General features: G+C 42.6%; 11 protein-coding genes across 18 annotated transcripts; 8 read left to right on the top strand and 3 right to left on the bottom strand.

Moving 5' to 3' along the window:
- Window positions 1-1,538: 1,538 nt before the first annotated feature.
- Window positions 1,539-24,534, bottom strand: cspg5a (chondroitin sulfate proteoglycan 5a). Its single transcript, XM_067238501.1, has 6 exons — window positions 24,335-24,534; window positions 16,596-17,562; window positions 11,179-11,367; window positions 7,415-7,571; window positions 5,322-5,378; window positions 1,539-2,268 (listed from the first exon to the last, which is right to left on the bottom strand). Exons 1-6 carry the CDS (start codon window positions 24,426-24,428, stop codon window positions 2,101-2,103), a joined length of 1,632 nt encoding a protein of 543 aa, XP_067094602.1. The 5' UTR covers window positions 24,429-24,534; the 3' UTR covers window positions 1,539-2,100.
- An 8,162-nt stretch (window positions 24,535-32,696) lies between these two features.
- Window positions 32,697-47,536, bottom strand: smarcc1a (SWI/SNF related, matrix associated, actin dependent regulator of chromatin, subfamily c, member 1a). Of its 4 annotated transcripts, none has more exons than XM_067237475.1 (28): window positions 47,340-47,536; window positions 46,071-46,190; window positions 45,765-45,850; window positions 45,436-45,535; window positions 45,187-45,279; window positions 45,003-45,072; window positions 44,491-44,560; window positions 44,221-44,296; window positions 44,006-44,131; window positions 43,515-43,633; window positions 43,190-43,317; window positions 42,901-42,960; window positions 42,733-42,770; window positions 42,428-42,549; window positions 42,272-42,343; window positions 42,079-42,192; window positions 41,754-41,907; window positions 41,398-41,508; window positions 40,679-40,738; window positions 40,297-40,555; window positions 39,713-39,874; window positions 38,466-38,521; window positions 37,626-37,776; window positions 37,067-37,245; window positions 36,698-36,832; window positions 35,191-35,482; window positions 34,727-34,855; window positions 32,697-34,560 (listed from the first exon to the last, which is right to left on the bottom strand). In XM_067237475.1, the coding sequence occupies exons 1-28, from the start codon at window positions 47,523-47,525 to the stop codon at window positions 34,469-34,471; spliced, it is 3,360 nt and encodes a 1,119-aa protein (XP_067093576.1). In that variant the 5' UTR covers window positions 47,526-47,536; the 3' UTR covers window positions 32,697-34,468. The 4 variants fall into 4 exon arrangements, with proteins under 4 accessions (XP_067093576.1, XP_067093578.1, XP_067093577.1 ...); XM_067237477.1 differs by having other exon boundaries at window positions 43,515-43,609; XM_067237476.1 differs by having other exon boundaries at window positions 45,436-45,517.
- A 938-nt stretch (window positions 47,537-48,474) lies between these two features.
- LOC136943976 (uncharacterized) lies at window positions 48,475-51,056 on the top strand. The gene is made up of 6 exons (XM_067237480.1): window positions 48,475-48,509; window positions 48,751-48,838; window positions 48,983-49,274; window positions 49,542-49,696; window positions 50,244-50,523; window positions 50,667-51,056. The coding sequence occupies exons 2-6, from the start codon at window positions 48,769-48,771 to the stop codon at window positions 50,815-50,817; spliced, it is 948 nt and encodes a 315-aa protein (XP_067093581.1). The 5' UTR covers window positions 48,475-48,509; window positions 48,751-48,768; the 3' UTR covers window positions 50,818-51,056.
- Window positions 51,057-51,322: 266 nt separating this feature from the next.
- Window positions 51,323-54,210, bottom strand: LOC136944238 (uncharacterized). The gene is made up of 5 exons (XM_067237919.1): window positions 53,998-54,210; window positions 53,532-53,754; window positions 53,200-53,405; window positions 52,289-52,424; window positions 51,323-52,091 (listed from the first exon to the last, which is right to left on the bottom strand). Exons 1-5 carry the CDS (start codon window positions 54,053-54,055, stop codon window positions 52,022-52,024), a joined length of 693 nt encoding a protein of 230 aa, XP_067094020.1. The 5' UTR covers window positions 54,056-54,210; the 3' UTR covers window positions 51,323-52,021.
- A 1,365-nt stretch (window positions 54,211-55,575) lies between these two features.
- Window positions 55,576-64,302, top strand: hpn (hepsin). Its single transcript, XM_067237917.1, has 12 exons — window positions 55,576-55,594; window positions 59,253-59,360; window positions 59,598-59,639; window positions 59,779-59,908; window positions 60,027-60,146; window positions 60,343-60,383; window positions 60,617-60,782; window positions 61,221-61,417; window positions 62,166-62,261; window positions 62,649-62,791; window positions 62,957-63,121; window positions 63,370-64,302. The coding sequence occupies exons 1-12, from the start codon at window positions 55,576-55,578 to the stop codon at window positions 63,412-63,414; spliced, it is 1,272 nt and encodes a 423-aa protein (XP_067094018.1). The 3' UTR covers window positions 63,415-64,302.
- An 8,425-nt stretch (window positions 64,303-72,727) lies between these two features.
- On the top strand, window positions 72,728-81,840 carry LOC136944222 (phospholemman-like). Of its 3 annotated transcripts, none has more exons than XM_067237900.1 (7): window positions 72,728-72,879; window positions 77,707-77,756; window positions 78,104-78,136; window positions 78,353-78,376; window positions 78,459-78,533; window positions 78,741-78,821; window positions 81,296-81,840. In XM_067237900.1, exons 2-7 carry the CDS (start codon window positions 77,723-77,725, stop codon window positions 81,313-81,315), a joined length of 267 nt encoding a protein of 88 aa, XP_067094001.1. In that variant the 5' UTR covers window positions 72,728-72,879; window positions 77,707-77,722; the 3' UTR covers window positions 81,316-81,840. The 3 variants fall into 3 exon arrangements, with proteins under 3 accessions (XP_067094001.1, XP_067094000.1, XP_067093999.1); XM_067237899.1 differs by lacking the exon at window positions 72,728-72,879 and adding an exon at window positions 72,886-73,027; XM_067237898.1 differs by lacking the exon at window positions 72,728-72,879 and adding an exon at window positions 73,465-73,726.
- Window positions 81,841-85,159: 3,319 nt separating this feature from the next.
- LOC136944892 (proline-rich transmembrane protein 1-like) lies at window positions 85,160-94,314 on the top strand. The gene is made up of 3 exons (XM_067238816.1): window positions 85,160-85,740; window positions 86,833-87,002; window positions 93,408-94,314. The coding sequence occupies exons 1-2, from the start codon at window positions 85,354-85,356 to the stop codon at window positions 86,977-86,979; spliced, it is 534 nt and encodes a 177-aa protein (XP_067094917.1). The 5' UTR covers window positions 85,160-85,353; the 3' UTR covers window positions 86,980-87,002; window positions 93,408-94,314.
- A 2,162-nt stretch (window positions 94,315-96,476) lies between these two features.
- LOC136944567 (potassium-transporting ATPase alpha chain 1) lies at window positions 96,477-105,158 on the top strand. Its single transcript, XM_067238377.1, has 24 exons — window positions 96,477-96,545; window positions 97,692-97,774; window positions 97,987-98,109; window positions 98,294-98,353; window positions 98,472-98,675; window positions 98,817-98,930; window positions 99,197-99,331; window positions 99,533-99,650; window positions 99,794-100,062; window positions 100,230-100,428; window positions 100,557-100,666; window positions 100,814-100,948; window positions 101,212-101,404; window positions 101,730-101,905; window positions 102,122-102,258; window positions 102,355-102,505; window positions 102,594-102,762; window positions 102,887-103,041; window positions 103,188-103,311; window positions 103,582-103,727; window positions 103,974-104,107; window positions 104,342-104,443; window positions 104,653-104,744; window positions 104,952-105,158. The coding sequence occupies exons 2-24, from the start codon at window positions 97,763-97,765 to the stop codon at window positions 104,978-104,980; spliced, it is 3,087 nt and encodes a 1,028-aa protein (XP_067094478.1). The 5' UTR covers window positions 96,477-96,545; window positions 97,692-97,762; the 3' UTR covers window positions 104,981-105,158.
- A 1,109-nt stretch (window positions 105,159-106,267) lies between these two features.
- Window positions 106,268-116,885, top strand: gapdhs (glyceraldehyde-3-phosphate dehydrogenase, spermatogenic). The gene is made up of 11 exons (XM_067238773.1): window positions 106,268-106,361; window positions 113,321-113,380; window positions 113,645-113,741; window positions 114,349-114,455; window positions 114,771-114,861; window positions 115,061-115,179; window positions 115,327-115,408; window positions 115,524-115,675; window positions 115,853-116,015; window positions 116,238-116,335; window positions 116,440-116,885. Exons 2-11 carry the CDS (start codon window positions 113,352-113,354, stop codon window positions 116,507-116,509), a joined length of 1,008 nt encoding a protein of 335 aa, XP_067094874.1. The 5' UTR covers window positions 106,268-106,361; window positions 113,321-113,351; the 3' UTR covers window positions 116,510-116,885.
- A 623-nt stretch (window positions 116,886-117,508) lies between these two features.
- Window positions 117,509-120,911, top strand: tmem147 (transmembrane protein 147). 3 transcript variants are annotated; one of them, XM_067238041.1, is made up of 8 exons: window positions 117,509-117,637; window positions 118,080-118,224; window positions 118,599-118,668; window positions 118,793-118,858; window positions 118,975-119,111; window positions 119,267-119,351; window positions 119,443-119,564; window positions 120,002-120,911. In XM_067238041.1, the coding sequence occupies exons 2-8, from the start codon at window positions 118,148-118,150 to the stop codon at window positions 120,120-120,122; spliced, it is 678 nt and encodes a 225-aa protein (XP_067094142.1). In that variant the 5' UTR covers window positions 117,509-117,637; window positions 118,080-118,147; the 3' UTR covers window positions 120,123-120,911. The 3 variants fall into 3 exon arrangements, with proteins under 3 accessions (XP_067094142.1, XP_067094143.1, XP_067094144.1); XM_067238042.1 differs by having other exon boundaries at window positions 117,534-117,637; window positions 118,103-118,224; XM_067238043.1 differs by having other exon boundaries at window positions 117,547-117,637; window positions 118,106-118,224.
- A 1,169-nt stretch (window positions 120,912-122,080) lies between these two features.
- Window positions 122,081-124,926, top strand: sult2st3 (sulfotransferase family 2, cytosolic sulfotransferase 3). The gene is made up of 6 exons (XM_067237882.1): window positions 122,081-122,494; window positions 122,883-123,091; window positions 123,360-123,486; window positions 123,582-123,676; window positions 123,845-124,025; window positions 124,227-124,926. The coding sequence occupies exons 1-6, from the start codon at window positions 122,353-122,355 to the stop codon at window positions 124,340-124,342; spliced, it is 870 nt and encodes a 289-aa protein (XP_067093983.1). The 5' UTR covers window positions 122,081-122,352; the 3' UTR covers window positions 124,343-124,926.
- The last annotated feature ends 6,913 nt before the right edge of the window (window positions 124,927-131,839 follow it).

Here is a 131,839-nt window from a genome sequence, read left to right as displayed (position 1 = left end):
TACACTGTAAACCCTTCAGAGACTCTTTCTGTGTGTTTTTGTGTATGTGTGTGTGGGTGTGTTTAAGTGCAGTAAGGGAGAAAGAACAGTGAGGTCATTGAGTTTGCTCCTTCCATCCATTGCTTGGACAGTAATATCAGAGATGGTGTCCATGGCAACAGCACCTTCTCCCTCTGAGGCTGTTTCAATGACAACACCGGTAGCTAAACAGAGGCGGCAAGGACAGACACAGGAAGAGAGAGAGAGAAAAAGAGAGAGTGACAGAGACAATCGAAATAAAAAAAAGTGTTTGGATGTAGATAAAGTGAGAGTAAGGCGTAGAGAATATTTTGTAAGGTCAGACGACTTCATTTAATCAATAAATATTGGATACTGACCCAACATATTGAAGTGCATAGTTTTGTCCACTGTATTGACAGCTTGTCCACTTTAATTCTTGTCAAATGCACAGCAATATTATCTTTAAAGAGTGACAGCTAATGCAGTATTGGCTGTTGGGTAATGCTGATGTTGTTCAGGAGCAGACAATTCAGACAAGCAGTAAAGATGATGACATGGTTAACATGTTACATAATATTTTAGCCATAGTATCTTGATTTTAAGAGTTCAAAGGGTAATTCAAGAGTTTAACACTATTACTATTATGTAACATTGTTACATAACAATTAAACTTTTGAATTACTTTTTCTTTTGATCTCTTAAAATCAAGACGCTTTGTATAAAAAGGGTTGTAATTCTGACATAGTTCATGCTTTATGAATTCAACCTGAAATTTAAGCTTATAGTGAACACTTTTACCTCAAAGTCATTGTTCAATTTCAAAGCTAATATGTACTGAGTTAAAAACAGTAGAAGTGTGGCTATGTGTGTGTGTAAGTGGGAAAAAATGAGACAGAAAAACAGGTAAGTGATACCTGAGCTGTTGTGACTTGTTAATTCCATTTGACAAAGCTCTAAATAAAAAAAAATGTCATGATGGGGGTTTAAATGCTTGACTCTCCCTGTAAGGGGGTAAATGGACCAGACCATACTCCATCCAATAGGAGGCCAGAATGAGCAGTGACCTCTTTCAGTGTTCACACTTTGCAGCTCAACAAAAGGTTATGACCGATTAGGCCTCCTTTGCAACACAGTTTGTATGACAGATGACATGTGAAAGTGTGAGAGTGAGTATGCGTGGGAACTTCACAGATGGAATGAATGTGTGTATATACATTATTATACACTATATGTATAGGCACATAGTGTATGTATGTTATAGTACTATGGTGTTTGTGCATTTGTTTATTTATGTGTAAAGACAAGAAGGAGCATTTCAAGCAGTAATAGGCTATGCAAAAGGAAAGAGACTTTATAAGGGAAGAAGATAGTTTAGGAAAACACAGGAACAGAGGTCATGTTAAAAAGGTTTATTTCAACAACTGTCTGAATTTTTCAGTTTGAAGTCTGTTTTCCCAAAAAAGTACAAAATAAAACAAGTACATCAAAGGATTAGAAATCACATCAATGAAAACAAAGACACATTGTGTTGTTTCTTTTATATCAATCCAAGCAATTTTTTTCATATATTTATACATACTCACTTAATTAGTCTGACAAACATTGAAACCTCTCAGTAGCTTTTATCTTTTTTACAATGATGTTTAACTTCTTTTTGTATTCCTTATGATTTTTTCTTTTTACAAAATACACCAATGCAGGCAGGGGAGTGTATGTGAATATGTGTGTGAGTGTGTGTCCATGTGTATATGTGTGTGTGTGTGTGTGTGTGTGTGTGAGTGAGATTACATGTCAGCGTGAGTATGTGTGTGTGCGGGTGAGGGAGTAAGAGGGGAATAGAGTGACAGCAACAAAGGGGTGGGGCTGCGAGGCAGGGGCGTGAGTGGACATTAGGGAATCGCTAGGCGGTGGCAGGAAGGGGATAGGAGCTTTAAGCTGGGGATTGTGTTCTTTTTTGCTGTGGCCGGGGCCAATCTGTGGCAGTGTTGCCGTTTGAAGACGGTAGTTTTGTGGTAGGTTGGTTTGTTGGACCAGTTGGCATGGTGGACGGGATGAAGAGCGGAACCGAGCTCTACCTCTCCTCGACTACGCTTCCTGTTTTTACATCATGTTATTCTGCAGCGAGTTAACCTCCGAGGAGTTCTCCTCGCCCAGGACCTTGTGGTTCTCATGTTTGGGGGTCAGGGAGTTGTGGATGTTCAGGGACTCGTCCTCCTTAGGCGGGGCCTTCACAGGGTCCTCCAGCTTGTTCTGGGCATTGGGATCATCCTAGGAGGGGGAGGGTTGGGGGGTAGAAAAGTTACAGTTAGACCCCCCCAGAGTGCCACCATCCCCTAGAAGACCATCCCCCCCATTTACTTCTGTCCTCAACTCATGCTCATCAATGTCTTCTTATTGAAGACTGATCTGTCTGAACCCTGCACAGTCCCAAAATGTCCACTGTGGAACCTTCTAAAACATTCACTGCACTAAATTAACCATCCAATCATCACCCGTGCCACACTTCAAAGAACCATGTGTGTATACATCTTAGATGTTTGTAATGTAATTGCTTGCGACTTTTGTCACAATAATAAATGCTTATTTATCTTCCATATGTAATGTATTTACTATCGTAGATGCACCATAGGTATAGATGATAGATAGACTGTCCATTTGTAGAAAAATATGTATCAGCTATCCCTTTCAATATGCTCAATGTACACTGTAACCAAAAGTGGGCAGTTGCTTTGGCTACACAATTGTTATGGGCATAATCAGTATGCAGAATTTGCACATTTGTTTGACTGACTGGTCATCTGGGTGACTGAAGAGCACCCCACCCCCATCCCCTTCACAGCCCACCCAACAAAACAAGTACCCATCCAGGCATTCTGGGAAGCACATGCATAAAAGCCCTCTGGCACATGCATTATTGTAAACCCCCCCATCCCAATTTATATCACTCATACAGTCCCCCCCCCCCCCTTCAACCCATCCTATTGTGAATGAAAACAATGAAACATGTTTTCAATCCACTCTCGCGTTATCACATACCAACATATTGTCTGTGGAACCACCATCATACATACCCTAACTGCTAGAGGATTAAAAAACAATGCATTAAGAGACAACTCTGATTCATTTCAGTTCCTTGGGTTTTCGTTAATGTCAGAAGGAGGCATTGAATGGCCATTTTGTTGTATTTTTTCTTGGCTGGTTATCATCAGGTTATTATTGATGTTGCATGGCATCATTGAACCAACTGTTGAGCAGTGATGGATGTGTCTGTCTGCACTACTCACTACAAACTGACTGGAACATTCCCCCCTCCATACACACAGACACAAAAAAAATAACAGAAAAACAGCAAAAGAATACAGAACACACAAACTGTTACACTAATAAAAACATACACACACACACAAATACACGTTCATTCACTTCCTACAGACTCTGAGGGTTGTGCCATTACAAACACAAACTGTAATGTTTGTTATTTCAATGGCACTTTAAAGGGGATGGTGAGAGCATTTACCCATTTGGCTGTTGGCCTAGATAGTAACTTCAGGCAGGACGTGGGGATATGTCACTTCCATGGTTACTGGGTAGGGGCCTTCTTTTCTTCCGTCAGCGTGAAACTGGAAAATGTGTGTTTTTGTTTGTTGTTGCTTTTCAGTGTATGGGGGTACGGGGTGAGAGGGACACTTGTGGGGACTTGTGGAGTGTGTTTGGAGGTTAACAGAGATATAGGGGGTGTTGAGATGAAGATGACACATGGACAATTCTTTGTATCCTTCCAGGTTAGGAGTGTTCCCGATAATGCTTAAAAGACTGATACAGTCCAAAAAAACAAGCCACCCCACAGTATATCGTGCATAATATGTATTTGTGTGCTTATTTCTGCCTGTCTTTGGTTTGTGGCCATGCCAGTGCAAATTAAAATTAAAAACTACCAGATGTCAAGGTGTGTGTGGGCACAGAACTGAACATGTATTTACCGTCTAGTGAAGGAAGGACACGAAGAGGCCAGGACGGGACATTACTGAGTCAAACAAGGTGTCACAGCAAGAGGGCCTCATTGCTCTACACTGGCAAGGCACAACACAGTATGGCTCAGCACAGCACAGCACGGCGCACTGGCCAGGAATGGACATTGAAAGGGACACAGGCACATTCCTGCTTCTCATTTCACATGTTGACATAGACAGGACATAACAGCAATACTGAAACATGTCAGAATTAGTAAGACATGCTGGTATAACCCATTTGATAGGTAAATACAGTGTATTGGTGTTAGGCTATGGTTACAATTTTCATTCAGTGAATTCCTGGAGCTGATCCGCTATTTAGGGTGTTGATTGAAAACAAATTGAAATAATGTACAGCTCCACAATTTATATTTATTTGATTTGATTCCTGGAATTGACTTACATTGGAGTTTAAATAGAGTGGAAAAAACGCAACCTATTTTGATTTTAGGAAAAGTATTAATGTTGACAGGAGATTGAGGGCATTCAGATGCAATCCATTGTGCTCAGTAGGATGGTCATTTAAATTCAGTATTCACAGAGGGTTATTTCTCTATTACTCTAAACATCTGTGTTTGTGTGCGTGTATTTATGTGTGTGTGTGGGGGGGGGGGGGGGGGGGGGGCGGGAGCGTTTTTGTATGTTACATGGTCAAATGTTTTAGGTAATCCACATGCATGTATGTGGATGTGTGTGCTTGAATGTTTATGGGTGTGTGTATTTCCCTGCTTGGATGTAGGTGTCTGCCTGCCTGCAGAGAGAGAGACAGTCTGAAAATAATTACCTGTTTTCAGACTTTCCTCTACTGCAGAGGTTTTTCTTTGGTTAGGAGCTCCACTGGGATATTGTCAGTATCCTCTTTCTGGCACATGCAAAGGTCACAAATGGCCAGCTCCTGAATGCCACTAATGATGATTATTGAACTACTACTACTCAAACATGTATTTAATTAGCATATTTAATTAACTTATTTTTTTACTGATCTTATCATAAAAGGATTTCCACTAGACCGTTTAAAATACCTAACCATTTACAAAACATTATATGAAAAATAATCTATTGCGGTACTTACAGTTTCTTGGATCATCCTTTCCTACCAAGCTATGCATCTCGATCACTTTTTATTGATTTCATCCAAGATAAACCTATTTAGTTTACTGACCATGTTGCCATGTTGGGGAATGGGAGGGAGGTGTGGATTGGTCTATTGAGTTCAGAGAGGGTGACTGACAGGTTCACAGTACAATGAGAGAGCCATTTGGGGGAGTGCAGGGGCAGGGGGCAGGGCCATTTGAGGGTGAGTTTTCTTACCTCACAGTCGGGCTCCTCTTTGGTCTTACATTCCCAGGTGTATCTGCTCATGGTTTTCTGAGGGGAGGGGGCAGGTGCAGAGGGTTATACGCCTCAAATATACATAAAATCCACAGAGTGGAGGCAGAGAGAGGGGGAGAGAGATGGAGGAGAGAGAGAGAGAGAGAGAGAGAGAGAGAGAGAGAGAGAGAGAGAGAGAGAGAGAGAGAGAGAGAGAGAGAGAGAGAGAGAGAGAGAGAAGAGAGAGAGAGAGGTGGACAGAATAGACAGAATGTGAGAGATACAGAAAGAGATAGAAACAGACCAGTGAAACCATCTGGAATCCGAGAGAGAGAGAGAGAGAGAGAGAGAGAGAGAGAGAGAGAGAGAAACATAGAGTGTAAAAGAGAGAAGACAGAGAAGACTGATAGTAGCACCCAGTAGCAAGAGAGCTTCCTGAGGTGTGAGATAATACTCCCAGCTCACCATGGCTCTACCCATATATGGATGTGGTGGACTTCCTTTAAGTAACCAGGACATTCTGTGACCATGGCTGGTCTGGTTATTTTTTATAGAATAGGCCGGAACAGGGATACAGTGGTGTTAGTTTGCCGTCGTTGGTATACCTAGTTCTTGGTTGTTCACTATAATGTTATTTTTAAATGTATTTACAGATGACTTCTACATTTGCAGTGTTGGTTAGGCATGCACAAATGTTAATATTAGTCATTTATTTTGGACTGTGGACACTGCTGGCTGTATGGCCAGGAATAAAAATTGGAACAGTATTTAACTTGTGGTGGTGGTGGATATATTCTTGGAGGCTTTCGGAATGATTTTAATGGTATTTAATAGTTACTGTGGCAATGCATTGAGGCTTATGCATATAGATTGTTGCTGTGTACCTTCATTATTTCAGTATTTAGGATAAATCTGAGGTAAATTAAGTAGCTTGAGGATATGAGTTGTCCTTATGATATAAGAAAAAAACATAAAACCATACTGTAAGTAAACCACTGGCTGTATAATTCCTTTTTTCACACACCTGAGTTAAACAAGGCCATTCTGTCTTGGTTTCACATCCATACTATTTGCTACAGATATGCTGGTAAGAAGCCTAATGTGAAAACGTATGACCTGAGCCAACACAATACAATCCAGGTCAGTCAGATAAAAGTGAAATTGGATTAGGAGAAATTACAAAAGCTACCGACAGAGTTGCTAGAGGGTGGAACCACATAATACGTAGCTAATTCACACAGAATTAGTAAAAACCTGTATCAGGACGTGTTAGTGCTGGCACCAGCTCCAGCCTCATGCTTCCATAGGAGTGGTCTTTGCTTTCACTGGAGCTCCATAGCCACCTACAGGCAGCAACCAGGCACTACATCTCAGATGTTTATCCTGATTGTGTAGCCCCACCCATTTTCTTATGGCTACATTGGCTTTACCGTTTCATTCCCTTAGTTAAAGAATCCCTTCTCTTTCTGTCCCACAAACCTATCTATTCAAATTCAGGATAAACGAGTGAAACGGACATACATTTATATATATATCAAAGCAAAGCAGTGGGGGCGCATGTAAGCTATAGAGCAGGCATGCAATGACATACCGATGCACAGGTAGTCGGAGGGAGATCAGATCAGGGAAGAAGGAGATGGGGGAGGTGGGTTACAGGGAGGGGCTTCTGGTTGCTCCAATGTCTTGTTTTTAGTCTTTTATTGAAGATGTTATGAGTGTGTGTGTGCGTTTATGTACCAATGACACCTTCAAATGGAATCAATAGTTAATAAACAACAGAACTCAATAACCCACAAAATCTGGATACTTTACAGGCAGCTTGCAGCCTTGGTAACAGCCAGCGATGCCTCAGTAATGGTGTGTGTGATGTGTGTAAAGGTGCGTATTTTATTGCTCAGTATGTCTATATTTCAGTTTGTCTGTCCGTCCTCCTGCTTTTTTCAGGGTTCACACCTGCTCCAAAATGAGAGCGAACACCAATTCACCCTTGTCTGCAACCCTCCTTTTTTGACCCCCAATGGGAAGAGACACTCATGCCCATGCGGAGGGGAAGGGGTAGAGAAGGGGTGAGAGAGAGACTAGAACCACGTTACCTGACAGATAATGTTATCATAGTAAGCCAAAGCACGGGCATGAGGGACGTTAGGAGGGGTGTCGCACAGTTTCCTTACATTTGGGTGGGAGCCCTCAGCGATGGTAGACAAGGAGAAATTATCATTGTGCTGCTCCGATGGAGGCCGGTACTTACTGCTGGGAATGGAAGGAGAGGACAAAAGAAAGAGAGAGGTGGAGGGGTGAAGGATGAAGAATAGGGGTGGCCGAGGCAGAGTAAAGAAGAAAGGAGAGAGAAAAGTGAAGTTGGGTAAGAGAAAGGTGACATGGGGTTGAGAGCAGGTTTTGGAGAAAAAAAGTAGAATGACAAGCAGATGGGAGAAATGGAAAGGACAAAAGGATAAAGAACAAGGGAAAGTGACATGTCGAGGATGATTGACAGAAGAGGAACAGAGGAGATACAGAACATATGAGATAGGTCACAACAAGAAACAGGACAACGGCACGTTTGTAGGAGAAGGGAGGATGAAAGTAGAAGGGGAAAAAAGCAAGAGGAACATTAGAGCAATTACAGTACAGACCAACAGACATTTGGACAAACAGAAATACTGAGTATAGCCACGGATAAAAGCAACAACAAAATGCATCTCATATCCATCTTTTAGTAATAGTAGTGACTTAACTTTTTCCCCACATTTACAACTTAGTCAATTAGTGCAACAACAGACACCTCTGAAGGACAAAGCCCCCCCAAATCTCACCCAACCTATCAAAACCTTTTATTATATACCGTGTACCATTTCCCTTTTCTCAAACCCTTCATCTTCCTCCATCTTTCTAACCCCCACTCTCCCCACACACATACAGTTTTCTCATTCCATCCTATCCATAGTTAAAGAACCTCTGAATCTCTTAAACTCGTCAGTGGTGCCCATTCTCTTTGATCCTGATACAGCTCCAGGATTAAAATTTCATAAGCAGTGTGACAGGCCAATCAAAGATGCAATAATGATTAGGGGAGATGATAGGAATAGAGCAGCTGCCCATTAGCTCAGCACCAAAGTGCTTGGCTACTGAAGCCCTGTGCATGGGTGTGGAATTATTCAGTTACAAAATGATTGTGTGTGTCTGTCCAGTGTATAATGTAGTGTGCTGACATCTGTACATTTGAATGTGTTTTCCAATGTGAAATGTGTTCCTGTTACATACTGTATATACTTAGATATAAAAGAGTGAAAGAGATTTAAAAAAAAGATATATATAGAGAGAGGGCGTGAGGATTAAGAAGTATGGTTTCTAAGTCACGGCACAGAGGCGTGACTCAGTAACAGTCTGGACCTCTGGCAGAACTCTCACCCTGTCCCTTCTTAAGATTTATGGACATCCCTTCATCCCTCTGTATCTCCCTCTCCCTCTCCCTACCCTAACCCTACCCCTACCCCTACCCCTAAACCCTTGTATTTCTCACCCTAACCCTATCCCTAAACCCTTGTATTTCTCTCTCCCTAATTCTGAATTTCTGTCATTGTCAAGGATGCAGACACCATCTTGACTGTGGCAAACACATTGTGCTTTCCACTACAATCACCCACAACCGAAGGAGGAGTGGGAGACTCATGTATTCATGAGTCTGGTTAGCAGTGCCCAACACATACTACATGTGACATGCAACACATTCACTTATACACACACATAAACACACACACACACACACACAAACACGGTCCCTCATAAGCACACTCACATGAAAACACACACACACTAACGCTCTATTCAGTGTGTCACGCTGAGTTTTTCTCTCTGCAAAAGCTCTTTCCTATTCCTGCCGTCTCCCTCCTCCTCCCCCTTTTTTGATCTCCCGTCGCTTGCACACTTGGTCCCCTTTCTGTCTTGCCTCCCCTTCCCTCTTCTACCCCTTTGTTTCATCCTGCCGTCTCTTACTCCTCCGCTGTATGCCCTTCCTCCTCCTCTTAAATTTTTTGGACAATCACTTGATAGGGTGTGTAGTCTTTCCTCTTCTATGCTGTACATGCATACACCTCAGGTCGCACAGCTGTATGTAGGTCAACCCCGCCCCCCCCTCCCTCCCTCCTCCCTCCCTCCCGCCCGGCCTTGTTTCTCTCTATCCCCTCTTTTCTCCCCTCCCTGCATCCCTACTACTCTCCCCTCACCCCCGCTCCAGATCGCTCTGCCCTACTTTCAGCTGGAGCTGAAGCAGCAATGACATCACCCTTTTGCAGCAAGCGCATTAGCGCAACATCAACCGAGAGCGCCATTTTTCTTCACCATCTTCCTTATAATCTTTACCAAAGCAAGTCTGACACTATCATCCCCGACTGAGAATAATGGTTAGTTGTAGTTAACGGATTATGGATGCAGTCTGCATTAGCATTCACACGCTCACCCACTGCACTCATACATGGCTGCACTGTTGCTAGGCAAAGCGCTATGCAGGGGCAAAGCCACAGCAGCAGCATCTCTGTATACCACACACCATTCATTTTCTCCACCTCTCCTTCCTTTTCAATATATACTCAATCCATCCCTGGTTCTCTTTGCATTTTCATTTTTTTCTGTTTCCTCTCTCATCTATCTTGTTGTCTTGTTTTCCATCCGCTTGCACACTGTCAGCTCCCTTTCTCTTTTAGACTACCTCCTCCTTCTTTTCTGCATTCCTTCATTGTCTCCCCAGCTCATTTAATTTCCTCCCCCAGTCTGTCCTGATGCTCGCCTCGTCTCTTTGCCACCCATCCCCCCTTCCTCAATCCAATCCAGTTCCCCATTTCACTCTCATTCTCTCTATCCTGTATCTCTCTTTCTCTCCCTGGTTGTCAGTCCACTTGCTACCTCAACTTGAACTATCTTGGATTCTTCAGCTTGACCCTTTTTGCTTTCTCAATCTCTTTAATTCCATTACGATCCTCAGTTTTCATTTTCTATCTATACACCTGATTCCCCCCATCGACTAAGGTTTCATATAGAATCATGGTTGGTAGCAGTGGCTGCTGTTTCCATATAAAATTATTTATTCAAATGAATCTGCAGCCTGAACGGTATTGAAAGGCAAGGTCACCCAGGTATCCGTTGAGAGTTAGTATTTGCTTTAAGTGCTTTGTGAGATTATGACAGTTAAACCATCAAAAAGATTCTGGACACCAACTCAGCAGACACACAGCCATTGTCTGACATCACAGTGTGGTGTATTACTGTGTACTTTACATAGTCGATTACATTTACGATTAATATCTTTATTCAATGTTTAATTGAAAATTAAATGTTTGTTGTTGTTGTTTCTTATGCTACATAGTGCCATATCTGTTCATCCTACATATTTTAAGCCAAACTAAATCAAAGTTTTTATTTTAATGTTTATATAGGTTCTCATCAAACCACTCACACATCTTGGTTACACAAATGCTGTAACTCTAGTGTGATTTCAGAGATTATTTAAACAGTTTTATAGAAGCAATTGGTTTGCTCTTAACCCAATCTGACTCCTCAAACATAACAATATAATATCCAGAAAACACAACTAAGAACATTACACATGTGAAATTGTGGTAATTGTTAAATAACATAAAATGGAAAGTGCTTCACCAACAGTATATAATCGAACCTAGTTTCCCCCTCTGTTCTGTGTGTGTACTTTCTTATTCATGTATTGCTTTTCTTTCCAGATTAAATTGACCTGGTGCATTATATTTCCTCCTCTGAAACCTCACATATACCTTACATGTTTTACCCCTTTCCTGATCTTCCCTAAGACAGGCTGGCCTATCTTATCCACTCCCCTCTGCTCACTCACCTGCGTTTGCGCAGCTTGTTGTTCTCGGTCTTAAGCACATGGAGCTTCTTGGCAAAGCAGACAATGATCATGAAGAGCAACAGAACCATGAGGGCTGATGCCCCGATGGCCAGACACATCACCTGGAACTCCGTGACCACAGACTCGCAGCGTGCCCCCTTGTGCCAGATGTAGTCCTGCACGTTACACCTGGGGACAGATGTGAGGTTGGAGACATGAACAAGGTGAAAGGAGAGGACATTTTGTTAGTTGTGCGATCGCTGACAAAAGGTATTGACAGACAGTACATCCTCAAAGAAAAATACAGTTAATGGAGATGTGTGTGTAGTAGTTGAAGATTTATATATAGTATATGTGTGCACTTGTTTGTGAGTGATTGTGTCATAAAGACACTAAAACACCTCAATGTACTCATTTAAAGACTTTGCCCAGTCAGATGATTTGAATGATACCTTAAATCTAAATTAATTTGCTCGAAAATCTCAGGAATGTTTTTTTCTGCATATCCTAAATCTATGAAATATGGGTCTGAAAACTGAAAATACGGAGTGGGGTTTTTGAAAGGGTTTCCAAACTAGACTTCAGACGTGAACGTCTGCTGAGCTTTGTAGGTTATGCAGAGTGGAAACGTCAACTCTCCGTTGGAACCAGCATTCAAGACCTGCATCGTATAGTTGTCAGGCTTTAAGCATGGCTTCATATGGAGGATAATGCCATCACCCTGTCTGAAAATAAAACAAGAAGAAGACAAAGAGCCAAGGGCTGTTTTCCATCAATAAACTCACAGTCACATACACCCACATACAAACTCACGCAATCAAACACACACATGTGCAAACACACATTTTTGTCGCCATCTGAGTTCCAGACTCTCTTTGCTCCAGTTTGGCAGCGTGCAATGTCCGCCTGGAGACAAAATTGAGAGAGGCAGATGGCTTTGTCTGCTGACTCTGGCATCTAAATCCTTAAATCTATTTCACCGCTTAACAAGACTGGGGCCCTATTAACAAAATCGATCTTACTGTTTAACATTAATTTAACAACAGGGTGGGAATGTGCTGTCATACATAATTTCTTCACAAGATCCAAATAATATCAATAGTATTTAGCAAATTGTTTGAAAAAGCAGAAATGTCACATACGCATGCAGACAAGAGTGAGACCCAGAAACACACACAGATGAATACAGATGAATGTAAATGTGCTATAATAAATGGAGGTGTGGACCTTTCACGTTTACATTTTCAATGCGAGTCAGCAATGGGTGTGACAGACTCTTGGTCTTTCACCCTGCTTCCTGTATCCTGTCTATTTCGTGCCCAGGCTGAGCATGCCCGACAAGGGGCTCTGGGACAGGACCAAGGACCATACTCCATTAGGAGAAGGTGTGCCCAGACTACTGATGATGGCAAAGGGGTAAAAGGAAAAGAGTGGATAAGACATTTACAAAGGGACTTCAATGTGCTCTCCTTGAAAAGTGATCCCTATGTGTGTCAGTACAAAGAGGAGTTTTATGGAAGGCAGAGGGAGCCAGGGAGGGATAAAGGGAGGGAGAGACACACAAGGGTAGAGGATAAGGATGTCTGGTTGCCATGGTGACCCAGCTGAGCAGCACAAAAAGCAGATGCAGATGCAGTGCTGACATGACATTCCATCACATGTACACACACACACACACACACGCGCACACACAAATCTCTCGACATTGGTGTTCATGCTCCGTCTTTGGCGATTTTATTACACCAACTGTCTCAAGACGTGTCTCTGTCAGTGTTTCTGTCTCCCTCTCTCTCTGGTATGTAAAATGTCTTCCCATTTCACTTACATTTGACCGCTCCTTCTCTCTCTTCCCTCTCTTTCTTTCTATTTCTCTCTCTCCCCAGCTCCACTAAAAAGCCCATCCCCACAGGGCCTATTTTCAAAACATTATCATTGGTTAAGTCACTGAGGTTCACCACAAACCTCCAGTAAAATCTTTAACTTATCAAATGGCAGAATTACCAGGGAACCTAAGCTCCATCACCAATACCCTCAATATTTACCTGATTAAGCCTGCAAAGTTTTTGGAGACACCAAATCTGTGAGAATCCTAAAGATATTCCACTTAAAGTTGGCAGAGTCAGAGGGAGCACAGAAGGAGCTGCCCCCTACTGGAAGGACCCCCTATAGCGCTCTGCAGGACTGATGAGGAGGGTTAGGGTGGTGGAGTAGTATTAAGAGGTTTGACCCTTGTGTAATAGCGAGGGTAAGTGGATTTAGGGGCAAGGGTAAATGGGCAGGGTTAATGGGTTGATGGAGTGTTGGAGGATATTTATGTGAATAGGGTAACAAGGACGTGGGTGATGGGGCAAAGGGGGGAAGGGGGTGTCAGGGTAAGGGTGAGGTTTAGGGAGGGGGTGGTGAGAATTGATGAAAGGGGTCAGAAGTGGGAGTGGGGGATTCTGTGAGGTGGTTGTGTGTGTTGTTGTCTGTTTATTCTTTCCTTTTCTATAACATGTCCATGGCTACACAAGGCTGCTGCTGGGTGTTCATACCTCTCTCTAATTATATCAAGCTGCAACACACACAGAAACACAGTAAATGTGACCTGGCTCTGTTTCCATACTGGCAGGCTGGGTAAGTTCTGACTCATTCTCACACTCTCTCAGTTTCACCATTTCTTTCCGTGTTTTTTCCTTCTCTTTTCCTCCACTCCACCCTCCTCTTGTCTCTGTTAAACTCCTCTATATATTTTATTTCAGACTGTTGTCCTAAATCCTCCAGCTGTAATGGGAATGATTAAGGATGTTAGTGTTTTCAGGTCAGATTCATCACTGAAATAAGAGATATTGCAGGTCAATGTAGAAAGATAGAATTATTTACATTAACCACTTAGAGACAGCATTCCTGACACAGATACAAAGATGTCTTGGAGATCATGCCATAATGTTTAGCAGCCAGAATGTCCAGAACACAGCCCCTTCCTATTTTCATATAAATCTCGTTTCAGATTGGTTCTTTTTAATATTGTTACACTACACTAAAACCCTGATAAACTAAATAACATAAACACATATATATACAGTATACACTGTCAGTATTCGTTTCAATCACAACAAGTCCATCTTGTTCTGCAGGACAAGCAGCACTTTTAGGAGAGTGTTTTAAACTGAGGGCAAAGCCCTTCACATTCACCCTGCTGTAATTGAATTGGGCTGGAGCCTCTGTCTGCCACAAAACACACACACACACACACAAATTGGAATCCAGCTGTCCCAGAGCCCCATTGACCCATATTGCCTCTGTGCCCAGAAGTCAAACTGGACTTGGACTGTACATACACTCTGAATACGATTGACTCACACTAAGGAAACTGCCTTTCCATGTATCTACAGCTCAATGACGTATAAATTCATATGGGTACAGTGGTATTGCTCTCAGCTTCCCCAACACTCTGGCATGTTGATCACCACCACAGATCACCACTCTTTACTGCCCACACAGACTAATGATGATTGGAGGCTAGAAGGATGAGGAGAGGTAACACTATAAAGTCATGATTAGGACCTTGTGTATGACATTCTGCACCATATGTAGTGGGAATGAGATATGGCTATGCCATAAAGTAACAGTCATGGAGATGGAGCTTATAACAAAAGCAAGACAGGGAACAGTTTGTGTGTGTGTGTGTGTGTGTGTGTGTGTGTGTGTGTGTGTGTGTGTGTGTGTGTGTGTGTGTGTGTGTGTGTGTGTGTGTGTGTGGGCTGGTTGGCTGAATATTGATTTTCAATGTATAATTTTCAATATGTGTTTGAGTTGTGATTTAAAAAATCACAATTTACCAGAAAATGCTGCTGTATTGGGTGTTGCTGGGCAAAGATGGGGCTTGAAGGTTCAAAATAGAGTGTAGAAACAGGACTTGAGTACTAAAGACTGGTTATGACTGGTTTAGATATGTCCATTTTGCAGAAGTCTCTCCTTTATCTCAGAGTCATATATCTCATCCTCAAACGAGCTTCCTCGAGCCTTTGTTACACTGTCTGACCTATAAAAAGGGCATCTGCTGAGCCTCAGAGAAATGTCAGAAAATCGTTGAGTGTATGTCTTTGTTTGCAAGCATCTATAAAAACACATTGTGATCTTCAATCATTTGGTCTTAGTTTCACCGTTGTACCTGAATGTACCAGGTAGTGTTCTTTCCACCACAGAGTGAGCGCACCCATCTGTGTGTGAGTGTTCCTGCCCCACAGATAATTACGTTGGCATGGCAACCTTTTCTGTAGGATATGTCTGCGCCAGCTCACTTCCCATCATCTTCATCTGTGCCAGTCAGAAGAGCAATGACCAACCAGAGACTAACTGCCGTATATACATAATCCATGCAGATGTTCGGTAATGTGGGTCATCTCCCTCTTGACTGGTAATTTTTATGTATTGGAGAAAAGAAACATTTTGGCATATATCTGCATAACAAGCTTGATTTCTCAATAGGTTTTTATACCATTGTTAAATTGATGAGATAAGGATCAATTTGTGCGTATCATTTATTTATTAGGCTTCATTATGTTTCAACTGCTAATTAAAAATGGATTCAAACTGTAAAAGGGGTCTCTAAAAGCATAAGTGTTGCTGCCTGTAACATCTCTTCCCCCATTGGATGTCATAGCTTTTACCCATGTTAAAACTGTCCCTTTTCATTCCTTGTCATGGTAACCTTTGTCAAGATGTGTCCACTACATACATGCAATTTGAGAAACCATGTGAGCAAAGTGTGGTTGTGGATTGAATCTGGACTGTCTAAATGTATTGAATTCAATTGAACAAAAAAGTATATAAATGCACCTGATCTTCAGTCTCTACCTACATGCATTACTACCATTCGGAACTTTAGTCATCTGTACCTTGATTAACTATTAGTGATGAGGTCTGTGCACCCATAAAACTGGACAGTATAGCCTTCAAGTGTAGGCAGAAGCACACTACTCACATGGTGTATACAAATATATATATTTTAAGTATGGTTATGTTTGTTGGTCAAAAACTGTGTGTGTGTGTGTGCGTGCATATGTGGTTCATGTCATTGCATGACTCATAACTCTTACTGCTCCAGAACGAATTGCTCACAATGACCTGGCAAAACATAGGAAGTTTCCTCATGAAGTTGCCTTGTAAATATTCCAGGAACACATGGGATTCTATTCCACATGGGAATAAATTGCTCCACATGTGGTCACTTGATCTTAACATGCCGTAAATTTGAAAAACTGAGATCTGAAACCGTTGCTCCTGTTGCTAGTCTTACATAAAATATTAAAGGGTGTATTTTGCATTTTTCAGAAGGTGGCAGAAGAAAAACATCATGAATGTATGTGTCATAAGTAAGGTTTTTGAGGTGTGTGTGTGTGTGTGTGTGTGTCTGTGTGTGTGACAACACCTACCTGCAGAAGACTCCCATGCCTTCCAGCAAGTAACACTGACCCCCGTTGAAGCAATAGCTCGGAGCCAAGGTGTCGCACGGTGAGCGGCAGGTACCGTTCTGCTTCACATAGCCCACGCGGCAGCCACCTACTCCGTCCGAGCCGTCCACTGACTGGACTGCAGGGCGACCAGGGGCAGAGGCACCCCCGCTCAGAAGAGCCTCATCTGGAGTTAAGGAGCCAGAGCTGGGGTCCCTTGGCTTGGAGCGGGATGGAGTGCCGGCAGAGAGCCTCAGATCTTCGTCGCCATCGTAGGTGTCAGTAGTAGTGCTGTAGGAGTATTCATCAGCTGTGGGCGAGACGCCGTCTTCGTAGGGTGTGAGGTAGTCATAGTTGTCAGGCATAGCCCATGAGGTGGAATCCCCACCCTGCAGCTCATGGGCTAGCGGAGATGGAGATGGAGAGGGAAGGTCCAGGGCGCGGCCTCGGGAGGCATGGTCGAAGAAGTCCACGGTCAGGACGTCTGGGTGTGCGGGGTTGCCGGCAGACGAGTGTGGGGCAGAAGTGGTGGTGAAGCGGTCCAGTTCAAGGACGCGGTCCAGGTCCTTGGCATTGAGCCAGGGAACCTCAGCTTGCGGGACATGTTCTTCTTCTTCCTCCTCCTCTTCTCCCTCATTCTCCTGGCCACGAGTGTTGCCGGGCAACAGGAGCTCTGTCTCAGCCGAATCTGGGCTTATTTGTGGTGGGGCTGCCACACCTTCCTCCACAGTTGGCTCCACCCCTTCTCCCAGCATGCCACTACCCTGCTCCTGCTCCCCGGCCCGAGGGGTACGGCCTGCCCTCTGGGTCACAGGGAAAACGGGACTAGCCGGGCCGCTGGTGCCTGCTGCCTCTACAACATTGTTGATTTTGGCCACCTCCTCCATTATCAGGGATGTCATATTTGATGTGGTGTCAAACTCTGTGGCATTTACCCCCACAGCATTCCCTGCAAACACATAGGAAACATGTATGATGGACCTGCTCATGTCAAAACCACATACAGTCTTCGGTCATCAGATCCAAATTGACACCTAAACAGAAACCTGTACTACTCACATGAAGGCACAGCATGTCACTGATGGGTCCTAATAGCAAAACAGTTGTCAAACTAATATTTTGTGCTTAAATAAACTACCAACAGTGAACCAATCAAGTTCAATCCCACTTTCTGTGGTATATGGCACCAACACATGTGGAACTCAAAGTCAACAGTGCCAGTAAATGATCTAACAGGCAGTGACTATTTTCAGGGAGTTTTCAAACATGCTCTGGTGCGGTCATCACCCTAATGCTAAACTACACAAACAAATTAAACTAAAACGGGACTAGACATTGATCTATCCTACGGTCAATTACTTCATCAAAGTGTGTGCTTGTGATTCCTTTAAAAAGCTGCTTTGGCAGTCTCCCTGAGTCTACTTGGATTAAGTGTAATAATTTACTAATGTACTTGAATGGCAAGGATCTGGGATTAAGGATTAGGGGGTTGGGATTTAGGTCCAGGGGGGTTCTCAATGGGGAGAGGTAGCGATCTGGATGATAGATGGGGACCGTCTTAACCAGAGCCTGATAAGGTGGAACTTATTTTAGAGAAATTAAAGGTCAGAAAATTTACTTAAGTACATTTCTGATTAAAAGTAGGAACATCTCACTGTCATTGTAATTCCCAAGACTGATATCTCAATGCTATAACAATGTCTTCTATGTAATCGAAACACTGAGATTTGAGATGTTTTTACATTATGAGAAACTAAAACCATCATTGTGTCAATACTAAATACCATTACAATCTTGCTTACGTCTTAGCTGAATAATTATGTCATTGATGAGGTGATGTCTGGAATTCTAAGAAAAACATTCACACTCTCACAATATAAACCCAAATGATATGTGCAACACTGTTTGTTTCATATTCTTATCATTAGCAATATGTATCATTTTAATAAATATCTTGCCATAGGTAGTTTAGGTGACGTCACATGAATAGAGGGGAGATTGACAGGTTGAAGCAGGCAAAGTCACCAAAACTGGGTCTTTTTAAGAGCAGGGTGAATTTGAGGCTAATCCATAGAGCAGGGAGTATCAAGCTGAGCCAGCCAACTTCTTCCAAAACTACACTCTAACAAGCTTACAGACAACTTTACTGTGCTGTGAATGGTATACACACACAAACACACACACGATGATACCCATCCCATCACTCACATGCACACAGACAATCCCAACAGCTCTTTAACATAGAAAGACAAGAGACATGAAAATGCACACGCACACCTACAAAAACAAACACGCTCACACATCCCAGATTTAGCAATCAAGCATTCCACAATCAATCATTCCCTCATTAAGTGACAGATTCTCTGGCAAACAGGCTTGGGTGCCTGTGGTTGAGCTCCCCTGGGTAGCTTCCTCATCAGACAGACAGCTCCTACACTAATGAGACACTTTAAACACAGTATCAAATGTTGTCTAACAATCACGCTGAAAGAATTGCATGTCTGTAGCTAAACGCTTACAAAATAACTAGAGTGAAGAAAGCCTTAGAAGGTCAAACATTTACCTCAGGGAATTGCTTTCAGTTTCCTTCCAAAATAAAAGGAAAAAGAGCAGGAAAAGGAAACTCTTCGGGAGAACACAATTTTCAAAGGAATCTTTCACTCTTATGGAAACACAGGTACACACAAACACACACTTGGGGGAATGCAAATGCTGTTCTTGAGGACAGCTAGATCTTGGAGGCAGTAGTATATCTGTTCGCCAGAGTGCTTCACTGCTTTTCTGAAGTGAGTTTCAATTAACAATGTCTCCTTTTCACCATAAACCTTGTTAGCCTAATTTGATTAACAGGAAGTTGATGGGCTGCTGATTGAGGTGCGTGTTTACAACTGACCTGTTTAATAGAGAAACGTCTAAAAAAGTGAACCAGCAGATTTTTCTCTCACGAGCACACAGCTCATTATCACAGTGTCCTATCATCTGACCAGATGCACAAATAGAGGCTTTTGATTCAATAAGGGTAATTGAAGTAATCCTCTCAGTTATAGGCATAAAGACATCTGCAAAGAGTAAAAAAGGGACTGCCAAAATGTGTTTTCTTTAATATGGAACTAGAAGGAATGGACATTTTGCTTTGAGCCATCATTTTTTTAAGTCACTTTAAGAAAAGAAAATATTTCTGTTAATTGATCTGGTCTTCTAGCCTGGCTACAGTGGGAATCTGTAGGCATTGCCATACCGTGACCAGGTCAAGTCTGGTGGTATCTGTGTTTTGATGTGATCTAAGCCCTGGACTTTTTGGGGCCCTAACCCACTGCCATCATCACCAGGACTGTCAACTCTTTGTCCTCTGTCCCTATCTCAGTAGGTCAGACGGTGTTACGTAAGAGAGCCCCTTAACTCCAAGGACGAGGTGGTGGGGGTTTTGTGTCTGTGTTTTTTTTGTGTTGGGAGAGAGGGGGGGGGGATGTTTAGTTAATTGGGGTAGCTAGCAGCCCCCGTGGTGGCAAGTGTGGGTGGCGGTAATAAGAAGTGTTCAGTGTTGCCAGGGACAACAATTGGCTAGCTAGCATTGGCTAGCCGCCGGGCCCTCGCTTTTGTTCCCTGATTACTATAGGATGCGGTTAGAGGCGTCCAAATGAGACTGGAGATTTTGACTGGATGTGACAGACAGTAAAGAGGATGAAGATTGGTTCGACAGGTTTGCCGCCGTTCGCGTCCCCCCCCAGACGTAGTCTGCTGACCCAGACTGGAAATAAAGGTCGCAAGTCCGGAGTTGAAATGGGTCGATATTGAGACAAAACGCAACCCAACTGGTTTCAACTGCAAGTAAGGTTGCGTCACTACATCCTTCATTAGTACCGCTACCTCAAATGAGGTGGAGGGGGGATTTTTACATTTGAACAATACTCATTTGCGTTTATTTAGATTGAGATACCAATCAAGTCCCAAGTCACCCCCAATACAAACATACGCAAGGCCACCATGAATATTACATGAGCAATTTTTTATCTTCGCTCAATACCACTCATCAATATCTATGTAAGTAGAAATGCATAAGTCTGCATTCAGCTTTAATTGAATAGCTCTGCATTGATTTCCACCTCTCTCTCTCTCGTTCTCTCAGTCACTCTCTCTCCTACTCTTTTTCTCTCTCCCGCTCTCCCTCATCCTTCGATCACACAAATCCTTTCATTTCTGCACTCAACAGGTGGCAGGCTGGAGGAGGGATGTGTTGCCATGGGAACAGACTCACCCTCACTGTGCAGTGCGTTGAGCAACGTTCAAAAAAGATCTGCATCACAAGCCACCACAAACACAATACATGCACTAGCACAGCAACGCAATATAGTACAGTACACAGTGTATAATACAGTGCGACCAAGAATGTATTCGCTTCTTAGTCGTGAAGACCGGTGTGTGTTTTTTGTGCTCTATTTTAGGTTAAACAGTTTGTAGATTTTAGGTATGTTTGCTTTCAGTATGTGTTTGGGTGTATTTGTGTGTTTGCATGTGTTCGTGTGAATGTTTGTGTGCTTACTTGTACGGGAATGAGGTTGGTCTATGTGTGTGTGTGGTAATTGCACCATGATGTGGCAGTGTCTATGCATACACACACAACCTATTTACCTCCCCCCTTAGTCCAGATTGTTTTAAGTAATTAGACTGTTTAAAAACCCCAGGTGGGGGAAAAGAAGGGTGGGGGTTGATTCGATTAACTCCAAGCTTCTCAAAGGCATCCCAAATGACGGAGTAGATCACACAGGCCAAATTAATGCAGCCATCTGTAATCTTTTTATGTGATACGTCTTTCTTTCTCTTTCTTTCTTTAGAAGGCTATACTGTGGTGGATCTCTCTAACAGGGGGGGGTGTGATGCTAATATGACATGATTCAACAAAGGAAACATAGAAATGCAGTCTCAGTGATGTAATATGGGAGGGAGTCGGGTGGCTGAGCGGTGAGGGAGTCGGGCTAGTAATCTGAAGGTTGCCAGTTCGATTCCCGACCGTGCATAATGACGTTGTGTCCTTGGGCAAGGCACTTCACATTTACATTTAGTCATTTAGCAGACGCTCTTATCCAGAGCGACTTACAGTAAGTACAGGGACATTCCCCTGAGGCAAGTAGGGTGAAGTGCCTTGCCCAAGGACACAACATCAGTTGGCATGACCGGAAATCGAACTGGCAACCTTCGAATTACTAGCCCGATTCCCTCACCGCTCACCCTACTTGCCTCAGGTGGAATGTCCCCGTACTTACTGTAAGTCGCTCTGGATAAGAGCGTCTGCTAAATGACTAAATGTAAATGTAATATGCATGCAGAGCACTGTTTGCTCTAGAGGAGAAGACAAGACATGTGCCGATATCAGTGTGGGTGCTTGGAGATAAATATGAACTCAATGACACAACAGGAGTAGGCACAGGCACAGGCACGAGCGCAGGTGCAGATGCTGGAAAACACAAAATAGACACACACATGCAGAACACAAAAAGGCACATTAGTGCAAAAATACACACATTTTACACATCCTGCTTTTACATTTCTTTGTATAAGAAATTTAAAATGTGTTCCTATTTCATTAAGCAAGCACTGCAGCACATTCCGCAGATGTACGAACACACGCCCACCAAGGTTGTGCTAAAAGGTTTACAGACACACACACAGACTTCCAAAGAACTGGCCAGGTCAAGAGAAACATATGCAAATATGGTATTTTCATGCAAGGCGCCGGCCTGCCCATCGGGAGCAACTTGGGGTTTAGAGTCTTGCTCAAAGATACTTTGGCAAATGACCTAGGAGGAGTCGGGGATCGAACCTCCAACCTTGCGATTAACAGACAACCCTCTCTACCCCTTGAGCCACAGCCGCCCCTTTATCTCTTAATGGTGACAGCCTCCTATGTAGTGTTTAAATATTAGTCAATATTCCCATATTGATTTTTAGTCTTTACCACTTTTAGCTATCCCATATGTCTTTATAAACATAAGACGGACAACATCTCTGTTATTATGCAAAATTCTAAAAGTGTTTTTTTCCAAAACTGCTATAAAAAGGCTAGGGGATTTGGCTTGAAGATTAACACACTGCACATCAAAGATAATCTGTCAGCAGCAGATGTGTGTCAGCAGGCCAGAGAGGAGAGAGGGAGAGAGAAAGAGACAGAGGCAGACTGCTCGCTGGGGGGACAACACATAAATCCTAGAGATGTATGTGGATGAGCCTTGACCACCATTACCTTCTCCATCACCCACTCTGCCCCTCCCCCCTATAAACCAAGATGGGGGAAGGGAGAGTCAATCTCCTGGTTTTACAGTCTACATGTACCAAGGGAATGAATATCGAAAATGGCGACAAAGAGATATTTCAAAATGTAATCCCTAATGCATTATTTTTAAATGTATTTTGTTATTTTGTTAGAGCTCCCTCTGTGTTCACTGCATGTATTCACAGATGTAGAGTAGGGTGCCCATGCCACAGTCTGTCAGTGATGCGAAGAACTCGAGGGGGCGAGGGAGGGGTCTGGTTGAATTTGATTTAACACCTCAGAAGAAGAATCTCTGATACACTAGCGCTTAAAATGGTCAACCTCGTTCAATATTCAACAAGATCAAATTCAGCATTTGAAAATGTTGCATTTGGACATTTTGAAGCCAATTACGCGTATGGTGTATAACGAAGGCTTTCGTGCGTTTTCCTGTTGTAGCATGAGAAAGAAAGGGCCCTCTTTTTACCGGTTCGACAGCAGCGCACTAAATAGACTGCTCGTCGACAGTGGCGCAAAATCTCCAGTGGTTGAAGGACATACTGTTTAACTGTCACTCATGGACTGGTATCGTGTAGCCTGTCGCGCATCCCTAAGACACCAGGATAGGCCTACTCCATGTCCTACCTTGGACGTCGTCCATCCAGTATCTAAGCTGGTGTGATGATCAAATGTATAAGGGTAATGATCTGGCCACCAATTCGTGCTTGTGCATATGAGATAGGCTATATTAACGCCATAATGGAATGTTTATTCTAACTATTTTCATACTAATAATATGGCCTAACTGTTTAGATGTAGAACAATGTGGATGCAACTGTGATTTTTGTTGTAGACATTGCTGAAACAACGAATCTTCGGTGTGAGATTGAGGCTTTTCGTATTGCATAAAGCCTAGTTGTTGTGTATCAGAATGTCCGTTCAGATTGGTTCATGAATTATTTAACAGGGACCCCGACCGTAATCCTGTCTTTGTGTCGACCGTCTCCATCATTGCCATAGTGACAGAAGTAGCCTCAAGGGAGCGACTTTACTGCATCGGCTCGCCACAATTACCCAGTAACACCGAAATGAGAGTGGGTCAATGTTGAGAGCAAAATTATGCCACACAGCTCCCCCAAATCAAATTTGGACACTTAATTTGGAGCCTTATTTCTTGGCGTCAAACCGACGCTAAAAAGTAGATAATCCAAGAACCTAAAACTGAACACCAACATGGCAAAAATATTGCATTGTGCGTTGCGGAAAGATATATTAATAAAAAGTGCTTTCTGACACTATTCTGACAACAGCTAAAGTCGTCTGTAACCTACATAAAAGCACCGCGAACGAGCCCTTTTGTTGTGGAGTGTTTCAATAGTCTTACATTATCTGTTTTAAGTCATGTTAGGCTAGAGTATTAACAAAAGCAGATCTTTTTTTATTAAAAAGAACGAATTGTAGGCAGATTTCTTACCATCTACTAGCGGAATGAAATGTAGAACCAAGACGCATGACAGCATCAGTAGCCTCGAGCATCCCGTGCAAAACCTAGTCTCCTTTCCGTGCATGTTTGTGTGTAATAATACAGCTAAAATCAGATGAAGATCCCTCAGCAAATTAAGTCTTCAAAGTGGGAAATAATCCAAATATAAAGAATCGCTTGATCCCTTATCCACGTTTAGACTCCAGTCTCCCTGCGCTTCTCCATAGTCGCTTCGTCTTCAGTCGTCTGCTAGTTTAGCCTACTTCTAACCCGTCTTCAATTAACCACAGTTCAGTCGTTTACGGTTTCATTGCCACCGAGTAACAATCAGAGAAACACCTCGCACGTTTAAAGATGGACGTTCGGTATAGCAGCTGGATCGAACGCGAGCAGACGTCGTTTTTTTTTTTTTTTTTTTGAGAGGAAGGTCACTAGCATGTAGAGCGATTGAGAACGCTCCTAGAATGTGATGCGATCAGTACCGTTCTCATCTGAGAAGAGAAGAGGATGCATGCCTACCCCCTCACACCGCCCCCTCCTCTCTCCTCTTCTCAAAGCTTTTTCCTTTTCAATAATTAGTCAATTTAGACGGTTGAATCTTGCAATTGCCCACTGTGTCTGGGTGATTAATGTAATAATAATTAAAACAAATATTACATGACACAAAACTGCCACAAGGCTGTCTTTTCAAACGGTGTGTGTGTGTGCGCGCGCGCGTGCGGAGGCGTTAAATGGCGACAATTTTCCAATGATAAGATGGATGCCTTCAGAGTCTGCGAAAAGTTGTAACACAGTTAGGCCTATTAAATGCTGTAAGCTGAGGTCTTGTCATGGCAAACTGAGGAACGGTGTCCAGATAACCGTACAACTCAACAGTGTCTAATGTTAAATGCTGTAGTAAAAAAAAAAAAAGTGATTTTGGTCATGCTGTGATGGAACCAACAAAAGGAAAGAGGGAGTGGGGCGGGGGCGTGAGAGAGACTCCTCGGGATGCTGATGAATGCACGATGGCCGACTATGGGGGTCGCATTCATTCATCTGCAATAGACCCATTGCGAGCGAGAGGAGGCCCCAGTAACGTATACGCCTGTTGCCGGCTACAGGTTGTGGTGTGTGTGTGCGTGTGTGTATGTGTGTGTGTGTAAACAAATGCAAAATAGGTCAAGTAGTGATTCGTAATGTGTAAGAATTAAATTATTATAAGCCCTTATTTTAAACTAAAACACCAATACTGCTTGAGTCCGGCATAAATTACCTACTAGTTTTTAGGCTGTTTTCATGTTTTTGGATGGACATTCGTAGGATTCACCCATTCAGCATTGATTAATCACTTAAAATGACCCCATATGTACATCCTTTACAGTCTAATGTTCAAGTTTTTGTCATGTGTGCTTGTATGAAAAAAAAAAGTTTGAGAGGAGACTGAGTGAGAGAGAGAGAGAGAGAGAGAGAGAGAGAGAGAGAGAGAGAGAGAGAGAGAGAGAGAGAGAGAGAGAGAGAGAGAGAGAGAGAGAGAGAGGTTGCAGAAAGGTGCAACCCCCTCCTCTCCTCTGGGGGGTAGCAGACAGTTCCAGCAGACAAAGGATCGTTGATTGGGCCACTTCTCTTTACCCTAGACTCTTAAGGACCCTGACAAAGTCTATATTTCTCTCTCTCTTTTTCTCTCTCTTTTTCTCTCTCTTTTTCTCTCTCACACACATACACACACTCACAAGGTGGATTATTAAGAGTGCAGGTGCCAAGGTGAAAAGAGCTACATGCAATTTGTATTATACAACCCCCCCCCCCCCCCCCCTGCCCCCCAGATCTCAGACTCACTCATCTGCCCTTTGGCTATGTGAGTCAGGTTGAGTTGCAAGAGCGATCCACTGCCTCGGACTAATGTCTGGCCCCAACACACCCACAGACACACATTACCATACCCTAATTCTGTCTCGTAGCATCACATTTTTGGGTTAATGCTTCTTACAGCTATCATGTCTGCTACAGCCAATGCTGTTGTTATGACAGCCTCACCAATCGGTTTAATTTTAAACACAGGGCTATTCCACAACGTAGGGATTAGTTTATATAATCCTGTGCTCCCCAAAAATATAAAGACCACCACCTGAGGGAAACAATGACTCTAATACGATGACACGAGCTCACATAGACACAAACACACAAGGCATCCCCCTGTCCTGTCACCATGATTTAGGGTGTACATCGTAAACACTTAACTTTACATTGATACACTAAAACCAGTGAATAAACTGGTCAATGTTTAAAACATTTACAAAATAAGTCAGAGCGCTGTTGTATATGGCAAGCACTCTTTAGGTGTAAAGAACCTTGCAGAGACCTCATCTTTGTTCAGGCAACAGTTTCACAAAGGCTTGGTCTGAAAAATATACAAAATATGTTTATTTTGGTTGTGGCTGTCTTTCTTTGTTGTGTCGAGTACTTGTAAGTCATGACATTACAGTCCTCTGTCTTAGAGTAACATCATCACATTTACCAATCGTACTTAATAGGCTGCATGTTTCAATGCAATGATTGAATGTCAAAGTCAACGCAAAATAAGAGGTACAACAAAGGTGAAGGTTTAGAATCCAATGTAGACTGACAAGTAAGATCTAATGCTACTTGAAGTATGAACACAATATAAACATAATTGAATCAGATTGGTGAAGTGTTTGTCAAATAACCTGAGGCCTTCCTCTGAACCAAATTAATGAATGTACATTCTTATAATATCTCTCATTATGGTAGCTTAATTTTAGAGTTGATGAGAACAGACATTTATTTACCTGTTATATATTTTCTCATCTGCTATATGCTGATACTTTCAGTCACTACAGTGTGTATAAGGGTGTGGGAGGGGTTGTGAGTACTGTATGTGCTGTGTTTAACATATGACATCCTATATATCCTGTATAGCCATAGATTATAGGTCATTGACATACATTCAGAAATACAGTAGATACATACATACATACAAAGCCACAATGCAATGCCTATGCTTAGCTACTTGGATGGACAGGCATAAGATATCTGATTACAGATCTATGCTCCAGATGTACAGAATCTTAAAATCGACTTCCCATATGGTGAGGAGGAACCCAAGAACACGGAAAATGTATTATTTCTCCTGCCACTCCATCCATCTAGCCCTCCACCTCTCCTTTCTTTGTCCTCCATGCATTGTTTCTGTTATTCCTGGGGCTGGTCTGTCATGTTGCCAACCAGAGCAGAACTAAATTGTTTGTACCCCACCCCCCACCCACCTCCCCCCATCCTCAAAGCTCTAACCCCCTCAAACATTGATCTGGCTGCCATTCATTCATCTCAAACTATTCTGGCCCCTTCTTCCACTCTTCCACCCTACCCACCTTTGTTGTTGCTCACCCCAGCCCCACCCCAGCCCCTACACTCCTTACCATCCCTTCTCTCTTTCCTATTGGACCTGGCAGCAATGCTTTCCTCCTCTTTATTTTTTGTTCTTTCTCTCTTTTCCATCTTTTCACAAAAATACTACTCTGATTCAGCTTGAGCATCTATTTGCCTTCATGTGCTTAGCAGCCCACACAGTCAATGGTACAGAAGGGGCTTAAAAAAAATGGTCGCACAGATGGTAAAAGAACAGACAGAAATGGAGACAAATCCACACAGATAAATATGCAAACACAACACGCTCACAAACGCAAACACACATGGGTCACTAATTTAAAAATAAACACACACCATCATCACCATTTTCTGACACAACATAAGTTTAGTTAAGGGATGTTACAGGCAAGTGATTCAAACCAGCCTTTACTGTTTCGACTTCCCATAAAACCAATGACAGTCTGTCTGACACTATTTCTGTCTGTCTGTCTCTCTCTGTGTCTCTCAAACACACACACACACACACATTCTGGGGTCAGGTAGTCAAGCTGTATAAGTTACAGACAGTACTCATACATAAACAGTAAGTTGTAAAAACCCTGGGAGTAAGAGTGGAGCAGATGAAGCATGCTGTGATAGAAACCCTGTGGTCAGTAGATCAAAGTAACTTAATACAAAATAAGTTTGGTAGAAGCAGATAGACATGGAGGACGTTAACTTGCAAAGTTTTCCAAATTGAATCAATTTCAGCTTTGTGTCTTATATTATTCATGCAATTTCGAAACAGAAAATATGTATCTGTTGTGAGAACAGTCCTTGCCACTGTGGTGCTGTTGATCTGTTATTCATGTGTAATTTGCAGTTTACTTTGCTGTTGCAGACAGTGACAGACAAAAGGGATGCAGGTAATTAGGGAGATGGGGCGAAATGGAATTTGTATTTATCCCTTGCCCAGGAGGCAATGGAGCATGAAACTTCAGGTAATAATAGACAGTTTTTGTATGTGTGTTAGAAATGGAGAGAGTGAGAGAGAGTCAGTGAGAGAAATGTGAGGAGGTGCCAAAAATAGAGAGAATGTGTGTGTGTGTGCGTGTGAATGAGAGAGAAAGAAAGAGAACTAACAGCATAGGGAGAGATGGGACTGCTCTATTGTCATTGCCCCATCATGTGTTCACAGCTAATGTTGTCTCACTGAATATCCAGCAGGAGAAACGACAGAACTAAAGGAATCCATGCGTGGGCTACCAGAGTTCCTTGGCCCATTAGTGAGCACTGAGAACTCTTGTCTACAGCGTTTTTAGAGATAATTAGTTAAGCACTTACTTCTTTCCATCACAGGAAAAAAAGCAAGCAGAGTAGCACTCCAAAAGATGGGAAAATGCATTCAAAAAGATTAATAGATTATAGAGCGTTCATACTCTTAGAATAACCTGTCACTACATGGATGAATTACGAAGAACACGTTTAAATCACAACAATAGCATGCCATGAGTGCCAGGAGTCTTAAATTCTGGTATTATACTATGCCAAGTATGTGACTTAGTATGCCTTCTTCAAGCAATCTATATGGCATATTTGCAAATAAGTGCTTTGCGATGCATCTATTAGAGCAGTGTAGCATGTTGAGCCTTGGCAGCTGCTACTCTACTCAAGCAAGACTGAATATTCTATAATCACTCTCTCTCTCTCTCACTGCAGTGTAAAGTTAAAAACAAGGTTAGATGGGCTCATTGTAAGTAGGTGAGTTCATTTATTATCACTGCTGAAAGCATGACTCATTGCACTTGGTTTTGAAACAGGGGACTGAGTGGTACACTTAATAGGAATTCTGAAGCCAACAACTCATGAAAATACAAGATTAAATTATTTCTTGCCTCAAATAATGTATTACTATATATATATATATATATTGTTTATGTTTATAGATTTACATTTACATTTACATTTAGTCATTTAGCAGACGCTCTTATCCAGAGCGACTTACAGTAAGTACAGGGACATTCCCCCGAGGCAAGTAGGGTGAAGTGCCTTGCCCAAGGACACAACATCAGTTGGCATGACCGGGAATCGAACTGGCAACCTTCGGATTACTAGCCCGACTCCCTCACCGCTCAGCCACCTGACTCCCTATAGGTACCTTTACCTTATAGGTAAAATAACCTAAAATCATAATTGTACACATCAGTAAGTGCATCTTGAATTATGGTTTCCTGCAGGGGTTCAGCTTTGAAGTGAGGAGTGGGAAGGTAGTTAGAAGCAGGTCAAGGTTTGTGTGTCTCCTTCAGCCATCACCTCCTCTGGCAGTGTGAACCACTGGCCTACTTTAGCACCCTCCATTTTTAATGAGCCCTCCACTTCTCCCTTCAATGAGCGCTTACTGTATGAGACAGAAACATATCAGACAGGACAACAAAGACAAACACATTCATGCATTCACAAACACACAAACGCTCAGACTGTTCTCTGACCACCGCAGGACTGTGCCCTTCTACTCCTCGATTACCTACTGTACTTTTTATATGCACTGTTTGTACATTCAATGAATTACGTCAACGACATTAATAAAATCTATTTTTATGTATTATTCTGTTGCTGTGCTCAATTGGTGCTCCCCATTTCTTCAAAACTGCCAGTGCGTAACAAACTGTGACACAAAATGGTTGCCATGGATCACCACCGCCGTGGGTGTATTTAAATGCAGAACGATCGCGGTCCCAAACCACAGCCTTGCGACTCTAACCTGTGTGATAGATCGCCTGTTGTGTCACTACTTCTACTGATGGAAGACATCCCCATGGCAACCTTCTTCGATAAAGGGCAAGGACCCTTTATGGCTCTGCCAGAAATAAAAGAAACCTGTAACACAGCAGTGTGCATCTCCTACTGTCAATGTTGGATTCATTGTTCTCTTATTTAACATTGAGCTGAGGAGGGAATTTTCTTTATGTTGATTCTAGTTTTTTTCTTTCTCTCATACCTTGTCTCATTTTCTCCAGGCATATAATTACTTTTACACACTAGAGAGAACTAATAAATGTTTAGGTGGGTATTAAAGTTAGTCTTTATAGCTTCCCTAGGGCTTAATGTACAGGTAAATGCAGACAAAAATCCCCATTTGTTATCATTTGTGTAGGTTTCAATAACAGCCACTTCGAACATTAGTGCAACTGCCATTATGGTCAATGTTTCCGTTGACTGATGTAGAAGCATCTTTTACGCAGTGTGCTAACGTACATGTCTTACTTGATAACAGGGTATTCAAGCTAATTACTTGGTCTGAAACACTTCCACAACAAATGGACAGAAAATATATGAGGAAGTAGGACAGAATAGCGTGACACAGATATAACGGAGAGAAATAGGAAAAGAGAGCCAGAAACCAAAGACAGAACCAGAACAGGTGAGCTAAAAGTCAAGGTGAGTGCCACGTGAGATATGAGAGTAGGAGAGCATGAAGGAGAGCGAACGCTTGACTCGCCGAGTGTAAAGCTCATCGGTAGTGGCAGAATCGGCACAGCTGTGGGAGGCGGGGTGTTAATTATGAAACATCTGTACAAACTCAGGGTCTCTCAGCTCCGCAGCTCGTCAGTATACTCCGCGTTGGCTTTCTTTCACAGCTGAGGTGGGAGAGGAACACGGAGACAGAGAGGGTAGGACAAAAAGAGGCAGAATAGGAGTGCGGGATGTGAAAATGTGAAAAATCAGAACAATTCCAAGGGTGCTTTCAACCGCTCGCAGCAGCAGGAGGGCAGATGTGGAAAGGAGGGAAGCAAATGATGAACAAAGAGATGAAAGGAGACTTATGAAGGGTGAGGGGGGTCAGGACAATGTTTAAACCTGACAATACATTTTGTATTCAGACTCAATTCCTAGTCTTCTTTGCTTACTATTCGATAATTATCTGCTCTCATGTCATTGTCATTCAGACCACTGCCAATGCTAGAAACAGCATTAAGAGTGTAATATACTTTGGCATTCTTTTTTTTTAGCACATTGAGCAGTTCACCCTTCATGAACATCTTAACTATAACCAGAAGGGCGAAAATACACAAGCAAACTTAAAACCCTCAAGTATGAGTGACGCAAATGACAGGATACATTTGTAAATAGATGCTCTGTAATCCTTTTGACGACTCATCATTTATACACTCACTTGAGAGAAAAAGATGTGCCTACTTGGCACATAATCTAAAATTGGCACCTCTGCCAACACCCCCCCCCCCCCCCCATCTATTCTGTTCCATCAAGAAAATAATCGCGCCCCTCATCCCTCTCAATAACATCCTTATGGTCAATCTCCCTGTGCAGAGAAAAATCCCCTCCTCTGGCCAGATTACACTGTTGCCTGTTGGGGATTAGGGATTAAATTACATCAGGAAGCTGTTTTTCCTCATAATATTTTCTCTTCTGTATGCATATATACTGTACAGATGCTTCACATGGGGTCGCTAAGCTAAGACAGCAAAACAAACTCACAAACAGCTCCTCTCGTTAGTCTCTCATTTTTAAGTGTTCGGACAGAGAACAGTTGTTTCATATGTAAAAAACTGATTCTGAATATTTAATTGGTTATGATGAGCTCGCTTTTTAAAACGGCTTTGACAAAGGGACATTTAGTACCATGACAGATCTCAAGCCCAGTCAATAGTGTATTCTGTCAATTATTGGGTTATGTATTTGACAAGTAGTTGTTTGTATATTGTGTAGTTAAGGCTTAAAGGGCTAACCATTCTAAATAATGTTTTTGTAAAAGTATTCTTAATCCCTAAACAAAGGACCCAGCAGACAAGTAATCCCTCTCTCTAAAGACACAGCATTTTAGGTGAAGCAAGACAATAGAAATGCCTAGTCAATGTTTACAGGTACACCCTAATGCCATACTACATTTGCACATGTAAATAAGTTACAACTGTTGCCACTTGTCAGATGGATTTCTCTCCCTATATGTTAAATACAGTACATAAGACAATCAAACACTTCTTCATACAAAAAAAAAACAGTTTATTAGACATTGTTCAGGTCTAAGTACCAACAGACCTGATCAAAATAAAAATAAACAAAATACAATGCTACAAACTTCCAAGAACAAAGATAACTCGATCTACACAAAGTTTATTCTTAAAAATACATTACCGTAACACAAAAAAGTAGCCATAAAAGATATATGTAAGGGGAAAGGAAAGAAGGGGAGGGGGGTCCCATCATTGGTGGTGTGATATAACAGCCTGGAAAGATAGAGTGAGGAAGTGTGTGAATGTGAATGAGGGGTGGTGGGCATGTGTATTATACTTCTGAAAGAGCAGATGTTCTACCCGAAGGAATGGGGATGAGAGGGACAATAGTGATGCAGCAGTCGTGTGGGCAAGGAAGAAAAAAAAAGGAAGAGAGGCATACTAGAGGTAGCGAAAGGGTGCTTTGAGAGGTAGGTATCTAGGAGAGATACCCAGCAGACGAACAAAGAGGAGATACAAAGAGGTAGCAGAGAAGAGCGATACTAACAGTACTAGCGGATATAGGTGGGGGGGGGGGGTGTAGTGGAGGAGGAGGTGGGGGGGGTTTAGAGGTGATGCGAGGTAGCACTAGGCAGGGGAAGGGGGACTACGTTACCAGCACCTAAAACAGCTAGAAGCCCACTCCACCAAGGAAGAGCACAGTTTCTCATTTATCACCACAAGTCTAGCTCTCTAAAAGGCTGCATGAAGGTCAGTTGGATATCTCTGTAGGTGTGCAGTCTCCAGTGCATCGGAGGAGCGTCCAGCAAAGTTTATTTTTGTGTAAGCAGCCTCCAGTGAAGTTCAACGGCTAGGAGTTTGTGTGTGTGTTTGCGTGTGTGTTCAAGTGTGTACGCGTTATGCCTGGCTGGCAGTTTGAGTTATAGGTTTCTGGGTGCCCCCCAATTGATTGGTGGCCTGACCCAAGTGATTTTAGGGGCAAAGGGGCTGGGCAGCAGGGCGAACAGTCATCAAACTTCCCTGTCTGTCGTAAGCAAGTAAGTAGACACTCCCAACATACACACACACACACAAACACATCCCTACAGTGTATAGTACAGGGGCAAAGTGGAGAGGTAGATTCTCAGTGAGACAAGTGGTGTGTGTGAGAGTAGTTGGATCCCCTCTGTGCGCATGTGTAAAAGCGCTAGCTCCATGCAGTTGCCAAACATGCACGTCCCTGAAATGCTAATTAGCCCTCAAATCGAATTCGCTCCCCCTGGTGTTCCATTAGGGGAAAGGCAAAGAGGGGCACCAGAGAGAAACATGTTTGTGTGTGTGTGGGTGTGCACTACTGAGAAAGAAAAGGCTACAGTGTAATTCTAAAGAGATATAATAGAGAGAGGGGGAGCAGTAAGAAAGAGGTTCCTAATCCCTCCCTTGAATGGCTTCCCAATTATTTTAAACTGAGAAGAATGCTATATATGCTCAAGTACATGAGCAGTAGGAGCCTGATGTAAAAGATGGGCTCCAAACCCAGACCTGCCCCGAAAACAAACAAAAAAAAAAACAGTGTTTGTACTAGACAAGGGGAACCAGAGTCACACAGCCCCCTCGCCGCTGTGCCCTGAGTGTGTGTGTTTGTGTGTGTTCGTAGAAAAAGAATATGGTGAGTTTTCTTGCGTGAAAGTTTGGGACACCCTTGCATTGAGCCCTGAGTGTGTGTGCGCACGCGTGTGTGGTTTTGGGGGGGGGGGGGTGTTGAGAGAACAGCCAGACAATAGAAAAGGCCATCAATGGGGGAAGAGAATTTTAAGTGTGTGCCTCAGTTTTCTGACACTCGTCCAGGGGCAGCTGTTGGAGGACCCACAGGCACCGGTGCTATCCCATCAGGCTGTGAGGGTGGTGGGCCAGGGTCTGAAGAAGAATACATAACATTTCCCATTTAAATCACAATTCTTATTACTACAACCCAACCTTGCCAGATGGCAGAAATGACTTCATAGAAACCACATGTATACATTGGTTTGGGAAATGTTTACTGACACTTTCATTTGAAAAGATTCAGGGCTTAGCCACTCACACATGCCGTTTGGGGCTCCTGGGTGGCGGGGGCCCATCATGGTGGGCATGCTGCCAGGAGGGGGGCCACTAGGGGGCGGGCCTGTCATCATACGTCCGGGCATGGACTGGCCAGGACCTACCATTGGTCCTGGAGGAGTAGAAGATGATGCGTGAACAACAGCGTCAGCCCCATGACATTTGTCAAATCTCTCCCATTAACCAGATCAGAAGATATCAAACTAGCTTTTGATGGAAGCCAGAGTTAACGGTCAGATGTGGGTATACATTTACATTTAGTCATTTAGCAGACGCTCTTATCCAGAGCGACTTACAGTAAGTACAGGTACATTCTCCCCGAGGCAAGTAGGGTGAAGTGCCCAAGGACACAACGTCATTTGGCACGGCCGGGATACAAACCAACAACCTTCTGATTAATAGCCCGACTCCCTAACCGCTCAGCCATCTGTATAAACATCATCTAACCTGTCTGAGTTGGGTGGTGGGGGCCCATGGGGTGGTGCATTGGGACGAAGCCAGGGCCGGGGGGGTGTCCGGGGTGCATGACGGGCGGGGGGCCGTGGTGGGGGGGTCCGGGGGGCCCTCCGTGGTGCATGCCTGGGGGCGGGCCATGGTGAGGGCCAGGGCCGGCTGTGGCGCTGCCCTGCTGCTGCTGCTGCTGCTCCATCTGCTGGCGGGCCTTCATCTCAGCGTACTTGAGCTGCTCCATGTGGAAGGCCTGTCGCTCTGTCAGCAGCTGCTGCCTCTGCAGCTCCAGCTGGGGAGAGGGAGAGAGAGAGAGCGGGACCGAGAGAGCAAGGGAGAAAGAGAGGGAGGGGGTGAGAGGGGGAGAGACAGGGAGAGAGGGGGCGAAAGACCTTATTAAGGTGTCATCACCATCTTTCAAAGTGAATCAATAGCCATGGCGTACCATGAGAGTAAAAGCATAAGTGGTTCGGTTGCAACACGTCACATGCAGTTCATTAGTGGCTTCGTAACGCCGCTTCCTCTACCTTTTCATTGTGTCGTTTCCTGTGCTCTCAATTCAGCAATATAATTAGCGCTAAAAGGAGAAAGCTTGAAAGAGTCTTCCATTGACCACAATTATCAGAAAGGGAAGGGGGGGATGACTTCCTGTTCAGACCCAGCTAAGAGGAGAAGATGAGAGTATTAAGATATTTGAGAGGATAGATTCTCCCATGACAGAAGTGAGGGGAGTGACTGAATAAGGGATTGATATATATATATTTTTTTTTTAAACATGACAATACAGGAAAAGAAAGAGGGAGGGGGGCTGAGAAGAGACGAATGTCTTGAAAAATCAATCTATAAACAGCAAAACACTCCAAGACTCATTAAGGGAAACTACCCAGACGCCTGAACAAAGATGATCCCAGATGTTTCTCCATGCATAACACAAGCAAGCAGGAATTCAGAATGGTAAGACTGAAGTGCAGCCTTATTTGGTACTTGTTTATGTTTAATTCGTTTTACTTCTACCCTCTGTCTGCATGTGTGTGTGTGTGTGTGTACGAGAGGGCTACCGTGGTGTGTGTTTAGAGCCCAGTGTTTTACAGCCTATGGTAGCTGTGGGAGCCTCAGTGCTCTTCCAGAGAGTTATGTAAAATAGGGCCTTTTTCATGCACTATTTACGGCTGCTAAACTGGGCTACGGTCCGCAGCTTGGCGCTCAACAGAGCTTTACACTCTCGCTGGCATCTCCAAGGACCAACCACAGGCAAGCTTGTAAGCAGAAGTGTGTGTGTGTGTGTGTGCACGTGTTTGTGCGCCCACGCAGAACACTGTCCATACAGCAAGGGCAGGTTTGTTATTAAACAAAATCACTTATTTTATAGAATAAAAAATGTTGATAAAACAAAGGCGTCTTTCTTTCACTCTAGACATTGCATTGTTTGGCCTCATGCCCCAAACGTCTCTCTTGGTCCACGGGTCCATCTAATATATTCCCCGCCAGCCTTCAGCACAGCACTTACTGCCTCTTTCTCACGGTCCATGATGGTCTCCAACTCCTCAAAGTGCCTGAGCTTGATCTCAAGCTTCTTCATCTGCGTCTCCACCAGCAGGGCCACCAGGGACTTGATTTTCCTCTCCTCCACCGCTGCAAGATGCTGGAGGAATGAAGAGAAGGAGGGAGAGATGAAGGACGCAGAAGAGGAGAACGAATAAATCGGTCAAGCACCATAAGTGTCCCCCAGAGCTCAAGTATGACTAGGTTGGTTGCTTGGACGCACACTCACGTCTCAGTACAAACATCTACAGTATATCACACAGGGTAGAGCCCAGTGGTTCTGGGTAAGGTTGGTTATACATGCAGCCATGTGCCCATCGAAGGGGGAGCTCACCTTTGCCTTGGTGGCGGCAGAAGCCAGGGCGGCGGCGGCTGCCGTGGCGATGTTCCCTTCTCCCCCATCTGGCTCCAGCTTCTTCCTCTTTTCGTCGTCCTCCTCCTCGGTGGTGCCTTCCTGCTCCTCCTTCTCCTTGTCTTCCTCCGACGTCTCCATGGCCTCCTCCTTGTCTTTGTCTGAAAGCGGACAGCCAAACAGATCACTTGCATGCCGGGCACATATATTAAACGAAGCCTGGCTTAAGCTACGCCATGGTTACTGTTTGAAATCAGGCTGGAGGGAAACGAAAGATGAAGATTTGAAACTTAAGTAACTGCTGTTGAACCAGATTCAAAGACTGCATTCATTTACATTTAGTCATTAGCAGACGCTCTTATCCAGAGGGACTTACAGTGAGTACAGGGACATTTCCCCCGAGGCAAGTAGGGTGAAGTGCCTTGCCCAAGGACACGTCATTCAGAACGGCCTAGAATCGAACCGGCAACCTTCTGATTAATAGCCAGATTCCCTAACCGCTCAGCCATCTGACTCCCATTCCTGGGCATCTCCATCGTACCTGTGACTGCTGCTGCTGCTGTCTTGTCTTCTGCTCCGTCGCTCTCTCCTTCTTTCTCAGAGGGCTCGACGGTCTCGCTCTTGACCTTCTCTCCTTCCGCTGGCTTCTCTGCAGACTCGCTGGGCTTCTCTGCCTCGTCCTTGGACTCTGCCTGAGAGGGCGACACCAGAGCAGGTGAGGTTGAAGGTGAAAGAAGAAGTCGAGGCTAAGCTTTGAAAACCGACAACTTAAGAGGCAGCACAACTTGAAGGAGACATGAGGAGAAAGAGACCAACAGGTCATATGACTATTAGGCCATCAGAGGACACACAACTGAAACTAAAGAAAAATCTAAGAAAAAGATTAAAGAGGAATGATAAGTTTATTAGCTGATTAGCATAAGAAAAACACTAATTTAACGGGAATCAAAGCACATAAGATACAAATCCTCACTTACCACCCTGCCAATTTAACCAGGTTAATTTGCTCATGTAAACATTTTTTAACAAAAAATAAAATAAACTTGTAGAATCTCAACACTAAAATGGATCACTGACAGAGGTTAATGGATGTTAATGAAGATCGAGCTTCCAATAGGCCAGTGAAGCGCAGGCTAACTTCGACTAATGTTTTTTTATAGGCATACATCTGCCCCAGGGGCCTTCCCAAAACACTAAGAGACGGGGTTCATGGATGACTGGAGAGAAAAAGAGGAAGAGAAGTAGAAACAGTGGAGAGGAGTGATACAGGTGGGGGGGGGGGGGGAGACAGAGGAAGGCCCTGCCAAGATGTTGGGGAACAGAGTGGAGAGACCGACGCACGCTGGGCAGCAACACCCGTTGACCTCTGAGGGAGTCTTACCTTGTCTGGCTGCTGGGAGTCAGAGTCTGTATCCGTCTTCTCTGCTTCTGGGGCCTCTGGAGCCACGGAGACAAAGAGGAAGTGTGAACGTCAGAGAAGAGGGACTCGCACAGACGATGCATTAAAAGATCACCTGTAGTCAGGGGCTCGAAATTAAATTTGTTGCGAGCCCTGCCTGTAGTGCTGGCGATCACCGTCATATGTGAAGATGAGACTGGTTGGAAGCATATTTGTGTCTTCACATTCGAGAGGCCGACCTCTCGTCTGTGTGTGTGCATGTGAATGATCAGGGCCACAGATGTGACTTATGCATGCGTTGAGAGACTCGGTACCAACTAGCCCATGCATGAGCGCTTTAACAGGGTAATTACAGGAGGAATTTTGGGTCCATTTGTTGGTTTTGGGCATTGTTTTTGTTTATTCTGTGCATTCACTTAGGTGTAACTAGTGCAGTGCCGTCGGCAGTGCAGATTAGTGCAGTGCCAGTTGGCAGCGCCCGCTGGCGGTAAATGCTAGCAGGGACCCGTTGGAGGATCCGAGACGCACAGACTCCTGCCTTCATAGTTAGCCGGCTGATTCAGAGCTTGTGTGTATTGAAGACCATGGCACATGGCAGTGATCTGACCCAGTTTCAGTCCCCCTCCCTCCCCCCCAACCCACCCCATCTGCCACTGCTGTTCTAATCCAGTAGTTACCACGGTAGCCGAGCACACAGTCACACACAAACACAATTTGATAATGCCTCTACATTGCTCCCAAATTGTGAAAACAGGGCTGTGTGTGAACCAAGTTGAGCAAAATGAACGAGTCGCTCCAAGATTAAATGCTGTGGTAAATATGGAGAAAAAGTGCTACGTTCACACACATGCACACGCACACAGCACCAAGCTGAATACACGAGGAGCCTCGCCCTGCCTGTTGGCTACTGTAGTTTAAAGTGTGGCCTTCTGCTGCCCCCTATTGGCCACAAACAGTGATAAGTACATTCACTGTAGGAAATAGAGCAGTGGTTCTCAACCCTGGTCCTCAAGTACCCCCTGTCCTGCACGTTTTAGATGTTTCCCTGCTCCAATACACCTGATTCAAATGAATGGTCGTTAGCAGGCTTCTGCATAAGTAGATAACGACCCATTTATTTGAATCAGGTGTGTTGGAGCAGGGAAACATCTAAAACGTGCAGGACAGGGGGGGTACTTGAGGACCAGGGTTGAGAACCACTGAAATAAGAGTGTGTGTGAGTATGGTACCGGTCTTCTCAGGCTCTTCGGGGGCGGTGCCAGCGATGCCGCTGCTCTCCAGGCCGTAGGCGGGGTCCACCTTGCCGGTGCTGCGGGCCGCCTCCTGCACCTTCTTCACATGGGCCTCCACCAGCTCTGCCGGCACCTCTTCACGCACACGGGAGAACTCCTCTGCAAGGGGGGGTACGAGAATCAAACCGCCGTTACCCGTGATGCCATGATAGCATTGCTTTTTACGAAGCAGTCGTAAAATAACATCTTAGTTATTGTACTTATTCATAGGTTATGGTGGCAAGCGCTGCTATATGAGATAAACAGGGATTCACAGCACCCTCAACATGTCCCTATATTTACATTTAGTCATTTAGCAAACGCTCTTATCCAGAGCGACTTACAGTAAGTACAGGGACATTCTCCCCGAGGCAAGTAGGGTGAAGTGCCTTGCCCAAGGACACAACGTCATTTGGGACATCCGGGAATCGAACTGGCAACCTTCTGATTAATAACCCGATTCCCTAACCGCTCAGCCATCCAACTCCCTAAACCCACCAACCCCTCCCCACATATCATTTGGCCTCCCCCCTGGTACTGACCCAGGGCTGCCCTAGCTGCAGCGGAAGCCACACGCGGGTCCACCACGGATGCAAGGAAGGCCACCGTGCTCATCACAGGGTTGCCCGACTGGCTGAAGGGCACGGGCTGGTAGGCAAGAGGGCCCAGCGAGGCCTCCGAGTTCTCCAAGTAGGGGTCCTCGATGGGCAGGCGCAGGAAGTGGAGGATGCACTCGTCCTGGGTGCGAGAGCCCACGTGCTCCGAAACCTTGTTCCAGTCGTCTTTGTACATCTCCAGAGCCTGGGGGGAAGGAGGAGAAACGGAAACAGAGAGACAGATGGAGAGAAAACGAGAGACATGTGAAGGAAGTCGTACGCTTACTGAGATCTGATCACATTTTTGTAACACTCAAATATACTCTACCTCCAACAGCAGTAGAGTCTCCTGTTCAGTCCATTCCCTGCCTCCACTTGTCCCTTTACTCTGGAAATGCAAACAAAGCATTTAGAAAAACGGTAAATCACTCATGTTGTAGCCAAAAACTGTATGAAACTACCATTACTGAACTAGTTGGTTGTCCTGGCATGAACTGTCTTCAAGTTATCCTAAGATGACCTAACTGACTAAGAGACTGAAGGGTTACCTCAGCTGAACTAGCTCTGACGTAGAGAACAACACACAGCACATATCAAATCTTAATGGCCACTGACCAAAGGGTAGAACCAAGGACTAAGGAGATACACAAACAAAGACTCGATTGACCGAGAGAGTAGGAATCTACATAGACTGACCCAGGAAAGGGTCAGACTGACGTAAGACACAGGGGGAAGCCACACATGCCTTGTAAAATCAATGTCCAAGAAGGAGGTTGTATGAAAAGAGTATAAGAATGTCTGTTGTCTATGCTTAGCTTTAGCTTTCTACCACGGAAAGCCTAGGTTGTATCTTTGATGAGATAAAGAACTTGCATTTGAACTTGGACCAGCCTTGACTCCGCACCTGCTTGCAACCTTTTATGGCTAGACAGCCCCAACACTCACTATAACTGTGTCACTAACATGAGACATGTTCCGTGTTTAATAAGGACAGTTCGGTAGGGAAATGCTGTTTTTTTTTAAGAAAAGATTTGGGCACGTTTGTACCTTTGGGTTTTTCTTAGAATAGAGGTCTGTGCGCAGGCCAAAGTTCTGCAGGTCGGTGGGCTTGTCTTTTCCCTTCTCTGGGAAGTTGAGCATTTGCTGGGATGAGGGGATCTAAACAGAGAGAAAAGGGTACAGTGATTAATGTATGGCTTTTTTGTATTAACATGATATAGATCAGCTGCAAATCAATTCTCGTCATCAAGTCTTGATGCCTCTTACATACTACGTCGAGAAACAAAATCCAAAAATGCCAGGTAGATGTTCTAAATCTGGTATGATTTAGCAGTATGCAGGTATATTCGGAAACAACAACCCGCAACCAGGCTACCGCAGAAACAAGAGAGTCCTTCTCTCACCTGTGGCGGGCGATGGTGCAGTGGCATGAGACCAGAGGGGGTGTCGGCCAGCACGTTGAAATGAGGGGTGGGTGGGGGGCCCATGGGGAGGGGTCGGCTCTCTGCATCCACCTGGTAGTTAACCAGCCCCCACTGCTCCAGGAAGGCGTGGACCCTAATGCACAAAGACAGGAGCTTGAGGCAGGCTCAGGCAGCCTTCCAGGGAGAATGTTCCGGGCATTCCATTAAGAAACTGCGCTGAAATAAACGTGTCCAGAAAAGGCAAGGAGCCCCAGAAAACCTTTACAGGGGTGACACAAGACCAAACACGGCCACTCCGCCTCACCTCATGACGGCACACACGTCTCCGGTGAGATTTCTGCGGCAGGAGGTGGAGGTGAGGTATTCTTGGGGGTTCAGGCGGTACGTATCGATCATGAAGTTACGGTAGGCCAGGTATCTTACATGGAGTGAAAAAAAAAATCAAAATACTGATTCAAATGAAGGTGTTAGGTGTGTTTCTTATGCTATTCACTCACATCTCTGGAGACTTGGACTTGTTCTTCCCATTGAAGAACTCCGGTAGGGCACGCCTCTCGATCTCATGGATGCTGAAAGACAAAGGGCCGCCCCGTGAGACAAAACAAGCACACAGACGTATACACACACAGAATGAGGTATGCACTCAACCTTACCAGTTGTAGTCAAACCAGGCAGCGTAGCTAGGGATGATGATGTGGTGAGTCTGCTCTGTCACGTTGTCTTCGCTGGAGTCAATGAGCCGGTTGATCTCAGACTTGCTCTGCTCCTCATCATCCTGTAGAGGGCGACAGAGGAGAGAGTCATTCACAGACGCACTGATTTCAGACATGCCCACCATGCTATTGCAGACAGATGTGCTTGGTATTCTCAGGACAACAGCTAGCTAAACACCACAATAAGGGGACAACCTCCGTTACACTGACGTGTAGTCAAAAGGAACAAGAGAAACTGCTGTTACCTTGCCACCAGACATCACAGTGTCATCGTCCAATTCATCTGATAGAGACAGTCAAAACAATATATTCAGGACTTTATCCTTCATATTCAAAATGTTAAACCATGTCAGTTAGCCGTTTTATGTAGAACAGGATGAATTTTCTTCCCAAATGTAATAAAAAAGACTTACCCAAATCTGCTACAGCTCCTCCCTTGACCGGTGTGTTCTCACTGTCCTTCTTAGGATTCACTGAGAAAAGAGAAACGATGAGATTGAAGAACAGGCAGAAAGAATAGACCTAAACAGAAACTCGACAGACGAGGTACAGTTAACTTTCTTTCAAAAGATGTATAATTGTAAGGAAGGGTGCCAAGTGTGGATGAGGGTGGCAGGAGTAAAAAAGAAAAGTAAAGTGGAAGTTTGAAATTAGAGCTACGGTCCTGGAAAGAGACAACAAGTAACAAGAGGTGGTCCTGACCGTTCTTGGGAAGGGTAACTTCCTCCATGCCGGGTACAGGCGAGGGGTCCTCCAAGTCTTTGGTCAAGTCCTCCTCCATGTCCTCCTCTTCGCGATGGCCGCGACGCTTCCAGTGGGGCCCGGGGTTCCTACGGGGAGAGAGGGAGGGACCAAAGGTCAAACTAAGGTGCGACAGAGAAAGGACCTAGGCACGGGAATATGCAGAACGTTATACTACCTCTCTGAAGCACATGTTATGTTAACAATAAGTCTCAAGAAACATGTAGAAATGTGGATTGGAATATGAATTATGAATCACTGTGAATTATTCTGAAAAGATTCTCACCCCTTCTTGCCACCCTTCTTGCGAGACTCTGCGGGGGTGCTGGGAGGGGAGGGGGAGCGCCTCCTCTTCTTGCCAGCGGCGTTGGCCTTGCGCTCCTTACGATCGGGTGTACGGGAAGACTGATCAGAACCCCAGGGGAAGAGAGTGGGGGGAGGGATGGAGGATGAGAGAAAGAAAGAGCGAGAGAATGAGAGGATGGAAACGGTTTCACACACGGAGGGGAGTTGGGATGAGGGAGCAGGAGGCGGAGGTGTGGAGGGAGGGGGGGGGTGAAAGAGCGAGGAAGAGTTTGGAAAGGATGGGCGACAGTAGACACGAACAGACAAGCAGACTCGGAGGAGCAGGACAAAATATACAGTGTACGCACAGCTTCAAACGTCTTTCTTTCAGGGGTCAACACATCCAAAGACAACAAGTCCTCAGCTTTGTATAAAGAACTCACACGTATTAAGAAGCTCAGACACACACACACACTTGAGGATTTAGCCTACCTCCTCTTCCCGTGGGAAGATCCTCTGTCGGAAATTCACAGGCTTCTTGTTGTCGTCCACCTCATAGTCCTCCTCGTTCATCCACTCGTTGAAGGCATCAGTGTCCAGGACCCATTTGGCATGCACCTGTGTGTGAGAGAGGAAAGGTCTCAGACATATTTGGTTCTTTCTCTACATGAAGAGGATTAAAAGGGAGGAAGACAGCTGTAACTCACTTTCCAAGGCTTCTCAGAGCTGGGTGGATCTTCCACTTCGCCGTCCACATCGCTGGTGGCCACCCAGGTGTCATAGCTAGGCATAGTGTAGAGAAGACAGTCCATTTTCTATTTCCTTTCAGATTCTTCCACTTGAGAAGACCACTCTTCATTCACTTTGAGCACTAATGTTAAATTTGTATTAAATAGGTTATGCTCAACCATAGGTCTCTCTTTGGCTGTTGATTGGCTTGTATGATAGCAGTTCAGGACAGTTAGGCAGGGGCTCACCTGTCTGGGAACATGCCCCAGTGCACCAGCACCTGCTTGTCCTTCCTCATGACGGGGCGGAGCCACTCCTCTACAAGACAAGCATAGGGGTGTAACGATACACTCAGCTCACGATACGATACGTATCACAATACTGGGTGTACAATACAATACGTATCACGATATTTTGAACATTTTAAATCAAACTGAAATTCACTTTAACAGATTTATTTCCAAAACATTAAACATTTTCAAAATGTTTCTTTGTTGTACATAAAATTTAGTTAACTCTGTTCAAGCGATTTCTGTGAATGCACGCATGACCCAGGTGCAGAGTAGGTTGCGTGCTGGTAGCTCAACCAATAGGATCCAACGGACGTCGTATTGTAAAAACGAACTCTACGATACATATTGTAAACATTTTGTATTGTGATATATTGTTCCATGATATCTTGTTACACCTCTACATAAGCACATAAAATACCTGTTCTAATTCTCAACTGTTATTATTATTAACGTAGTGTTTCACGAACCATCGTCTTGTTGAGTAGGAGAGGGGTATATATGGTGGGTGGCCTTCGATTTATCTTCAGTAATGGAGCCCTAAAGAAACGCAAACGGGGTACAGTTATAAAACATTCATTAGAATGATCCCATTCTATTAGAAAACACAGTGGTGGTAGACATAATTTCCCTCTTTGATTTGAAAGGTTATACCTGGTGTCGCTTGATGATGTCTTTCAGCTTATTCGCCTGCTTCTGCTCCATGTCAGCTGCCAGGAACACGATTGGACGAGTCAGGCAGTTATTCTGTAACCACAAAGGCTGCATTTAAACTTCCAGACCAAAAGGATGATTTATATTTTGCTTCCATCCTTATCCAACTGCCTGTCAATTAAGTCAATATAGAAGCTTTTTTGTTCTGGTTGTCATCTGCTGACAATTGTTTTCCAGAAAATGTCTGACCTGAACAAGGGTCTTCTCCACATTCAAGAACATCTCCACGTTTCTGTCCATCCGAGAGGGGTTCTGCAGGTCAAACCTACGCCTGGAAACAGAGGAGGCACTTGCCGTGACAAAGCCTTAGTTTACAAGTCTAATTCTGGGAGAAAGGACACTTTGCAAACAAGAAAATCCCCTATGATGATCACAACCCCAATCTCAATATGCACACAAAAAGGATTTCTCTCCAGCTTTTCAACATTGTCATAAACAGTATAGCTTTGAAATAAATATTTTACGCTAAATACTCTGTAGAAAGAAAGCACTATGGTAGCCATAGTAACCCAACTCACCAGCCTTGTTCGCTCTTGAATTTGTAGGCAGAGCCCAGGATGTGACACAGAGCACCACCTGCCTTGAAGTCCAGGAAGCTTTTGGCCTGACAAATAAAGGAGGAAAATGATTGATAATGGCAAAGCATAAAAATACTATTTGTGTAAAGAAGGATATTTTACATATAGCTTTATTATAGAATATCTACTAACACAGTCTGGCTGCAGTCTATCAACTACGTGTCAATTACAGGTATTTTTGTTTCAAGGGGGCATATTTAGGCACTTTAACACAGAAAGTGTGTAAGTGTGTGTGTTTGTACTTACAGGTAACTTGGTCAGAGCTGGGTTGTTGACCCTCCTCCCAAAAGCATCTTCCTGGAATTGAAGCAGCTGCACCACAAGCCCAGCCAGGGACTTGCTAGAGGGAGAGTCTGCCTGTACATACTGATAAACCACAAGGGGACATCGTTGTTAGGGACAACCATTTACAAGCTTGTTCTCACTTGTACAAACGTTCCATAGAAAGCAATATCACCATATGCTCTTCAAAAATAGAATCGACATAGATAACAAAAAATAACTAAAACTAGAGGTCACACAATTCGGAAAAAAATATGTAGACCACAGAGTGCCGTGCGGATATGTCTCTGTGGTGGAACAAAACACAACAAGTGTGTTGTCGAATGAGGTCCTTTCAATGGTCAAACAATATATAATTGCTAATAAGGTAGCGTATGGATGATACACAAGTAGGCTATGATTACGCAAAACTTGAATGCGATCTTACTACAGCAACCTTTAAATGAAAACATAGATCTGCTACAGTAGTGCTAGAAAGCTTACTAGATATTGCCAGCCGAGGAAGTGTCTTTGTTTAGGGAGCTAGCTCCAGCTAACTTTAGCAAGCTAGGCTAATTGTTGACAAAGTGTGCCATTTATTATGCAACCATAACGATTAGCACACAATTAATGTATTCACAGCCACAGCAGCAACAGTACTTTGGATAGGCTACTTCCATACTTTAGTATTTGAAGTAGCTAGAAAGTACATTTAAGTAACATTATGATTACAACGTATTCGCAGCATTTGGTTTTCTGTCCCGTGACTGGCCTGGGTAGGGCTTGCTCGCGCGTTCAGTAGCTGCTAGCTATATCTGACTGTAGCTAACGACATTCCTAGCTACATCTATCTGCAGCGGGATAGCAACATAATGTCACGCGTCGAAAGAAAACAAGATATGCAAGCAATGTGATCGACAGTGGAAACAGTCAACAGTAGCTACATCCTCGATATTTAGCATGGCTCGGTGTATTTGCTGGAATGGAACTTCCAGAAAGACGGGGGACGGAAAATTATTTTTGGGGTACAGCTATACTATAGTCCATGTGCTTCTAATGGAGAAAAAAACACAGCTTTTACGTGTTGGGATAGTTATGCTCAACTATTTCACCAAGCAATATATGGCATCTGTATAAACATTGAATGGTCAAGGATGTTCCATTTCCATTGTGCTGTTGCATGGACTGGAAAGATACAGGCCTTAATGTTCTTTGGAAATCAATGGAGAGAGGTTGAACCGATGGTTTGCTAACCTTTTTGTAGTGCTTCCCGATCCATAAACGCACCGTCTCGAACTGCGATATTGTTTCTGCACTCTCCCAATACTTCGAGGATGGCCCTCCATCTTTCTTTCGACCAACTGTGGTACCGCCACCCGCCGGGCCAGCTACTGGTCCTCCAGAGCCCGTTCCACCCGCTGCAGTTGCCGCTGTCGCCATTGTTTCTTGTCCGCTGCCTTTTCTCTCTCCTCCAACGCGTCACTCACCAGGCAAGTTTTCGAAATGAAATTGCGCAGCCGCAGTAAACTTGGACGTTAATGAGAAGTCTCGCGATATGAACGTGCACTTAGGGAATAGGAGTCGGGAGGGATTTTAGTGGGACGCTTTGCCACTCCTTGTCGTAAATCTTAAACCACTTATCCCATGTCTGTGATACAGGATCATTTTTAACTAGCACATTTTAGAGTATGCAACAAATATATGACAATTGATAATGCTTGAATGCCCACTTTTCTTTACTAATTATACTAATTAATATAGGTTTATAAGGTTAGTATAGGTTATTATGTGTATTAGAGGTTTAGTATACTGTATTGTATATTATTTTGCATATTTAGGAGGTTTATTATATTTTTTGGTATTTTTACACATAGGTGTAATCTATGTTCAGAGTACATATATGTTATGTTATGCCGGGTTGCTTTGCTTTGCTTTGAGTGCCCAGTCTGACCTTGTGTTGTTCTGTGCATCTGACAGTAAAAGACTTAAACTTGAGCTTTATCAGCTCTGACTCTCCTCTCCAATATTCTCGGTAACACAAAAGTAAATGTACAACATTCAGTGAGTTTGATACAGGTTTGGCCCTGCCAGTTACATTGCTCAGGTGCAACTTAATCCTTGTGTGTCACCATGACTTATTTTTATAAATATATTTCCTAGTTGCCAAGTTATTCATTATTCTGCTAGTTGTGATCTGTTGAAATAAAAAATGTATTACTGGTAGTGATAAGTGCAATAAGTGTACCGTATCTTTACACGTGTACACGTGTTCCATGTTTATCGTGTACACGTGTCCCATGTTTATTGTTGTTCTACTGATAACTTGGAAAGCTGTATAAATGTACCTTGTTGAGATTCAAAGTTTACATCCACATTTCACATTCAGCTGTTTGCGTCTGCATCTTAAATTTTCTCTGTCAGAAGGTAAGTGGAACTAGGTGGCAAAACTTTATTATTATATTTAGAATATAGACAAGATGTCCTGATATAATAAATACAGACTGAACTGTTCTAGTTTTGTCACATTTTTCTGAATCTTTGAAAAAAAAAGGTTGTTCAATGTTGCTTGATTTCAAAGAAGTAGGGTTGGATAAAGTGATCATGAGAGAATATCATTTACATAATACCCCTTATACACAGTCTTTGTTTACATAATTTCTTCAAGATTGGTGTCCTCTCCAGAATGTTGAAACAAACAGCAGTCTTATTTTTGTTGGCTCTTCCTTGGATGTCATTTGGTGCCCTAGCTCCAAGTAAGCAGACAGTTATACTTTAATATTAAACTATAAATGTTTGACTCATTCTTAGAATAAGGATCTAGATGGAGCCACACATAATAATGTTTTTGGTTTCATGCGTACTGGTGTAGGCTACTTACACAGTTAATTTTTTTACAGAGAATCTTGCCTTACGTGGAAAAGCCACCCAGTCAAACCTCATAGATAATCCATACTCTGGCTACAGTGATGCAAACAATGCCATTGATGGGAATCGCAATGCACATTTTTATGAGGGGTCTTGCACTGCTACTGACACTCAGACCAATCCCTGGTGGAGAGTTGATCTGCTGGACACATTCATAATCACCTCTGTCACCATCACTAATAGAGGGGATGCTGTTCCTGAAAGGATCAATGGTGCTGAGGTCCATATTGGCAAATTCATACTGAACGATGCTTTTAACACTTTGTAAGACATTTTACTTTAAGATTTTACACTTTGTTAGTGTTGATACAACTACTATTTTTTCCTTTGTAGCTTCATTGTAGCTATGTTTTTCAGCGGTTATTTCTCAACAACCGTGGTATAATAGTTATAGATTTAACTCTAAATGTCTTTATTGTTCATTTTCAAATATTATATATTGTACCACTAGTCACATTACTTACATATACACTTATGATCATTTACTCAGCTTGATCTCACTTCTGAAAAAAAAACCTCAATCTCTCTCAGGGCTGGGGTCATTCCCTCTATATCAGCTGGAAGATCTCTCACACTGAAATGGACCAAAGGTGTGGAGGGACGTTATGTGACTGTGCGTCTTCCTGGAAGTGGAAGACTTCTTACACTCTGTGAAGTAGAAGTTTATGGGTATCCTCCTCCAACTGGTAAATCAAAGCACTCCTTTATTCCTAATCAGTTTGAATGCAGTTTGTTGGTCATAAATACATTTACATTTAGTCATTTAGCAGACACTCTTAACCAGAGCGACTTACAGTAAGTAAAGGGACATTTCCCCAAGGCAGGTAGGGTGAAGTGCCTTGCCCAAGGACACAACGTCATTTGGTTGGCATAGCCGGGAATCGAACTAGCAACCTTCTGATTACTAGATTACCACCTTCATGGCCTTGTTGAGGAATCTTACTTTTAAGTTTATGAGTCGGCTGGACCGCTCTTTTATAATTGATCTGATGACAGACCCTGGCCGTAGCTCTGTCAAGTACACCTCTAAGTTCTGGGAACACTGGCATGAGTGCCTTTTTTAGCCCTTTTTTCCTTGGATATTTCTATGTAATGAATTGTTTGTATGTATTGTTTCTTTTTTTACCATGTGGGCCTTGAGCCTGTAATAAAGTTTATATATATTGTATGTAGTATGGTCTAAGCAGCTAAATGGGTGAAGACTCAAAGTAAATGCTTTTTTCTACCCTGAAGAAAATGTAGCCATAGCAGGAAAGGCTACACAGTCCTCTTCTCATGGCAGTGGGTTTGCCAACAACGCCATTGATGGCAACAGGAATGGTGTGTATGGAGACGGGTCTTGCACTCACACTAAAGCTACAATCAATCCCTGGTGGAGGGTAGACCTCCTGAAGACCTACAGAGTGTTCTCCGTCACCGTCACAAATACAGTTGACAGTGTCCCGGAAAGACTTAATGGAGCTGAGATCCGCATTGGACATTCCCTTGACGGCAATGGAATCAATAATCCCAGGTGAATTGTGGGAGGTTGAGTTCTTGAATGTCAACCTATCTTATTATTACAGTCTACTCTACACCTGATTGACTATGAAAGCAACATGCTGTGTGAGGCATTTACACCATTAAGATATGCTTACGTATCTTTCTTGTTTTCAGATGTGCAGTGATCTCTTCTATCCCAGCTGGATTTTCTGAGACATTCCAGTGTAATGGGATGGAGGGCCGTTTTGTCGTTATTGTCATTCCAGGAAGAGTGGAGTACCTTACTCTGTGTGAGGTAGAGGTGAAAGGTTCCCCTCTCGACTAACAAATGAATTAAAATCTGCTGAAGGACTGTGGTGAGACAGTATAGACAGAGGATTGGGATGAGAGCTTAAACTCAAACAAGAAAAGTAAAAGTAAACATCACTGAATGCTGTTGTAAACTATGATCTGAAAAGAAGAAGCAAAAACCAATCCCAACCCAATAGCCTTCATTTTTCAGCCATATTCATGGTAAAATCCTTTTTTCTTCTTCTTTAAATTCACAGTGTCAATATGATTATGTAAAGGAATTGTTTGCTAAATAAATCTAACTTGTTGCATTGTTCTAAGTTGTTTTAGGCTACTTGTTGTGGTCTGACAGAATGAATATCTTTAGCTGGACTAAAACAGTATTCAGAGTCCATCATCTTTATCACAGTTCAATAGTCCTTTGTCACATGATTAAATAAAAACCCTCATAAAGCCAGCAGCTTAGAATATTAATAATAATTCATTAAATCAAATATGAACTTGTATGTATTCATAATCACAAAAAACTGTTGTTAATGTTGCGATTCATGAACATTTATTTGAATGAATTAGCAGCGATACCATCTGCAGGTGCAGTTTCCATATTGGTCGAAGCACACAGTAAAATAGGAAATTGTCCACCTGGGAGAGCCAGAGAGCCAAGAGACAAAGAAGGTTCTTCCAATAGGCAGAAGACAATGCCCACCAGTGGTGAAGAGGAGAACCAATTTTTCTTTTTACATTGCACACGTTCTCCTTAATTGTTTGACTTCATTATAATAATCTTGAGATCAATTCATTTGTCAGATTCTTTCATCCAAAGCGATGCACAAATTGTGTGTATTGTAAGTACCACAGATAATCAAGGACAAAGGACAGTGGAACAACAAGATTATTTCTCTGATCATTTTGTGGGGGCAGTAGTACACAATACACCATCTTAAATACACACATTTAATTATGCTAATACCATGAGAGGTAATGTACACGTAAGGAGCCCTAGTCCATTTAGAATCTAAAGAGATGTGTCTTCAGAACTGGAGAGAAGGTGACTTTGTATTCAAAGAACATCTTAAATGTATTTTAAAATGGTATCTTGCTATTTTTGCTATTTCAATATTAACACAATTCTATATTTACAAACATGTAAATTATGTAAGTCACTTTGTTAAACCTCCTATATCAACGGTGTCACAGTGTCCATGGGGAGCTATGCTCTCTGTGCTTCAGCTGGGTTTTCAGGCAGTTTGTGAAGTCTCTGTCAGGGCATAGGGTTGTTGTCTGGGCCCCGACAAGCTTCTCAATCTCCTGTGAAGGGTACATGGTGGGGATTCCCATCAACAATAAATCATACTTGTAAACTTGTTCACTTTTAGTCTAATCATTTAGTTATTATTAGAACATTTCAAATACTTTACAATACTGAAAATGTAGCCCTAAATACATTCATTTTAAAGGAAGTTCTGGTGATAACACACACCTTCCTCTCTACCCTTCAGCCTCACCTTCCAATGCATGCCACTGTCACCAGGAGGACCAATATGATAGCCAGGGCAATGCCTAAAATCACGATCTTGTTTCCAATCACAGACTCCTGCTTCTCTATTTTGTTCCAACAGGCACCATCTTCAGCATAGTCACCTGAACATGAAAACATTTGTACATAAGATTTGCATAGACATTTACATTGAGTCATTTAGCAGATGCTCTTATCCAGAGCAACTTACAGTAAGTACAGGGACATCCCCGAGGCAAGTAGGGTGAAGTGCCTTGCCCAAGTACACAATGTAATTTTTCACGGCCGGGAATTGAACAGGCAACCTTCATATTACTAGCCTGATTCCCTAACCGCTCAGCCACCTGATTCCCTTCTCAGCCACCTGACCCCCCTGTAGATGGCCATAAATGTGTTTCGCTTTTGTGGTTGTTGTTGTTGTTATTGTGTCTCTACTGGTTGCCAGGTTATTGGTGTAAGTTGTCAGGCAATAGTCCTTCAGAATAATGCCATGGCAACAGAAAGGATCACATGACTTCCTGACAGTTTATTTCAATTTTCAGACAGTGAAAGTTTACTCCCACACCCCACTAAGTCAAGTTGAATCCATCTTGAAGAACCCTTAGCATAACCCATTGACTAACATAAAACAACATGTTTTCATGTACTGTAGCTGCTTTCAGAAGGAGTCCCTTACAATAGAAGTAACCAAACAGACAGAATTAGCACACAATGTTATGTGGCCTTCTGGAAAGAGGAAGATGTACACATACTGAAACAGTGACAGAGACAAACAGACAGACAGACATGCAGGCAGGAAAGAGCAGAAAGAGCAGAAAGGCAGGTCGGAAAAATGTCTGGGAGGTAAGAGATATACAAAAACACAGGCTTGTGTTACACCAACTAGTGTAACAGTCTTACTTGACACCATCAACTGTACGCCACGCTGTGCAGGTAACTTCTCCACTGGGTGATTAGTGATTAGGTAGAAGACATATGTTGCACTGTCAGATGTACTCAAATCTGAGATACGCAGAGAACAGTTCTTGCTGCCTGGTTTTCCCAGGTACTCCACCCTGCCACGGTAGGCAGGTTCAGGGAAGATCTGTGCACTGTGGTAAACATACCTGGGGGGTAGGTTGGAAGAGAATAGAATGAACTACAATTGAATTGAATCAATGGACAGGCTGTGCATCCTGACCAACGGTAGCCAACCAACCCAACACTAGCAGTAACTGTTTAAGGAACGGTACCTGGGGGTGATGCAACGACTCTGCTCCAGACACCACATTTCAGACAGGACTCTGAAAGACAGTTGCTCTTCTCCCACCTCACTCAGCTCCTCACGTGTACGCTCAACCCCATTATGAGGAGGGTTGCGTGGGTAGTCAAAGGAGCAAGGGAGGACCACCGAGGAGCCAGCCACAGCACACACTTGATTATGGGGGAGGTGCACTGCCCACTCACAGGCAACAGCTAATAAACAGAGCCTTATGTTGTCAACTTAATACGCTTTCAGCACACCTTAGTGGTCTTACAGACAATGCATAGGAAAACATATTTAAACCTTTAATCTAAGAACACTAATAACTATTTTTGTTGCAAATACAGAATGTTAATCGTAGAACACTACACAAGAACATCCATTTTATCTAGAGTGCTGAACCTTCTTGTCATTAATGTAATAGTGAGGTGATTATGTAGGGGATGGATGCTTACCTTGCAGAATAACTGACAGTAGAAGCCATGTCTGAAGCTCTTTGACCCCTTTCTCCATCACTGCTCTTCCTCTTGTCTTTCTTTCTGCTTTCTTTTCTCACAATGTCTTATTATTTGGTTATCTTTATCTTTTTGTGTCCTTACCTCAATTGTCATTCTTTTCTCAATCAGCTTGCCTTCCCTTAAGACCTTAGGGGAAGTAGTCTCACTTCCTCTTCTGTCCGGGAGTTGGTCAGCAGTGTTTGGGGTTTATTTGACACTCCTCAGAGGAGGAGTTAGGGGATATTTTGTATTTTATAAAAAAAATATTTTTTAGCATTAGTGCAGATTGGAATTAAGATTCCAAGTATTGCCACTAGATTGTTAGCCTTGATGGAGATGGCCTCTCAATCGTGTCACCTGTTGCACAAGCGGGTATTTAGGATAAGATTGCTCAGCTGGGCTAGACTAATGTAAGTCTAGACTAATGTAAGTCTAGCCCAGCAACCCCTTTACAACCTAAGATTGAGACCAACTAGATAGACAAACTAGATAGTCAATAAGTCACGCTAGAATTGTATCAGATGAGTAAACCCTTGAAGTCTGGGACCACCGGACGTCCCATTGTCTACTGAGTAACATTATTTAATGACGTCACCGGTTCTGTACCTTTTCTGCGCTATTTTATCTGGAACGAGCAGAGGGCAGAGAACTGTGACTTGCGGTGGCGGACTGTAAAAACCGCAGTTTTACATATTTTAGAACGATTTTCATGCCAAGTGCTCTATCGTGCACCAGAATCGGATGCGATTTTGGTCTACTCTGGAGTTTTTTCTGTGTTTTTTTGGGTTGTTGTCAGCCACCTGTGAACAGAAGGAAATAATTGACGAAGCACTGACATTATACATGGTGTCCTCGGGTTATTACCGTTATCCAAAAGGCTACATCGAATGTTAAGAGCTTTAGTAATTTAAAGCTTTCGAGATTGTAAATTAAGACAATCGTCAAGACTTTCCCCGCACACCTGTTTCAAGAGAAAGGTGAGTGATTCAGAAATTAATTAATTGGAACAAATGTTTGTTACCCTGAACCAATTTTTACATTTTTTACTTTCAGTCATACTCAACAACTTCTATGCTAGTATAACATCCGGGGATTTGTGTCATTTCATTCAAAGTATTGGTTGTGTATAACGAGTGTGTTAAATCCACAAATCTTGTGCCTTAGATGTAGTTATTTAAGGCCTCTGCTGTTTTGCCGTTAATGCTAAAAGAGTGATCATAATTGTTACCAAAAAATAAACCACTCAGTAAGCCAGTTTCCTATCAGAAATAATTGGTTGTTCTTTTCATCTAAGCAAAAAAGCTAATAAAAAACTTTGGGGCTAATCTTTTCAAAACAACCCATAGTGCCCTTTGGTTTGTTGAACCTGTTTAACCCATCTGTGCCCTGTCTAATAGTCTTTTCTCTCCTGCAGAAGGAGAAGACGGAGGGGGGGAGGCTGGGTACTAAACTAGACCTGTCTGGAGCAAACTGGGCAAAGAGGGACCCTCCAACTTAGCCATATCTGTTTTCTCTTTCCATTTCCGAGGGGCTAGAATGCCAGAGACAAAGAATGGTAAGTGTTACATACCTAGTCAGAAATTATGCTAGCCTGGCAGATAACTGTTTTCCCCCTGTATTTGATATCAGACATCAGACAACTTTGATGTTAACGATTAATAGAATTGTCTACTCTCTGCTTTTCTAATAGTCACCATTTTGTTGTGAGTCATACCAGATTAGAACATTCAAGTTGGACTCATCTGCTATGGCCTGCAACAGTGTCCCCTCATATCAAACTATTTTGTGTTTATAAAATCGAAGATTAAAAGTGTACCCTGGCCTCTTAAATTTACAGGTGAATTGTATCTGTCCTTCCTGGCAGTGGGAAGGATGTTAATGTTACAGGAAATTATCAGTACTCCCATGGTTTTATTAACTAATATAAGTCATACAGTCCTTCACCATTATGTCGCTTGAGCACACATACAAACATACACGCACACATAAACACGTACACACGCATACACAAACATACACAGTGACCCTGTAGGTCCGTCTTTCTCTCTCAGCTGCCTGTCTTCTTCATAACCTATCAAAAGTGACTTAACTTCATGCTTTTTCAGGGTTTCATCTTAAGTGTGCCTACCAGGGCTCAGGTCAATTCATTTTAAATACAAGCTGATAAGAGTGTGTACTTCAGTTCCAATTTACATTTTTGCGTTGTTTAGATGCGTTGAGCCGATACTTGTAGTTGGTGCTTACCTTCAAAATTTAAAGCGAGTCCTCCATGTTAGCTGTCTGTCACTCCTCTGTACTCCTCTACAGTCTGGTCATAACTGAAAACATCATCCCCTACAGATAAATCATCTTGTGGCTACAGTAGTTTACCTGCACACCCTGTAGCTATCTTCTTTCTTACCGTTTTTCCCACAGATAAGTTGTTTGTTTGTGACTGGAGTTAGGGTTGGGTTCAGATTGGGTGTGGCAAGTATAGGTTGAAAAGTTGTAATATTCAAGAGAGCTTAAGCCACTGGCTCATAATACCCCATGACTCACGCTTAAGATACCTGTACAGACAAGTCATACAGACCCTAGTAATTTACTGTCTGTGCCGGCTATTTCAGAACCACTAATATAAAGTAGATGAACAGTGATTAGTGCTTTAGTGGGTTCAGAGTTCCAATGTGGGTATAATGGTGTTTGCTGATAGAGTAGTTGCATATCACTGGCTTCTTCCTTGAGAATATGTTGTGTTCATAAAATACATCAACACATCATACTAATTCTTTCAGCGTGGACTTGTCTTATAACTATATTAGTAGTTACATTGTGCCAGGCAAACATTATAGTGATTTTCTAGACCTGAAACTCACTGCAGACCTTAGCTTGACCTATAGTTTACCATACTGTACAGAGATACCGTGCACACTACTCATCAAAGAGCCTAGCCAGGAGTGGGGGAGGAGCATTCACATACACACACACACACACACACACACACACTCATACACACACACACACACGTACACAAACATATACACACACAGCTTCTCAGGTGAAGCAGCAGACAATAGGCTGGTTGTTCTAAGTCCACTGGCCTTACGATGCATCGCTGCAGTCTGGGAGGAGTAGGATGAGAAGGAAACCTGGGTGTTTCCTGGAAAACCACAGTTCGAAATGCCAGGCGGGCAGGAGAATGTCTCCTCACACATCAGTGACCACGATGATCCCTTGACCGGCGGCCAGTGTTATTACCCAGAGTTTTGTAGTAGAAGGAGCCCCAGCTCAGTCATATGTCAAGGTTGTAACGGGAAGACCTTGATGCCAGGGTCAATAGAACATAAGAGAATAATAACGTTTTTGTTGAGGAGAGATTTTTTTGTAAACAAATAGGGCTGGTCTATATTTAATGTAGTCTCTTATTTATTTATTTATTTTCATCTGTGACCTTTATAGTGAGTCCCCCAACCTTAAGGTGTGTCAGCAAAACAGATAGAAGGTAATTTAAGTCTAGAGTTGACATTGACTTCTTAACCCTCTTTCTGCTGCCACGCTCTGGCAGCAATTGTTCGAGAACCCCAACTTGGGACTCAACATTCCAGCTTGTATTCTGAGATTTTTTATCTCTGGGCAAGCTACAGGCCAAACTGGTTGAATCTCGGAACAGTCTATTGACACTGCTGTCAGCTGTCATGCTGTCTCAAATCCACGGTTCCCCAAGAATAGTTATTAAACATTCTTCACAACATAGATTAAGCATTCAAGAAGAGATGTATTGTAAAAATGTATCATATTTGGCGTCAGCTGGTTTACAATTTGGTATACTTATTTACACTTACACTTAGCTTATTTTGTGAATCTCTGAGGTTTCAATAACGTCAAACCACATGCTAAAGTTATGTGGAGACATGATGTTTGACAGAAAAAAAGATTTTTTTTCACACCTTTCAGCCAACCAAAACAGCCGCACCCAGCTTTCAGGATGAGGAGTACTCCCTATTGGACAATCAGATTGCCCATGAACATCTTTTATCTCCATCCGGATGTATGGTAGACTTGCAGAGGACTTCCTGCAGGTCCTTGGTGTAGGTTCTGATGAAATGACTCCATAATGACAGGAGCAACATTTTTACTGTAAGTCTTCTGATGGAAGATTTACAATTCTCGCTCTGGCTTGTGATACTCTGTGTCTGAAAATCATCGGATACATATGTTTCCCCTCAAACTGTTTTGAACAGGCTTTGCCCTTGAAAGATGAGACAGCCTGAGAATTAGGTGGTCAAGGTGGGTTGGCCCAATGTGGTTTCCCCTCCGACCCCTAGCCTCCTGGCTTTGTCTGGTTTGTTTATCTAATTATCTTTTGACTCTAAAACTAACATGCTTTAATGATGATATCTGATGGGAAATTGTGTTTCTTTACCTTCTTGTAATCTATACACAAACATAAACTCACACATAAACACATTTGCAACACAGTAGCAACCTACACCGTTTTTAACCTGTGGCATACAGTATGTAATATTTAGAAGTGTAAGATGAAGAAGTCAGTGTCATCTTTATACAGCAGAAGGACCAGTTACTTGTCTTAGCTTCAGCAACCCTGTCCAGGGAACTCACTGACACTTGCTCTCGGACATAACCTGCTGTAACAAAGGCAGGGTTCGATTTCCGGGGGGGCTTGGGGGGGTTTGACCCCCCGAATTAAGACTTGGACCCCCCCAAAAGAGGTAAAAACAACAGGTTGGGCGGGTCGATACATTTATATATCGTTCTTACCTGTAAGTGTAAATATTACTTTATGCCCTGGGAAAGAAGTTGACCCCCAGGATTGTCATTGTATAATTCGCACTCTGAACAAAGGTGGTTTTGGTGACAGCGCTCTTGTGTCTTTTTTAAGGCTTCGATGAGTCTGTTTGAAAAATCTGGGTTTTCTACCTGCTTTCTTGGCACCAGTGGTTTGGGGACACAGTGACATGGGAGGTGCAATATCTTCCCAGTTTGTTTTAGTCTCATGGAGACTCAGGCAGACAGGCTGGCAGCAGACTTTAGACTATTGATCCCATCTCTTGGACTGATTCACTTTGGCAGTTTGGCTCACTGTGGGGAAAGTCTTGGCCCTCGGTTATGATGTGTAACTATGCATACGGTTATGGTCCGCCTTGTCTTGTTTTGTTCATGTTTCATGTTGATTGGTATTATACACTTATCTTTGTGTGTGCGTGTGTTTACAGGAAGACCAGGGATATCCCTGACCTGCGTGCTGACCCCGTGTCGGCTAGTTGGTGTGTGTGTGACCGTGGTCCTATTAGGAATGGTTGGAGTGGCTGTCTGGGCTGTAGGTGAGACACACAGATTTTGCCCTCAACACACATTCACACACACACACACACACACACAAACATACACACACATGAATCTTATTCATCCATGTTGATACCTACTGAAAAACAGTTACTGTTAATACTGTACAACACTGTATCATTCTTGTTCTTACCATTATTTGGCTGGACATTGTGGGAGCTTGAACACTCTAATGTTGCTAAAATTTGTTTTATTTCCTGATTTTTCCTGTAAAGTAACCTACTGCACCAGAGAAGAAGACACAGGACTTTATGACGGTAAGTGAGAAGAGACGACCGATCCATCAGAGTCATGCTCAGCTATACATCAAAGAAAATGGACAATTCAAGAAACTTACATGAAGAAACTGTCATTTCAAATGAAATAACTGGTCCCTGTTTCCCCTTCCCCCTTCAGTCCAGGTGAACTCGATGGACCAACAGCTACGCGTGTTTGACTCTGCCCAGCACAGGTGGAAGCCGGTCTGCTCCTCAGAAGCTAATCAGCTGTTAGCCAGCATCAGCTGTGAGGAGATGGGATTTGTCAGGTTAGAACGCAGACACTAAGATTGACATGACGTTGACCATAAATATTCAGTTGTATATACAGAGCTTTAAAGTGTGTTAATATCTGTGTGTGTGTGTGTGTGTGTGTGTGTCCTGCAGTGTTGTTAACTACTCGGTGTCAAGCCTGCCAGAGGGAAGCAACGAGGGTGGAGACTTCTTCTGTGTCAAACAGGAGGAGCTGACCTATGGGAAAAGGATTAAAGACTCTCTTTACCCCTGGTAACATGCAACATACTCAGTAACAAACTGTGTATCATAAAATATGATTCTGTCTCGCACTGGTTATTAATTCAGTAAATGTTGTCCCAATTCTCCAATAAAGTTTTAACCATTCAGTATTTATTTAACACTGTTTCACACAAACATTGTACTGTGTCTATATTGTTTGTACTTACTCAGTCTTCCTGTGTTGCAGTAACTGTGAGAGTGGCCAGGTTCTGACTGTGCTGTGTCAAGGTAAGACCTGAGAACGTTTGGTGAGAAACACAGACACCCTTACGTAAAAGATAAAGGGAAACACCTCTTTTTTGTAGTATTGAAGGTGCAGTATTTAACGTTTTTCACCACACAGTGACAGACCATATATTTCAATATTTAGGTAGAGTTAAATCAAGTGCACCTCAGTTATTCAAGTCAGCTCAGGTCTTCCTGTGAAATACATAGATCTAGATGTGTTGTTTTATGTCCAGACTGTGGTCGACGCAGCTTGACGGAGGACCGCATTGTGGGCGGTGTGGACGCACGGCAGGGCAGCTGGCCCTGGCAGGTCAGTCTGCAGTACGACGGCGTGCACCAGTGTGGGGGCTCCGTCATCTCTGATCGCTGGGTGGTCAGCGCGGCGCACTGCTTCCCCGAGTGAGAGCACACCCATGTGCATGCACAAGCAAACACAAAATAAGTAGGCCCTCACAGCCCTCACAATGCATGCAGACTCGTAAACAGAATACACAGAGACTAATGGACAAATGTGCACACACACACACAGCCACTACAGTATGATGGTGGCATATCTTCGGGGGTCAGATGGCTGAGCGGTTAGAGAATCGGGCTTGTAATCAGAAGGTTGCCGGTTCGATTCTTGGCCGTGAGTTGTGTCCTTGGGCAAGGCACTTCACCCTACTTGCCTCTGGGGAATGTCCCTGTACTTACTGTAAGTCGCTCTGGATAAGAGCGTCTGATAAATGACAAAATAGTAAAAAATGTAATCTTACATTTTATGTGTCCCCTCTGTCCTGGCTGTGTTTCTTTTTCTTCTAATCTCTTCTCTTCACTCAACTGCCCCCTCTCCGCTAGGCGGTACCGGCATCTCTCTAGGTGGCGTGTGTTGCTGGGCTCTAACTATAATAAACCAGTCCACAACACAGTGGTGATGGCGGAGGTCCGGACTGTGGTTTACCACAGCAGCTACCTTCCCTTTGTGGACCCCAACATAGATGACAATAGCAGAGACATTGCTGTCCTGGCTCTGGCACAGCCCCTCACATTCACTGGTATGGACTGGAGGGAGAGAGACAGACAGACAGAAAGACAGACAGACAGATAAATAGACAGACAGGCAGACAGACAGGCAGAGAGAGAGAGAGACAGACAGACAGGCAGAGAGAGAGACAGACAGGCAGAGAGACATAGGGCTGGCCGGCAGACAAGGCATGCAGGGGGGGGAGAGAGAGGCAGACAGGCAGCGAGACATACCAAGAGACAGATAGACATCCATCGGTATGAGACCAGGAGGGCAGGGGGGCAGTAGGACAGGGGGGCAGTAGGATGGTGGGGTAGGTGTGGGGCCAGTAGGATGGTGGGGTAGGTGTTGGACCAGAAGGTTGGTGGGGACCAGACAGTGAGAGGCTCTGTGTACAACTGGGCTGGGTGCTAGAAGTGAGAAGAGGTGGAATGAAGGATACGAGAGAGGGAGATTCTTGATAGGAGTCAGGTTACCATGGCATTCTGCTTGACAAAGGGCCTACTCAGCCAAAGAAACCAGGCACGTTGATGCACTTTTACGAAAGCAGCATAAAATAATGTCCCTGTTTCTCTGTCAGTTTCAACATTAGTGTCTCTCCAGATTCTTGTGGTTTTACAGAGGTTATTAATTGATTAACCTGCAGAAATAAAAGACAAAGAAACAGAACACAAGTCAACACTTTTGCGACCCCTTCGTAGAGCAGTAATTTCTGCCATCTAGTGGTTGAACTCGCCATGGCACTGACTCAATCCTTTTGTCCCTGTTGTTATATTCAGATTATATACAGCCAGTGTGTCTGCCCACCTATGGCCAAAGGCTGGTGGATGGACAGATGGGCACGGTGACAGGCTGGGGAAACGTAGGGTACTACGGTGGGTCTCAGCAATCTCTTGGTTTGTCTTACATCATTTCTCCCTGTTTTTCTCATACACGTTGGTCTTTTCTATCTCTTTTTCTGTTTTAGGATTAAATAGGGAGTGTCCCTGATCTTTCTACTAATTAGCTTAGCTCTATCACTAGCTCTTTCTCTCTCTCTCTCTCTCTCTCTCTCTCTCTCTCTCTCTCTCTCTGTCTGTCTCTCTTTAGGGATATGTAAACTATGTCCTCAAATGTACCAATCCTTTTCTCCTTTCTCCATCTCCCCCCCATTCCTCCACACTTTGTTACTTATCCTACATCCTCTCCTTGTCTTCTCCTCTTGCCATTTCCTCCCCATCTCCCCCCTCTCCCTTTCCTCCTTCCCTCCATCTCTCCTCCAGGTATGCTAGCTGATGTCCTCCAGGAAGCTCACGTGCCCATCATCAGTGATGCTGTGTGCAACGCCCCAGATTACTATGACAACCAGATTACCACCAGCATGTTTTGTGCCGGCTTTGAGAAAGGTGGCATTGATGCGTGTCAGGTCAGGACCCTAAACTCTCAATTGACAATAGCGTTCTTGACACTGCCTTTATATTGTGATACCTGTATCTATGTGTACTTTTAATTTAAGATTGTATTTCTTAGCCCTAATGTGGTGTGCATGTCTATGTGTCTATGTATGTGCTTGTGTGTGTATGTGTGGCAGGGGGATAGTGGTGGTCCCTTTGTGGCAGAGGACTGCCTTTCCAAGGCTAGCCGCTACCGTCTGCTGGGCGTAGTGAGCTGGGGAACCGGCTGTGCCATGGCCAAGAAGCCTGGCGTTTATACCAGGGTGGCACGCTTCTTGCCATGGTTATCCACCGCAATGAGGGTGAGTGGGACGACACATATACATTTTGTATACACAAAGCACGGTCATAAGGATATCCTAGTAGTCTCATACTCATACTACATATGCACATATTACACATACACAAAAATGTACGCGCACACACACGTCACATGCTCTCACAAAAGCACACTCAGAGATGCTTAGATTCTAAAATACATAATAGTACATGATTCTATGTCATGGCGATAGTGTCACTGTGGAGTTAAATCATCCTTTCATCTCTGCAGACCTATCACAACTCTCCAGGCTTTCACAAGATGGCTAGAACATGAGAAAAGGGAAATGTGAGAGGAGAACATCTCACTTAGGGTTCTCCAGTGGAACAATGATCAATGAGGCCTGGTCAAAACAAAACCTCTTTGCCATTACATTTTTTATATGAACCTACCCCCTTCTTGTAGGCTGCTTGATCTGCTCCTCAGGGTTCACAGTCCAAGACCTGGTTGTATAATCTGACAAACAAAAATGTGTCCTTAATGCTATGACCACTGATCAACCGTTTCTGAGGAGACAACATAGAGACGGCCATCAGGAATTTAAAACAAACGTATTTAGTTGCAAAGTGTCTGTCTGTCTCTATTACTTTGTTTGTGGGAGTTTATTAGCAATAAATAGCCTGTGTGAGTGTGTGTGTGGTTTCTTATGGTGCGAACATGAACTAATCTATAAAAAAGGCAAATTTTCATTCAGTAATGCTAGAGCTGGTGAATGTATGATATTATTTTTATTGGAATCAGTATTTTGTTTTCTTAACTGTAAATATTAGGTGCCTTTCATTGCAAATATATGTCTTCTGGTTTTTGAGTTGTTACAGTGAATCAGATATGCCTCTACAGTTGCATGCACTGTCCAATTCTGGTCTTGCCCTCTCACCAACATTTCACCAACAGGACAAAGGGACAATGGATTATTATTATTATTAAAATACAAATTAAACTCATGAAATGAAACACATCAAATGTTTACCAAGCTATACATAACATCTGTAATATGTGCAATAACCCTATGGATAGTCTTCTCTGAAGCCAACCAACATGATTCTGATTATTGACTTTAGTTTTTTCTTCTGGTTTTGTCCCCTTTATTGTTTTTTTGTATTTCTTCAGGCGTTGTCTACCAGAGGGTAGACATAAATGTGAATGTACGTATCTTTAGTGTTAATTATGGAAGTTAGCAAACAACTTTTGTTACTGATTACTGTTATGTTCATTGTATGTCAATTCTCATGTTGCATAAAGTATTGAAATAAATTCATAATTTAATTAATACTTTGAATGTCTTGTTGGTCATGTGTTATTATTTCAGGTGTTGCATTGATTTCCATTTCTCTACTATCTGTCTGTATGTCTTTTAAGATGATAAGAGCATTTTAAATGGATTGAGTTAAAGTTAAAGTGAAAAACTGAAACTTACATCTCCAATGCATCAGTAGTACTTGTTGTTTGTGTTGCTATTCTTTACCCTTGGCATAGGAGAGGTCAAGTTGAGTGTCTGCTTTGGAAGGGAAATGTCTTTACACAAATCACAGCATCCTTCCTTGAGAAGAGTGTGCCAAGGACATTCCGGAATACCTGAAGGAGGAAGACAGAGACTCTGGTGATTGGTCCAGGGTGTGGGAAGAAGTGAAGGGCTCAGTGTCATTTGCTCCTGGCTATTGCACTGCACTCAACCTGGTTTAGTGTCTTGCTAAACCTGTTCTCTGCTTCCTCAAACATATTGTTTGCAAATGAGAAGAAATGTTAGATTGAAGATAAAGACAGAGAGAGAGAGAGAGAGAGAGAGAGAGAGAGAGAGAGAGAGAGAGAGAGAGAGAGAGAGAGAGAGAGAGAGAGAGTTGACAAACTTCTGCGACAAAAGACAGCCACTGTAAAATAACAAAGGGACTGGAAGTATATAGCAAACTACAGCTGATGTAACTAAGGGAACTAAGGGATATATAAGGAAAGTATATAGCAACAGGGGTTTGGATGACAGGTTTCTGCTTATAGTTAACTCAAGAGGAAGTTCTTTACTTTCTAGTTTTGAGGAAGAGAAATGAGAAGGAGGAAGATTATGACGATGAATGGCTGTAGTGTGTTTGCTGTCCTGCTGGCACTGCTCTGCTTTGCTCTGCAATCATCAGGTACCGATCTTGTGTAAATGTGGGTTTGTATCTCACTGTGTATAAGACTGGAAAATCAATGGATATTTCAACTTCATCAATTTTATATTGATGTTGACTGTCTCAATGCCAGATTTAACCTGGATTTTTTTTATTTATTTATCAGGTGTAAATTAAATGTGTAGAAATATAGACACTATAAGCAGTTTTGTTTACATAGCTGGCATAAAAAGTAAATAATTCTGAGTTAAATCTCAGAGGCACAAGTGTACTTTAGTAGATGTTCATTTAGGTGAGGAAGTGAAACCGATATGGATTGGCTGAACAGTATTTGTGCTGAAGTTAAATAACTGATCAGTAAAATAGTCAAGATGAGATCTTCAGTTTTAAACCAGATGGGTATTATTACAATTATCAACGCATTATAGTATCTTGCAATAATCTCCAAAATATATATATTTTTTACATTGTGAGAAAAGATATAAAGCTGCCAATGATCAGGATTGGATCAGGGATCAGGACTGTACACTCCCCCGCCACTGCCTTTGCTTCATCTTCCCTCAGTCTCTCAAGCCCAGAACACAACAGCCAGATACTGGACTCTACCCCTTAACAAAACGGTGGCGGTAGGCAAGTCTGCTGTCTTCCAGTGTGGAGTGTCTCTCTCCACAAATAAAATCGTCTTCACCATCTACACCAGCAATCGCAACTACTCCCTCAACTGCCCTGGACAGGAAGTCCTGCCTGTCAAGGTGAATTACCTTATTTGAATGAATTTCTTCTTCACTCTCCCTTGCTCTCTGTCTATCTACTGGCCAATTTTCTGGCATGGTGGCAATGCTTAGTTTGCACGGTTGCCTCATAGCAAGAAGGTCCTGGGTTCAATTCACCCTGGGGGCACTGCTTGGTGTTCCGGTGGGCTATCTTTCATTTCTTTCTGTCTGGAATATGCCCCCGTGTTCAAATGACTGTCTTTCGCAAAGAAACACAATATAAGAACATACAGACCAGATCGCTTGTTGAGCACTTGTACTTGGCTCTTGGCCACCTTGATTGATCACTGCTCCTGGCTGCCCTCGAAGAATGTATGACGGGAAGGAAGAAAAGCAAAGAGGGAATTTCATCAATGGACACTCATGTGTGTGTGTGTATGTGTGTGTGTGTGTATGTGTGTGTGTGTGTGTGTGTATGTGTTGGTAACGCCACTCCCTACACGTGTGTCACATTGCATGATCAACAAATGCATCTTCTTCTTCTTTATCCTAGACACTTAAAGGATCCTGTAGAAAGACAAGCGATCAACTGATAGCTGACTGGAGCTTCAGTGGGACATCATCCTCTGACAACAACACGCGCATAGAGTGCACACAGTCGGGTCAATCACCAGTAGAGGCTTACCTCAGAGTATACGGTAAACACACCTCTCCCCTAATAAGGAATAGTTACTCATGTAGTTACCGGTACTCATGACACACATTTATAGTTTTATCGTGGACAAGAACAGGGGGAAAAACGTATGTTTGTCTGCCTGTCTGTCTGTTGGTTGACATATTACAACTGGATGAACAAATAATTTTACGAAGAGGATGCCACTAAATTCGCCACCATCATCGGCTGTTCCATTGGAGGTTTCTTTGGGATCCTCTTGGTCTTTGGTTTGTCCTATGTCATGATGAAGAAGTCCCCGACACTACAGTGGTGCTTGGGTGAGTAGCACACCAACAAGCCCTGTCTCACTGCTTCCTTGTGCTGCCTTCGGGTCATTGTGAGACACCTTTTGCACCACGACGGTGGGTCAAAATGACCCGAAGGCAGCACAAGGGTTAAGAACACAACTGCCATGCAAAAAATGTTCTCTTGTCTACTTTCCCCTGATTCTGTCTTCTTTTCTCACACTTGTCTTCTCTCTCCACACATCCTCAACTCTGTTCTTACTCTGTTTTCCTCTCCTCCTGTCTTCTCTTCTCTCACAGGAGAAAGTGATCCTGTTGATGACGTGACATTGGTGTCCAAGGACTAGCACCAGCAGATGGCAGCACTAGGTTTTTGTAAACAAACTGCTTGACTTAAATGTATTTATTTATTATTTTGTAATTTTTTTGTATTTTTTTTTCATGGTTTCTGATGGTTTTCAGCTTGTTAACTTAAAATTACCACAATACATACATTTGAGTAATTATTCAATGTCCACTGACAATTTTTTGTTTGTTTTATAGTCCTCTATCAAAATAGTTTGACAGTAAACCAGTGACCAGAGGTATGTTGTAACATCATTTGATGATTGTGTGTGTGCATGTGTGAGTGTCAGCAGGAGAAAATTGAGTTGTTGATTCAGCTGGCCATGGTAATAGGCTCTTGCATGGCATCCTGCTATTCTCTGCTTTGCTCTGACACACACACACACACACACACACACACACACACACACACACACACACACACACACACACACACATGCACAATTCAGGACATTCACCCCCACAATCTCTTTGCATGTATTCTTTTCCTATGTGTATTAAATGTGTGGTTTACACTTGATTCAAACAGTTTTTTGGTGGTTACTTGTGATGTATGTTTGATATATTGCTGTATAAGTCTTAAATAAATGTTGTCCTAATAACCCTAACCCTAATAAAGATTTACATAATGTACATGAACATTTCTGTCACCATGCCTGTTGGTGACTTGTTAGTGGTTATCAGGTTTTTTTTGTCCTCTGCGTGTTTGTCTGTCTGTGGACAAGAAGGACACATACATACACACATACACACACACACACACACACACACATACACCTCTGCCTTTAACGTTTGGACTTGGACGTCTCAGTGCAGAACCTCTGGGTGCCTCTAGCTCACTTCAGCTGTGGTATATCTTCTGTCACATTGTAGCATTATCACTTGAGGGGAGCCTGTAAGCTCATTCTCTGCAGTTTGGGTTATATATAGAGCAACAGATAACACATCACCACGGTGGCAATAACACACACACACACACATACACACATAAACCCCGGCACTGTCTCATACATGCTGCTGTAGACATATGGACCCTCAGGCAAGCGTGTGAAGATTGTCAAATCAGATAGTCAGGCTAGTGTGAGAGTGTTGAACAAATATCTGTCCATGTACAAATTGCATCTTCATCAGCAGTTTCTCTGTTGATTTTGTTTTTATACTGTTTAACTATTCATAAGCAGCCACGGCTAATTGACATGACAAGGAAACAATATCTTGTCAACAAGACACCTGTCTCTTGGTGACCAAGAGGCTATTACATGTAGCCATTTAGCAGACGCTCTTATTAGAGGAAGAATATACTGCGGTATTCTTACTTCATACCCACCTCCCACATTTGTCTGTCTGTCTGCCTGCCTGCTTGCCTAACTGCCCACCTGTCATACAGTTCCAGCTATCTTCCTTCTCCTGTCTTTTCTCTCTCCAGAGAGATAAGCTCTTATAATCTGATAATTCAATGACATTTTCTCATTCCATAAACAGTGAGGTAGGGAGTGTCAAGGAGTGGATCCATACTGGTATTTCAGTAGTGACAGTTTTTACAATCCTACATTGTCATTTAGCAGAATAAAACAAAAAAGGTGAATCGTTCTCAAATGTTTTTGGGAGAAACCTGGTGAGGAAATAGCAGATATCAAGGAGGAGGAGTTGCATGCATGCATGCAGTCTGATAGTTATATAGTTCACACATTTATGTTCATGGTTATTCCATGCCTCCTTGACTCCAATGACAGTGGGCCATCTAGGATACTTGATGATATTCCTGAAGATGGAATCATCAAGATCATAAACACAGGCACACACACAAGAGCATGTCTTTGTAGTAAAACGCCAGAGGTCACGTCACACATCACATCATGTCACACAAGTGCATACAAAACACGTTTATGCACAACATGAAGTTGGATCCTCCTATTATGTGTTTATAATAACAACAATAAGGAGGAGCGTCGGCACCTGTCTTGGTAAAAAGAAGTGCACAGAATGAACTGCCCAGCAGATACCCCTGGACCACTCGCTGACAAAGACACAGAGCTGACAGGTAAGAGCTGGGAGGGTTGGGAGGAGAACACCCCTCAGGGCTGTGGGTGAGAACTGAGAACACCCTCAGGGCTGTAGGTGTCATAACTAAGCTGTTCAACTCAGACCTTGGATTCAGATTACCTGTATTAATTAGAGATAACAACTGAATCAGATAGGAGGAATAGGGGAATAAGAAGAGAACAACTCTTTGGTGGGGTGAAGGGTAGATAATTGACCTCTGCTCTCTCCTGATGAAGTCATTAAGTTGAAAGTCATGACATTAGTCATATTGTTATATCATTTAATCATTTTTCTCTCTCACTCTTATCGGTTTTCAGTAACTATGGTCAGTGTGGGTGTACATTTCTTTTTGAGCCATTTGCTTGCTGTAGAGTTGACTGGTGACTAATGCAGAATCTTGACCCTGGTGTGGGACTGGTTCTTTGTTCTTTGAGCCAGGAGGGTATTTCTCACTGTATCATGTGGAATTCTGGACTTTGTTATTCAGCATCAAGCAACATTTGAAAAGACAATTGACACAGATAGTTTTGTTGCTACATTTGTATTGGTCAGCAATCAAGCCATGGGGTTCCCAAAGCCAAATGTTGCTGGTGGTGATTTAGTGGATTAATGCATGGCTTTCACATGGGAGATCAAGGTCGATCCTTATTTTGGAAGCTTTCATCTTGGCCAACAACACCGTAGTGACCATTCTGACCTTGACCGGTTAACTGGAACAAAGTATTGTAAAGGTGGCATTTAAAAGGAAAGATATCTAGCAGACAAGCAATGAGAGACATTTTCAGGGGTTTGAATTTTGTGTATATTTTTATTTTATCTATAAAAACATGTCCGTGTCTGTGTTGGATGGTGACAATGATAACTAAGTCTTTCTTTCAATATTTAAAATGTGATCATTAGCATTTAAGTGTTAAACTTGGTATCCAGTGTAGAACTTGTTTCAGCCAGAATTCAGAGCAAAAGGGTCGTCATATTTCCAAAACATGGTCATATTAAACATGGCACTGGACCAAGGGCAAAACAAGGTCACCCACCTGCCCGCAGAAGAGTGCAATTGTGTCCCATGATGCACTGCAAGTGTGTTTACTCTCCAAACACCCATAAGGCACTCCTGCTGTGAAGCAGCCTTACAAAACACACACACACCCAAGGACATTCTGATGCAGAACACCCTAACATAGGTGCTGACAAGGGTCAACACACACAATCATGTTTACATAGACACTGCACTTCTCATCATAAATGAAAGTTAGATAGACCCAAATTATAATTATCGAAATAGATTACTGATGGTGAGGCTCGTCTTATAATATATTTAGTTTTAGGATCCCTAACAATGTTTTTTTTGTTTCTTCCTACTCAGATTGTTAAAATGGGCAAATTATCTCTTGTGGTTCTGCTGGCAGGTAAATAAGATGTTTCTGATGAAGATGTTTTAATTCATCCTGCCCCAAGAAATACTGTGCTACACACATGGTTCTAAGACATTGATAGCCACCAATGAAACTATAGAATTGACCATACATAAGCTTTTAAAGCGTGATATTTCCTCAGAATCGGTACAAAGCCTTTTTTTTTTTACTACAGTAAGCTGCAATGAAGTAATATTCTCAAAATAGATTGAAAATGTATTGAGTTTGAGGAATTTATACCAGTGACTAATATCTGAATATTTGTTTCTCTCTTTACTCCTCAGTTCTCTGTGCATTGCTCCCTGAGACTCAAGCCAGTAAGACTCTCAACTCAGATTCCAAACTTATTTTTCTTTTGTTACTGTAATTGTGAAATAATCTATCTGTATTTCATAGATCTTGTTTCATATGATCTCACTGAAGATGAGTGCAGATCAAACTGCTGTCTTGTTAGTTTAAAATCATTGCGTTCCTTTTTTCATCTCTTCTCTTGACTGGTCCACCTGCTTTATCTTCTTATTTTGCCCCCTCCCCTCTGTTTATCCCCACTTTCCTACTCCTTACATCCCTCTCTTCCCCATCTGTACACTGTACTTCTTTCTCACACCATGTTCCTCTCTCCCTTCATCCCTCCTGCACTCGTCTGCAGATCCGTTTGTTTACAGTAAGTATCATTACTTATTTCTACCCGCTATAATGCTCTCAATAGTAAGTCATGTGAACCAGAAGCCCAATATGAGCAAGGGATATACATAAAAATGAGTTCCAGTGTAAGCTTGTGAGCAAATCAGACAATGTGTTGAATGCGTCAATAATTGTATGTCCTTTTAATTGTTTACCTCATTCCGCAGACTATGAAAGACTGCGAATTGGAGGTCTGGTCATTGCCGGGTTGTTTGTAGTAGGAGGGCTAGCGGTTCTTCTGTGTAAGTATGAGACTGATCACTTTGAATTAAGTTAGTACATTAAACATGTAACTAAAGACTATGTACCAACTTCATTATAAAGTTCTATCATTTTCTTCTAATGTTTCTACTTACTGGAAATAGCTATGGAATTTAATCCCCAAATAACATTTAAAAAATACAAACAAATATTGCAAGGTGATGGGTGTGTTAAACTCAGACTATGCAACACTTTCTGATTCTCTCTACAGATAACAAGTGCACTATGAGGAACAAGTAAGCATTTTACACATGCACATATGCACATACGTTTTGTGTTCTTAATTTAAATATGTCCTCACACCTTGAAGAACCTCTCTTTCTATACCTCATTTCCTTTATTTTACCCTGATTTTTTTCTCATTGTCATTCTCCTTCTCCCCCTTCAACGCATTTAGAAAAGTGGAGGATGATACCAGTGAACTCTAAGGCTTGAGGGACGGAATCAACAAACCAGACCGTTTCCACCCATCTGACATAATAAAGAAAGGAGAATAGGGGGGAGGGGGAGGGGGCAGGTGTTTAGATTCTGGGATGGGTGAGACTAGGCCTACTACACATTCATGTACTGTTCAGTGCATATGTAGTTCCAGAGATTTGGGGTGTTTCTACAGGTAAACATCTATTATATTGTATGTGGTTGAAAAGGTGTGGATATACAATTCAACAAACAAGTGTAACGATAGTTGAGTGTTAATTACTCCCTCCGTGGTGGGCAAGATTGGAATAATAAGAACAGCTAAGTCATCAAACGTTATTATGTTTGTGTAGGATAGTCGTACAAATATGACAATTTAATTCAAAGTTAATGTCAATGATTAATTTTAAAAACATCTAAAAAAAACATAACTGTGGTAAATTGTCGTTTTTCAACTCGGTTCTTTCATGTCTGACACGTAGCTAATTCTGCGATTGCAGAATTCGGTTTCTACTGTGGTAATGACGATGACAACATAATTAACATCAGAAATTTTAAACAGCTGGTCAAAACTCATGAACATGCGTGTTCGACAAGGAATTAGCCTCCTCCCCACTCCAACTGTGTAACTTTAAACTCAACCCAATTCCAAATCCAGTAAACCTGTTGAGCGTCATAAGGGTGTTGGCGCTGTCTTCTGAACATTACTTTACGCTACGCTACCTCTCTGTTGTATCTCGCTGCCAGATTTCCTGATATTTTTCCTTCCACACTTCCATTTGAGTATAACGCGTATCCAAGGTAAGTCACTGTTTATATCAAATGAGGAGCCCAATACTATCCAAATCGACAAAAGAGATGAGAACCACTGCAGTATTCAAATTACTATTCGTCTGAGATATCATTTTATTCCACACATTTTACTCGTCAAATGCTTCTTGGAGTTAATGTAAGTCCCCTATTTTTTTGCTGTTAGTGTTTTCTCCAGTTGTTATTATTACTATTCTTAATACTATGTCATTGTGTTTTGTCGTGATGGACAACGTATTCGTGTGTAGGCTAATTCAACCCATTGTTCATAATATTTTTCCAAACGAAAAATATGTGCGCGGTTTTTGCTGTGTTTTGAATACGATCATTTTGACCACTTTTGAACATTACTGTTTAGCAACATTTGCAATTATTCTACTTTAGTACAGTATGTGAAGACATGCCTTGAAGTTTCAGAAAAACCTCCGGACGTTCTAAAGACTATGGTAGCCTACCTCACGAGCGCATGTACAGTGCGCGTTTAACGAACAATGAACGTTAAGTCTAGCATCTTTGCTAGCATCAATGTAATTCTCTTCTTCACCATCAGATATGGATGTCTGCCTCTACGCATTTTAGAATTATTTCCGTCTAGCCTCTGCTAAGTTTCAAATGCGGAAAAGCCGAGTAAAATGTGATCAGGATTCTGGATGTCAAACAGTGCAGTCTGAAGGAAGTAGCCTCGCACGTGTGTATGCTGGACCCAGCGTGTTTGATTCTATATAGGCCTGTCCACACCGTTCTAGCTGGTCTCAAAGGAAGATGGATTAATGGCATAGAAGATGGTTGGATTGAAATGGATGAAAAGGGCATCAGGACATGGCCCGGTGTCACAAGAGTAAGCATATCCAAGCCTAACGTGAGCTACACCTAGTATATACATATTCATGCCATTATCTCTTTGGAATTTGACTAGGTAGGTCAGATTCAAATGAATGGAGGTTGAAACTTTGACCTCAGGGTACTGTAACTTACAGAAGTCTGTCTAGATCAGAGAGGAAAGGGGGAAAGAAGACGCTGGTAAGATGCAGTGTGTCACACCTCCTCGCTGAGGTATGCTTCACACCTCTGCAAGGTGATAATCCCAGTTGAACCTCTTCCTATCTGCATAGTCTTTAGACTCACATGACTCTTCATGTGAGTCAGATGGCTGAGCAGTTAGAGAATCGGGGTAGTAATCAGAAGGTCGCTGGTTCGATTCCTGGCCGTGCAAAAATGACATTGTCTGTCCTTGGGCAAGGCACTTCACCCTACTTGCCTCGGGGGAATGTCCCTGTACTTAGTTTAAGTCGCTCTGGATAAGAGCGTCTGCTAAATGTAATGTAAATGACTCTTATCCATCACTGAGACACCAGCACTCGCATCAGAACACGCACGTTTGGGTTTCAACCATCACCTATAGGCCTATCAAGCAAAATCATCCTTCCATAGCCTTTCTCTCCTTTTGAGCAGGACAGTTGTTTCTAGCCCTCCAGCTCCTTTGAAACACAGGCAGAAGGAGATCTCAAAAACCAGTGAGGCTGTTGAACCAGTGAGCCTGTCGCCAACTGTGTAACTGCTAACCTTGTGACGAGCCCAGATGACTCATGGTTATAATATGCTGTCCTTAGCACCCTCCCTTCGCTGAGCCTAGAAGAATCGCATCAGAGCTCTACTGTGGCTACTCTCTTGTCTGACGGTAGACAACATGGCAGCTTTCGAAACAGTGAAACAAGTAGAGCACAGTTAACTGACAAAAGCACAGCTGAAAAGTATTTTTGGTCTCTTTTTCTTTTTTACCCCCCAAAAAAGTTATTTCAGAGGATCCAGTGTGCTCATTGCAGACACAGTTGTATGACTTTAATTTCACTCAGACTTTTGTGTGTGTGCGTGCACACACTACAGTCACACTACAAAGGGCAATGCCTATTCTCAGTGGTATGTTTTGTTCCTAAATTAGCTGCGTTTTGGATTCCTGTATCCAGGCACCACATCCTTTATGAGGCTGCCAGACATGAACACACACACACGTGTATACACACTCACAATCAATGGGCAGCTAACCTTAAAAATGGGGTGAAGAGCTAAAGGACCTGCCATATTAGAGAGTAACTCATGCACACACTCGCATACAACAAACCACATACTCAGATTGACTTCAATGAACTTACTGTTATAGTAAGACTTCAAGACAGCCAAGAGCATCAGCAACAGGTATTAGGCTAACCATTTGTCTGTGGCAATATGTGATGTTGTGGGAAAAAGTTGTGCATTATGTTTGTGTGATATCATGCACATGATCTGGAATTCCTTTAATTTCCTGGTTTTAAACCCCACATTACAGGAGGCCGGATCCAGCCAGCCTCCATCGACGTAGGCCCCAGCTGGGCACAGTGTTTACCCCAGGAATGAAAGGCCTTCAAGGCCAAGCAGCCTCAGCCTCCTGTCCCTTTTATCCCTGTGGGTGCTTGGAACTTTATCCTGCTCAGTTTCTTTTTGAAGCCCTCTAGTACAGCGCTCCTGACCTCTAGGTCTTTCACCCTTGCCTGTACAAATCAGATCTGGGTTGTATATTTGAACAGCTTTTTTGTAGACTGAGAGACTGGTGACAGGTTGTGGCGACCAAAGGACTAACATGCCAGGTTGGAGCTCAGCATTTTTTATAATGCTGCAAAGGTAAGGAATAACACTGTATTTGGGAATAAGAGAAGGTAGAAAGACATCACAAACTTGAACAGTGAAAGTGAAGTTATGAGTGATGATGGAAATAAGTTTGTGTTAAAAGGACAGAAAGGGATTGCCGTCTGAGGAGGAAAGAAGATATGGTGGGGGCTTTAGTAAAGATGTGCGTGCAAAGACAAGGAAGTGTATCTATTAGTGCCCCAATACAAATGTAAAATTATTCTAGCAGCTCAAGAACAAGAAACGGGTAGTCAGTAACAAACAACTAGATAGTCAGACTACTATGTAGTCAGGCAGGGCAGCATGACCCAACAGGAACACTGGTGTCTTTTATACAAGGGAGTGGCCTGACTGCATGTCAGCCTTCTTGCGTCCCTGCCAGCCTGCTTGCCTTTCTGCCTGCTGAGGGAGAAGGATGGGTACAGAGGGTTGATGGATATAGTCAAATTGCTGCTCGACTAAACCATCCACAACTGCACTGTCAAACCCTCTGACCTCCTCTCCTACCCACACCCTTAACTAACATTTACTTTTGTTATACGACTCTCCCTTCAGAGCTCTCACTCTCCTTCAGAGCTCTAACTCTTTAGCTCTAACTCTTTAATCTATCCCTTTATTGTCTTTTTCTCTTCTGTTTTCTTTTCTTTTAAAATTCTACTTTCCCTTTTGCTATTTTCTTCTGTCTCTCCTGCCTCCATCTCTTCTCTTTCCATCCCCCTTTGGATGGGAACATGAAGCATGCACGACTAGTTTGAGGTCAGTTCTTACCTCGCTCTTGTTGCCAGGCTTGGGTTTGGGGCAGCTGCTTCTGCCTGGTCCTGCCAGACAGTATGTATGGTATATCCGTGCCACAGTAGGACAGTCAGAACATCCTGGTATGTTTTAATGAGGATTCATGGACAGACGTATTGTACACAGATGTGGCTCCTGAGAGCCAGGAACCCTTTTTATTTGAGAACTCAACCCTCACTTTGACTCCTAGTGCAGTAGTAGTTCTAGTTAAAGGTATGCATTTGATTCTTATTTGGTGTAGGTGGGGATAAAAACCTAATTTGTCTGTCTGGTCCCAACTCTAGGCCTGGTTTGCTTGTGTATATAAATGCTGAGGGTTAGCACATACAAATGGCTTTAAACTTGAAAAAGAGTTGCCAAAAAAGAATGTGGAAAAACTTGTTGTCTTTATCATCCTCATTGCATTCCTGAAGCCCAAACCATTGTTACTACATCCCTAAAGGAGTCATGTTTCAACAGGTGTGGGTGTTTTTCTATTTGCTTTGCATAACTGATCTGCAAGCCTGACCTTTTTCACCAACCTAACTACCTCTCACTGATTACTGCTAAGTTCTATTACTTTAAAACTAGACAATGTTTTTTAGGATAACATTAAGGCAAGTCCTAGATGGGAGAGCTTAAACATTTCTCACTCTGCATGGGCTCAGCTGGCCTGTAAGGTCATTGTGTACCAATCTAAATCAGATGAAATGTCGGACTCCAGGGAATGGCTTGTGATTGCGTCACTTCTCTGTTGACTTTGGGAGCCAGTGCGAGCCAGTTCTGGTTCCCTGGGAAGACCTATAGCTATCTGCCTGCCCAAGCTGGAGCTGGCTTTATCGAATCAGTATAGGACAGGGGGTAATTTAATTCAGCAATTGTCCAATACGATTGGAGCCTTAGTAGGCTTGTGGTCAGGAGTTGGCTTTTAGGTCCTGCTTGTACTGCTTGATCCTAAACTCAGATTGTTGAGGTCATTAAGATCCTGATGGATTTGAGTGCTCTTTTAGGGTAAGGCCTCTGGCTTCATGTTCTTTTAGAGGTTGGCCTATCCCAAGTCTGAACAAAGGACCTTTAGACTTATGTAAATCTGCATTGAAATAGGCACATTTATAAACGGTTACTGCGTGGTTGGATCTCCCAGGTCTTTTTGTATTTTATTTTAATTGTTTTACTGGTCTTTGTTGTGGATAGAGAAGTGGAATAATACAAACTTTCATATACATCATAAAGTAGCCGCTACATACTAAAGCAGAATTTATTGCAGGGTTTGTGTCCAACGTCTCATGAAACCCTGGTATGCAGTTTTATAAATATACATGTATGCTTACAATGTACATGTATGGCTGTACACAATATTTCTCTCTTTTTGTTTGTTGAATTCAGGTCAAACAGCTCCAAGATGGCCATGATCTCAGCCTGGGTCTTGATGACAGGTGAGTGACGGGTCTTTACCTGTCGTCTCAGACAACACACTATCATCAGTTATTATGACCACCACCTCCTTCTCACGGAGGAAATTGTCACGGTCTTAAGAGTTTGTGTCATAATATAAACAAGATTTTGTTGGACCATATACAACCAAAGAAACTTCACTGAGCATGAGATGGGCACAGTACATGAATCCATTGACCTTTTTAAGAATGCTATTTAAGGACAATCTCCTTAACATAACACAACCGTTACAAGTGCTACATTCACTGGCACAGCTGCCATTGTTGGGATGCCATTTAATGGAGCTTGTATTCCGTCAGCCTTACCATGTATTTCTGTTACTTCCCAGTTGTATCCCTGGTTTTCGCTGAGGAGCAGAAACGTATGTACCAAGGCTTTTTATGTGCCAGTTTCATAAATAAGTTTGGTGTGTGTATTTGAATGGAGATATTGACCTTATTCATGGATATTAATTGATTAGGAAAGCGGGGTTTGCAGTTCACGCACAAGGAGAGACACCTGTATGCGTTATTCAGCCATTGTCTGCATGAAGGGTGTTTTTCACTTTCAAACTGACTTGTCACCTCTGACCCTACAGCTGAAGAGGACCCATTTACCTTTGGTAAGTTCACAAGCGTCTAGTGTTAAGTCCTGAATCGTAATATGATCCCTTGCTAGAAACGAACCTTTTCTTCTTTCTCCAGATTACCACAGGCTTCGTGTCGGTGGTCTGATCCTGGCAGCAGTCCTCTGCCTTATAGGCATCACTATTCTCTTCAGTAAGACTATAAGCATTAACTTGGTCTCATACACGCTCTTACATACACAGAAAGAGGGTGTATGTATAATTATTAGTTGTAGATATAGATGTGCATACATAGACACACAAACGCATACGCACACTTATCTAGAGTGTCATTAATACTTCACACAGAAAGCCTACTACAAAGACACAGTGGCAGATACGTGTGTTTGCTCACTTGCAGGTGGACACTGCCGATGCAAGTTTAACCAGGACAAGAGAAGGAGGACTGGAAGCAATGCCCAGCAGATGCTTAATGACCAAGGTACAACATCACCCTATTTTGCCAAGCATATTGTACTTAATTTGATCAAATGTTCTTTCTTTTTTTGTCTGTTAAATTAGTTGAATAATTGGATGGAATCATTCTAATCTCAAAGTATTTTCCAGTTTCTACTGCATTGCGTTATGCGTGTACTTCCCTCTCAAAAGACATTTGAAGGAGGCAAACGTAGAAGGGAGAGAATACATCCTCCTTAATCTCAGTAGAAAGGCAGTGTTTGAGGCTATGGGTGGGTTCTAGTCCGTCTGCCCTCCATATGTCTGTGTGTTGATAACCTGATGTCACACACGGCAATGGAGAGGCTTGTCTGGCATGCATGCACTGGCACAGATTTTCAGCCCAGCATCAGGTAGCACTGATCCCTTAGCCCTTTTGCTCACAGATCTGATACTGGGCATTGGAAAAAACACAAATCCAGACTATCTTTTTATATGGACAATAGTATCAGATCTTGTGTCGCATTGTGAACAAGGGCATGTTGGATGGAACACATTTCCGAAAACGAAACGCAGTCATGGTCCTCGCTTTCCCACATGAGGAAAAACACTAGTGTCAATATTTCCATTATGACTCATCTGCTGTTTGAGTGTGTGTGTGTACCCTTGAGAGTCACAGGGTGAGATGCATATACTTGAAGAGAGTCTGAGACAGAAAGCAGGTAAAGGCACTACCATGTGTTTTAATTAACAAAAAAGGTAGCAATGTCAAGTCTTCCTCCACGGAGGGCTTCTCCTCAGGGAACCGTGCTTCACCCGGATTGGCCACTTAGGCCTGTAGCAAAAAAAACAACGTTAGGAATGGACAGTAATCATGCTAACATGCTTTGTAGCTTGCTGTGGTTTTTTTTCTCCCTTTTGAGCCCCGTTGGCTCAATTTTTGTGGAGCAGTGTCGGTTAGCTGACGGGTCACAGCCGTGCTTGCTCATCAGCTAAGTGGGAAACGTTCCAAGATGCTGCACACGACATGGCCACGAGGGGGCCTGGGCCACTGTTGGTGCTGAAGACACTGGGGAGGGCTAGACTGGGGATGTGTGTGTTCCCCAAGATCAGAAGCATTACATTACATTTAGTCATTTAGCAGACGCTCTTATCCAGAGCGACTTACAGTAAGTACAGGGACATACCCCCCGAGGCAAGTAGGGTGAAGTGCCTTGCCCAAGGACACAACGTCATTTTGCACAGCCGGGAATCTAACTGGCAACCTTCTGATTACTAGCCCGCTTCCCTAACCGCTCAGCCACCTGACTCCCTACCTTGCCCAATGTCCTCTGTGCTCAGTGTATTTGTAAAGCTAAATACTATTTGTAATCATGGCTAAACCCTCCATCTCCCACGATCTCTCAATCACCCTGGGATCTGCGACGGTGACCCCTTCATCCTCTGCCAGGAACCTTGGGGTTACCATGGACGACGAGCTCTCCCTCACGGCCCACATTGCTGCGGTCTCCCGGTCGTGTAGATTCACCCTCTACAACATCCGGAAGATCAGGAGATACCTGTCTGAGCACTCCACCCAGCTGCTAGTCCAAGCACTCGTCCTCTCCAAGTTGGACTATTGCAACTCTCTGCTCGCTGGTCTCCCAGCATGTGCAACCCGCCCTCTTCAGAGGATTCAGAACGCGGCGGCCCGCCTGGTCTACAATCTACCCAGACGCTCCCATGTTACCCCGCTCCTCATCTCTCTCCACTGGCTACCTATCATGGCCCGTATCAGATTCAAGACCCTGGTATTGACCTTCCGAGCAGTGAACGGGACTGCACCCGTCTACATCAAGTCTCTCCTGCAGCCTTACACCCCCACCCGCCACCTACGGTCTTCTTCAGACAACCGCCTGGTGGTCCCACCGCTCAAGACCGCCCGGTCCCAACACAAGCTCTTCTCCTGTCTGGCCCCCCAGTGGTGGAATCAACTCCCCACCTCCATCAGAGACACTGACTGTCTCTCCACCTTCAAGAAAAGGCTCAAGACGCACTTGTTCCGGGAGTACAACGGTACTTAGGAACGGTTCGCTTGACCCGATGTTAGTTTCCTCAAGGATCACAATGACTCTTGCTTAGAGACTTGTTGCTCTTGTGGTTAGTGGTAACTGATTTAAATTTTTGGTTCTCGCTGTGATATATTGTTTTATTACTGTTGCTTGCTTTTTCCCACAGGTACACTTGCACTTATAGCTGTTCATGTTGTTTGGTTGTGACTTGTTTAACTACATGCTCTTATGGTTCTTCCCTTTGGCACTTACTTTGGTTGTTCACAATGTGTGCTTCATGTTTTGGCTACTCGCGATGTTTTTTGGCTATCTTGTTGTTATGATCAGTGACCTATGCACTTTGTAAAGCTCTCTCTTGGAAGTCGCTTTGGATAAAAGCGTCTGCTAAATGAATAAATGTAAATGTAATCAGTGTTGGTATTTCCACGCTGGTCTGACCAACAATCTATTTCTGTGTTTCTTTCACCAGCTCGGGCCAGTGAGTGTTAGGAACCTAACCTGAAGCTGTCAACCGACTTCCTGCCTCTGCAACAACCAATAAACAATCTAAATGTGTGAAGGTGAATTATTATTATTTTTGGTCCAATCTAAACCTGTTAATTTAGATGGAGTGGAAGATCTCACCACCCTATTGCTTTAGTTGGACACTTGGAACACTTACCACCTGAACCAGCCTAGTATGCACACAAACACATGCACACACTACGTAGAACACACAAAGTAGGATCTTTTTTATTATTATATTCTTTTGTATTTAAAACTAAAAAAAGGCAACTTCAATATTAATATTTCTGAGCTACTTGTTTCCACTTATTGGACATAAAATATAGGAGATAGACTGCTGTGTGTTTAAGTGTTGTTATACATGTTACTGTAGAAATTATTCCTATAAACTACTAGACTGCAGTATCATAAATCTCACCATGTTAATTGATGTGTCAAGTTTTGTAGAATGTTGATAATTACAGTCATGTATGGTTTAAACGATTGTTAAATAAAGTCAGTGTTTCTATATCTCTACTTGTTGGTGTCATTCTTGTGTCATCTGTGGCTGATAACTAGTAAGTCAGTGATTTGTTTGTCATATGCACAGTATAACCGCAACACACATTTTGGGCAATGGAATTCTTACGACAAGGCAACAGTCACGTAGTAGGCATAAAAACGCAAACAAATGTTAATTAAACATTTCTAGCAAAAATTCCCCCAAAACGGCAATGAAAGTAGCTCCAGTTGGAAATGGAGGTGTAAAGACCCCAAATCCTGAGCTTGGGGATGAATGAATGGAAGCTGAGCTGTAATCAATAAACAGCCTCCTCATATATTTGTCGTGCTTGTCCAGGTTGGAGGGGGTGATGTCCATAGATCCCTTGGAGCAGTATGTGAATTACAAGGGGCCATAGGTGTCAGGAAGGGAGGAGCAGATGTGAGATCAGCGTAACCGCTCAAAGCACTTTGTGGTGGTGGAGGTCATAGGTTACAGGGTGGCAGGCAGTCAAGCAAGTGATGAAAGGTTTCTTGGATACGGGGACAATGGTTGTCTGTTTGAAGTAGGAGGGGACAGCATATTGGTTCAGAGAGAGGCTAAGTACAGAGGTGCTTATCTACGCCATAGATATATATAAAGGGTAGATGTCTCGTCCGCGTTGCCGGGCAATGGAGTCGAACGTCCGCACATGGCGGCCATCTTGCTACAGTCAACTCGCTCACCCATAACATGTGCAGACGTTCTAGACTCCGCCGTAAGACATCTAGTCTTTATATATATCTATGATCTACGCTAACTGGTCAGAACACACAGGGAGGACACTGAATGCCTTCTGGCTCTGGTGACTTCGGAGAATTGACTCTTTCCAGCAGGGGCGGTTTTAGGCACGGGCGGACCGGGCAGCCGCCCGGGGCGGCATTTTTTCATGTCACGTGGGGGGCGCACAAGCATAAAATAAATAAATAAAAATCTGCGCAGCGAAGCGGTTTTCTCTTTTCTATCATTTCACTGTATGGGGAATTGGCAAATTGGCGCCCCCTTCAGGCAGCTGCAGGCACCCCTGCTTGCTGAGAAGGTGCCGTGCACAGAAGCTGTGTGAAAAAGTCAGTTGCACCTCGACTTTCTTCCAAATAACGCACATTTCATTCTTAATATTATAAATATAGGCCTAAAGTTCCTGCAAATTTTTTTTTTTTTTTATTGTGTGAAATGGCTAATAAAAATATGTAACACAAAACGATTGTGGTCACCAAGGTGAATTGGTTTAGTCTTGACTTCTGGTCGTGAGTGACAGTGTTGGGGGGATGGGAAATCTGTTGACTGTTGAGTGCCAAAGAAGATGGACAGGAAAAGGTCAAGTAAGCCATCAGGTGCCCAATTTCGAAAAAAAAGAAAAGAAGAAGAGGAGAAACTAGAAAAAGATAAAGGTATGCAAATATGTCTCTGTATGATTATTACGGTATTAGTGATGGGTCGTTCGCGAACGATCCGGCTCTAAGAGCCGGCTCTTGAAGGTGAACATCGGGAGCTGGCTCGCATATCTGAAGAGCCGACTCTATTTTTAATAGATTAATACAGCCTATAAAAACTAAATGATTATGAAATAATGAATTTTAATTGTATTTAAAATAATTGACTAATTCAAAGAACAACAAAAAAATACTTGTAGGCTTAAAGGCGCACACGATCATCCTCACATTCTGTTCTTTTCAATCCTGCATGAGGGAGGGCCGAGCCAACTCACACACAGTCAGAGAGTAGTCAAAACTCGGAGGAGAGCCATGACAAATCAATGCATTTTTTAAGATATGTGGTTACGGTTGAGTATGATTTCATTTCATAATTTAATTCAAATTGTTTTCACACCCATCATAGTCAAATTCATAGTTAAAACATGTATTTTTTAAAGAGCCGTTCGGGAGCCAAAAGAGCCGGCTCTTTTTGGTGAGCTGAGCCATACGAGCCGGCTCACGAAAAAGAGCCGGAATGCCCATCACTATACGGTATCCATTTCATGAATGAAGGGCTAATGTTAATTGGTGGGTATAGGCTAACTCTTACGTTTGTTAGCCTTTTTGCTATGATGCTTGCTATGCAACAACAATATTTTGGTTTTAACTCAACAAACACGAGATAACATTTCACCATAATAGTGTGCTTTGTAACCAAACTGTTACAAGTTCAGTTATTATTTATTTTCATTATTTAGGTTAGGCCCTGTAATTAGCCAACGGAATTTTCAAATCTGTAGGTAGTTTCAAAGACGAACATTTGCTATTTGCTACAACTATATTTATTATATATATTATATTTTTTCTATATTTATTATATATATTATATATATATTTATATTACAAGTATAGTTTAACGTCATAACTAAAAGTGTTCCTCCCCAAAAGTTATATTAATATAGCATGTAATAACAGACATTTAGCGTGTAAGGGCATGTTTATGTAACCCTCCTATTATGTGGAGACCAGGAAACCAGAAGACCAGGAAACCAGAGTTCTGGTTTCCTGGTCTTCAGCTATCTTGCTGAAGGAATGGTGTTGCTCTTCTCAAACTGTGTGTAGGTGGTGTTGAGCACATTGTGAAGAGAGGCGATGGACTGGGCTTCACTGCTAACTCAGTCCACTCCACATGTGCCTGGGGCTGGAGATGTAATAGTGGGACTCCAACTTACAGGCTCATTTAGCATCTTTGATGGCCTTCCGAAAGTCATAGGTATCTGGACTTCCTCAAGGCCTTTAGATCCCTAGAGCTGTAGGCAAAAGACCGAACTCTTAGCTTACAAAACCTAGCAAGTGGATGTTTGTTTATCTACTATTCGTTTATCAGTGGAGGCTTGTCCATAGAGGCAGAGGAGGATGCTCCTCCTTTATATTAAGGATAGAGGAATATCCAAATATAAAAAAGAGTAACTGGTTGAAATAAACCATTACCAAATCTTAGTACAATTTATTAAAAAAATTCTCTCTTTGGAAAAAATCTATTATTGAAATTCTGATTAAAATACTTTAACAGCGTCACCTGCAGGCAGAGGGGAAAGGGCTGTGTGAAGGAGTGGGGCAGAGCATATACTCTATATAGATAAGTGGCTAACTAGTATAAAATAACATGACGCAGTAGTTCGGTTTTCCTCCTGTCCTCCCCAATTTCATACTACACTGTAGTCCACTACTTAATTATTTGCCATAAAAAAAGCCTCCATGCAGAGGCGCTAGAGTGTTTGCAGTGACACTTTTGTTACACACATCACGAGGATGATCTTGTTCACTTTTGGCTCCTTCCCCCCTCCCCACCAACCCACCCACCCGACCCCGCCCAGATTAGAAGTCCAGAGACAGAGAGAGAGGACAAGAGACAAATAATCAAGTTTCACAACCGGGCAGTTCCTAAACAACTGAGATTGGGTGTGGATGGGGCAAAACTAGGTGGAAACCTACAGCACTACCTCTAAGATACAACTTTATTTTGAGTCTGTGGAAATACATTATTTTCCTGACTTTTTTTGAAAAAGAAGATAAGAGAAAACCGTTATGGATCCAAACAAGAGTCCTAGCGCCCCCCCTGCGGCTTGGAATTCGGGGGAAAAGTCTATGATGGGACAACCACCACCACCTTCATACCAGGAATATCCCCAGTACCCCGGTGCAGGCCAGCCCCAGCCCGGATACTACCCCGGCCACCCGCAAGGATACGTACCGCCGCCTCAACCCATGGGAGCCCCGGGGTACGGCCAGCCCTATCCCGGCGGCATGTACCCCCAGGGCGCCCAAGCCACCGTTGCAGTACAGCCAACGACGGTATACGTGACTTGCGCTCCTTTAGCTAACCCCGTGCCGGACTACCTGGGATACTCCATCTTCACGATGCTGTGCTGTTGCTTGCCGATTGGAATCGCCGCGCTGGTTTCCTCCATTTCGGTGAGTTGGAGTTGATGCCAAGTTCCGATTTTGAGACGAAGCATCTTGTTGACAGGCTAGGTTATTTGAGATTGGCCATCGGCCAAAACTATGCCTATGCCTTGACAGTTACAGAAAAATGACCCCTCTTTGAGTAAAAAATGATCAAAGTAATCATTCTTTCCAAATCAAGGCCTTTTGCTACAGTATGTTCTCTTTGCCTATATGGATAAGAACATTGCACATGTAAAAATAAAGCAGTGGTAATTAATTAATTATTACCAACTATTGAAACAGTCTGAAATAAAGATATTACCACAATAGCAAACAACAGACAAGTCATACAACCTTTTGAAACAAGTGTGAGTGAGTGTGTCTCTTTTTATCTTGATGTTTCTATGGAGAATCATCAGACAGAGATTGCTATGTGAGACTATACTGTAAGCATATAATACACCATGATTCTACGGGATTCTTAGCACTTTGAGGTCCATTCCAGAAAGTTATTTTTTGTCAACTTTCTGTTACAGCTCTTATTAGATGTTTAAAACACGTATTATTTAACACATATATAAACAATAGAAAGGCAATGATGACGTTATATGAGAGAAGGGAGCATTTCTGATAATATATAAATGGACCCATTTACTGGCAGGGGAGATTACGTCATCCTGATAGGCGTAGTTTGTGTGTACGCTATTCTGGGCCTTATGAAAACGGTTTTATATTTTCAACCGTTATATAATTTTCGCCTCTTTTTTGGATATCTTCGTTTGTATTTTCCAATAACTTTTTTTTCGCGTTTTACCATAAAATCACAAGGAGAGGATCCCTCACTGAACAACTCCTTTCCTGAGTTATTCCTTGACTTCTTTTAGGGTTTAGGACATTGCTTTCCTAAAAACAATACAAATCAAATTGTATAAATCTCATTGTGCTTGCAGCTAATCCTGATGACAACCTTGAGAAAAAGAGTGGGACCCCCAGGTTATACGTGATATATGAGATTATATTTCAGGCTTATATTGTTTACTCTTGTCACTACTAACAGTGTAGTTCCATGAATCTCAGAGCTCAAATGATGCATATCTCTCCTGTCTCCTTCCACTTCAGACCAGGGATGCTAACAACCAAGGAAATGCAGAAGCGGCCCAGAAGAGCTCTCGTCGGGCCAGGAACCTGAACCACACTGGCCTAGGAATCGGTCTTGCCATCATCATCATCTGGATTGTCATGTCTGTGGTTGTGCGCAACCAATAAGGAAAAGCTCCGATCCTATACAGGTTATAGTTTTTGCCTACTTGCTTCCTTACACATGATGTTTTTAAACTATGGCTCTTTTTCTCTAAACTTTACACCCCAAAACACACACACACACATAACATGTAATACGTGACATGACACATCTCATGCAATAGCAAATACTTCATTCAAAACCATTTTACAGGATTACTTCTAGCTGGGGGATGGTAACATATAATACAACAGATAATAACATCTCCATTGCGATATGAAGATCTAACACTTTGACATTTTGAATACCTTTAGATCTTAATAAAAATAAGTTTAGGTGAGCTCATTAACGATCAGTATGTTCCACCAATGAAACAAGTTCTGTTCTATTCCCCCCCTAGTGCATATGCAAATTACCACTCTTAAGCAAGCTTAAATGAGGGGGTTTGAAGCTATCATATGTGATTTTTGCACATTGATGCACTGACTGTGACTCCAAGCATTGTCCCAGTCTCTGACTCAAGAAAGGCCCAACTCTGCACACAGACCTTTCTTTGTCTTTCAAAGATATTTCCCTCTCTCTGTCTCTCTTGCTGTCTGCCTTTCTCTTTCTGTCTCAGACTCTCTCATCCTTAAGTCTTTTCTGAAGCCTCTTTTTCTGAATGGTGCTGATTGACAATGAGGCAACACTATTCAAACATTTATTTGCTACTAGCACAATTTATTTTGAGATCCTAGTTAGAAGGTACACCAGAAAAATGTACAGAAGTATGCCATATAGAAGACAAGAAACACAACTCAAGTAGTCTGACACAAAAGTATTAAATGAAACTGCCTTTGAGGAGACAGCCAAAACCCTGACCAAAGCTATTTGTGAGAGAGGGGTGTTAATTAGTTTTAGTAACAAAAATTGACCGTATTGACAACACCATTATTATATTACAACTGTTTCGATACATTCAAGAAGTATTTTTACGGATCTGTTTCCATAAGTTGGGTGTAGCAAGATATGCTTGTTTGCACCCCTACCTCATCCCTAACTCCCAACAGCTTGAAGCAAAGGCCCTAATGGATCTTGGTGGTTTTGCATTTACTGCGCAAGTACGAGCCGGAAGTTCAATATGCTTTGACTGAACTTGGTTTTTCAAGTGCACCACAGAGTACTTTCCGTAGAAACTAACGAGGCCCACATTTAATCATTTAGCAGACGCTCTTATCCAGAGCGACCAACTATTCCTAAATATGAGTGAATATTCAGTTGAAGTTATGTATTGAATGTATTTGGCATTTTTATTTCTTATATTACTTTGTATTTTGGTATAAGTTTACTTTGAGAAGGGAATATCCAGCAAAAAATGCTACATCCTGTTGATTTCCAAGGCACCATGCTCTCAGTATTAAATGGATATTTCATATGTTCCTACTTTTTTAATAGATCTTTTCAAATATCCTCTTATTTTGGATGCTAAAACCTTGCTATACACTACAACACACATAGGCTCCAGAATAATCAAAATTGCTGCTCAGTATAGGGAGGAAGGAAACTGGTACGTAGTCTAATTATTCCAAGGCCAAATGGAGTCTATTTGCACAACAGAAATAGGGAGGGGGAAGGGATTGTTTTTACTGCCGGAAGCAGTGGGGGTAGTAACTGGAATCTGTCTTTCTCTCACACACACAAATACATTTTAACACAGCGGACAAGGGATCCAAGTCAGATGGCCAAAAGAGGTCATTTACAGAGGAATTTGTGATCCGGTTCCAGTCAGGATGTTCTGAAGTGGTGTCCAGTAAAGAGTGCATTAGACCGATTATGTTCGTTTGCCTCTCCACATTTTTTGGCCCTGGCAGATAGATTCCAAAGGAGTGGCCTAGACACCATTTTAACTTTTTTAAACGTGAAATGGGAGAAGTTCTTCTACTAAATCTCTGACTTGATTACTTGCTGAGGGATGTCTACTTGAAGTTTATTCCACCTCCTGACATGTTACTGATCAAACCTCACCTATATACACAATTACAAATGTTATTAGGTTGCTGTGAAATGAGTTAGATGCAGACCAGATCACAAAATGAGCTTGCCAACATTACAACTTCCAGCAAAATGCTGAGGGATTCTGCCTAAATAACTTAAATGCCAGTCATGGTATTGTCAACATGTGGATTCTTCTTTCCATTCCCCATTCCACAGCCTGCCATGGGGCCAGGGTTTAGGAGATCTGTGTAGCCGCTCTCAAAAAAACATATGGCTTAGATTGGTCATGCTTTGCAGGACCCTGTCTCAGGCAATCAACATTTTGTTGACCACAATGCTACACCACACCTAGTCAACTCAGGTTGAGAAATGGCAAATAAGACATTTTACATGTAATAAATCAGAACATTGTTCTTGTTCAATTCAAGCACATCTTTGAGCATGTCTTTTTCAACCTTAGTTCCCATGCATGACATTTTGTTTGGTGTGGTTGAATGAGCAATAATGCCTCTCAATAAAGCAAGTAATGCTCATTCTCTTTACCTCTATTTACAACACAACCTTGAGAAACACAGCCTCAACAGGAACTTTGCAACTTTGCAAAGAGTAAAAGAAAATAATGGTATCAACCCAACCTATAATTATTTTCTTTTCCTTTTATCAACTCCTTGTTGAGATTGGCCATCGGTGTCTTTGGAAAACCTTTCCAGACTTACTGTATGAGATTGTACGCACAGAGACTTCCACATATACTTTGTCTGACCCTAATTAGAATAGTCTATTTTAGTTTGAGAGGGGGTTGGGGTAACGTGAATCTGTCATGTCTCAGCAGAAAGATAGAATCTCTATCTCCTGTTTTCTTTGTCTGAAGAGTTGCTAGGAGACTCAAGTCTAGTTCCCTGTGTGTCGCCATGTTTGTAATGCTGACTTCAGAAGGGTTTTTAAGGCCACTGGTATGTAGAATCTGCTGGGTATGTAGAAACTTAGAGTTATCTACACTTTCAATATCCTTTGCTTTAGCGGTTGCTCTCTTTGACAGTTTATTGGTTTCAAAATTCCCCTATTTTAGTTTCTGAAAGTTCCAAGTTCCTGTTTTCAGGTGAGAAAGCATTTTTTATTTCCCTCTGCCGTGGTTTATGGTGTTACTTTCAACTAACACAGTTGGAAATTAGTTCAGTCAAGACAATCACGTATTAGATTTGAGCATTTATTGTTACATGACATGGACATGTAGATTTTACTTTGGCATAGTGGATGATCTAAGGGAAGCACTCCCTGCCTCCTCGATGCAACACATACATACATGACATATGAGGCAGGGAGCAATAGAGATATAATCCCCCTGGTGGATAGAACAGACAACATGGGGGAGAAGGGGATGGTGGAGGGTGGCAGCAGCACTGATCATACAACAAATGGGCTGAGTGTGTGCGTGTGTGTGCGTATCCGCGCGTCTTTTAAAGACGACTTATCGGACGTGGCCCAATGGATATGCGCTGCTAACATGGGTGTGGTACTGGGCGATGGAAAAGAAGGTGGAGTAAGACGCCTTACGTCCCTGATAAATGAATGACGCGCGCTGCCCGATTGCCCGGCCTGAACTAGCTGCGCTTATTCACTAAAAATGCCCCCTTTGAGGAGAATGGATAATACAGTTAGAGCCTGACTAGACAAACAGAAGAAAACAACTGTTGAACAATAGATTTGCTGGTTTAAGATCCCTGTTTACCTTGTGTTCTTGAGTACAGCACGCTTTAGGATGCTTCCCCAAAAAGGCCATTGTTCTCCCTTCAGGTGATATATGTGTTTCGGAGTGGAGGTTCAATATACACAAAAGTTAAACATAATTTAGTAAAGGACTGAAATGTCCTGGATAGACTACTTGGGGCAGGGGACATCAACAGGCCCACACAGCAATCGATAGAGATCTGAAATGGATCCCTAGCAGGTTTAGCTGTGTATTTGACTCTTTGTAACTTCTGTTACTGTCATCTTCTTGCAACATTTGTCATTGTTTAGCATCATCACATTGGTATTTGTATACATTTATTTTGTTAAGAAGACATCGTGGTTTTTCCATTCTAAAGTCATTTGTGGCTTCAGTCTAGGTTCAGGAGTTTACGCTTTTATCAGTCAGCTAAGTGGAAAGATAGCAACACCACACAAAAATTGGGACTCAAGAATAATGAATACTGTAGATCAAAGATACCGAAATGGTCTGCTTCAAAGTCTTTCGGAGGCACTGAGGTTTTTTTACAGGGAATTCAAGCATAGCAGAAGAAAATACAACTAACAAGTGTTGTAAAATATAAGGCAAACTCACAGTCAAGCTTAGCCCATGTGAAAGCCTTCTCCAGCCCTGGGGCCCCCCTAAGCTGACGCCCAGATGAGCAGTTGAGCATACTGAGGACATGATTACCTATCCTTCACAACTGCAGCATAAAACAAAGCATAAAATAGCATAAAACGAAGATGACAGTTTACAAATTCCAATAAAGTACAACTTGTAACATAGACAAATTGTAAAAAAAAAAATATATAGATATATATTCCTCTCACTCTCAGGGGCGGATGAACAATTTTCTGTGCCCTGGGCAACAAGGCTCAAGCCCCCCCTCCCCCCCCAAAACAAAAATTGGCGACTAACTTCAATTATTTTTTTCTTTTAATTTTCTTTTTAGCACTCCCGCTTAACTGCTTCTCCATCTTGCTACACTGCTTCTCCCCATAGAACGCTCTCCTCCAGCCGCAGCGCTTCAAGTCACGTGACTCTCGCTCGCAGTGTCCACGGCGTAGAGCTGGCAAGCCGCAAGCGGCATTTGTGCAGGCTGCTACTGCTACTTCGGGCTAGTAATCCGAAGGTTGCGAGTTCGATTCCCGGTCATGCCAACTGACGTTGTGTCCTTGGGCAAGGCACTTCACCCTACTTGCCTCGGGGGAATGTCCCTGTACTTACTGTAAGTCGCTCTGGATAAGAGCGTCTGCTAAATGACTAAATGTAATGTACTAGACTACACAAAAACTGTTTTTGACATGATTTAACATAATATTTTGATCGAACGAGTTGCAATAAAGTGCTCACATTAAGGAAAGTAAGGACTGCGTTCATAACATAATATAACATTTAGTTGACGTTGTCCAGGGCCCCTTAGATGTTATGTCCCCCTGGGCAAGTGCCCGGTTGCCCTAATGGTTAATCCGGCCTTGCTCACTCTAATGATACAAAAGTGAATGACCTCAGGAATTGCTGTGTCATTCTAGTTTTGTGTAGATGCATAATTATAACAATTATATTGTGATGTTTATTTTCCTTAAAATGTGTTTATTCTAATGTTATGTAAACTGTCTATCAACATACATTAAAAGATGTGTAGTGGATGACCTGGAACCTGTGAACAATTGATAATCGGTGATTGATTAGGAACACATGGGTCCTCCAGCACTGAAAAGTTGAAGGCAATGGCTACAGTATTTTGTTCACATACCACATGCCAGGGTATTATTCCCTTCCAGAAAGCTGTTCCCTCCCATGTTCCCACTTATTCATAACCTTTTCCCTATCTGTTAGGGCTGGCGAGTGGGAAAAAACTTTGAACTGTAGAAAGAATATTTTCAGGTCTTGAAAGTAGGTGACCAATTGGTTAAACCTTCTGGATTGGAGGGCTGCCGTTCCACTAACCTGTAACTTGACCCATGTGCGAATACATACTAACACAAAAAATAAACTCAGAGAGGGCTGGCAGCTGCCAGCAATCTGGAGGTTTAAACTAGTAGAACATGTTCCTCTCACGCAACATTTTCATGCCAAGACTGAGCTCCAATTGCCTTTGTCTCTTTCTTCTTCTTTTTTTTCACTGTTCTCTCTCCGCCACTCTTTCACTTCTCTGCTGTTTTGGAACCAACAAAATATAAAGTCTGACAGTAGCAAGGCCCTACATTACAGATTAAATTAGCTAGTTGAGATAGAGATAAGACTCAAGCCAATTAGGCTAGTTCTTTTTTTCTGAAATGGATCCCTGGCAGGTTTGGCTTGATAATATTTATCAATATTACAAGCAACACAATTCATAGACAGGCATATTTTTCTCATAGCTAATATAGCAGGGTATAGATCAAACATTGTTATATACAGAACATTCTAATTCTATTCTAGTATAAAAGTAATATAGTAATCATTATTTGTCATCTTTATTTGTTGTTAATTGATCAGTGGTCAATTCCCTCTTCACTTGCCACCAAATATCTCAGACATTTGTGACTGCATTTCCTCAAGTAACCACATTTCTTCCCCTGCTGTCCCATCTTTTTTGGCTCTGTTTATTTCCATCAATATTGATCTCTGTTTTCCTCTTCTCCCAATCATCTCAATCCCCCTCTTCTTTCTCCAATTCCTCCTTCCTTATCCCCACCCACCATTCTCTCTCCCTGACCTCACCTCCCTTCTTCCCATCCCTGCACTAACCCCTTTGTCCCTCTCCAGACCAGACAAGAGATGGTAACAACCAGAGGGATCAGGAGGTGGTTCTAAAGAGCTCTCGTCGGGCCAGGATTCTGAACCACGCTGGGGGACCGGCATCACCATTACCAATCTTTTGGATCATCCTAATTGTCATCACCGGCAAATTTGTCATAGATCAACATTGATTTTGCCCCACCCCCTTCCCTTCTACTTACACAAACACACACACTCTTACCACCTGTATCCCACAACTCCTCCATACTTTCATGATGAAGATGATTGATTTCATCAATCATCTTCCTGTTTGTGCTTCAATGGGTATGTGCATGTATGTATCATTGGGAGCAGCAGATAAATATAGTTTAATTAAATTACCAGTAAGATAAGAAAACATACAATAAAACTATTGTCTCCAAAGGGAAATCTGTCTTGGACTCCATGCTGCAGTTATAGGTAGTATAACTAAAACAAAATATACCAACCAACTGTTAAATGTTTATATTTTCTTTTATCCTTATTAGATGATATTCAGCTTTATTGTAAGCTGTCACAGAACAGAGCCAATTAAATGTATATTCTGTTATTTCACTTCTGTACCATGACACAAGCAAAATGCTATCACATGCAAATCAATTATACTTTTTAAACATTAGATTTATATATTTTATTTGAATGATCTTATGGCTTTGTGCTATACTCATATTTGTCGACACAGTGTAAACGTTTCGAATGCAATGCTTGCACATTATAATACCAAATCTCTGTCATTAAATGTTACGATAACAAAAAATTATGTCATTAATCATTGTGACAGGAAAGATCATAAGACATGTATTATTGAAAATATTTCAGTTTGTTTTTAATGTCTGCTTTTTTAACTGTATCTGTACCAAAATCCAATAAACTGGGCTAACGTCTTGTCTATGAACTTCAGAAAAATTACATATTCCACGGTGAGCTTTCTGGGGCAGGTCTAAAGAAAAATCATTCTTATTATGTTTCTTTTAGAAATTAACAACTGAGTAATCAAACATCCGTTTGAAAGGTATGATCACGTGTGATTATGATCATAAAGCCCCATTTCAGTATGGGACCACGTCAACTAGACTCGACTAGACTTGTATCCCGATCGGATAACAACCGGTTTGTTCGTGTCACGGGGTGTGTGCGTGTCCGAATGTGTAGCGAGCATGTGAAAACAATTAGCCTACATGTGTGGGCAGAGGCATAGTTAGACATCTACTGGGGCACATTAGTTTATTCATATCCTTATTTTCCCTTTCAAGCTTCCTGTGCACAATGCACTACTAGGCTATAGAAAGTCCCCTTGCTTAGCCCACTATACAACAGTTCAGGGACACAAGTTTGATATCAGCTTTGGCAGGGACATCTATAGTTAATGCGAGCGTGCACATTTTTTCGCATTCATTTGAGCGCAAATAGTGTTTTTTTGAGCTTGATGTAATATTTTTTTTAATGTTTTAGTCAAAATATGATGATTGGTAGGCCTATAATTTAGAAACTCTTTAATTTTTTTATGTTTTCTCAGCTGTGGTAGAAATTTAAGGCACATGCATAAATGTATGTGTATGTAATCTGTAAACTCCCTTGTTCATTGATAAAGGACAGCCAGTGACTAGTTTTAAGTGAAGTGTAAGAGGCTGAGGCTCTATACTTTGCTCTGTAGGGAAAGAAGTCAGATTGTCTTAAGGTATTTATGATACCTAACTAAGAAGCCAGAGGCACGGAGGTTGGGGGATTCTTGAGTTCCCGTGGCCTAAAGGGAGCTGACCTTTTGACCAAGAAGATTGTGTGTGTTCTGTTTGTGTTTCATTAAAGGTAGCTTTACTATCCTCATTTAGAGGGGAAGCTGTGACATCAAAGAACTGTGGGACACTTGGTGTGGAGTCAAACTGTCACTGAGTAGTGCTGGCCAATCACAGAGACCGCTATATTGATGGATTGACCATATAGGAAGACATCTAGAAACATTTGTTCTAAGTTCATATAAGGCAGTGCATGTGTGATGGTTCTTCACCTCTCTTCCGAACGACCTGTACATGTCCTCCGTTATGACGGGTCACAGAGTACTCTGTTTACTTAAGTTAACTTAAGTTTGTGCAAACTAAATAACTTGTATTGAAACCGCCATTCTTGACTATATTCAAATGTACACAGTGCCGCTAGAACTTTCTTTGACACAGCGTATCTCAATTCTGACTTGTGTGCCGAGTCCGACAGCTGGACTTCTGTGTGCGTGCCACAGTGGCTATTTGGCAAGCTCAGAAGAGCGCGCTGACATGGAATTCTGAGGTCATCGGTTTGTGTTTTAGGTTAAACTGCTTTGATTTTACAAACGTTGATTGGGATACTGCGTTTATTTTTTTCGGGATTATCAATCTAAATTAATGCACTTGTAACCGTACCAGGTTGAAATGTTTGACCCTTGGATACACAACAATACCAGAAACGTATTCGTAAAAGGTTTGATTTTTATTAACAAGGTTTAAAACAGGAAAATTGTCGTACTATAAAATATCAGCAGAGGAAGTAATTCACAAATAAGAAAAGATGGCTAGACTAGGCGCCGGCAGTATCAATGAATATGATGTGCAAGTCTGCAGAGAGGGCTAGAGTAGTCTAAACGCAAACTTCTGGTGGTAAGCGATATGTGCAAAATCAATATCAGCAAATTAACACTGCATTGGTATGTGCAAAAGTGCAATCAATCCGACACTGCAATCGTATGTGCAAAGGTGCAATCAATTCGACACCGCAATTGTATGTGTAATATGCAAACAATCGAGTCAACAGGTAGGACCACCACATAGTATTACCTACCACACAGTATGTAGAGCTCTAGACATAGGGATTAACAATGTAAAGATAAAGGCACTGCGGGCAGCCAGTGGAAAGTCTAGCCATAACCTATATTAAACACTATTTAATATACCTAGTATACCCTGACGGAGGGACGGCTCAAAGGCCAATCACAGTCCAGTGCTACTCAGGACCCAACCCACGGCCTAGCCAACAGAAGTCCAGGAGGAGGTTGACGTATAGATGACTAACCAAGAGAGTATGCAACTGGAAACCCACCATCAAAACCACATCTCGACTGTAAGGCACGGTGAATCCCCCCAAATCTTCAGTGGAACAGTAAGGTCAACGTTATTGTTCACCTTCTGATGGTTACATTGCAATGTTGCTTGTAAAAACAGACCGTTCCTTGACTCAGACGACGGAACAACTGTAGAACAATGCATTTCTGATCCTTAATCTTCTGTTATTTCTACATTAACGTTGCTTTGAATAAAAGCGTCTGCTAAAATTATTCAAGTGTACTTGTTTCTGAATAGTTCAGATATGAGAGATCCATAACCTCCTTCAAGTTCATGAGTGCTCTGCTCCTTCTGCCCCCTTTTGGTAAACACAGTCAATGCTGCGGAGGAGACTTACAGTGTCATTACACAACTGCACTAATCTCAGCAAACCAGACCAGAGAGACTGATCCTAGCTTTCCCTTGTGTGTTTATGATAATGTAACATGGTTCTTTTATCTGATTGGTGGACCAGCTCCAGTCTGGACATGGAAGGGATGAGAGTAACCTTCAGTTTCGGTCAGGAAAGGACATCCTTAGCTTCACCTCATTATGATTTCCTGATGATGATAGAGACCACACAATGCCTGTTACAGCAAGCACATTACAAAAGAAGTATTCATTCGTTTTGAATGTGTATGACCAGTGTGGAGGAATTTAACACAGGCAGACATTTACTTATAATTCCCATTATAAATTCACCTCTACCTCAGCCGTTTAACAGATCTTACCCTGAACCTGTCCACAACTGTCAACATCATTAAAATACTTATTTGTTTGATTGTTTTGTCCAGTGCATTTCAGTTGTTTACTATGAAAAGACAGCATCAAGAAACTTAAGTGGTAGTTAGACGTAAAGAGTTATTTGAGAGTGACATTGGTGATATTAACCTGCCTACAGCGTTAATGACATTGCAATGACATTTACCTTTTACAGTGACTCAGTTTATCAGTCAGTGTAGAAACGTGCTAGTGAAGATTAGATATCAATTCTACAAGTACAGGTGTGTGTGTACGTGTCTGTGAGTGTGTGTGCGTGTCTTGGGCAGGGGTGACATTGGCCATTGCATGCATCAGTATAAAGTTGGGAGGGTACAGGTGTGTTATAGAGTGGGGTGGTATATAAGGCTAGCCATGCAGAGCAGTCCTGGTCGAGGGAGTTGGAGATAGAGGAGCTAAAAAAAAACTTTGGTGTGGATCTAAGAGGCAGTCAAGATTTCGGGGGTTTGGACTTCTATTGATCTGGACGGAGACTCCTTCGGACGGCCAGCAACCATGAGTAAAGGGGTAAAAAAAAAAAATTATTTGTTTTTATGTTGAAAGAAGCAGTAGGCCAGTATCATGTCCTTGAAGAACTTACCCCAAGAATTCCTGTTTCGGATTGAGTTTCTTCAAAGGAGGGTTTTTGATTATTTATTTTTTTACAGATTTAACCGCTGCATGATTTCTGAAATGTCTGCCTGCCTTTTGCCCTGTCTGTCCTTCTATCTGTCTGTCAGAAAGACTATGATATGTTTGTGGAGATGGACAAGATGGGTGACAAGATGGACGTCCAAATCAAGAAAAATAAAAAAACGAAGAAGAAGGAGAGACTGGAGGGCATGAAGAAAGAGATGGATACAGTAGGTGGAGAGCCATTTAAAGAAAAACATAAGAAGATTGGAAATGTATTGATTATTACTCTTGAAGATTGACATGAATACAATAAGAGGCTACTTGGAGATGATGTCAGTTGTTACAATGCCCATAGGCTCATACATGTAAACCTAACATCAGAAGTAATGTGTATGTCCTGTGGCTTCACAGGATGACCATCAGATACCTCTTGAAGAGTTGGAGATAAGGTACACCACAAGTATTACCAAGGTAATAGATGTACTAAATATATATACAGTAATATAAATATATTTATAATCCTCCCCAGGCACACAAACAAACTTCCCTGCTTCTCTCCCTTCTCTCCTCTTCTTCCTCTCTGCTACAGGGCCTGACCACCACCATTGTAACACAGGTTCAGGAGAGGGACGGCCCTAATGCATTGAAGCCCCCCAAAGGTACACCAGAGTATGTGAAATTTGCTCGACAGCTGGCCGGGGGGCTGCAGTGTCTGATGTGGGTGGCAGCGGCCATCTGCTTCATCGCTTTCGGCATTGAGCTCAGTCGAGGAAACCTCACCAGCTTTGACGACGTGAGGAGGGGGGGGGGGGGGGGGGGGGGCATGGTAATGAAGGGAACATAAATTCCACCATTAGAAATGTGTTGTTTAAAATGTAATTGTAAGACAAGCATTTCTCTTCTTTTCCACCTCTCTCTCCCTCAACCTAACTAGCTGTACCTAGCTATTACTCTAATAGCTGTTGTGGTGGTGACAGGATGCTTTGGTTACTACCAGGAGTTCAAGAGTACTAACATTATTGCCAGCTTCAAGAACCTGGTGCCACAGGTAAAATCTGCCGGGAGAAAATAAGCATTTGTTGATTTGAAAGCAAACAGTGTTCTTTTGACAATGTAGCCCTGTCTGATTTGACCCCTTTCACCACAAGAATATATTGAAATACAGACACATTAGCATGAATTAGTATGACGATGTATATTTATGTACATTGTGAGAAGTTCAGCATAATATCTTATCTTGAATTTAAAATAATTTCCTTTTGTGTATTTTTGGTTTCTATGTTGTCTGCTGCCTGCTTTGCACGTGCCCTGTAGCAAGCCCTAGTGATCCGTGATGGGCAAAAGAACGAGATCAATGCCGTTGATCTAGTGGTGGGAGACTTGGTGGAGATTAAGGGTGGTGACCGTGTGCCAGCTGACATACGCATTATCACCTCACATGGCTGTAAGGTAGGTGACTCACACCTAGATCACACAATTTCCCTGTGTGATGAATAAAATATCTATTTATCTACTGCCTCGTTGCACTCCAATCCATCTATCTATCCATCCATTCCTTTATCCAACAATTCATCTATATGTCTGTCTACCCAACCTAGTTTGTTACTGTGTTGTGCATTTAAGATGTTCCATGTTCCATTTTCCCCTCAGGTGGACAACTCATCCCTGACAGGAGAGTCAGAGCCCCAGTCAAAAACACCAGAGTGTACCCACGAGAACCCCTTGGAGACCAAGAACATTGCATTCTTCTCCACCACCTGCCTGGAAGGTTACAGACACTATCTCAATTACACTCTCTCTCTCTCTCTCTCTCTCTCTCTCTCTCTCTCTCTCTCTCTCTCTCTCTCTCTCTCAAACACACACACACACGCATATGTAAATATCCATTACCTTCCCTTGTCCCTCTCCCAGGCGTGGCCACTGGCATCATCATCAATACCGGAGACCGCACCATTATTGGGCGCATTGCCACCTTGGCATCAGGTGTCGGCAATGAGAAGACTCCCATTGCCATAGAGATTGAGCACTTTGTTGACATCATTGCTGGGCTGGCCATCTTCTTTGGTTTCACTTTCTTTGTGGTGGCCATGTTTATTGGCTACCGCTTCCTGGAAGCCATGATCTTCTTCATGGCAATTGTGGTGGCGTATGTCCCAGAGGGTCTGCTGGCTACTGTTACTGTGAGTCTCCAACACATATGGGTTCCTCCAGTGTTGCTGGTTTCTCCAGAGTGTTAGTGTGAGGGGCCCTATTTTTAAAGGCACAACTGTCAATATTACAGTGGTCCATCCATGGTGTCTCTCGCCCTACTCTTGCTTGACTTTAGCACCTGTTTCTCTCTCCCCAGGTCTGTCTGTCTTTGACTGCCAAGCGTCTGGCCAGGAAAAATTGTGTTGTGAAAAACCTGGAAGCGGTGGAGACCCTGGGTTCTACCTCAGTCATCTGCTCAGACAAAACTGGAACCCTCACTCAGAACCGCATGACTGTAGCCCATCTGTGGTTCGACAACACGATACATGCTGCCGACACCACAGAAGACCAGTCAGGTTAGAATCCATGGATTCAGGTGTCGTGTTCACTGTTATGAAGGTGACATTTGTGTGATGGAGAGATAAAAATGTATTTGTAAACATGAGATTAGTTTCACAACTGTTCTTTCTCATTGGCCTGTTAGGACAGAGTTTTGACCAATCGTCAGAGACCTGGCGTGCTTTGGGAAGGGTGGCAGCGTTGTGTAACAGAGCCATCTTCAAACCCAATCAAGAGAATCTGCCTATTCCAAGGGTAAGTGGATGTAGACTTAGAGCTAGTAGATTACTAGCAATAAACTAGCCTAAATCTTAAATTGATCCCTTATACCACTAGTTCCATCACTGGAAAAAGTGTAAACATATACATGTGAACTCTATTTCTCATTCTCCTACGTCACAGAGAATAGTGGTGGGCGATGCATCTGAAACGGCCCTGTTGAAGTTTACTGAGCTGACCATAGGTAACATCATAGAATACAGAGAGCGCTTCAAGAAGACAGTGGAGATTCCTTTCAATTCCACAAACAAGTTCCAGGTAAAATGTTTAACATGGAACATTTGGTTAAGATTGAGCAACACATCTATGACAACTTGTTACAGGAATTGTGTGAGTAAATATGTTTTTACATTGATTCACGTAACAGATCAAGGTCAGGGGGTAGGTTTTATAAATATTGGCAGTAGCAGCTGAGTAAATGATTAATTTAAAGAACTCAACAAGAAAAAAAGAAAACTTCCCCTCCTTTCCACCCACCTCTTTTTTTTCCCTTTTCTCTCTTTCCCTCTGGTGGTGAGTAGCTGTCAGTGCATGAGCTGGAAGACCCCCTTGACTTGCGCTACCTGCTGGTGATGAAGGGAGCCCCAGAGAGGATCCTGGAGCGTTGCTCAACCATCCTAATCAAAGGCCAGGAGTTGCCTCTGGACGAGCAATGGAAAGAGGCCTTCCAAACTGCATACATGGACCTGGGGAGTCTAGGGGAGAGAGTGCTGGGTGAGGCTTTATCTGTGGAAAGACCCTGAAAGAGAAGAAGTGCTGAAGGGTTGTCAGGGGGAGGGTATTGAAGGGAGGGATGAAAAGCTCTTGGAAAGAGGGATCTGGAGAAGTGGGAAGGCTTGGGGAGAGTGGTGGCTGAGGTGGTGAAGGAGGACAGGAATATTTTGTATCTAACTCCATACAGCATAGGAGTAAAATGGCTCCTCGGGGAGAATGTCCCTGTACTTACTGTAAGTCGCTCTGGATAAGAGCGTCTGCTAAATGACTAAATGTAAATGTAAAATAACTGTATTATGGTGGTGATTGTATTTGCTGCCTACAGGTTTCTGTCATATCTACCTGAATGAGAAGGAGTTTCCCAGAGGTTTCCGCTTCGACTCAGATGAGATGAATTTCACCACCTCAGGCCTATGCTTTGCTGGTCTCATCTCCATGATCGACCCGCCCCGCGCCACAGTGCCAGATGCCGTCATGAGGTGTCGCACAGCAGGGATCCGGGTACGAGATGGAGGGAAGGAGCAGAGGAGTGGGAGGATGGGGAGGGTGGGGTGGGGGGGCAAGGGTGGGTGGGTGAGAGGGCGATGGTGGGGTGGGGCATAACATTTGTATATGTAGTTGCACAATATTACGAGACAGTTTTTCAGTTTCAAGCTTTTCAGTTTCAAGTAGTACACACACACCACACTCTTATGGCAACATACCTTACCTTGGCAGGTTGTCATGGTGACTGGAGACCACCCAATCACTGCGAAGGCCATAGCGGCAAACGTGGGGATCATCTCAGAGGGAAGTGAGACAGTGGAGGACATTGCTGCCAGGAAACGTATCCCTGTGGAGCAGGTCAACAAAAGGTCAGTTTCTGCCACACACTCTCCTAACCTCTCCCTATATGTGCATGTGTATCCTTCTGTAATGTAATTGTGTGTATGCGTCTACCTGGGGTGCAGGGATGCACGGGCATGTGTGATCAGTGGGGGCCAACTGAAAGAAATGAGCAGTGATGATCTGGATGACACTTTGAGGAATCATCCGGAGATGGTGTTTGCACGAACCTCCCCCCAGCAGAAACTCATTATTGTAGAAAGCTGCCAACGCCTGGTGAGGCACACAGCTATTCACTAACTGCACACACACACACACACACACACACACATGTACTTTAACTCCTCTGCCTCTTCCCATCCAGGGTTCCATTGTGGCAGTGACTGGGGACGGTGTCAATGACTCTCCAGCTTTAAAGAAGGCAGACATTGGTATCGCTATGGGAATAGCCGGCTCTGATGCTGCCAAGAATGCAGCAGACATGATCCTATTGGATGATAACTTTGCCTCCATTGTCACCGGGGTGGAGCAGGGTGAGTGAGTCTGTGTGTGTGTACTCATGCATGTACGTATGTGTGTGTAGTTATGCGTGTGTATGTGTGTTTGAGCCTGGTTCCGGTCCTTATGGTAACCCCTGCGCCTCCTCTAAACCCTTAGGTCGTCTGATCTTTGATAACCTGAAGAAATCCATCGCCTACACCCTGACCAAGAACATCCCTGAGCTCACACCCTACCTCATCTACATCACCGTCAGTGTGCCTCTTCCTCTCGGCTGCATCACCATCCTTTTCATCGAACTGGCCACTGACATTGTGAGTCTCTACGTTCTCCCCTCCCTCACTTGTCATTGGCTCAATACACATCCCCTCCTCCCTTCTCATTAGCTGCATAAATCTACAGTATGAAGGCGCCCTGGACTGTAAGACCAATCCTTGTCTTGTCCTTTCCAATTCCACAGTACCCCTCTGTCTCACTCGCTTATGAGAAGGCAGAGAGTGACATCATGAATCTGAAGCCCAGGAACCCACGCAGGGATAGGCTGGTCAACGAAGCGCTGGCTGCCTATTCCTACTTCCAGATAGGTTAGAGGTCATACTTCCTTCTGTGTATATCAAATGTACATACAAATTATGTACTTACAGAACACACTGTGCACAACTGGAGCACTGCATGTGCATTCATAATCTTCGTGTCAGAAATAACTTGCTCAAGGGTAACTTGGGGAACTTGCTGGGATGTCAAGACAACATGAGTGTACAACTGTATATGTGTGTGAGTGCGTTTGCATGTCTCTGTGTACCAACAGAGCCTATTATCATGTCTCCCCTCTCCCCTTCTCTCCCCCTCCTCAGGAGCGATCCAGTCCTTTGCAGGCTTTACAGATTACTTTACTGCCATGGCGCAGGAAGGCTGGTACCCCTTGCTGTGCGTTGGCCTCCGGTCCCAGTGGGAGAACACACACCTGCAGGATGTACAGGACAGCTATGGCCAGGAGTGGGTAAGTGTGTTTGAAAGTAAACTCAGTTCTGTGGTCTTCTTCCCTTCTTTTCTTTCTCATCTCCTTTGTTTTAACCCTCCTCACCTCGTCCAGCTTGTCTTCAGATCTACAGACAGCTTGTCTACTTCCAGGGGGACACTTGTTATATTGTCCACAAGAGTATCCCTCACCCTCCTCTTCTCCTCCTAATCATTTCTTCCTTTCTCCTTCTATTTTATGATCCGCCTATTTCTCCTTTTTCCTCAGACCTTTAGCCAGCGGCTCTACCAGCAGTACACATGTTACACGGTCTTTTTCGTCAGTATAGAGATCTGCCAGATCTCAGATGTCCTTATTAGGAAGACCCGTCGCCTGTCGGTCTTTCAGCAGGGCTTGTTCAGGTCAGTACATATTATAAATGAGCCAATTCAAACTGTGGACTGAATTTCAATCATTCATGTATGTAATTCCAATGATTTTTTAAATGAGAAGTATTTAATAAGCTGATGAACTTGTGCAAAGTTAGCCTACGGCCAAACATACTTGTTATATATTTGTTTACAGTACTGTCTGTATTTTATTATACTTTTGAAATGAACAGATGTTTTTTCTTGATCTACTGTTCCATTTGACAGGAACAAGGTTCTAGTAAGTGCTATCGTATTCCAGCTGCTTTTGGGTAACCTGCTGTGTTACTGCCCGGGGATGCCAAACATTTTTAACTTCATGCCCATCAGGTACACATCACACTGTTCACCCTACACCTTGACCATCTTGGTAATAACCCTCATCCATGCCCTTTCCACTTTGTAATCATGATCCATGATTCATGATCTGGCAAAAAACTGCACCTACAAGTAGTGTTGAGATGATATTGTTGCACTGTGACGTGGTTTAAATTGCAATTTTGTGTCATTATAACTGATGAATTGGACTACGTTTGCAGGGTTCAGTGGTGGTTTGTTCCAGTGCCATATGGAATTCTAATTTTTGTTTATGACGAGATCAGAAAACTGGGAGTGAGACGATATCCAGGAAGTGAGTCTCATCCATCTATCCATCCTCCTGCCTTTCTACCCAACCATCTATCAATCCACCCATTCATTCACCTAGCCATTCATGTATCCATCTATTCATCCATTTAATTATAAATCTGTCTATTTAACCAGCTATTCATCTATACCACCTATTGTATCCATCCACACAGGAATCACTCCTAATCTTCATAATTTCCATTTTCCTCAGGTTGGTGGGACCAGGAGCTTTACTACTGAGAGACAGACCCAGGTGGCAAGTCTTTTTATTAGGTCCTACGGTATCAAACAATCAAGTCATGTGTGAATAAGAGTTGTGTTAACGTTCATAGTGGTCCAGTATTCAAGTGCTTCTTCTACATTATATTCCATAGGTACCAGCACCATATTCAAGATTATGATTTGTGTCCAAGACAGATTGGCCAAAAACCTTGTACTTGAAATCAAATGTATTTGTACTAATAAAGTGAGTGATATATCCATCAGACTTTTAACTAATTAATTTCCAGCAGACAACAGCAATGGCTTGCAACATTTTTCCTAACTCTAGAATACTATTAAATGACTCGAGATGAGCTGGATTCTAAAGCAGAACACATGCCATGGTTTTGCTCCATTTCAAAGCGTTGCTCCCTTCCACATACTCTTATTAACTACCCTAGACAAATCTGGTAGGACAAGGTGAACATGTCTCTCGAAAATGTCTCTCGATTTGTCATTTATAAGTTTAGCCACACGATGGTGCAATTAACGTAGGCTAACAAAAAATAATTTAATAAACGGTAAACATGATAAAAGGTTTTGGATGCTAAGTAAGCTGTATCTGTCCGTGTTCTGTTTGGATGACTGTTGTTATAGCAATTTTGGTCGTGATATTTACAATATTGAGTTCCTTCACATCCTTTTCATGAGAGGAGAGTATTTGTGGTTTAAAAACATTTGAATGAGTGACAGTGTCTTTGGAATATGCCAATATATCTTCCATCAGCATCTGGCTGGTGTAGGACGTGACAGATGACTCGTGTCTGAGGAAACCTCGTACTTGACCATTCTGATTCACATAAAGGCTGATTTGTCGATCGGCTGACTACAGAACAGCTTTTAGGCCTACTCTACAAACGTTCTAAATTAATTAGGCTCGTGAAAGGGGTGACGATAAATGATGATAGGCCAAGTTTACTGCAGGCCATTTCTGTGTTAAATAAATAAAGGATATTCTTCAGCTAGCCAGATCCTACTAAGCTTCAATGTGGAGCTTAGGTTAACTGTCATTGCATGCTACGTGGTAATACTGCAAACATCTAGAATTCTATTTCACGTTTTAATTTTGTAATTTACAATGTGAATAGTCCATCTTTCTCCATCTGGCACAATAGTTGTCCCTTAGAAACGCCGCCCAGCCCTCCCCTACCCGATTCGCTCAAGGAAGCAACAGGGTTCTATTGCTCGTGCTCAAAGTGGTATTCGTGACTATCTCCTCGTTCTGTCTGCGTCCTAACCACTGGTAGAAGAAAGTGTGACGTCACGTTTCCAGGGCGACGAGACCAGTGCACGTGTCCTCTATAAATTCGGTAGGCAGTTCCATTACCTCGTCCAGACACTGCAGCATCTCTCCGCAAAGGTAAGCGAGAGTCACTGGGACTCATCTGGTACCTTAAATACGTTCACATTACGTACTTATTCATCTAGTCGGTACATTGAGTTCTATTTTGTTCAAGTGCTCTTGATAGCTTAACTTGCGCAGTTTTCTCTACAATGAATGGCATGATGATGGGGGCGGGTTGAAGGTTTGGAAGGATGCGGCCCTGGCCTTCTAGGCGGTTGTGTAATAACCATAGGCTATAATTTCTTCATAATTTCTCCGAAAAGGACTTGTTTGATAAAGTTCTGTACATGAATATTTTTTAATTATTCAAGTATCTAACATCGTCTTTACAGTAGAAGAGTTTATTCATAATTTATATGAATGCGAAATGTCCAGTTCCGAGGTAACGTTACAGCAGTGGCAGCTCGCAATGATGCATATTGCGGAAGAACCAGCTGCGAGAAACTCCTGAAACAATTCGTAGCTGATCATATAATTAAACAATATCCTGTGGATATCCTATCCTGTGGATGGTAGTTGTAGGCTACAGATGCAAGTGGAAATGGTTAAAAATGTTTACAGGAAAGAGTTTATGCAGCTACGTGCCTCACTACCACCTTCCTATGAATTCTTGTCTTGCGTCAGTCACAACATTCTGGAAAGTATACTGTAGGATTAGAAATTGTGACTGAATATTAATACATGGGCTATTACGACTTAGCCTAAATCGTGTCAAATAGGATGTACTAGAAGCAGGCCTACTTCTCAATTTCTATCTGCTTCATAATATGGTTATGTAATTTACCGGTTTTACACGTAAGAAATTAAGATCGTTGTGTTGAATAATCTATAGCCTGGGCATATAGACCACAACAAATTGTTCGAACAGAATACGACTAAAAGTAACAGATTCCGGCCCGTCTGGTCGTCATCAGGCCGCTGCTGAAGGTCGTATCACACTTAAGGTCATAAGCTCGTCCGTAGCCATAAACATCATACTCTCATCATATTGTAATTTAGGAAATGTTGTAATATTGATGATGATACTATATTCGACAATCTTGCAAGCAGAGGTCTAAATGAATGAAAATGGGAAACCTAGTAAATGCGTGTCATTGTTGGGAAGTAATTTGCATTCCCTGATGACAGACCTATCTATTCAACTTGACCTAAGGTGCGCAGAGTCGAGTTGCCTTCGCGCAGGTTTCACTGCAACAGAGCTGTATGTGCTGGTGATACGGTAGATTTAGACTAGCTGGTGTATTTCCCTTAAAAAAAAAAGTACTCTGAATGTGTATACAAAATCCCCCTCTGACTCAGTTCCTTCTTACAATCTCTATGTGTGAGCTTATGCACATCCCAATGCCCTTATATGGCATAAACTCTCCATCCCTTTGAGGTTGCCATGGAGACTATCCTCTCCATTTAATTTTACCCTCACGATTGCACTTGACATACTATAACTGATGCATTGTGAATAGAACTGTGTGGTAGCATAGCTAACCTCCAGTTTTCAATTCACAGCCATCAGGATTCCTTTTTCTCAAACTTGTAGGCCCAAATGTTGCTCCTAAGGGGGTGGGGATATGGGGCTGGGCCACTGCAGTGTGACACTGCAACTTATTGAATCATGCATGTTGTCCAGAAAAGAAGAGGGGGTGTGTCAATATGTCTGGGGAGCCAAGGTTACTCTGCATCAGGTTACTGTGCTCCAAACCACACCACAGATTGTTGCTAGCTAGGCCTTCACAGCAGCTGACAAAGGCAATAGAAGCTCGGCTATAGACAGGATTGTCCATTTTATTTCAATTTAATGGACAATAAGTCTTTATCTTCTTATTTTATCTAGTGACATGGTTTGTGATTGTAACTGACAAGTGGTCCACTGTGATGTGACACTGGCTTGTTGACGTAACTAGAGCACAGTGAGGCTGCAACTAAAGCCTTCTAGATTCAGAGTTGTCTCATTGGCTTGGTGAAGAGTCCACTTACTACTGTAAGCATGCTACTGATAAATTGAGGTGGCAAGATTATAAGATTGCAAGAATATCTGCAGTAAATGAGCAGTTGGCTTGCTATGTGGGGAAAGGGCGTGGCAGCTACATGACATCTAAATAGAGAGAGAAAATACCTGGCTCACCCCCCTCTTTCAGCCATTCAACTCTCCAATGGAAAACTACTGAGCTGCCATAGAGGATTTTTTTTTGCGCTAGAACGAAGGTGTGGGTGTGTCAAGCTGCATGCTTCTCTCTTCCTGCTCCCTCTGTCCGCAGCAGTTTCTCTCTCTTCCTGTCTTTTACATATGCTTTTCTCCGGTCTCTAAGACACTCTCCCTCCTCAAAATCTAGGTAAAAATTGACATTCACACCAATAAAAACTTACTAACCAAAGAGTAGCATATTCTTTACTTTGCTGTAACAGCCTAGCCTGTTGCATTATTGTCAGCGTATGTGCGCCCCCCTTCCTTCATCTCTTCCTGTTTGTGTTAATGGTGGCTATGACACAGCACTCTTTCAAAATGGCTGCCAGTCTCTCACCTCAACGGATTGGTCCCTGTTGCTCTTCACTCAGACTCACTCTCTTCTCAGCTCTGTTCTACAATTTTGTTGTACTTGTAAAAACAATTACAACATAATTGTTGTAATTTATGCCTTGCCTAAAGGAAGAATATACTATAATGGGTCGTCCTTGGTTGTAAAAACAATCCCGCGCCAACAGATTTAGATTTTAATAAAAGACGGGTAACGCCGATCAGTGAATGCCATTGCTGCTCTCCTGCGGTTTGTCTATTTTAGTCCCATTGTCATGAATGTTTCTGCCTGAGTGGGTATCTGTGGGTCTGGGGAGACTGACCCAGTTAGTGTAGGATGCTGGCACCCTGGGCTCCCCAGCACAGCCAAGCGTGAGTGTACCTACGGAATGGTAGGGCGTGGGAGGGGAGCATAAGAGGGCGAGGGAGCTCGGAACTAGGACATGGCTCACAGAGGGTGGTACAGTAGAGAGACTGGGAGGGGTGTCTGCAGTGTACCTGGTGCGGCTACCCCAGTAACTCTTTTGATTAATCAGCAGGACCTGGACTGCAGAAAGAAGTTACAAAATGGGATATGACACGATGTCCGAAAGCATGAGTATGTTGTGTAGAGGGATAACACTCCAGTAGAAAGGACATGACACCAAAGCACTCTGTCATTTTCTGTATCACTGTGGGTGTGTTGCTTAACCCTTGTGTTATCTTCGGGTCATTCTGACCCATCAGTCATTGTGACCCACCGTCGTATTGCGACAAATTTACCTCATACAAAAACAAAGTGAAGCATTTTCTTTTAACTGTCGGGCTGTCTCAGACCCCCCACATTGGAATGGTTAAAAGAAAACTATTTTAATTTGTTTTTGTATTGGGTAAAATTGGGTAAACACAACGATGGTTCGTTATGAACCTTTGGGTCATGTGACCCGAAGGCAGCACGAGGGTTAAAGTGGAGATGCATGGGGGATGCTCAACTAACACGATTATTTTGCGTAATTACTCTGATGTAGAACTCTGCTGTGGTATTAAGTCAGTACAGAGTATTTTATTTGAGCCATAGATAGAGGTAGGCTGGATAACCCAGCTCGAACACAGCAGCCATCTGTCTCTGGTCTCTGCTGGACTGGTTTCTAATTAGTCAGCACCATTCTCTCACCAGGCTGACCTACCCCGCCACAATATGCTGTATTCACTGCCCTCACATCTTGATAGAGAGCTTCTATCTAATATGAATTACATACACACAAGATTCTTGGATTGAGTATTGACTGGACACTGAACAAAGGGTTGCATTTGCCAGTCAGCCTACAGTTTTCTTGCAAAAAATAGGGGTGGTCTGAACCAATTGACGACTGAAGAGAAATGAACAAATATTTTCTGCAGAATATCACAAGACCATAATAGGCTTGTCTGTTTCTATACAACAAAATGGAGGTAGGGAAAATGGAGGATAGACTAGAGCTGAGGAGAAAAGAGGGATGGTGTAAGCAGAATGTCAAAAGAGAGAGGGGGAAATGTGAGAACATGATGACATAGAGCGCTCTCTTTCTCTCTCCCCTTTTCCTCCCAGCATCCTCCACATTAGGGTCACCTTGTATGCTAGTGTGGCCACTGCAGAGAGAAGAGCAGAAAACTGGATGCCATAACACAACAGTAGTTCCCTGGGTTAGACAAAGGACATTTCTAAAGGATTTTGTAAAAATCGAAAGAATCAGTAGCAAACGAGGCAGCGTAGGGGGCAGCAACTAGTAACAGCTACGTGCTCATGAGAGACTGCAGCTGAGGCAGACGCCACTCAGGTCATGACAGTGTCACTGGAGGATTCAGTCATTTGCCGGTTCAGTTAGGGCACTGTCAATCCTGGCGCAGTGCATTGTGGGGCCCTTTAAAAAGACTACAGGGCTGGGGAAGTGAGCAGATTAGGATAAGCCCGCTGGGATAGTACAGTGTCAAAGCAGTGGCGCGCACACACACACACACACACTCAGGTATCAACACACTCAGGCACAGATTAGGAGATTATCAGGATCTCTAACAATACACCCTAACAGTTACAAGGGCAATCCTAAGCATCCTACCAACTAAAACAGTGCATGGTTGTTCGCATGAATTAGGAGATGTAACAGAAAAATTGCTCAAATTCTTAGTTTGTCAAATTTATGTCGAAAGCCAGAAATTAAAAGGTCTCATTCTGTTCAACAAGGATGTGAACTCAAGTCCCTCAAGGGCAAACACAGTAGCTGAAGGCAGAACAGACCATTTGGTTTTAGATTAATCTATTCTCATGTCAGTTTGCCTTGTGCTGAGTGAGGGAAAGCAGGGACTGATGTAAATGGAAAAAACCCTCACGTGGCTCTTCAAACTGGTTGACAGACATACAACAAATTAGGTTGACAACCCCACATCCAGGTGACCTCCGATAGATTCACTGAACCAAATATTATAGTTGTCCTTAATGTAATTTAAATCAGGACTAGGATCAGTAGTCACTAACATCCAGACTGGTTTAATTTAACAATATGCCAGACAAGTTGGAAACATAAAAACGATCAGGGTTGACTTTCCAAAGTGCTACATTGATTGGTGTTCTAGCCCACAGGCTGTTTCCCTACCAGTCTGACATTCAGAGACATAGACCATATTATCTGATAGTTCTGTATGCCCTATGGATTGGATGGGTTTAGTTCAGTCAACCATTTTCAGTTCCTGTCTGGGGTAAGGCTAAAAGAGGATACAAACTTCATCCATGGTCCCTGTCTGGCCTTTTGCCATCAGTTTACTAGGGATTCAATATCCTTGATAAAGGTTGGACCACTAACCTACAGTAGGCTTGGACTGGGCCGGCTCTCTCTCACTAGGCCTGTAGACAGGTTGAGCCATTCATGCTATTCACTGCAATCAGTTTGGGTCAAGCATAGAGGTAATTGTAATCCTTGATGTTTACAACAGAAGTAATTTAGGCTTCTTTGAAATGAAGGTGTGTTCCCATGTGCTGTAGATCGGTTGTACCAAATCTCTGAAGACAAAATTGTGTTATTATTGAATGTCAACCACAGTAGTTTGTTGTATAAAGGGAATAGGGAAGGGCGAAGGCATGAAATAAGGAAGGTAGTATTTCCTGATTATTGCAACAGTAGCATTTGTTGACAAAGGGATGGGAGCCTAAGATATACCTGAATTTTCTATAAATCAGCTCAGTAGGGATTACCCTCCAGAAAAAAAATGTAAAAAATGTCCTAACATTTAACGACGAAAAATTATCACGTGAACATTTTGAAGAACTAATTTTAGAAGAACTAATCTATCCCCTGCCTTATTTCGGTCACAGTTAAGATTATGACTAGGGTCAACTATTCAGACTTGGATTGCCCGTATACATGGAGGTTATAATACAGTTCTCCAAATATCAGAAAGCGGGAAATGTCTCATGTCTACAATAATGCGTTCTACGAGGTCCACTTCCTGTGTTCCTGCTGGACCTTTTCCTCCCTGTCATGTGACCCATCCTTATATGGAAGGGGAGGTCACATACTTGACTCTTGTCCAGCCCTTCTTTTTGTTTAACTCTCTTGTTCAGCTTGAGCTCTCTTGCTTTCTTACTCTTACATAATACACCCACTACCCCCCTCTACATGCCAAGCATGGCTACTAGGTAGACACTCTACAACAGCACACAGGCTACAGCTTGCCCTTAAGATAAGAGTAGGAATCCCAATACTGCTGCACTCTGAACACGATTAGACTGGATTCAGCACAGGCTGTGGCCTCACAAAGATGGTGCTTACTTTACAGTTTAAGTGAAGAATTTGACATCAGACCAAGTATGATGTGAATTGAGAACAAATCTGGGTTTTCCATGTGCAGGAAGACAGATTAATTTATCCAAACAGGTTGAGACAAGCTAACGGTGAGTGTAGAGGCCATAGCAGCAAATGTATCCCACTGTCTCCTGGAACTGCAGAATGGAGCGTATCTGATCTGACATGTGAATGGGAACCCAGAGCGGACTACAGCTCTTAGCCTCTCTGACTGGCCTGCTAAGCAGACCTGCAGACAATAGCCTCCCCAGCCAAATCGTTGCTAAGTTACACTCTGGAACCTAGCCACACCCTGCAAACAATCCAGCCTCAGCCCCCAGCTACACCGTCAATTCCCTCTCCCCCTCCGAACTCACCCAACCCCAACCCTGCCTCACACCAAACCCATCTAGTGTCTGCAACACCAGGCTACCTAGTTTAACTGAAACTAGTTTCAGCTAATGTTACGTAACTTAGTAAAGGACAGTGTGACACCACTTTGTTGCTGAAACAGTTTTTTGCAACAGTGGGAGGTTTGGAAGACTGTTGTAAGAGTTTAATTTCCTTCAAGATCAGTATGACAATTACTCTCAGCCCTCTCACCCTAATTTTGCTGGTATTGTTGTCTGTGTACTGTGCCATTTTTGATAATCTTTTTGGTATTATTACAGGTTCACAACTACAACCCAATCGACAGCAACCATGTCAGACCTTTGTGTTGGAATCAATGGGTAAGCAGCTCAACTGTAACACACATACTTAAAATGCCTCAAATGTCTTCCTCGACTCAGTGTAAATATGCAAGCACTTGCGCTGACAGGATCAGAAACGGATTGCAATACACATTCACCCCCTGTGGGCATTATAGGTATCAACCCCCAATGCACAAATCTAGACACTCCCAAACAACTCCCTTATTACCGATAGTTCCCTCAAAACTCTTTCCCTCAAAACTCGTACCCAATGTAACTAATCTCCTTTCCTGCCCCCTACAGATTTGGCCGTATCGGACGCCTGGTCCTGAGGGCCTGCCTCCAGAAGGGCATTAAGGTTGTGGCCATCAACGACCCCTTCATCGACCTGAAGTACATGGTGAGTGATCACTTAACTACACCCATTAACTGTAACACATACTACACAAAGGGCTCAAACACGACTCAAGGCAGGGTATATTTCAAAAGAAGTCTTTACTTGCAAGGGTCCGTTACACGGCAAGGTAGTCAGTCATACAGGTATACAATCCAAAATGGAAAAGGTCAAGGTGGTCCAGGAACACAGCAGAAATCGGTAAATCCAGAGCAAACAAATCCAAATGGAGTAAGCAAAAGGAAGAGTCCTGCAAATAAAGCAGGATTAAGAAAACACAAGGATTCAGACTCTAGTAAATAACACTGGGCCTCTAGACACACAGGTGCTAAGACAAACTGGCACAGAGGGGCCGAAACTCTCGGGCTAAATACACTGGGAAGGGAGGGATAACGAGGGACAGGTGAAACTAATCAGGGCGTGGGATGACAGTCACACAGACAGGAACACACAGGCAGGGCAGGAGGTGGAGACGAAAGGAAAGGCGAGTATTTCAAAATAAAACCGTAATGAGAATAAAATACATGACTAAAAGAAAACACAACTTAGGGAGCAAGGCAGGAGGTAAGATGAATGTATACTGACACCAGAACTCTGCTTTGCCCTGCCCCAGGTCTACATGTTCAAGTATGACTCTACCCACGGCCGTTACAATGGCGAGGTGCGCGAGGAGGGTGGCAAGCTGATCGTTGATGACCAGGAAATCTCAGTCTTCCAGTGGTGAGTGGAGTCTAGTTACACTTATCTTCTCAAACATGTATCTACACAGTGCTGATAGCAGGGAGCATGGTCGGGGAAGTGATTGACACAAAACTTACATACACACTTACATACACACTGCCCTCTCACCCACGTCCTCCTAACAATGTAATTTATCTCTTGCCCCAGTTTGGTTGTTCATTTTGTCACAGTCACATGTATCAGAGCATGGGTCCAACTTTTGGGAGAAATAATGATGAACTCTTTGCTGACCTCTCTCTCTCTCTCTGTGGTTCTCTTTCTCTCTCTGTCTCTCTCTCTATTCCTCTGCACCAGTATGAAGCCTGCTGAGATCCCCTGGGGAGATTCTGGGGCCGTGTACGTAGTGGAGTCCACCGGAGTGTTCCTCAGCGTGGACAAGGCCTCTGTAAGTACCCAGGCTAACACACACAGCCATGTGAATATATTTTCTAGTATTTATCCTAGTATGTATTATGAGAAACAGATTGCATGACATATGGACAGACTAAAAGGGGGAGGAGCCCATGAGAGGACATGTATACACAGTTGCATACATGCAAAACATAACGTATTCTTTGTGTTTGGTTTTCGCTTTGTTTCTGCAGTCTCACATCCAGGGTGGAGCTAAGCGTGTGGTGGTGTCTGCCCCCTCCCCTGACGCCCCTATGTTCGTGATGGGCGTGAACGAGGACAAGTACGACCCCTCCAGCATGAACATCGTCAGGTACGTTGACAAATGCCGCCATACAGCAGCAGTACGTGATGTTGTTTGTCAGATCCAACAGCAAGCAAACTTCCTAGTACAGTGTCTATTGTGGACAGTGGATAATGTGATTAGAGTTGGAAAGAGATTGTTTGTGTTAATTTACAGCAACGCATCCTGCACCACCAACTGCCTGGCACCTCTGGCTAAGGTCATCCAGGACAACTTTGGCATTGAGGAGGCTCTTATGGTGAGGCCATCTGTCTGTAAATGTTAAATGTGTCTCTTGCCTGTTAACTTTGCTTGTCTGTAAATCTTTTTTAACCTGTCTATGTGTCTGTTAACCCATTTGCCCTTTCTTATAGACCACAGTCCATGCCTACACGGCCACCCAGAAGACAGTAGATGGGCCGTCTGCCAAGGCCTGGCGTGATGGGCGTGGAGCCCACCAGAACATCATCCCTGCATCCACTGGCGCCGCTAAGGCCGTGGGCAAGGTTATCCCCGAGCTCAATGGGTCAGTACCCAGCATGCACTGCTCACTGGCTGAGAACAGCCTGAGTGCAGAAGACAATGAAATCAAATGTGTGGTATCTCTATGAAGAGAAAATCTACACATTCTGTCACATGTGAGTTAGTTTACCATACTATCTGCATCATGCTAACATGTAGCTTTTTCCACTCTGCAAAACAGGAAGCTTACCGGCATGGCATTCCGGGTGCCCGTAGCCGACGTTTCTGTGGTGGATCTGACCTGCCGTTTGACCAGGCCCGCCAGCTACGCTGCCATCAAGGAGTCTGTCAAGAAAGCTGCTCACGGACCCATGAAGGGCATCCTGGGATACACTGAGGACTCTGTGAGTTGCTTATAATCAGTCTGTGACTGGAAGAACAGGCCGATTTTACTGCTTTGTCCCCAGCTTGTAGTTTATGTAGGTATATTTGATGTTTAATAGTAAAAGAATATATAGAAATATACAAGAGAGGAATGTATAGGACAAGAGGTGACTGCACTCAATTACATATCAAAGTAAGTGGTGCAAGTATTTTTGCTTGAATTTTTTCATTTTTCTCTGTAGGTGGTTTCCTCTGATTTCATTGGAGACACTCACTCCTCCATCTTTGATGCCGGAGCTGGCATCTCTCTGAACGACAACTTTGTCAAACTGATTTCCTGGTGAATGCCACACTCACCTTACACTAAAATATAAAGTATTCCCAATGTATTTTAACTTTCACTAATCATTCTCTCTCTCTCTACCCCCCCCCCCCCCCCCCCAGGTACGACAACGAGTTTGGCTACAGCCACCGTGTAGCTGACCTGTTGCTGTACATGCATTCCAAGGAGTAACTTCTTGCCTAGCCCACTCTGCAAGAGCAGAAGCCTGCAAAGGGACCATCCTCACCCTCTTTTACACACAGTCCCAGCATAGTCAAGCCACAGTGTCACACCCTATAAAACCCCCAGCCCCCTCTCTTTACAAGGCTGTCAGATGTCTAGTAGGAGGCTGTGTGTACGAGTGTTTGTTTTTCCTTTATGAAACAGTCCATCTCTGAATGGTTTTGACTTGACAGTATTTGTTTCTGTGTCTCCCCTAAGCATTGCTATGCTAGTCTTCATACTGGGTGTTACCATGTGCTATTGGTGTTAAATGATTACAGTTCTAGAGAGAAACTAGTTACTGTAATTCAGCTAAAAATAACAAATAAACATGAAAAAACTTAAATGTTCTTGTTTCTGTGTTGTGTTTTTACATTTCTCTCATAATTATAAGAAGACCAAGCCATAAAGCAATGATTCCATTCTACTAAGGAAGACTCAAGCCCTCATATAAATGGCAGCAAATAGAGGTCAAAGGACTAACCCCTTATGATCATTAGGTGTGTTCGACTTCATGTAGCGCCGGCAGTCAGGCGGCTGCTTGAAGCTGAGAATGCCATTGGCTGCTTCAAGTCAGCCGGGCTGCAGGCGATGCATGAAGTCGAACACAGCTATTGTAATTGGGATGATGTAATGGTTAACGACCATTCATTTGAATAGGTGTGTTGAAGCAGGGAAACATCTAAAACATGCAGGGCAGGGGGTCCCGAGGACCAGGATTGAGAACCACTGGTATAATGGACCATGCACATACTCTTAAACTACATTTAGTAAAGCACTTTTGTTTACCCACCACAACTGTATATTTGTGGAAAATTATTGTATATATGTTTGAGTGTCTACGTTGTACACCATTTAGAATTGTTGTAGTTGAGTTAAGTGAATTTAGTTTGTGTTTTATATAATGTATAATACCAGATATTACTTGCTGCGTGACAACCGGAACCTTCATTTGGCAGAATCCTTAAACGGAATTCTTTCCACGGGGACTTCTGACAACTTCCGTTACACAAACGCAACGAGTTTGCTGTCATATCTAGCCAGCGGGTTAGATAGCATACTTGTGTTAGCATTGAAGAGGTCATTCATTCTGTTAGCGTAAGTAACATTTCATGATTATATACAGATAATAATTGAGCAGAGGTCATTTTTGTTTGATGGACAAAATGAATGATTGGAACATGACGGACTGTAGGGTCTAAAGCAAAACATGGCTAGCTAGTCAGTACCAAACCCCGGTGGCAGGTGGACAGTGCGATTAAAATTATAGCTAGCTAGATAGCTAGGCAGCAGCTAACGTAACGCGCCTTGTTAGCTGCATCTACGTGTGCCTTTTTGCCTATTTTATTTGAATGTCATGATTTGCTAAGATTGTAATTTCTAAATTACCTTTTTTCTACCTTAGCTAACCTGTGTTAACGTTAGGTAGTTCAACAAGGCTTAGTACTAAACTATCTGGCCCAGACTAGCCAACTAGCCAGTAAAAACGCAATACACTGACAGGATATGGATTTAACTAGTTTTCATTTCTTCTCTTAAGTGTAATCAATCTTCTTTGAACAGCAGTGTCAAAGAAAAACACATACCAGTGCTGGACCATTTGAGATCATGACGCTCTTTCATTTTGGAAACTGCTTTGCCTTGGCTTACTTCCCCTACTTCATCACCTACAAGTGCAGTGGATTGTAAGTGTTGAAAACTGATCTAAGCAACTGCTTAATTGTTGGATTATCATTTCTCAGTATTTCATCGTCACTATTATATGTTATATAATCGTCTAGTTCTAATTCAGGGGTTGAAAGATTTGATCTGTACTGACAATCAAATTTGAAATGTCAGCAGTTTGGGAGTGGGTTGTACTAATCCTTTTAGGGACTGCGGTGGGGGTACCATCTCCCCCACTAATACTCTTTAAACAACCATGTGACATTAAGTGGTTCTGGGTATGGCTAATAGATTATGCCTATACTGACATAATTGCTCCACATGGTAATATCACTTATTATTATTATTATTATTATTGAGCAGATTATGTAAGTATATTGTATTATTCTTTCAGATCAGAATACAATGCTTTCTGGAGGTGTGTACAGGCGGGAGCAACCTATCTGTTTGTCCAGCTATGCAAGGTGGGCTGCCCTTCTGTGTGGATGTGTGTGTTAAAAAGAGAGAGGAACAAGAATGATGGAGATAATTAAATACACTGTTTTGTGACTTTTTTCCTTTCTGCCACTCCACCATCCTGTGTTCCAGATGCTGTTCCTGGCTACATTCTTCCCCACCTGGGAGGGAGGGGCTGGTGTCTATGACTTTGTTGGGGTAGGTGAGGTTCAGGTGGCAAATTCACACTAAAATGACTTGGGAATGTGTCAGTAACCTATCATTGACTGCGAAACAAAAAATGTTCTTTTAACACTGTGTGTGTGTGTGTGCAGGAGTTTATGAAAGCTACAGTTGATATGGCCGACCTGCTGGGTCTCCACCTGGTCATGTCCAGGAATGCTGGGAAGGGCGAGTACAAGATCATGGTGGCCGCTATGGGCTGGGCCACTGCTGAACTAGTCATGTCAAGGTAGCGCCATCTGTCTCTACTCATGCTATGTATGTGTTTCTGTCTTCTGTTTTCTCCCTCTTACTCTGCTGTTTTTTTCCTTTTCCTCATTTTTAAAAGTTGAGATATTAAATATCCTCACCTATTTCTCCTTGTTTATTTGCTCCATCTCCCAGGTGTCTGCCTCTGTGGGTCGGCGCCCGAGGTATTGAGTTTGACTGGAAGTACATCCAGATGAGCTTCGACTCCAACATCAGCCTGGTGAGGCCTTTTGATCTCTTAACAGCACCTCATCAGTCTCTCCTTATGAAAAGTCAGGGTCAGTTTAAATTTGACCTGTTGACCTCTGCAGGTGCATTACATCGCCATGGCAGCGGTGGTTTGGATGTTCACACGGTACGACCTACCCAAGACCTTCCGTCTGCCTGTGACAGTGCTGCTCGGGCTGTGTGTGTACAAGGCCTTCCTCATGGAGTAAGTACCACACACACATTCAAACGCAGAGAAACATTTACATATTTAATGTAGATGGGTAGTCATGTATATGGTTTGAACAAGGACTGGGTTTGACATGTAACATTTTTAGAAATAGTGAGTTGCCACTAGATGGCATCGAAAGCTTTTAATAGTTTTCTAAACCTTGTTAACTAGTCTAATGAGTAATGAGTGCTGTGGGATAAAATGTTGTCCGTCTCTTCTAGAACAATGTGACTATTAGTTTAGGTTTGGGGTTTTTGAGTATTAGATAACCAGCTGATTGGAGACAGAGTAACACAGACTTAGATGACACTAATAACGAGTTCAGACTACAGTAGTAGTGGCAAAGTCTTTCTGGGGTTAACATAGGCACATATGAAATCTTTGATTACTCCCACAGTGCTCACTTTGTCTCTCTCCCCCCCCCACCCCAGACTGTTTGTGCACATGTTCCTGCTGGGAAGCTGGACAGCTCTGCTGGTGAAGGCCGTGCTGACTGGAGCCATCTCCCTCTCCTCGCTGATCCTCTTCGTCACACTCGTCCACAGCAACTGAGGCTGACCCTGGCAGCCATAGCGCCTGGGGTTGGCACACTACATCTCTGGTTCATCCCTAGTGGGAAGGTCTGGTGTGTATAATTTTGGTCTGTGGACTGGCCCCTTGAATGTCATATACACTTGACTGGTTTAGCGGAGTGTATGGGAATGCTCCTCTTGCAGGTTCATTTTGTATTGCTCACATAAGGATCATGGATATGATCCTCAAAACATTTCCTTATTTTTTTTTACCCGGTATATCTTGTATTTGATTCAAATGAGCTCGTGTGATTGGTTCTGCAGCAGTACAGTATGTAGATAAAGTATTTATAACTAGTGTATGAATATGGATGTTTTTTGTTTGTTTTTTAACCACATGATTCGAGACAGAAGCCAGTCTATTCCATGTTAGCTGAGGGTGTTCTACTGTTGTCACTACCCCATTTTCAATGCTGTTTCCAGAAGCATTTAAGCTCAATTGAAAATATATGTGAATTGTGGATCTGCTCAAATGCTAAGATCAAATGCACACAGAAATTGAGAACTTATGAAGGGGAGAGATGTGCATTGTTCAAGGGGAAAGGTAGAGTTTGGAAAATGAGTGTTTGTCCTGCAGCATGGTAAATTATACTAATTTCTTTAGAGCTAAAAAGTTTTCCATGAGACACAGCCGCCCTCATCACCTAACTGGAGCGCTAGGATGCCATTTGTAATCTTGGCATTCCATCCGTATGCCATGGGACTAGGAGGCAAATTACCTTTCTATTGGAGAGGTATGTCCGTATGATTAAATATGAATGAAATGTGATACTGTGTGTGCATCTTTTTTTTTACAAAACTGAATAATGTAAATCATACATTTGGATTAAGAGGATCCCAGGCTCCACCAATGCCCTTATTCCCACTATGACAACTGGCCTTAAAACAACAGGCCAAACTGTTTTTACTGTTTGTATCCACACAAACTTATCTCCTGATTGCAACTGGTTTGGTTGGGCCATCCTGTCTGAAACATGATTCCTTAGACCTTCTAACAAGGCCTCCTATCTGTGCCAGGGTTGATGCGTATCTCACGTCGGACGAGTTTTTGAATTACCTTTGCTGGGCCTCTTTCCAGGACAAAGACCTCTTTATGAAGGAGTCCACAATGACTGGCCTATCTGACTATGATTCTGTTTGTTTCTTAGCTTTAGTGCTGTTAGCACATTACCCAAGTCTCAGATTATATGTTGGACTCATGCTGATGGTGCTGCACTGTACTATACACTATTCAGGGCTCAAGTTTCATCAAAAGTTTTGCGTGAGATTGGCATACATGGGTACAAAACGTTCGAGGGATGTGTGTGCTTCTGGTGATGATTATGACTGGTTGGCTGGTTTTTAGTTGTTTAACTCGAGACAACTATCAGTTTTGCAGAAATATGCGCCTCGTCCATTAATTGTAGCCTAGAGGGACAACTTATTCCTTCTCAGCGTGAGAAATGTTTGAAATGTGAGAGAAATACAAGGTTTCAAGAAAATGTTGAAATGAGAGCCCTATTGTAGTGTAGTTGAAGTGTTCACCGTGCCTGGTAGCTGAGATGTGGGTCCCTTGCGCTGTAAACAGTGACTGATTCTGACCACATACATACTGTTCTGCACGTCTGATCCTTGATATTCTGCTGTCAGTTTATCACTTTGGATAAAAGTATTTGCAAAATGAATAGAATGTAAATCAAACCACCAGTCCAACTGGAATCCAACCGCAAAACAACACTTATGTAAACCCCGTGGACACGATAAACGGCCGAACTCATGAATGTATTTTTTCCTGAGCTTGTTCAATAGATTACCCTGTAGCTGGGTTGGACTCCATCCCTCAGACCTTCATTCTTCTTAAGGCTCGGCAAATATCGGAACGAAAGGTTCCTGCTTGCCTGCATTTCACGGACGCCTTGTGTTGTGTACCACGGCATCGGACATGTACCTTCTATCTGCACAAGCATGCAGTAGTCTATAGTACATTTTCTTGAAACCTTGTATTTCTCACGCCGAAAAGAAGCAGACTCAACTACAGCTCTCCGGCTCTGCAGGTAGCCTACATGCTACTCGACTCAACACCTTACTGGGAAAACAGAGTAAAAAATATCAACCAATGAGCGAAGGGGCAAAAACAGACAGCTGCAAGGAAAGTCGTTTCTAGGAAAGTTGTGCCATATTATTTTGTATTTTTTCGACACACAACACACTTGCCTCGATCGTGGCGGTTTATGATGATTTCACACGGGAAATACTGGGTCTATAATGGATTAATGTTGCCAAAAGAAACTCACTCAGCGGAAAGTTTAAAATTTGCGGAAGAACTGAAAGTTCAGAACAATGATATATTTGCTATCACCTACCCGAAGTCAGGTAAAGTATGCTAGGCTGTAGCCTAAAATAAATATTCAATTAAACAAATAAAGATTCAGTAAAAAAAATTATGCTTTTTGTGCTTGCATTGCAGGAATAACTTTCCTGTTTCGAAGAATACATGTATAGGCGTTATTTACAACACCTTTACAACTACCAAAATAAGCCCGAAATGTATCTAGCAAAAACGATTAATTGTAGCCGATGAAACATCGGAAATAATTTTTTGGGTCATGTTAAAGATGTTAAAATGATGATATGGTAACATGGTATGCTAAAATACCTTAAAATGAATTAAAGATACCCTACAATTCCACTGACTTTAGTTCTATGGGAGAGAGATGGCACACAGTATTTAAGATTATGACAGAGTGTTCTTATTCACAAGGCACCACATGGATGCAGGAAATTCTGCCTCTGGTTCTCAATGGAGGGGACCTTACGCCAGTGCAAACTATTCCCAACTGGGACCGTGTTCCTTGGGTGGAAGAGACTCGAGCAGCTCTGGTCATGGACAACCTGGTTGCCCCCAGGGCCATGGTCTCTCACATGCCCTACAATTTAATGCCTCCCTCTTTCATGTCCTCAAAAGCTAAGGTAAGAGTCAGTTGGCTTCATTTCAAACTTCCATAGTATTTCACCTGTCCGTCTCATGCCTCCTGTGTAGGACTGTTATCCAATTTAATCTAATGTATACATTATGATTTAGACCTTAAGACTGCAAGATGTAATTTATTTCAGTTTGGTACTTGTGATCCATTACTGCTTTGCAAACTTGCCATATGAGATGTGTAATACATTATCTATTTTACAGCATACGTTTGACCAGCTGTGAGTCTTTATGCTACCCACCTCGTCCCTCTAGGCTATCTATGTCACCAGGAACCCCAGAGATGTCTTGGTGTCCTCATTCCACTTCCACAAGATGGCCAACTTCCTGGATGATCCAGGGACTTTTGATGAGTTTCTGGAAAAGTTCCTTTCTGGAAAAGGTTAGTACAGAAGTCTGTGCTTACTCTTCTAATATAACATTCTACAACTGTATTTGATTTAGATTTTTCTACCCAAACTGTTTTCATGTGCACAGTCATGTTTGGGAAATGGACTGAGCATGTGAAGAGCTGGAGGAAGGCCAATTTGAGGGACAGAATCCTGTTTGTCACCTATGAAGAGATGGTTCAGGTGAGGAATTTACTTACCTAAGAGTTATTAGTCAGCAACCCTGTCTTTCAGCCCTTTGTCTCTCTGCCTATCTCCATATTTCCCCCCATGCCCAAGTCTCTCTAGTCACTCCATCTCCATGCCCATCTACCTGTCCATATTCAAGTCTGTCTCCCTGACTGTCTGCAGGACCTGCGGGGCGTTATCAGGCGTTTCTCATCTTTCCTGGGTCAAGACCTGGATGAGGAGACAGTGGAGCGGGTGGCCAACCATTGCTGCTTCAGCAATATGAAGACCAACATTATGTCCAACTACTCTCTGGTTCCGCAGGGAATCATGGACAGCAGCAAGTCTCCCTTCCTTAGAAAAGGTACTGAAGCTAGTGCTAGATCACATTTGTTCCCTTTAATCTCTTGCCTTGTGATTTCTCTTCTATCTCCTTGTCTCCCTGGTCTCTCTCCCTCTTGCACGCATAATCTAGCTGGACTAATTGCTGTTGGGTGTTGCATAGCATTATATTCTGCATCTTACAGTAAATGTATTGTAAAACTCGTATTTGTTTTATTTTCAGGTGTTGCAGGGGACTGGAAAAATCATTTCAGCCCTGAACAGGAGGCCAGATTTGTAGCTGTTATACAACAGGAAATGGCTGGAATTAATATTACATTCCCCTGGGATCAGGAGTAAGCTGAAGACATACGGCTGGGATGGTCTTTGGGCCTATAACTAATAACACTGACAAGAGTAACCAGTATTTAGATGTTCTCATTCTGATGATTAGAGGACATTTTTATCATTTGGATAACTTTTTTGTAGATATAATTTAGATAATTTGATCAACCACTGACATATACTGATACAACCATAAGCAACCATATATTTTGCACAGCTATTTTACTCATATTCTTAAAAAGCATTGCCATAACTGGTGATGTATGTGTAAAGAAGCACATTTTGAGATATTTCAAACTGTTTTAATGAACTGATTTAATAAACATGTTTACAGAATGATATAGCCCATGACTTTAACAGACTCTGTCACTTGGAAGTTCTCGTATCAATCTCACGAGCCAACTGACATAAAGCAAACATGCCACAGAAGATTCCATGACACCAGTCTGACAGGATGCTCCCCTAGAAATAAACATAGTATGAAGAGCACTGTAAAATGTATCACATATACATGAAAGACCATCATTACATGGTTATGCATATACCTCAATGTTATATCTCTCCCTTAAGCCTGTTCGAAGCAGAAGATCAGATCCAGGAAGCAGAGGAAGCAAAAAACAATCTCCATATTTTTCTGCATTCAAATTGCCCAGGATAAAGGGGCAGAAGCATCCAAGCAAACCTGATTATTGTGAATAAAGAATAACAGGTGTGTAAGTGATAGTTAGCCTGCATGGCAAAACAATCTGCTATTATAATATTATAAATTTACTAATATGAAAAAACTGCTGTACTATGTCAGAACTGCTTGACTTACAGGTGTCTCTGTCCTCACAACAATCACTCAACTTTGAGCTCCATACTGTTTTCTGTCTAGAATTGGCGGGTAAAGCCTTGGGTTGACTTGACGTGGCATCTTCAAGCACGTTGCACATATTAACTGAAATTAATAAATGTAGAGCTAGCTCTAGCAGTACTGTACAGTAGGCTAACTGCAGATAGAGAATAGCCTACTACAGCAGCCATAGCATTCAAACGGTATAACGTAGACGTTAGCCTACAGATTAAAAACAATGATGAGCTATTGCTTGCCTATAATGGGAAAACGTGTACCACATAATATCCAAATACCATTCAGTGAATCTGTTTGTCCTAGCTTTGTGCAGTTAGTTAGTCCCCTCTAGCTATATTTTGCGCTACAAGTTGATACCAACCCGAACCGGACTCAGGAACAAGAACGTTTCCTAGCAACGGATTCAGCGTTCACATTTCCATACAGTCTACTTCCACAGTAGGATCAATAGCTTGGTAAATTATGAGTCATTTTATTATGAGTTTACTTTCTAGTCAAGCAAATAAATAAAGCAAAAATAAGAACCTGGCTGAATGGCTTATGCTACACAATCATCTCAGACAAGGAATATGTGATTTGTCTTGTATTCTTATTCTTTGGGGGACATAATATCTGGGATGGGATGAGTCAAGAAAGAGGTAATGAGTTTGGAGTTTAGTTCAACCTTAGAGTACTCTGAACTTTTATTAACATGCATACTTATGCATTTACAGGCACAATTTTTGGGCCTGTTGGGGAAATTGTGCTTCTATTCAGCGCATTCTGTGCTTAATTTCTTTAGCCATCTGACACAGTGCACATGGGCCACAGCACATATGTACCGCCCAGTCATCCACAATGCTACCCTGCAAACGGAGATGGACAAAAGGACAAAACACTGGTGTAAATTTTTACATCAAAATAAATAAACATAAATGTGTCATAGTGTATGTATTTAAGTAATCACTCTCACAGGGATATTGTATCTCTCCCGCATTCCTGTACGCATCATCATCATAGCTCCTGGCAAAATGGGGAGACAGAAACATTCTCCATACTTCTCGGCCATCTGGCAGGACAGCACTCCAGGACAGAAGGCGCCACACAAACCTGAAGCACAGGATACTCAATCTCAAACAACTGCAATATGTTCTGATTATGATTTTTATGATTTATTTTAATATAACTGATTTATTATTGCCATCTTTATGTAGGCTACTGTACCTCTGACACAATGGGAAATCACGTTAATCAGCAGCTGCTGACTCAATCCTCTAGCTCTGGCACTGAGCCTGATTTTTTGTTATACTTTTTCTATTTCACAACTTTCTTAGAGACACAGCAAGTCTCCTTCCTACCCATACTCACACACTCTTTTGTCAATGCAACATTCCAACATGCGTGAGTGCCATCTGGTTTGGACCACCACTGTTCCAGTCATTCTTGGCTGACTCATTACTGTTTTTTTGAATCCTTCAAATTTGTTGGCTGGAAGAAATGTGTGGATGAAAATGAAAGAAAAAAAAGCCGATGATCATACCACACTGGGGCCCCGAGTGCAGCAATTGGCCTATAGTGGTTAACATATTTATTTTGCATGTCATTTAAAAGAGACAGTTTTAGCCTGTCTGATTTAAGCAGACAGAATTTAAATTTTTGAGAAACATTTTCCAACACAAGCCGAAAAAGAGCCTTAGGCTATGTTTTTTTATTATCCTACACTACATGTGAGCAAAATTATATTTATATTTTTCTATCCAAATGGAACTGTAACCTACTTAAAATATACCGTTGTACATTCAGACTTATTGACAACTTTAATATATGTAAGAATGTAGTAGCCTACTTGACTACTGTAGCCTATTTAAGTATAGGGCCTAATATTCTTTTCGCTTGGGGTGGTTGCCAGTGGCGCACATCTTCATTTTGAATTAAGCTAAACACCCCCATCTAATGGACATCTTGGCATTTTACATACAGTAAATCACTTGCCAACATTAAATTACTGCAATATAAAGTAGGTCTATATTCCTATGCACGGTAAATTGTTATCTTTAAGTTTTGCTGCAGTTAGATAAAGTTAGCGTTACTGTAGGCTAGTAGTAACCTGCATTGACCACAACATGGTTAGCTAGCTAGCCTAATACCATAGCAACCGGTAATCTGGACCCGACCCTCATGTAACACCTGTAGGCTACTACTGTTGCTCCATGACTTTAATCTGGGCCCTATATATTATTTCCAACAAAATAGTGTTACAGTTTTTCACCAAATTAACGTTTTACCTTCTTGTGTGTCCATTTTATAGACAGTGCAACGTTATTTTAATGAGGATAGTTCCAATTGGGGTCCAGGCTGGATGGTTGTGGTCAGATGGGCGTTCTTAGAATGTTGCTTGAAGTTGAATACAAATATCTTAGGTCAGAGTCAGATGCATTACGAACAAATTACCTGACCTGTAATTTAAATATATTGACAAATAGGCATATCATTCAAAACGATGTAGTTTTACTCGTGTTTATGACATTTTTGTGAATGTGGGGAATTCACGTTTAAAGTGTAGGCTATAGTTAAATTTATATTTGGAATGCCGGAGCATGAGCTTACATTTAGTCAAATAAAAGTTATATTTCAAGAAATATAATGATAATTCTGAATTTTTATGATATTTAGCATTTTGGTAGCCTATGCCGACTGCAAGGGTGCTTAAACGTTGCTAGCACACTTTCTATTGTTCACAATTTCCTTTAAGGATGTTTCTTCAAAATACTTCCGATTCTTTTCGGACAAACATCGATGTGTTATCCTGGCAGTTTGTTATAGTTGTCATTCTCAATGAATTGTCTGTTTGTGATGTGGACGCAACGAAAAATGCTTACTGACATGAATGAATGACAGGTCCTTAAAGTGCACCTCAAGATCCAAGTTCATTCAAAAATAAGTTGTGTGCGAGCGCACGCGAGAGTGTAGGCTACAAGAGTATGTGTGAAGTGTGGTCAATGTGTATAGGCATGTGTGTGTATGACTGTGTGTGCGTGTGCCTGTGCAGTCTATAGAAGTGTGTGTCTACATATCTCACATATCTTGTCTGCCAAGATGTACAGGATTGCTCAATTTATGTTTGAACGGATTAAATCATCAATATTTAGTTAAAGAGTGCAATGAGCAGATTTTGCCCCTGTCGTTTGTCCTTTGAAATCTTGAGATCTTGCTTGGCAGTGCCCTTATAAAGTTTGCAATGTGAATAATATTTATGTGGTACAGAGTAATGAAAACATGCAGACAACGTTTAAAATCTCATCCTCAAATATTACAATAACCATGCATGTACATGCCGTCATGTGTGAGAGCACACATGCGTACATTCATGCAAGTGTGTGTGTGTGTGTCTGTGTGTGTGTAGCCTGGACCAGAGTGTGTGTGTGTGTGACTGTGTGTGTGTAGCCTGGACCAGAGTGTGTGTGTGTGTGTGTGTCTGTGTGTGTGTAGCCTGGACCAGAGTGTGTGTGTGTGTGTCTGTGCATGCTCTGCTCCCAGGGCATACGACCTGAGGGCTCTCAGCCCTACGTGACTCCTGAAATGTTCATCTTTGCCAGCTGCAGCCTTGACGGCAAGTGATAAGACTAACTACCTTCCTGCAATTTACACTAATTGCCTGAGGCCAGAACCAAAAAAAAATAACAGGGTGGGGTGTTTTCAGTGTGGGTGGGTGTTTGGGTGGGTGTGTGCATGTGTGCATGCGTATGTTTGGGTGCACATACGTGCATGTGTATTCCTCTGTGTAAAGGCATGGTATATCATCATTGATGTCAGATGTAGAGAGGTTCTTCCTTATTTTGAGGTAATGGGTGGAGAAGCGCTAGCTAGTGAAACAGACAGTCGATGACCCTGTAGACTAAGCTATCTCAGCTATCTCATGTCTCAGTACTATCCCCATAGGCCTGAGGTGGTTCCACGACCACTGTGTGCACTAGTCCAGACAAGTCTGGATTGCAATTCATCATCAGGAGATTTAACATCTACGTTGCTCACCAAGCTAAGCATGTAGTCAGCAATTAGACCAAAGGAACAAATCTTTGTGTTCAAAATCATGCTAACAGTATGGTAAGCAACCTACCTGTGCGCCATATGATAGAATATGTTGCTGTAAAAGGAGCTGAGGATTTAGCCCTTAGTGAGACCGGCTATCTGTGTGTGTGTGTGTGTGTGTGTGTCCGGATGATGGCAATTAAAGCCTATCATGGACCTTTGCTCTTGTTCAATGGCAGCATCTGCTGGGACCACATAAAAGGCAATGATCAAAAAAGCCTAGTATCCTGTAAGCTGCCCTGGGAAAACCCAACCGGCCATGCCATCATCACAGCGAAGTGGGTGTCCTGAGGTGGCCAACATTGATGCCACATGTCCCACCTTCTCCCCCAGGTAGGAAGCAGAGGTATCTAATTGAATCAGCATTTGAGCTTGATAGAAAGTGAGAAGGTGTTGTACACACGTAAACACTGTATTCCCGACATACTTTTCACCGTTCAGCCATCTTACCCCGTCTGATATATGTCATCTCACAAAGGAGCAAAGAAATCTTTGCCCACAGTTAAATTACTGAAAGGTTTGAAGCTTCTGCGTGACTATGTCAGAATGCCATCTGGTTTGGCTTTGGCAGCTAGAAACTGAAACCCCTTTTGAGTCTATTTTTACCTATTGTCTTCAGGATGAGGTTATCTCTACATCCACCTATTGTCAAGTAGAGGTTGGGGAGAGTTCTACTGGCCACAGGTGGGGAGGACATGTGGAGGGGGGAAATTAATTTGTTAATTTCTCTTTGGCTTCAAAGTATATTAAAGGGATTATTAACTTGAGATGTGTCTGCTAAACAGTTGCTGGTGTCAAAGATGACTTCACCATAACTTGCCATTGCGTTGGATCTAGGGTTCTCTGACACAGGCACCACTGAAAAGTAGTTACTTTCCTGTAAGACAGTCTCTGCTGACTGACTGTGTAAATATCTATGTAATTGATGACTATGTAAATATCATGACGTGACTAGTCAAATATAACCTCTCCTATTCTCTGAGATTGTCTACATGCTGTCTATCTGCTTTCTTGGCAGTTTTATTGTATTGGCAGTTTTTACCTTTACAGACATCTGATTTCTTCGCGAATGGTTAAGTTTTAATAATTGTGAGACCCCCATAACACACAGAAATCCACACACAAAAACTGGTTGCTGCAAAGATAAGTGTTCAGTCAACTGACCTTTTTCCTTGCAGATTTAATTGAATTAAATTGAATTAAATTGATTCAGTTATTGTTAGACCCCTCCCTCCCCCCCTCCCCCACACACACACCACACACACACCATACACTCCACACACACACACACCACACACACACCATACACTCCACACACACACATACAGTACACATATTAACATGTAGGTGATGACAGTAGCTATCTTTTTACTCATGCTGCTGTTTATTTCTTTATTTACCTGAATTATCAGAGGAACTTACGCTCAACAAACATCATTGAAGGCTCTTGGATGATCTGATAAATGGCAACGTTAGTTCCTCTGTTTAGACTACTAACATTATGTGAAGACAAGATGACTGGATCTCATGCCAACCACAGAAACAGTATTTCTTTGATGCCAAATCAGCCTTTCACCATCCTGTTACTTACAAGATGTTATAATAACGTCACAAAACCCTTCCTTAATGTCTTACACACACTTGTTGACATCTTAAACATTACATTAAAAAATGAGTTGCCTATTTTGTTACCTAGGAACTTTCACACTTAAACAGCTGTCGTACATATTTTGTGAAGGTCTAACATAATATATTGTAGCTCATTTCAGCATGTTTGGCAGACACGTTTGCCTTCTTTCCTATAAAGTTATTTTGTTATTACTTACCTTGAACATTCCTCAAATGCTCTTCCAACCGACACTACATGCGTTGGTCTACAGTGTATCCTAATTATCTTGGGCTGAGATGAGGGAAACCTAGCTGAGATCCCAGCCCTCATTCATCAACTTTCACTCATTCAGTTTTAAATGGTTTGTGCTATGTATTCCTTCCAGTAAACTCACAAATTTACATTTAGAGACTTTAGAAACACTTTTCATTAAGGATACATTAACTACCACGCAATTATATAGCAATACCATTAGTAAAACCATTGTGGGTAAATATGAATTTCCATGTAATTCAATAGTTTTAAGTGTTAGCGGTTACAGAAGTGTGAGAAGGCACAGTATGGAGGACAGGTGTAAGGGGCAAGTAGATGCTGTAAAGTGGGAGTTGAAGGTAATGTTACCAAAACAAGATCAATGTTAACATCTACTCACCCTTGGAAAGCCCAACCTACCAAGTTTCACTTGTGTAATACCTTATAATTCATAATGAAGTGTGACTACAGAACAGTTCCTATGGACTATAACTTTCACCATCCTCTAGGCAACACCTGAGATACAACACGTCTTCTCTCTCAACTACTCTGTGAACCAGCCTGTACTGTAACTATATTTATCCGAGTCATTGTTGTCATGTAAACTGTCCTAAAACAAACAGTGAGTGTTGTGTCTTAAGGGTGTATGCATTTGGCCATCGAACAACATAAACAGCTCTATTTTGGTCCCCTGACTCCAGCGTGAGCTAGCCAGATCCCTGCACCTCCA

This window comes from Osmerus mordax, chromosome 6 (assembly GCF_038355195.1).
Source record: "Osmerus mordax isolate fOsmMor3 chromosome 6, fOsmMor3.pri, whole genome shotgun sequence".
Lineage (NCBI taxonomy): Eukaryota > Metazoa > Chordata > Actinopteri > Osmeriformes > Osmeridae > Osmerus > Osmerus mordax.
This window is presented reverse-complemented; position numbering and strand designations above follow the sequence as displayed.

Excerpts from the sequence above, each read along its gene's own strand:
- cspg5a (XM_067238501.1), bottom strand. The coding sequence starts at position 24,428 with ATGCACGGAAAGGAGACTAGGTTTTGCACGGGATGCTCGAGGCTACTG. Across the intron at positions 5,379-7,414 it reads ATGATAACATTATCTGTCAG|AAAACCATGAGCAGATACAC; the intron begins GTAACGTGGTTC and ends CCCTCCCCTCAG. Across the intron at positions 2,269-5,321 it reads AAGAGGAGCCCGACTGTGAG|GATGATCCCAATGCCCAGAA; the intron begins GTAAGAAAACTC and ends TCCCCCTCCTAG.
- smarcc1a (XM_067237475.1), bottom strand. The coding sequence starts at position 47,525 with ATGGCGACAGCGGCAACTGCAGCGGGTGGAACGGGCTCTGGAGGACCA. Across the intron at positions 44,297-44,490 it reads TGGGGCATGTTCCCAGACAG|CTATGACACCTGGGTGGCCA; the intron begins GTGAGCCCCTGC and ends CACTATGCCTAG. Across the intron at positions 43,318-43,514 it reads AAGAAGGGTGGCAAGAAGGG|GAACCCCGGGCCCCACTGGA; the intron begins GTGAGAATCTTT and ends CTCTCCCCGTAG.
- LOC136943976 (XM_067237480.1), top strand. The coding sequence starts at position 48,769 with ATGTTGAAACAAACAGCAGTCTTATTTTTGTTGGCTCTTCCTTGGATG. Across the intron at positions 48,839-48,982 it reads ATTTGGTGCCCTAGCTCCAA|AGAATCTTGCCTTACGTGGA; the intron begins GTAAGCAGACAG and ends ATTTTTTTACAG. Across the intron at positions 50,524-50,666 it reads AATGGAATCAATAATCCCAG|ATGTGCAGTGATCTCTTCTA; the intron begins GTGAATTGTGGG and ends TCTTGTTTTCAG.
- LOC136944238 (XM_067237919.1), bottom strand. The coding sequence starts at position 54,055 with ATGGAGAAAGGGGTCAAAGAGCTTCAGACATGGCTTCTACTGTCAGTT. Across the intron at positions 53,755-53,997 it reads ACTGTCAGTTATTCTGCAAG|CTGTTGCCTGTGAGTGGGCA; the intron begins GTAAGCATCCAT and ends TCTGTTTATTAG. Across the intron at positions 52,092-52,288 it reads ACAGTGGCATGCATTGGAAG|GAGATTGAGAAGCTTGTCGG; the intron begins GTGAGGCTGAAG and ends TACCCTTCACAG.
- hpn (XM_067237917.1), top strand. Across the intron at positions 59,909-60,026 it reads GAGGAGATGGGATTTGTCAG|TGTTGTTAACTACTCGGTGT; the intron begins GTTAGAACGCAG and ends TGTGTCCTGCAG. Across the intron at positions 62,262-62,648 it reads GGGAAACGTAGGGTACTACG|GTATGCTAGCTGATGTCCTC; the intron begins GTGGGTCTCAGC and ends TCTCTCCTCCAG.
- LOC136944222 (XM_067237898.1), top strand. The coding sequence starts at position 73,671 with ATGGTTGGATTGAAATGGATGAAAAGGGCATCAGGACATGGCCCGGTG. Across the intron at positions 78,137-78,352 it reads TTTCGCTGAGGAGCAGAAAC|CTGAAGAGGACCCATTTACC; the intron begins GTATGTACCAAG and ends CTGACCCTACAG. Across the intron at positions 78,377-78,458 it reads AGAGGACCCATTTACCTTTG|ATTACCACAGGCTTCGTGTC; the intron begins GTAAGTTCACAA and ends TTCTTTCTCCAG.
- LOC136944892 (XM_067238816.1), top strand. The coding sequence starts at position 85,354 with ATGGATCCAAACAAGAGTCCTAGCGCCCCCCCTGCGGCTTGGAATTCG. Across the intron at positions 85,741-86,832 it reads CGCTGGTTTCCTCCATTTCG|ACCAGGGATGCTAACAACCA; the intron begins GTGAGTTGGAGT and ends CTTCCACTTCAG.
- LOC136944567 (XM_067238377.1), top strand. Across the intron at positions 98,354-98,471 it reads ACACCACAAGTATTACCAAG|GGCCTGACCACCACCATTGT; the intron begins GTAATAGATGTA and ends TCTCTGCTACAG. Across the intron at positions 104,745-104,951 it reads AGTGAGACGATATCCAGGAA|GTTGGTGGGACCAGGAGCTT; the intron begins GTGAGTCTCATC and ends CATTTTCCTCAG.
- gapdhs (XM_067238773.1), top strand. The coding sequence starts at position 113,352 with ATGTCAGACCTTTGTGTTGGAATCAATGG. Across the intron at positions 113,742-114,348 it reads TCATCGACCTGAAGTACATG|GTCTACATGTTCAAGTATGA; the intron begins GTGAGTGATCAC and ends GCCCTGCCCCAG. Across the intron at positions 116,336-116,439 it reads TTTGTCAAACTGATTTCCTG|GTACGACAACGAGTTTGGCT; the intron begins GTGAATGCCACA and ends CCCCCCCCCCAG.
- tmem147 (XM_067238041.1), top strand. The coding sequence starts at position 118,148 with ATGACGCTCTTTCATTTTGGAAACTGCTTTGCCTTGGCTTACTTCCCC. Across the intron at positions 118,859-118,974 it reads GTGTCTATGACTTTGTTGGG|GAGTTTATGAAAGCTACAGT; the intron begins GTAGGTGAGGTT and ends GTGTGTGTGCAG. Across the intron at positions 119,112-119,266 it reads GCTGAACTAGTCATGTCAAG|GTGTCTGCCTCTGTGGGTCG; the intron begins GTAGCGCCATCT and ends TCCATCTCCCAG.
- sult2st3 (XM_067237882.1), top strand. The coding sequence starts at position 122,353 with ATGATGATTTCACACGGGAAATACTGGGTCTATAATGGATTAATGTTG. Across the intron at positions 123,092-123,359 it reads TCATGTCCTCAAAAGCTAAG|GCTATCTATGTCACCAGGAA; the intron begins GTAAGAGTCAGT and ends TCGTCCCTCTAG. Across the intron at positions 123,677-123,844 it reads CCTATGAAGAGATGGTTCAG|GACCTGCGGGGCGTTATCAG; the intron begins GTGAGGAATTTA and ends GACTGTCTGCAG.